At 38.8% G+C, this 132,288-nt stretch overlaps 3 protein-coding genes and 1 non-coding gene across 15 annotated transcripts; 2 read left to right on the top strand and 2 right to left on the bottom strand.

The window, feature by feature from the left end:
- Positions 1–14,617: 14,617 nt before the first annotated feature.
- Positions 14,618–35,287, top strand: DIPK1A (divergent protein kinase domain 1A). 3 transcript variants are annotated; one of them, XM_037403757.1, is made up of 5 exons: positions 14,618–14,979; positions 29,483–29,526; positions 29,896–30,003; positions 30,927–31,103; positions 32,516–35,287. In XM_037403757.1, the coding sequence occupies exons 1-5, from the start codon at positions 14,913–14,915 to the stop codon at positions 33,326–33,328; spliced, it is 1,209 nt and encodes a 402-aa protein (XP_037259654.1). In that variant the 5' UTR covers positions 14,618–14,912; the 3' UTR covers positions 33,329–35,287. The 3 variants fall into 3 exon arrangements, with proteins under 3 accessions (XP_037259654.1, XP_037259652.1, XP_037259653.1); XM_037403755.1 differs by having other exon boundaries at positions 14,644–14,979; positions 29,483–29,617; XM_037403756.1 differs by lacking the exon at positions 14,618–14,979 and adding an exon at positions 28,860–28,939 and having other exon boundaries at positions 29,483–29,617.
- Positions 35,288–36,080: 793 nt separating this feature from the next.
- On the bottom strand, positions 36,081–43,111 carry RPL5 (ribosomal protein L5). The gene is made up of 8 exons (XM_037403758.1): positions 42,971–43,111; positions 42,204–42,273; positions 41,989–42,104; positions 40,426–40,560; positions 39,653–39,855; positions 38,529–38,706; positions 36,867–36,955; positions 36,081–36,245 (listed from the first exon to the last, which is right to left on the bottom strand). Exons 1-8 carry the CDS (start codon positions 42,971–42,973, stop codon positions 36,146–36,148), a joined length of 894 nt encoding a protein of 297 aa, XP_037259655.1. The 5' UTR covers positions 42,974–43,111; the 3' UTR covers positions 36,081–36,145.
- LOC119155869 lies at positions 38,879–38,975 on the bottom strand. Its single transcript, XR_005106877.1, has one exon. It is a non-coding gene; the product is annotated as a small nucleolar RNA SNORD21 (small nucleolar RNA).
- A 2,401-nt stretch (positions 43,112–45,512) lies between the features above and the next one.
- On the top strand, positions 45,513–128,390 carry EVI5 (ecotropic viral integration site 5). 10 transcript variants are annotated; one of them, XM_037403750.1, is made up of 22 exons: positions 45,536–45,640; positions 57,903–58,132; positions 62,075–62,264; positions 65,317–65,541; positions 66,580–66,654; positions 67,380–67,505; positions 68,368–68,511; positions 69,515–69,604; positions 69,713–69,810; positions 71,240–71,300; positions 73,237–73,290; positions 75,705–75,737; positions 76,309–76,455; positions 82,237–82,371; positions 84,549–84,689; positions 85,194–85,352; positions 87,043–87,189; positions 92,162–92,257; positions 96,124–96,194; positions 105,221–105,316; positions 121,646–121,655; positions 127,105–127,210. In XM_037403750.1, exons 2-20 carry the CDS (start codon positions 57,984–57,986, stop codon positions 105,285–105,287), a joined length of 2,208 nt encoding a protein of 735 aa, XP_037259647.1. In that variant the 5' UTR covers positions 45,536–45,640; positions 57,903–57,983; the 3' UTR covers positions 105,288–105,316; positions 121,646–121,655; positions 127,105–127,210. The 10 variants fall into 10 exon arrangements, with proteins under 10 accessions (XP_037259649.1, XP_037259650.1, XP_037259647.1 ...); XM_037403748.1 differs by lacking the exon at positions 96,124–96,194 and having other exon boundaries at positions 127,105–128,390; XM_037403749.1 differs by lacking the exon at positions 121,646–121,655 and having other exon boundaries at positions 127,105–128,390.
- Positions 128,391–132,288: the final 3,898 nt, after the last annotated feature.

Below are 132,288 nucleotides of genomic sequence, written 5' to 3'. Positions count from 1 at the left end.
TCAGACTTGGAGGTTCTTACCAGCCTTGTCCTGCTGTATCTTTGCAATAACTTAAGACTTGTCAAATTAGAATCACTCCCCTATAATGTAAATTGTTTCACCACCAGCACCGTAAAAACCCCACAAACCCAACATACAAGCTCCTGACCAGCAAGACACATGCTAGCTCTACCCTCCTTGTCCTTACAACATTGTTCCCAAGAGCAGCTCGCATAACCCCACTGCAGAATTGCAGAGCTGCATGGCCTTGTCCTATCTATAAAGCACCACTTGTCACAAAGCTATGAGTTACTGCTGGAATAGCATTATCTGAGGGCAGCAGAAAAAGAAACTAGGATTTGCTATGTTATATAAGAAGAATTGGGATTTGATAAATTATTTTTCTGTTACAGGGGTTGCCCTATTTAGGCCAGAATGTACCCCTCAAAGCTTGTTGCCGTTAGCTTTATTACTACAAACAGCAGACTGTATCAGTACTTTCCCACAACCTAGATTCCACATAATATCTTTCTCGAGTCATATCCAAGGAGCACGATGTAAGCTTATAGCCAAACACTAAATAAAACGATTTAAAACTCTGTCCTTTAAGGCCAGCTATTACTGATAGCTAGAAAAATTCCAAGCCATATGCTTCCTACACTCACGCCTCACTCCCCACCACCTTAATTTAGTAGCTCATACTATAACATCCTTTTTTAATCAGTTTAACAGGTCACTGAATCTCCATGTGACAGGAAGCCCCTTTCTAGAGCAGTGACAGTGTTGCTCCTACCCATCCGATCCCTCTGCTAGACCGAGTAAATACTGAGTATTTACAAGTATTACAAGTAAATGGCTGAGGTATACGTAGACACACAGGACTTCAGAAATTTGCACTGGAAGAGTCATCTTCATTGTTCCTTTACCCAACCTGACCAGATTATTACAGAGTTGGGGATCTTACTGGAAATGTGCAAATGACCCTTTACAAATGATTTTCAAGTTCAAACACTCAAATCAGAAAACCAGTATTTGCAGCAGCAGGAGGATCCTTGTTAATTACTGGTATATGCAGGGCAAAGAAATCAACAGCAATAGTAAAAAACCTAGTTCAAAAATTCTCCACAATTCCCATTACTATACTGTGAACCACATACGATTCATCTGATTAGGAGCAAGCTAGAATCTTTGCTTTCTATTCAGTGCTAGTAGTAAAACAATCAGTTATTTCTTCTGTTAACGTATGGCAAGACTGTATGATTTTAGAATGAACTTCCCTGCCTTACTTTCTTTTTTGTCTTCCACTAACACCTCAAAAGTATTTGAACAAACAGTTTAAGCAATCTCTCCTGTTGTGTTTCAATTCCAGACATATTGTGTGTGTACTTTGAGGTACAGAGTGTCCAAAGCCAAATTAAATTACTTTCTGTCCAATGTCAGTAAGTGCTTTCTTCTGTAGAAGTTTCAGGAAAAAAATAGTCTTTGATTATCTATCAGATTCTACTTAATAATAGGTATGTTTAACTTTATTCCATGTCATCTCATAAATAGCTGTATTTCAGGAAGGAGCTGAATAATAACAACCTGGCACTGTCTTCACCTCTGTTTATATTTGTCCACATACTGGTAGGCAAGCTCTTGCCATAAAGACATGCAAAATCAGTGTCTTGGCTTTTAAAAATTTTATCTTCCCTTGCTCACACAGCAGAGAAAAATTAAATTTCATATCCAAAATGTAAATTCACTGGTACCCAGCAGAGGTGGATAAATTTGAAGAGTCAGAAACAGTGGTATTTCCCTCAACTGGTGGCCCTTCTCTCAAATGTTAACATATTTTTTTAAAGGCTGGTGTTATTTTTATATACTTTCCTGGCCACAGTGGTCACATAAATATTAAACAAGGAAACCAAAATGTACAAACTCCAAAAGTGTACGTCAGCAGTGTATGTAGATGAAAGCACCAACTGCTGCACAATATTATTTTCCATTACCTTATTGTATCACAGAACATAATGTCAAAATGATACCCTTGAACAAGACAATACTGTAAAGCTTATCCTTGTACAGATGGTTGTCATGACCACAATTCAGTAAGGAGGGAAAATTAGATCCCAGGCCATTTTCTCTGCATTGTTAAAACATGGGAACAGTGAGGAAGCTCACCTGGGATCTTTCTATCTTAAATCAAGATAAGTATGGTACATCTATTTTTACATAAACATAATAATTAGTGTGACAATGCTCATATGCTGCATTTATTATGGCTCACCTCAGAAAACAATCCTCAATTTCAAAATCTAAAAGCAGGCAAGCAATATTATAAAGAATTTTATATTAATTGCCTTACAACTAGCTAACAATTGTTATCATAAAACACAGTAATTATTCTATCTTTATACCAAAGTTATAAAAATAGCACTGAAAACATTTTAAAATAGACATCTTTGAATATTTTTCCAGATAGACAAGACTGCTAATAATTTTTCATCCTCAATATCAATAATAATATATTAACAATACAGAGGAAAATAGTATTACTGGCTGTAAAGTACCCTGATATTGGTCTTCACCATTGCCTTTCCCATCTTCTTTATCTTCTCAGGGATCAGGGAATCCTGAAAAAACCTGCCCTGTACTCCATCATCTTCTTGCAAATGTCCAGCTCTTGCTTGCTATCTTGAACTGTAAATATATCTTTATTTCCAGTGTTCACTGTCATGATCATTGGTTGACCCAGTTTAGCCAGTCAAATACTATTTTTTCCTGTTAAATTAAATGTATAGAAAACCAACATATTTGCCCCACTAATTCTAAGCAATTATTTCTTCATTCTTATCTCCTTAATATTTATCAACCTACTGCTCATAACTTTCGAAGATAGAATATTGTGAGAGTATTGCAGTCCTGTTTTTGAATGTAAGTTTCTAAAGCACTTCTGCAACACATGCATTAAACAGCAATTACTGTGTGGGTAAGTATATGGTCTGTTTGTATCGCAATCTTTATTAGCCTTTGAACTAAGCCACATTTAAACTTGAAAACCATTAGAAGGTTGTTTACCTTCTAAAAAGTAACATTTAGCAATCTGTTCTTTAAATCCTGACACTGTTACTCAAAACACCAAAGCCTTAACAAACCCAACTATGAGCTCTGCATCTAGTAACAGAGATTTCAGATGCTTGAAAAAATGTCAAGTTGCAGCTTAAGAAGTCCTTAATACTTGATTCACTTAGAAATTTATTCCAGATGTGTAACCTTTCTGAAATGACTTGTAAAACATAAGTCAGGATTTTGTATGCCTGAGTGGTCTTTGGTAGGTGGATAGATAGTTCACGTGCTCTATAGTTCACAATTCAAAGCACTTATAAGCTATTAAATGTTCACATAATTCTAAGAGAAGACCTTAGTTATTCCTAATGTGTAGTTCGTATTTCATACCCCACGATGGCTGAAATCTCTGTTTGCTGGAAGTGGCTGAACAAGAAGCAATCCCTCAGTTCACGTATGTGTAACAGTGGAAAAAATGAAACTTGTAATAATATCAGATACTCAAGGACTGAAATAGAGCTTGAGACACAGTGTTTCTACATTATTTACAACATCTTTGAGCATGCTAGCAAAAGAATGAGAAGGGCTGTTGTTGTGAGAGACTATGTCTTGCATCTTAGTTACACTAACATTTTTTTGTGCCAAAAGACAGTGAGTGAGGACCAAAGGAGAAAAAAATAAGTGCTTGACTAGGTTTGGCCTTGCTGAGGGTGCTTATGTATGAGTTACTGTGCTCTTACTGGTAATACTGTCTCTTCTGTGCTGAAGACTTACGAGCATATGTGGCATTATTTTAGCTCCAGAAAATAGCTGCGAGAGAACTGCAGCTTATTACTATTCTAGCTAGCGCAAATTTTGTGAAGGTATGCAAGCATAGTCCTGAGTAATCTTTCTTCCTGGCTTTTTCTTGTGAGACCAGTGCATAAAAATATGAGCTCGTTACTCAGAGTTGGAATTTAAGAGAGGTTTACTACTCTCTGTGCACTGTCATTCTGCTGCCATGGTCATATAATCACCTTCTTTCAGAAAACACACAGCTGCCAAGACTTGAAATTTTGGTTAATTGCCTGGATCAGAAAGAGATTCCGGTTCCCAAACTCCCTGGGAATTCAGTCATGCACCGGTGTGATGCATTCCTTCCCCTACTCTCCAAGCACAGATCTGAAAACAGTTTCTGAAGCTCTTGTGACTAAAGCTAAAACACATAGTCAGCATTTCAGAGTTAAAGCCTAAGCAAGCGTTTTAGTCATACACTTTAGCTATGTTCTGCAAATTTGCAAAACTAACTTCAGTCTCAAATATTTTACATCGTGATGGGTTGTATCATAGCTTCATGAAGACTGTGGATCATAGTTTTATGGCAAGGTTTTGTCTGTCAGCATCTATGCTCCTTTGTGGACTGTAAAAATGCCTGCTAGAGCAGAATTTCCAGCTCTTGTGTGGTTAAATTTTGTAGCAGTACAGGCCAGACTTACCCCTTAACTCTAAACTGAATTAAAAAAATGTTTAACAGCCCCTCAGGACACAGTTACATGGCAGAATATTGCCATTTCATCCGCAGTGAAAAATCTGTTCTGGACATCAGTCTAGCCAGAGGGAGAATTAGTACAGCATTCCTTCTGCTCTCCCACCACCTGGAATGCAGTATGGGCCTTCTCACAAGCTTTCAGCAGGCCTGCCAAGTCCCACTCAGATGGAAAGTCCCTTGCTCCTCTTATTTTCTTTTATTTTTCCTAATAGCATCTCTTTATCTGATGATGATGGAGACAAAATACTTTGGGACAGTGCAGCATGACAGGATCCTGCTAACATTTAGAGCCGTTTGCAGTCTTGTAAATTCAGGTGCAGGGGCTGGACGTAAGGCAGTAGCCCTCTCTGTAGCTGCTGCCAGTCCAAGAGAGCTGCGTGGAAAGAATTGTAAGTGGTCCCAGGCCAATGCACTAGCCAAGCCATCAACTTCATTTTTCCATTGCTTATGAAATAGTGATACTACTACAGTTAACTTTGATGTGCTTAAGTAAAAGGAGCAACCTAAGTATCATTGTTTTGGCTAATCCAAATGTACTAGCTCTTGTCCAACATGTACTTTGATCTTTCCACACTGATGCCATGTTATCTCAGCCTGAAAGCCCAGATTCTGTTCTCATACAGCGTTGCTTATCTGCATTCAGTTATAGAACAAAACGTCTACAACAAGCCAACAGGGAAACATAAACTGACCTTCAGTTTGATCCCATGGACTGCCATCTCTCTTTCAGATGACCAAATGCATGTTCCATGGTCATGGGCAGCTTACAAAGCGACAACTCAAATTTCTGCTTATGTAACGTATGAGCTGCTTCTTGGGTCAGGAAAACAGAAGTTTGCCAAGCAGGACTGACAAGTAAACATGCTGGCCCTGTGAATTCACTGATAACTAAAAAGCATTATGTGATGCCTTCAGCCTGGCTGGAATTGAGGACCACATGCTTTCGGAACCCAGGCAGCACTGGTGGCCGTACAGGGGTCCTGGTGGCTCTGCTGTGCTCCGTTACAGCAAATCAAAGTCCGTCCTCCTGCCCATAAGGAATGCAAAGGGGAATACCCAGACCTGCCATAAGCAGATATGAAGACAATTTCAGGATGAGAAAGACCACATTCAAGGGGCTTGCCTATATGAAAACACCCCAAAAAGCTAAGACAAACTTATGAAGACAAGGCACGAAAGGGGAAGTGTACTAAGTATGTGTGAGGATTATCTAATTAAGAAGTCAGGTTGCTACAGTTTAATACTCCTTCAAATTACAACAGTGTTTTGCCAGTTTGCCTCTCCCAGGACCTTTACCAACTCTCTCAAATTTCTCAGGTAGGAATGATTCTAGAGCTGTACTTTCCAAGCACAGGAGAAAATGCAGGCAAGCATTAACAAGACACTGTGCTAGCATGCAGGTGATTCCTAAAAGTAGAACTGATTTTCTTTTGCCCTGCCTGGAATTCAGCAGACCAAGAGGCCAAGTAGTGATGGCCTCCAAGGACTTTTTAATTTACTGCAGGTTTTAGGATGTAAAATGTCTGTGACAGTGCTATCATGCTAGTAAATATATAATGTTGTATCAGATTACTGGTGTGATTTAATTACCAGTGGATAGCCTGTGGCAAAAAGGGCATTCTTACTTGCTAGACCTGTAAATCCAGGTCTTATTTAAAAACATTTTTAATCAGAAACAGCAAACTGTAGGAATTAATCACTGGCTGAATATGTTGTTTTCTTCCATTTAGAATGCACTTTGAATTAGACATGATGGCTGGGAAGAGGGACGGAAAAAAAAAAGAGATGGAAAAGTTGTATGGTTTCCACTTTGTTCTCATTTTTATTTAAAATAAATTGTAACTCAGTTTCTGATAGGGAATAATAGTTGTGGTTAGAGTTTGACTTGAAGTAAAACTAGACATAAATCTATTTCCTCAGTTGTGTAAATGAGTCCAGGTTCAAACAATACTGTGCAGAAGGGTTTTAATATGGACAGTTAGTTGCAGGATCTGAAGAAGAAGCTGGGATAAAACATAGGTAAAAGGAGGTCGGCTTGTATGTCAGCACACAGTAAGTCTGTTTGTTGGTGTATATAGAGGCAGTCATAAAACAAGTTGATTGAAAACTCTGCAAATCTCACATCAAAGCTGACCTAAACTATAAGAAGTTATTTAATACATATCTAGACAAAATAGAAAATAACTATCTCTAGTCATCTGAAATATTTTTAGAGAAATCGTACTACCTCTGTCAAATACGACTGCATTGACCAGCTACCAGTTAACCCTTATTAGAGGTGTAAGAGTCTAACAAAGACTCTACATAATTAGAGAACTGTTCAGTTTACTTCACCCACTACTAATTTTTTTTGCAGGTATACTCCCAAATCCCAAGCTTAGATTGGTTTTGTGGGTTGAAAATGCAGGTTTGTGGATTAAATCTCCTCTTGTGCAGCTACTTTGTAATATAAAAGATCTAGAAAGGATCTGATGACCTGCTCGGTCAAAAAAAAATGCTTTATCTGCTACAGCTTCTGTCTGGGTGTGATGCTGTTGTCATTTGAATGCTCTGTTTGGAGAGAGGGCTCTGAACCTACATACAATGAGAACTCAGGGCATGCACGTTCATCGTAACAGCACTGAATATATTTGGTTTATCACAAAGGATATATTTTCAATGTGTTTCTTTTGAGCTAATAAATGCTTTAATTAACTGCAATAGTTTATTCTTTGTACACTCAGAGAAATTATAGCTATTTTAATAGAATTAATTGTGTATAAAATGCAGCCTTTGTTTCTTTTAAACCTAAGGCAAGGAATCAAATAGCATGATTTCTGATGTCGATTCATACAGAGCAATCTTAAAATACATCTTTGAGGCCTGTGTTCTTACAGATACTGTACCTTCAAATAACAAAATTACTTCAGTTGCAATTCCACAATGCATTCTCTTTAGCAGTTGGGCTGCTTTACGAAGTTCCCACCACAACCTCCTCAGGTGCTCTCCACACATCCTTAATGAAGGCAAAAGCTGTGCTGCAAATACCATCACAGAAACTGGGCTAAAAAATAATCTCTGATTAAAAATAATAAAATAATATTGGTGGTCTAGGTTATAAGACTGTCTCAAACCAGTTTTATCCAGATTGGGGGTCGGGGGTGGGAACAGGGATGACTGTGGCAGAAATAAAATAAGCTGGGAGAGGACAGGGGAAAAATTATTTCTGTTGTGAATTTTGGTGTTGCTAAAAAAGCATGTGGCAGAACTGGTCAGTGAGAACTGCGGTGCTGCGCAGAGCCAGGCTTGCGGAGCCTTGCAGGAACTGTGCATAAGCCTAATTTGACAAGATACTTTTAGAATATATTGATATGATACAGTCAGTCTATGACTGCAGTGATACCTCCCCAAAGTTAAACGAAGCATATAGATATATGTAATACTGTATACTATATTAGCATAAGCTTGCTCATTTACTTAAAGAATTTTAAACTGTTACTGCTCCAGCTTGCCTTTTGGCGTTCTATTAGAGAAAAAAAACACCTTTAGAAATGCTGTAACTTAGTAGTTACTCTGTTGTCATTTATTATTTTGTATAGATAGGTCAAAAACATCTGTTCTTCAGCAATGTGTACTACTACATAGCAAAGAACTCAAAGAATACATTTTAGATTACTGAATTTATTTTGTTTGAGTATTTTTAATGATGTAAGAAAACTGGTATGTGAATTGAAGTTCCATACTTCCTTTACAACAGCATTTTTCTTCTAAAAGAAAACATTCTAAGTATAAAATGGTTTTATTTTATTCTGGTAATTATGTTAACAATAGGAATAGCTGCTAAGTACTGTAGAAATTTAGATGTTGACAAATTTAAAATAATCCAATTAATACCTTTTGCCTACCGGGATGTTTTCTATGAACAATCCCACAGAACTTTACAGAAAGTAGGCTACAGGAATTAATTAATATACAATCAATACACTGCCTACTCTAGGGATCAAAAAAGGCATCTACTCTCTGCCAGGAATATAGTTGACTGTCTGGCTCTTTGTTTTGTTGTTTATTTAAAGGGAAGTGAAAACTGTTTTATCTAGAAAAAACAATGGTGAATACTTAGGTTGATCAACTGTACATATAGCTAGTTAACAGCTTGGAATTTAAGCAACGAATTGCTGCTTCCTTCATAAAGGGTGAGAAGTTTTGTAAGGAAGTTCATGTATTACAAATCACCTCAGAATTACCAACTTTAATAAAATAATACCAAGCAAAAAAATCTAGACTTAACAAATTTATAATCCTTGCAAGTGTATATATATGTATGTATTTTTTTTTTCCTAAAAGGAAATATTTATTTCCTAAAATTTTCTGCTAACTGTTAGTGCTTTTCCAGGGTGCTGTCAGAATCCCCTAACAATTCAGCACAAAATTTCTGTATTTCACATACAGATGTTATGAATATAGCAAAAGAAGTAAGACAAAGTGTTACGTTCTGAGTAATTTTTGCCAGTGTCACTAAGACTGTTTGGTAAGGCATGCCCGTACATTGTACTAATTCTTGCATACAGGGCCAAATTCTCAGCTTCATTAAAGCCTGCAAACTGAAGCCGATTTACTTATGTATGATTTAAAGCCTGAACGAATGACTAGTTCAGTTCAAATTCCTACATAACACAATGATTCATTCACGCTGCCCAACAAATCACTGGGCTGGAGTATGTATTTTAAGAAGACATCAGTTGAAGGGCAGATTTGAAGAGCTTTTCTTCTTATCCCATTTTAAGCAGTTCCTGTTTCTGCTGCTTCTTCCAAATGCCAAGCTATTCCTGTATTTCTGAATATGACAGTCCACAGTGGCATGTGGAATCAAACCAGAGAACTGGTGTGGCTTTTTTATTTTTCTGGGTTATTTTTAATTTGGATTTGTCAAACAGTTCACCATTCAGCTAGAAAAACAGTTGTATGGCAGGAGTGAGAGAACAGCATGGGAGTAGGTGTAAGTAATAGAGGACAAGAGGAAAGGGTTTCACATAGCAGGTCTGTTATCAGTAGTTGCTCTTCTGCCCATTTTTCCCTTCTGTACCATAGCCGGCAGAAGGCAGGGCATATCTGTCCCTCACTAGCTGAGGCTCACAGTCTAGCATTTTAGTGTGAACTGATTTTCACAGGCAATTAAAGCAAATATGCTGGACTGTGAACTGAAACAGTTCTGTTGTGGAAATGTCCTCCGGCAGAGGGGATGGCAGGGCAGCTGGGGGTAGCAGTGTATTAAACCATTGCAGCTGTTTTCTTCATTGCACTTAAGTCAGAGCTCTTAATTAAGAACACCACGTGTTGAAAAATGTACTACCCTGCTAGGTAATTTGTTCTGATACTAAACTTCCTTAGAGGTTAAAAATTAACATCTCCTTTCTGAATTGATTTCTGCTGACATCTTCTCACCATTGACCTTATGTCATCATGTACTAATTTCAGTACTGGAATCCAGTGTTTAGAACCTAAGTAGCATTTTGGAAAGAGTGTGGTCTAGAACTTGGATGTTTCCTAGCTCTCTGAGCTACCTTATAAAGTAAGGAGGAAGTCGGAAGTGCTAATTCAGGGTAAGAAGTTTTGGGAAATGGCAGTAGGGCATTAAGAAAATGCCAGCTAGACTATTTATCTTTATAGGAAAGTCCACAAATAGGAATGAAGACTCTAACATTCCAATTATTAAAATGGGTTTATTAACAGATGACCACTATGAGCATAAGATAGACAGAACATACAAGTATTTTACTTCAAGTTCATAATAGATTATAACTTTATTTAGCCACTAATTCAAAGAAGGAAGCAGCCTCAATAATTAAGCAAAATAACCATGCTGAAAGCTGCGTACATTTTAAAAATCATTATGCAAAAATAAGTTGTCTGAAAATGATGAAATTATTTCCAAACCAGAAATAGAGTAATGCTAACAAATGTACTCTGACCATGCATTTTAACATATAACCTCAAATAATCTTGAGTAAAATTCTTGAACTTTAAAACTCCAGCAGTTATTAGAGGTAATAGACTTGAAAGGACAAATACCTCCAGAGGAAACAATTTTATTGCTTGATTGAATCTGAACTGTGTTGTCTTTGTAGACTTTGAAACAATGAGAGCAGAAATGCAAACTGCTGTTTAGTGTTTGCTTACAATTGACCATTAATGAGGTAATGTCTACCTTCAAATTTTTTCCTCTGAGCAGAGTATTTCTGGAGTTTCCTCAGTCCTTTAATATATAAAGGAATGTAATATATAAAGTTTCCTATTCTGAATTTATGAAGATCTATTTACTCTAAACATGTTATGTTATTAAGACTTATTAGCTGTAATGTTTTCTAGTACATTTTGAATTGTAAACAATATACCAGAAAAAACAGTAGATGTTGTGTGTCTCAAAGCAAAGACTTGCACCTCAAATTAATCAGCATCTCTGAATGTTTAATAATAGTTGGGTCTCATTTCAGTCAAGAGCTACAAATGAGTTACATGCATTTATGTAATTTATCTGACTGTATTAAAACATGATTTTTGAGATAGATATGTTCAAGTAAGATAAAAGTTTCAGTGGTTACAAACAGCCACTTTACTTTGACATAAATCCAAGCCACTGATGAAAGGAACTGGACTGCCTCTAACCTAACTCAGAGGAAGAAAGAATTAAAATTAGTTTTTACTTCAGATCATTGATCTAGATCTTTACACAACAGAAATGGTTGTGCTAACTGAAGGGAGAAGGTAGGCACCAACAGCAAGAGTAAGAGAAGAAGGTGACTCCATCTGCTTCTGCAGCAGGGTGGATTTATGCAAGATTAAAGTGACCATGTGAATATAGCCTTAGAAATGAAACCTGCAGGCTGGAAGAGTCTGTTTCCTTGAATATATTAATGATTTGTTCATAACAAATTAAGTCTTGAGGAAATTGTTAACAGGCTTTGTCTGCTTTCTGGGTAAGAGATGGCTCCACCTATTAATGCACTGGAAGCATTAGCATTTGTAAGAATTTGAATGTGATAGGAAATAATTTATTATGATAAAATTAAAATTAACACACTGATTAAGTCAGAGTTCACAGGAATTTGCAGGAGGAGAAGGAAGTAGAATCTCATTCTGAAGGGAACATCAGGGAAAGTTTAGGTCTAAAGGTTGGATGCATCCCCAGATCTTCATTCTCTTCCACAAAGGCAGGCCTAAGGAAGTAGAGTCTGTGTAAAATCAGACTCCCAGACAGATCTTTGAGCAACCACAATTGATAGCTGGGTAATATGAAGAGAAACCTCTAAATTTTTGTAGACTTTATTCTAGGAAGTGCAGGTGGGCTTATTTTAAGTCATTGTCGTGTTGTATATAGTGTAGATACATTTTTTAGAGGTAATTACAAACCAAGACAAATACTAAGGAATTACATTCCTACTGGTGCTGTAATACTTTAAAATAGCGGTCCTGTCCAGGATCACAGAATGTCTCTTAAACCTATCCAAAGAATAAGAGCGCTAATCCAGGAAGCCATGCTAGGCAGAGTGGAAGTTGTGAGAAAGAAAAGTCTTGTGATTGTTGACATTAGAAGTCTTGCGCTTATTAACATTAGCCAGAGGCTCCCTGCATATAATATGATGGTGAGGAGAGTGTGTGAAGCCTGAGGATTTCCCATGGATTCTCTTATAACAGCATCCAAGTTAAATGAGTATGTGGGTGCAGCTGCTTCAAATAACTGTGTAAGATGCAAGTCTAAGCATCATTGCAGTAAGTTAATGTTTAGCTTTTGTTTAACGTTAAAACCTGTATTACTTGCTCAAGTAACACAGACTTTCTTTGAAAAGAAATTTGATAGAATTCCTTATTACATTTTAAAAGTTGCACATTATACTGAGTATCTTGAAGAATTCCGTTTCTTCTCTGTAGTTTTCTATTCTACTTATTAGTCTCATATTTTCATTTATTATATGTCCAGAATTCCTGAATGCTTCAGCACATGTAACCACTCAGGTTTTTCTGGGTTACTTTTAGTATGCAATAAGCTCCAGGTTGTCATAGAACTGATGGTGAAGGTAAGAAGGTATTATAAAATCACATTTACCTTTTGACAATGTGAGTGACAAACACTGCACTTGTATAATGAACAGTTGATTTCTATCTTATACACAAACCCTGCACCACTAGATAATAACACTCAGTGTTGATATAGCTGGATAAGAAACTGAAAAATTAAAAGGTAGCGATAAATCAGCATAACTTTTACTACTTGGGCATTAAGATATATCAGAGTTTTGGCACTGGCATATGAAAGTGGGTAATGCATGAACTCCAGAATGGAAAGGCATGTGTGAATGGAAAAGCTGCACAGTAAATGATGTATCAGTATGATTTATGTTCTACCTCTGTTGCTTTTCAGCATCTGCCCCCTGGCCTTTAGAATATTCCTTTGGGTTTGCACACCCACTGAATGCCAGATCAGCACGTTACACCTTTTCTATTACTGTTCTAGCTTGCATGGCCTAGCCTTTTATGGGAGTTGCCGCTACTGAGGCTTAACTGGGAATTCTGTTTAACAGGTAGCTGAAAAAGGCTGAAATGGTCTTACTTTTTAGCATTTAGCAAAGCCTGGGCACAAAGAGTACTTGAAGAAGAACTAAACACTTTGGTGCTGGAATAAAGCACCTGCTCTCACAGATGACGAAGATCTCATGTACTGAGTGAAAAATATATCCTCTAATGAACACATGCCAGGAACTGTTTGGATCCAGACATAACAGGAATGAAACACTTAGATCCTTGCCAGCCATATGGAAGACCTGCATTTCATGATGACTCCCAGCCTGTCATTCCAAGGGCTGGCATAGAGCACTGGGTGAAGTAATGGTTTGAGATTATTCAGCAAAACATTTAAATGTTTGCTCTGTGGTCTCCTCTTGTGTTGCCTTTCCGTTGCATGCCCGTAATTGAGCTAAACTTGTGCAAAGCACTGAATTGTAGAGGGAGGTGATGCAGAAAGCACGGCCATCTGGGTCTGCCTGAATAGGAAGAGAAGAAAACACCCTCACTGCGAGAGTCGCTGGCTGTTATTAAAGCCAGGATTGCTTTCACAGGAGTGCCAAATCTTACTAATTAATTTTCAGATTTATACTTCAGAGGGACTCTAGCAGTGATTATATTATTCAAAAAGCAGTCACAGACTGTTCTTGAATCTAGAAGCACAAGCCTCTCTAAATTCTGCAGAGTTTTAATACTTTGTGACCTCCTAACATTTGGTTTCCAGATCCACTCTTTCCTTAGGAGCAAGCCCTGCCAAAAAAAGGTAACTTTTTCTTACAGCAGTATTTTTGTGACCTGTCTTTTCATCAAAGCAGCCTTCTTTGGTAAGCATACTGAACACCAAAAGCCATAACATGCTACATTTATCTCCTCATTATTTTTATCCCCACACCATGGCATGATCCTTTTGCCCAGTCTCACAGCCCAAAATCCCACGAACATGAGTCTCCCAGCCGAAACCAGGGCAGACTGGCTCTGCTGAACACGTTGCCTTAAAAGAAGTCGCGATCAAGTCATAAACACAGGAAAGCAGAACAAAACCCAAACTTTACGTAAGGAAGGGTGATTATACTTGAAGTGTTCCCACTAATTGCAGTTGGACTGGAACTTCTCACTGCGTGCGAAGCATTGAGAGATCCCCTGGTGAAGGAGCAACTGGCCACTTTCCCCTGCTTTATGCGACAGATGCCCCTAATCTGTGTTAATATGGGCCCATGCAAATGCTCCCTCCTTATTTCGGAGAAAATACTGTTGTTTTTTTGTTTAGACTATAACAGGCCCACAGCTGGTTTTAATACCCTGTCCAGTAAACGATAGGAACCTGTTTGCAATCACTGAGACACGTTATTTATGAACGGACTTCTTCATAATTGTCCCCAGACAGGGCCCGAGCACTCTCTAGCGGACATAAGCACCGAGGGGGGACCCGTAGGTGGCTCCCGGGTGGACGAGCCCCGCTCCCGCCCCTCACGGCGGCGGCAGGGCCGGGGCCAGCCCCGCCGGCGGGACGCGGCCGAGGGGAGAGGGGCGGTGCCTCTGCTCGCCCCGCCCCCTCACAGCTGCTGCCGGCCGCCCCTGTAGGCAGCGGGTGGCGGCGCGGGCGGGCTCCTGTGGCGGCGGTGCTGCCCGCCCTTTATGCCCGCTGACAGCTGCTGTCGCTCGGCGGCCGCCGGTGCTTGAGAGAGGGCGGCTGCCGCGCTCGCTCCCTCTCCCCTCGCCGCCGTCGCCGCCGTGCGTGTGCCGCGCCGAGCCGAGCCGGCGGCAGCGGCAGGCGGGGAAGCGCTCCTCGCCGCTCCGCCTCCGATCGCCGCCCGCTGCGGGGATGTGTGATTGCCATGGCGAGGCGGCTCTTCCCGGGGGCCTGGCTCAGGAAACCCCACTACGCGCAGGTAGGCCGGCAGCGAGCCGTCCCCCGCGGCGGGCGGGTCGGCCCGGGCAGGCCGGTGCCAACACACCCTGCCCTCCGCGCTCTCCCCTCCTGCAAAGTTACCTCTGGAGCGGGCGCCCCCCGCAGGGCTCGCCGCTTCCCCCGGCCCGGCGCGGGCGCGGCCGTCGTTCCTTCCCGCCGGCGCCTGGTGGCGGACGGGGCTCGGCTGCGCCGCGCTGCTGCTCGGCGGCTCGGCCGGCGGGAGGTCGCGGCGCCGGGTCTGAGGCGCTGGCCGCGGCCGGCGGGCCCCTTGGCGGCGGGGCACGGGAGCAGGTGGCGGGCGGCCTGGGGGGGCCGCGGTGCCTGTTGCGGCTCCTCCCGCCGGCCGGACCGGGCCTCTTGCCGCCTGCGGGGTGCAGCGAGCTCCGCGGGGCGCCCTCCCCGAGCGGCCGGCGTTGCCCGCTGGCGGGACCTGTTAGGCGGGAGCAGCCCGGCCGCCGGCTCCCTCGCCTCCCTCGGGCTCCCTGGGAATTTCCAGCTGGGCAGTTACTCCCGCGGCTTTGCCAGGGCCCGGAGGATCCCTCATGTTTTCCTCCCCGTGTCCCTCCTTTACACCTGTCGCCGGTGCTGTAGACGTCGATCCCATCAGAGGATGGACTACAGCTTGCACGAGTAGACTCATTTTTTCACGTGTCCTAAAAGAATTTTTGTCTGGCACTTTTCTTTTCCTGTCCAATAGTTAGCTGCCCTATGCATTTATGTATGCGCTCATAGACACACTTTGTATTTACATATACAGGTATGCGTTTGTATTACTTAAGCTATCAGTGTGAGAACGTTTTGGTTGCAAGTGCTGTAGCTAACATGTAGCAGGAAGTTCGACTATGAAATGTTACTCAGTTGCAACCTTATGGTACATTGAGGGTTATTCTCTGGGATTCCTTTTAATGTGTTACATGATATTTTAACTAAAACGAGCATTTGTTGAGGTGGAGGGGATAAATACATTTACTGTTCTTACATATGCTACTTACATGTTCATCATCTGTTGCTATCTTATAAAATGCTTTGTGATCACCGGATTAAAACATGTAAACTTTGTCCTCGTGCATTTTGAAGTCTCAACTGTTTTAATTCCTCATCGTTTGGAACTTTCCCAATCTTATTCTCTTTTTAGAAGTGCCTGAAATGAGATGTAAAATCTAAGGAGAAGTGTACATATATGGATATAATCTTACCCTTTTTAGTTTTGGAGGTGGGTGTTCTAGTATCTGCAAATCTGGGTCGGTATCACTTGACTTTTAATCTAGAAAGGATTACTTTTGATCTATTTACTCAAGCAGATGCTTGTACAGTATTTGGAATCCCATAGGAGAAAGCCTGTGATACAAATAAAAATGAATTCATAATCTACATGCTGCCTTTCAAATTAGGATTTTCCAGATTGTTTGCCTCCTTTGCCTTGATAATCAAGTGTCTCTCTGATCATTATATGTGATGCCTGATAACATTTTTCTTCATTCTTTTTCTCAAAATTTACTTCAAGGCCTTTCAAGCAAAATATGTCATTTTAAAATCTTATGAGAAACAGCAAGACAGCAAAATATTTTATTAGAAAAACCAAATAATTTTTTTTATTGCAGATTTTAAATTTTTTTTTTTTATTGTGCTATTTTTGGTTGTGCTTTCTTAAACTGGAAGCTGTGTTTGAATATTTTACAGATTTGTTTTAGGAGATCTGATAGTGGCTCTGTGAGCATATTTTTCAGTGTTAGACAGTGGATGTATGTTGATATTTGATGCAGCCATAGAATGGCAGCAAGCTGTCAATATATTGGCTCTTCTTGTCAGTGTATGTTGCTGTTGGTACATGACAAATGTAGTCATGGTTTAACTATACTAATCGCTGAGGGCTTTATTGAGATGTGTTTCCAAAGAAGCCAATGCTCTCTAAGTAAATGCTAGACTTCAACTCACTGAGATGTAGCTACAAGCAAGATGGAAAGATCTGTGTAGTATTATCAACAGTATTTCAAGTAGCACATCAGGGAAGATGGTTGTACAATGGAAGGTGTTGCTGAGTGACTTCCAAATTTTGTTGGCAGGTGTTAGACTTTTGAAAACTGTGTTGTGAAGTGAGCTGATAGAACATCGGGTTCTGCAAGACAGAACTTAATACCTGCTCTAGTTTTCCTTCTGTAATAGGAGCAGGATGCTATGAGTTGGTTTGCAACTTATACTCTATGGCAAATGTTCTATTATTATTTCACATGTTCTTTAGCTTTTATGCAGAATGCTAGATCTGTAGGTAATCAATATAAACTTTCTGGCTAAGAAGGATGTGCTATCAAGTATGAGCTCATGTAAAAGGAGCAGGATGAACACTTGGGTGTCTTACCTCAGCCCAAAAACCAGTGGTTAGGGACCCACAGAGTCAACATTAAAGTTTTGCCACAAAACATTAACTCTGAAATACAAAATTTTCCCATTGTTTAGACTGCAAATCATGTAATAATAGTAAAACAAGAAAAAAAAAATCAAACCTGACAAACTTTTAAATGCTACTAAAAGCACACACACACAAAAAATCTAATTGTACTTATAGGATTTTACAGTTGGGTGACTAACACTGTTGGGATTTTATGTTTTACAAGGAACAGTTAGTGTCCCAAATGTGGCAGACATTGTTCTTGGAGTATAGCAATTGTATCGTGAGGGTGACCCAGCAGGATTGCTCATTATAATAATAATGTAAAGAACACTTGCATGCTTGAAAGTTTTCTGGCCTCTAGAAATTCTGGACCAAGTTTACAGACCCCTTGGAAATTACTTTGGTAATATACAAGAGACTGCATTTGAAGGGCCAAAGAATAAACAGATTTCAAAGCCCTACAGAAAGAAATTTCCTATGTCATCTCTTTCCTCTAAGATTTTAATCCTTTTTATGCTTAACCTTTCCTTAAAAGAAACGTGCTGTCCACAGTGTTGGTAGTTATCTTTATTTTGAAAGATATCTCCAATTCTGTTTACTCAGGATATAAATAATTAAAGGCACTAGCATAGTCTTAAGCATGCACTGTCTGCTCTTAAAGATGTGAATGTGTCCAGTACATGACATCCAGACAGCGTGGGCTAATGTTCTCAGACATCATGTCAGCCTACCTGAAATGCATTTTATGATCTGTGAACCAGCCTGAACAGAGAACAAAATAGGATTTCTAATGTGATCAGCCTACAATTTTTAATCTGTTCTGTCCTATTGCTGTTATGTAAAACAAATGGAGTTAGCAACTCTGATTTGGAGAAGATTAATGTGCTATGGTTATGTGGAATACTTTGTGGAATTAAGCTCTCTGTACTATTAAACAAAGAAATGCTTTCATACTCTTTAACTGTAAAAATGTTTTAAGTAAAAAGTACACTTAAAAAACTGGCAAGTTATGTTGCATTTTGATCCATTACTCTCCATATGCTTTGGAGTGCATCCAGGCTTAGGTTTTGCCAGAAGTGGTTTTCCAGTTCTGTTTCAGGGGGATGAATATCTAATTATTATTCAATGCACATGGCTTAGTAGAATATACAAGTGATGGAAGAAGTCAACTGCAATATCATTTTAAGCATTACAAGTGCTTTCCTTCATTCTTGCATTCCCTGGCTTATACTTAAAAGTCTTGATGGGAGAGTGGAGCGGAAATGAGAAATGTGTTTCCTGGTTTTGAACACTTTCTTCGTTTTTTGATAATTTTGGAACTTTCAGTCCTTCTGTTGTCCTGAATATGTTGTTGTTAATAGTTTTCTAGCAGTTTGTCACTACTCTAAATGAAGTCTTTCTGTATGTATTGCTCCCTAATCTCTGTCTTGGACTTCTTGCTCAGAAATGTGTTCAAATGATCTGCATAGCATATGTGCAATAAGTCTGCTGTATGCAGGGTGCTTGAGCACATGTGACCTAACCAGGCTCAGTAGATCCATGTCCCAGCTATGTTGGTACAGCATGTGCACACCAGTTCTGGCACTTCCAGATGAAGTGGACCAAGTGTCTCCGTGCTCCCAGACTGATTCTGGGGAGGAAACAGAAATCTGAGAGGGGGAATATATGGGAAGAAACAGAATAATGATTGGGCCTTTTGTTAAATGTGATAAGGAAGTCCTTATTAGAAAAGTAATTCCCTGTGAAACAAAAAGAGTTGAACCTTGTGGTCTTGTGTAAGGAGATGTATGTTCATGTCAGTGTTCTGAACTGGCAGGACCTAAGTCTTTTGCAAGTCAAAAGCTACGCGACTGCTTTGGCACAGTGCTGAGCCCAAAATAAATCTAGCTTCTCCGGGACTTCCTGCCAAGTATATGATGTAGTCAGATGGCATTTAGGGAGGATTTTCTGTCCAAAACATATCCTCTTTCTGCCTGAGAAGGAGGACAAATTTGGATAAATCCATATATACAGTATTCTATCCTGTACTATGAATATGGTCAATACTCTGCAGTGGTCCTGAGGCCTGCAGACCACTGCTAGTATCTGAGATTATATCAGACGGCATGAGTTTAGTGCAAACTTGCATTAAATAGAACTTTGGTTTAGAGTTTAGTATTTTAAAGGTTCATGGAAGGAGTCAGCAAGAAACTTTGAGGAATTAAGGTTTGTCATACCAGAAGCTTGGGTTCCCAAGCAGTTTTTACACATGAAACAGCTTTGTCTAAAATTGTCAGATTTATTTCTATTGATCTTTCTCAGATTCTACCAGTAGTATTGTGTGCTATTATTTATGTTCTACAATATTAGGGTTATTAAAAATATTTAAAACAAAAAAATAAACCAAAAACCCAAAGCCAACAAAAAAGCACACAACCATCCAACCCCCAGCCTGTCTCTAAAGGAAATCATTGTATCTTATCTTTCAAATTGATGAAAAGTAATCATTAGCACTTATTTGCTATAATTCCTGATTCATAGGAGCTTCCTCTTGTGTAAGTGGGGGGAAATACTGAAGAAAGTTAATTTATTAGAAATAAGTTCAGTAATCGTATTAATAGAAGACATTTTGTAGAGGAAGTCTTGTGGCAGGCTTTAGGAAGATCATTGTCAGAATGGTCTGTAGAAATGAGGATGTGACGAAATAATTTTTAGTTGTCTTTCTAGGTGTTCTGCAATATTTTACTAATGACTAGGTAATTAAATAGTTATGAAGGAGTCACTTCTAAAACCAAAAATCAAATGGAAAAAAAAGTAAATACTCTTTTTACCTTTCTTATTCAAACTCTGCCCCAAGCATCCTGTTCTCTGCAGTTATTTTTTCCAGACTGGCTGCAGCTGTGGAACAATGATCCTTCATGTATTTGCACTTAGTATCTGTAAATGACGTTTGTGTCCTCTTTGTGGTTGCTTGCTCATAATAATCTGCAACCTGTGGGTCTTTTTTTTAAGTTTTATGAGCTCCTGTATCACATAGTTGTTGCTTGAATCACTGAAAATTCCCTGTCATTATATTTGGTATCCTTCCTTGTTTGTGGGTAGAATTTCGTATAATAAAAGAAGTTCTTGCGTTAATTTAAATCTCTGAAAGTGTGTGTGATGGAGTTATAGATCCAGATTTGGCTTCTGTGAGCTAGAAAGCCCTGGAAGACATGCTAGTATGTTGAAGTAAACATACTGAGAAACTGTACTGATGCAAATTTTGTCATGGATTGTTTTTATGCATTGTGTTTGGTATCCAAATGTGGCATGTATTTCAAATTATGATCGTTTCTGGCAAATGTACTTCTCTTTGGAGAAATAAAACTGAAAATTGCATGTAAGAGAAAGCACTTGAACTTGCCAGAAGGCTTGGTGCTTATCAGAAGAAAGGAGGTGTCTTGCTATAGCTCCTGTGTTGATTTGATTACTTTTGGGGGGGCAGTATCCATTTTATAGCAAAAAAAATTATTTCCCCTTACGTTCCTTGTCTCCACACTTGTATAATAGAACGTAAAGGAAATACTTGGAATGCTACGCAGAGTGCAATATGGGGTAAACTGGGGCTCGGACCATATGAATACATCCCCTATACCCTGCCCCAAAGAAGCTAAGTAAATCTAACATTGAACCTTTATGAGTATGATTGTAAGTATTGACGTTCACGCACGCATTTGGCAGAGGATTTTAGTATTGTTGAGATGTAAGGTCGGTTCTTTTACATTGCAAGAATAGGTATTGTGGATGCGGTTAGTTTATAGTTAGCAGCCTTGAAGAGGGAAAAAAGTAGGAAATGCTGTAACTGAATACACTTTGTGTTAACTTGGTCCTCACCAACTCACCCCCCTGCCAAGATCTGCATCGTTGATCCTGCCCTTGTGCTGTAGCCTGCCCTTTTGTGGCTTAAAGGAGAAAGCCATGAACTTAAATGTTTTAGATAAATTATGCTGCTAACATAGGAAACTTTCTTTAGCTTATTTTTAACTGGTACTGTTACTTACTTTCTGAAAGAAATAGTACCTAAACTTACCCGAAGAATGAGACTTACAGAGAAAGTGTTTCCTTCAAGAATATGCAGGGCGTATGTCAAGATACGAGAAGGCTTCTGGTAGGATTCAAAAAAGCTAATTTTGAAGAAACATAATTAAACTTCATAAATGAAAGACACTTGAAAATTAAAGTACATGAGATGATAAAGCACCCAGCTTTGCTACCGAATTCTTAAATTGTGGTGCTTGTACTACAGTGCTGTTTACTTAAAAAAACAAAACCTCAACACATTTCTGGAGAAAGCTTTTATATGTAGGAATGTCATCTGTCAGGTTTTCCAGCTGCTGTAGGTCAAGTGCTGGATGGAGGATAGCAGACTACCATTCTTTCTTGCTCTATATAGAGCATCTCAGTAGCTCTAGGATGAGTAAGGAATGTGGGAGGTTGGGTGGGAAGGAAGAGCACTTACCTGAAACTCCAAAATATCCCCCCCCCCCCCTTTTTTTTTTTTTTTTTTTTTCTGGCAGCAAATTTAGGTAGAATACCATAAGCTGTTTAAAAACACATCCTTTTCAGACTGGATGCTTGAGAGTTTTGTTGCTGGAGGATTATGTGAGTGTGATGGTTGTGTTTGGGATTCATATATTTTATGAAATGCATGGTGAAACTTTGTCTGAGATTAAGTTCACAACGCTACACTGGTGGCATTTAGTTAGACGGAAAATAAAATTTCATGTTGGCTCTGTGGCTGTGCATGCAAGAAGTTAAGGATGGTTTCAGTCAGTCCTTGCCGATGCAGCCATTTGCATTTCAGCCTGGCACATCTTAATTGTACTTAGTCAGCAAGAGGCCTGAAAGCTGAGCTCTGTGGAGTTTTGCTGGCAAAGTCCAAGATGCTCCTCTGACCCCATGCTATACATACAGCTGGAGTGGCAGAGCGAGCATGCGCCTATACCTTAGTTACTCCAGCCCTTTATTTGTTTGACTACAGAAAGCTTCCAGTGAAAATGTTTTTTCATGAAGATGATTCTCAGAGTATATTTAACTGGTTTTGGTTCTGCAGACTCTGCTATGTGGTGGTAACCTTTGACAGGATTTGGGCAAGGGAGTGGCAATAACATTTGCTCGGTTGATGGGAAGTCATTCCTGACAAAAAGATGAGTACAAAAACCTAATGAACATGTCTTCATTGCATAGTCATAATAATTGAATATGATCTGATTTTCTTTAAGTACCATATTTTAAATAAAAATATTTTTGTACCTCTTTTCAGATGCTGCTGTCTTTCATTGTGCTTGCACAGGCAAAGAAGGTCATTCTTTCTGTTTGATGCTGTATCTAGTTACCGAAATGTTTGGTCACAGTAAAAATAGATGAATGACTCACCTAGTTAGATAATCTCAGGAACTATACTATAGAGCACTTATTGGCATTATTACTATGTTGAAATCAGCAAAAAAAAAAATTAAGTTATGAAACGGTGAGTTTTTAGGTAGTATAAGAACAAATAAGTAAATTATTACAGAAGACATAGAACCTGCATGACTGTACTATAGTAGCTCTTATTTTTAAGTGCTAAAAGTAGTAGGTATCATCTGTTCTTCAACTAGCAGAAAGCATGAACAGAACAAAGAAAAAGCCCATTGTGTTCTCTAGATGGACTGAGAAAAATATGGTTGTATGCTCACAACTGATGCAGATCAGGTGATCCCTCAGTCCTGTAGAATGTTTTTATCTACTGGTTTGGGTCACCTCTCAGTTCAAAACTGTGTTTCAGGAGACCTCTGCTGGAGGGCTGTCTCAGGGCTGGTAACCTGGTCTTCCTGGGACAGATCTGCTGGGGAAGAGTAAATCTCGTTTTGTTTTGTGTAGTGTGGGTGTAAGAACTAAACTATGCAAAGAATCAGTCTGCTCTGCTTACAGCTTTCCTTTGGTTCTGGAAGTGAGAACAGGGAGAGAGACGTTCTCCTACTGCTTTGCTATACCACCTCTGCTGACTTCCCAGAGTTGTGAAAGAAGGATGCTTGTGGGTGATAAGTGCATTTTGTGTGTTCAGGACAAGGATTCTGAAGCAGGGAAGTGGTGCTGGGGAAACTGAAGTAGATGAGACACTGAGTAGTGCTGGAAACTTACTTGAGAATGGAAGACAGACAGTGGTAGAAGATTGAAACTGAGGCCAGTGTTGCAGAATCAGATGGAAATAGACTGGAAATAACTGGAAGAACAAGGATAGCAGGTAATGAGTGATTCAAGAGGGGGATACTAAGACTGCCTATGCAAAGAGTTTGAGATGCGTACTGGAAAGAAGAAACTAGTAAGTGAAAATTGTAAATCACTAAACGCAGAAAACGGTCTGGAAGAAAGAATAGATGAGACTGAGTCCACCTGAGCTTGAACTAAGATTTCAGTTCTCTTCTGGAGGGGGTTGGGGGAAGTATTTCTGAACCAATGGTGAAGTATCAGTTCTCACTTATTGCTGGTTCACATGTAGGATGACTTCTACTGCTTTCCATCAGTCTAAGTAGTGTAGTTTGCAAGAAAGTTTGTGATTCTTCATATTGTAAGCATGTAGATGTTATATTTTGTCTCTTTTTTTTTTTTTTTTTTAAGCCAAGAAATTACACTAAAAGTCTTGCAATTCTGTAATTTTTTTTAGTAGTGTTCTTTCAGTGGGAAAGGCTTATGTATGGTGTGTGTGGTTGGTTGTGTTTTGGTTTTTTTTTTTTTTTTTTATGCTACCCAGCCCCTTGCTGTCAGTTTGGGTTTTTTGGTTGTTCTGTCCTCCCTACCCACAGCTTACTCATACGTTTTTCTAAGCTGTTTCTAAATGTGCTGCAAACCACACAGTGTTATTGTTGGTCTCCTTTTGTACTCCATCCAGTTTATATCCATATTGTGGATACCATACTTTAGAGGAAATTACATGTTACTCCAGCTAAGGTCTTTGTGCTTCTGAGGAAAATAGCAGAGATTACTTCTGCCTTACAACACTCTCAATAAAATATCATGAAAGAGGAACTGATTGAAGGAACTATTTGGTCAAGATTTATCAGCAGAAAAAAAAAAAGCAGTTGGTAGTATCTGTCTGTTTTGGTTTTGTTTTTTTTTAACTAGGTAGTTTGAAGATCAAGTCAAATGAGTGTGTTTGAAGGAGTGAAGGATTAGGGATGCATAGCTGAAACACATGGCAGGACTGCAGCTGCATGGATTGGAATCACCTTTGGGTGTTTTGAAACTAACCTTTCTTGGATTATTTCTTCCAAGAGGAAAGGCTGTAATGCATGCTGGTTGTTTGTAATATTTTTATAAGTATTCATAAATTATTGTAGGTTTTCTTGTTAAAAAAGCTGATTTATTTACATCTGCTACAGTTCTGTGTTTTCCCTCCATTTTGAAGCTAGGTAATATTGTTCATCCTGTTGCCATTTTTTGGAACCACTTCCTCCCCTCCCAGGTCTCCCTACATAAGCTTTCAAAGCTTACAGGTCGTGGCTGAGAGTTCACTCTGAAGCAGTATCAGGTTCTCCATTTAATTTTTCTCAGCTCAGTTCTTGATTGTTCACAATAAAACCTTTGCTTAGTTTCATAAAAACTGAAAAACAGTTTGAAATTTTTAATCAGTTGAGGAGCTAGCTGTCCTGGAGACAGAAATCCTCTGCTTAAACATAGATCAGTTAAAGAAATAGATTTTTTTTCTGTTTAACATGGCCCTTGTTAACCTCAGCCCTCATTTGGAGCAACCAAAGGTATGAAGCATTTCAAGCTATGGGTTACAGAAAGTTCACTTGTCCTAGGTGTGTCTGTCAGAGGCTTCTAGCAGTGAAATAGTGATGCAGCATATGATGGGCTTTCAGTCACAAGAAGCCAAGTAAGTTTTTTATTTTGAAGAAAACATGATCTGAAACAACAACTTGTGAGGAAATATTTGATTGTTTGGTTTCTAAATTTGCATTGGTAATTGCTTTATAGGATGCCTTTTTTTTTTTTTTTACGATTTTCTTCAAAGCATCTTTATTGATGGACCATTGTTGTAGTCTAGCATGACAATCTATGTTCCTGTACAGCACTCCTACCTTTCCTTCTCTAATCACATATAAGTAAGAGGGTACTCAAGAACTTCATTTGTTGAAGTGGCTCAAATCTTTGAAAGTTGTTTTTTGGATTGGTTTTTTCCCCAGAAAGTGTGGGTTTGGATATTTGTATTCCATGTTCCTCTTAACCTGTATTTATATTGAAGATGTGTAGTTTCATTAAAGTATTAGACGTCTACACTACCACAAGCAGCCTTTCAGAATTCTGATAGTACTTCTTAGACAGCATAAACAAATCTTTTACATTATTTAATGATAAATTTTTTGTATTTAGTCTTGTTTATGGATGTTTAGAGAAGACCAGGGATTCTATTGGCATCATTTACTGTGGGTGGGTACAATGATTTAGTTTTCAAGTGACTTTTTGGTACATGAATATGCTATATATGTTATGGAAAGGAATATTCATTTTGCTCTCTTCAGCCATTTAAAACATGAATGGTTAAAAAAAAAATTGCTTGCAGTATGTGGTCATCTTTAAACTGTTTTCACTTGCAGCACCGACAGTGGAGGAACAAAACTTAAAAATAAGGCAAATAGGTTTAAAATGTTGTTGGCAAAATTACTTTAGAATATTTCTTGTGGTTTTGCCAAGGTGTGCTATCTTGCAGTTGTGCTGACACAACTGTTTGCAGACTTGTGCTGTGAATCAGGTCAACTTCCTGATTTCATCTCACAAACTGTTCTTTGAGTGTCATTACAATAAAAATGGGCTTCAATATAGAGATGCAAAGAAGCAAGGGCCAGGCAATTTGTACTGTACTGAACAATTTGTATGGTGAAATTGCAGTGTAAGCAAGTCCAAAGATGCAATTGGTCTGTTTCAGTTCTGATTTTTCAAAAGCAGAAAAATTCAGAATGTAACACTAATGAGGGCTGGTCTGTAAATATTTACTTATCAGTAAAGTTCCTCTGGCTGTATGACCATATAATCTTGTGTTATTTCAGCTGAAATACAGAAAATTATGGCTTAGTATATTAAAGAAAATAGAAATTACTTTCTTGAATCTCCAAATGCTGGGCTGTAACTACAATATTTACTCAAAGGCAGAGTAACTGGTCTTGACACAAGGAAAGGTTTGAGATGATAAAGTAGGCAAGTGTGTGTATATGATCCTATGGAAAGAAAACATCCACTTACAAGTCAGACCTCTTGTGTTAGACTTGTATACAAGCATGTTGCAAATGTAATTTACTTCCATAAGATGTCTGAAGTTTAAGATTGTTCCCAAATATGTTTTAGTGATGTTCCTAATTTTTCAGTGAAGCTTTGAATTCTTGTTCCAAGCAAGGTGAAGAGTGTGCAGATTTGAACAAGCTTCAGTAGATCGCATAAAGACAATATTAAAACCCTTGTTCTACTGTAGAAAGAGAGAAATTGTGGTTAGAGCAGTGGACTGTGACTTTTGAGATCTAGATTTAGGTATGAGTCATTACCTGTGAGGCCTTGGGAGAGCTGGTCTGCTTCCACTTGTCCTAAGGACAAGTGTTCACCTATTTTGTATTTAAATTTGAATTGGTGCAGATATTGTGGAAATGTATTCATTAGCATCTTGGAACCACAAACACTTACTTTGATGTGGAATTTCATGGTACTTGCATGTTTTGAAAGGATGTAGAGCATCATGAGAAATATTTATGCTAGAACTGTTCAAAGGCCATGCCAACATGCTTCTGCTTTTCTGTGGAACTTGTTGGGTTACCTTCCTGCATTATTCAGTTTGGGCTTTTTGGTGCTTTTGTTGGGAGGAGTGTGTGATGGGGGGTATGTGAGGGGTCAAGGATTAAGATTTCCTTGGACTGAGGCCTTTGACTTTGGCAGCATTGTATTGTAGGGTCATTTGGGCATAAGGGGTGTCTACCCACTTCTCTCAAAATACAGCCAAAAGGCTCTCAATCTTTCTCTTAGAATGAGCTACGTGGACTTTGGGATTGCTTTTTTACATTTGCAAGTGTTAAAACACCTTGCATGCACCTTCTCCTTGATTCACGATTACCTATTGATTTTTGAAAATTGTTAGGTTATAAGGTGGAATGGTAATAGGATATAAAATCAAGGGCTGAGCCATATAGCATCATCTTTCCTAGCAGTTTTTCTGTGCTGTTTCTCGCATTCCTGCTTCTCTTTGGCATTTGATGTTCCCTACAGAATTGTATGGGGTCAAGATACACTCCCTCTTTTGTCTTTGGATGGAGTGAGTGCCTGTGCGAAACTACACCCTGAATCACTAGATGAGTTAAGATGGAAGAGTCAGAACTCTGGATTCTATAGGAGTAGGACTCCTATACCTAGGGTTTATACTACTTCTGTTAATATTTCAAATAGTCAGCTCTTGTAAGAGGTGATAAACCAAGCTACCATTCAACTGATTTAAACTGTTTCTTTGATCTTACTTTCCTTAAAAATGAATTATGTATTTAGAAAGGGAAATGCATCTTTAATGATCTTCCTATATCTGTTGGAGATTGTTTTCTTTAGTAATATTATTTCTTTCTAAAACATAAAGTACTTAAAAGCTGAAGCCACATTTACAAATTACTATCAAATTGTAGTAATTTGGAACTATTCCAGTGCTTTTTCTCCCATGCAGATGAAGCCATCTGAAATTAGTATGTGTGAGATGGGTTAACCTGGTATGTATGTATGTGGCAGCAAAACTGCTCATTGTTGCTACCTTACTTGGAACCTTTTCCAAATATAGGGAATGGTTGCTTTATGAGGAACAGCTAAGTTAGGACCTGTCAATCTGGAAAAGAGATGATGTGGCAGGGAGACATGTGATGGAGGCTTACAAAATCATGACAGATTGGGAGAGAGTGGACAGAAACCGGTAACTCATCTCTTCCAATATGTGAACTAGGGGATCTCAAACAGAGCTAATATGAACCAGATTTAAGCAAAAGGAAGTCCAGTCCCTGACCTCGGTACAGTGGATAGTAGACCTGTGAAATTAATTGCTAAAGGGTGTTGTGGATGCTAGAAGTTTATGTGGTAGTTTGGTTAAGTTCATGGAAGTTAAATGATTTGTGATTTACCAAATATAGAAAATCACATCTGGCTTAGCAAGTTCTTCTAGAGGAAAATGGGAACACATTTGGGATATATATTATTGGTTTTCACCCTTTGATGGCATCTAGGATCTCATACTGACCCAATATAGCTGGTCTCATGCACTTTCCTTATATCCTGTTGCTAAGCTGATAATGACTTTCTAATTTTTTTCTAATACTGATGTAAGTATCAAAATCAAACCATTAGCACACCAGACTCTGGGGGCAGGGATTGGGAAGAAAAAGATAAAAACGTGCCTCCTCCCTTATAAGGCGCTTAACTCTCCCTCAGTTCTTGATTTATAGATACTTTTTTCTTCTCTTCCTAGTGAAAAATGTAAATTTGAGGCCACATAAACAACAGGGAAGTCTTGTATACAGTTATGGAAATGCCACTGAAGGTGAGGCTGGTGCAGAGGAATTTTACTTGCCTCATTAAATGATGTCATTTCAAGGAAGAAGAGGGAGACTCAAGCACATGGAACCTGTCCCTGATACCCTCCCAGCTCACTGTGTATCTATCTTGCATATTTATACGTTAACACAGATTATTTTTTTGACCAGATGCCTGGTCTGTTGGATTTGGTTTACTGGGAGTGGAACACAAATAACTGGTCTTAGAGAAAAATGCAAGCAGTTGAGCTCTGGCAGTTTATGATTTTGATCAAATTGATTCTTGCAGTCTAGCTTGCCCTATGAGGTTCTGTCACCATTTCTTCTGTTTATTTATATCTTAATTTTCCTTCCACCTACATAAGTCAAACTGACCTCCCCTATCGGTTTTTCTCACTGAAGGAAGTGAAGGTTCCTTGTAATGCAGTCTGCTTGTTTTATCACTATGGAAGTCAAATTCTTAAAAGTTAAATAGTAAATCATGTTTGTTTCTATCATTCTGATTACTGCTGCATGAATTACAAAGAATATTTTCTCTTTGTGTCCTCTAGGTACGTTTCTCATATATGCGGATGAAGTATCTCTTCATCTCTTGGTTAGTAGTATTTATTGGCAGCTGGGTTACCTATGTTCAGTATTCCACCTACACAGAACTATGCAGAGGACATGACTGTAGGAAAATAATAGTAAGTATATATAGCATAGCTTTCTTAAGTGTTTGTCTTGACTAATTCCACAGCCAATTCAGTCAGCACCACATGTAAATTAATCAGATTCTGATATTCCATCACATTGAAGTTAGATTACATTTTTAATTACAGATAAAACCAGTTATGTTTCTTAACATTGTTTTGGTGTAGGGTTATTAAAATTGTTTTCTTAACAGTCAGGTGTTGGGAGAGCTATAGTTATTTCATTCTTTCTTGGGCAATTTGTTAAATATTTTTCTCCCTGTTTGTTTCAGTGTGATAAATACAAGACTGGAATTATTGATGGGTCAGCATGTAGCAGTCTTTGTGCTAAGGAAACATTGTATTTTGGAAAATGTTTGTCAACAAAGCCCAACAGCCAGGTATGGCTTTACTCATCCAAACTTTCTGGTTTTGTATTTCCCACTGAAATTCATTGCCTGGAACAGGGGTCCTCAAACTACAGCCTGTGGGCCGGATATGGCCCCCCAGGGTCCTCAATCTGGCCCCCGGTATTTACAGACCCCCCCTGCCCCCCCCCCCCCCCCCATCTCCCCCCTCTCCCCGCCGGGGGCTGGGGGGGAAACCAAGCAGCCGCAGATGACTGCCTGCCACTGCATCCATGCCCGGCCCCCTGTTTAAAAAGTTTGAGGACCCCTGGTCTGGAACATCAAGTAGACCTTAGTGTCAGCAAACTGTGTCTATTTAATACAGATTATTTCAAACTCTGTTTGCTGTGACATACAGAGCATGTTTATGTGTGTGTATATAATGTATCTATATATAAAATACATAGGTATTGTATATATCTTTAATAGTATACTATATACAATAGATACCTATATAATATTACATACAGGTTTATTTATATATATTATTCCTGGATGTAGGGAGTATATTGTTATTTTAGAATACATATATTTTGGAAACATTTATATATAAAAAATACATAATTACACTGGATCCTTCCATGGTTTGGTAGAATAACTATAGTTTTGTATAGCACACTACTCTGCTATCCTCCTTCTCAAATAGAAGCAGCAGCTCTTAACAACCTGTGCAAAGGCAGCAGTAATGTCAATATAATATTTATCAAGCTGTCTGTTGTATTTTGACAAACTAGTGTCTCCTGAGCAGCTGCAGTAGTGCATTTGAAGTTGCCGTTGTTTGAATGTGCTCTGCACAGGACTCCATTTTCTAATCTGTGTTGTTGCTTGACACCTGAAACAGTGGTTGGAGTACAGGTGGTCTTTAGGTGATGGACTTCTACAGTGTATTTTACCTTTTTCCCTCTTTTCCTGCATAGATGTATTTAGGAATCTGGGGAAATCTGCAAGGTGTTATAAAATGCCATATGGAAGAAGCTGCTAGACTGGATTTTGGTACTGACCCAGAACCAAGGAAGGAAATAGTCCTGTTTGATAAACCAACAAGAGGAACCACTGTTGAGAAATTCAAAGAAATGGTATATAGTCTTTTCAAAGTAAGTATACTTATTTATATATATTTATTCTATTTTAACAGAAAGGCTTATTTTCCTGCAGCTGGCGAGAATGCCCTATTCTATGAACCTTGTTCAAGTGCATGTTAGAAAAATAACCAGCACAAATTTTTTTTTTTCCCAGAGGCACTTATCTTGAAGTAACTAATTTTCTTAATTTTAAATCTTTTTTTTTACTACTTTTCTTTACTTTTCAACAGATGGAAGCTGGTATGAGTCTTGCATATCTACAGATTTCACTTGTATTTGTATAGAAAATATGGTAAAAATACTTGGGAGAGGCAGGGGAGTTGAGTAGTTTTAGTGTTCTGGGGTTTTTTTTTCTCCTTGTGGGATTATTGTAGCTGAGTACAAAGACTGAAACGCAATTTGAAAACTGTTTCATGCTTGGAAGAGTTACTATGTTAACTGAGCAGCAGGACTCTCAATGGGAATAACCAGCCACGCTTCTCACACTTCTCTTGGTGTTGTATTAATGTGATACTTATTTCTATTGCCTTAATGCTACCCCACAATTCTCATAAAATGGAGTAATCACTCTGATGCTGTGTCAATACTGTTTTGGGTTTTATTTCTTAAAATTCTCTTGCTGTTGTCACAGTTCCTATGTCTCCAGTGATGGAAATAATGCTGTTCTAACTGAGTGAGCAAATGTGTACACATGCACACACATGTAACATAATTACGTAAAACTGATGACAGTTGTCATGCATTACAGTAGCTTTTTCCCTAAGAAAGGGTGAGCAGCAGGTGTTTTGAGTAGTTTTCAGGAGAATCTGGGAAAAGTTCATATGACTTTGTGTGTATTTGTGGTAGTTGAAAATGCAACAGTTCTGATTCCAGCAATGGTATCTTTCTCTGTATTGATACGATGGAGGTGGTTACATCAAATAACAAAGTTTTACAGTACACTTATTGTATGGGATTTGTACCCAGTGTGCCTTGGTACGTTTTATAGTTGTCCAAAATATATTTGACACTACTGTAATTTCTCTACACTTGTAAGGTTTAGTCATCTGAAAACTAAACCTGATCTAGATGTTTAAATTCTACATTTTTCTGTGAGAACATTTAACACGCTACTTGCTATGATTTTTTCTAGACTGATATGACCAAGAACAGTATTTGAATTTTAAATGTTTGCATTTTGAAATGCAAAGAACGCTAGTACTCTAAGATCATATACTTGGTGCCTTTGAAAACAGAACAGAAAACAAGCTCTTCAGGCATCTGATAGCAAGTCCTATGACGTTTATAATCAATGAAAACTAGAATGTAACATAACATAGCCTACCTTACTATCCACAGAAAGAGAGTAAGAAGAGGTAGAATGACAGGTGGATTGGTGGCAGTTGATGAAATCATACTTAATCTTTTTCATTTGTTGCTTTTAGGCAAAATTGGGTGAACAAGGAAATCTTTCAGAACTGGTTAATCTCATCCTATCTTTTGCTGATGGAAACAAAGATGGTAGAGTTTCTTTGCCAGAAGCAAAATCTGCATGGGCACTTCTGCAGCTAGATGAGTTTCTGTTAATGGTGATGTTGCAGGATAAAGAACATACTCCCAAGCTGCTGGGTTTTTGTGGGAATCTCTATGTGACTGAAAGAGTTGAATATACCTCTCTCTATGGAATCAACCTTCCATGGATTATAGAACTTTTCATTCCCTCTGGCTTCAGAAGAAGCATGGACCAATGGTTTACTCCATCATGGCCAAGAAAGGCAAAAATAGCTATAGGGCTTTTAGAATTTGTGGAAGATATTTTCCATGGACCTTATGGAAACTTTCTTATGTGTGATACAAGTGCCAAAAATTTGGGATATAATGATAAATATGATTTGAAAATGATGGACATGAGAAAAATTGTGCCAGAAATGCATTTGAAGGAAATGATTAAAGATCGTCAGTGTGAATCAGATTTGGACTGTATTTATGGTGCAGACTGTAGAACTCTGTGTGACCAAAACAAAATGAGATGTACCACAGAAGTAATTCAGCCAAATTTGGCAAAAGCCTGTCAGCTGCTTAAAGACTATCTGCTTCGTGGTGCTCCTTCTGATATCCATGAAGAACTAGAAAAACAACTGTACTTGTGTATTGCTCTTAAAGTCACAGCAAATCAGATGGAAATGGAGCATTCTTTAATACTGAATAACTTAAAAACTTTACTGTGGAAGAAAATTTCCCATACAAATGACTCTTAGCTTCTCCACCAGCAGAAGATAACATTGATGCCTGCCACTAGAGGTGGCCTATCACATTTGATAAAAATGATCTGCAGCATTTTTTAAAGGTTTCTTTACTCAAGATTTCATTAATTGCTCTTATAACTCTTGCCCTTCAGTCAGTACCTTTAAGATAGGGCTTCTCAAAGAACGAACGTGCCACTGAATGATCGGGCAGAGGCCAGAAGCACTTCTGGTGTTCCACTGCTATGTTACGGAAACAAAACCCTTGCATGCTTGACTGTTCTGTGCACTTTGTCAGATCTTTAACAGGATGAAAAGTATTTACTGTGCCACTACATCAAGTGATGGAACATCTTCTAATTCTGTGCAAATCATTGCTCACTTGTGAAATACCTGCATAAGACTTTAATCTTAAGTAGTTTTATGAAGAAACACCACTACTGCAAATAATGTGTCCAAGTCCAAGCTGCTGTTGTGAATAAACTGAACTGTTGAGATTGAAGTTTACTAATACCTTGGCACGGCAGAATTTGCACATTAATAATTTTAAAGCTGTGGAAAATTAGGATTTTACTCTAGAACTGACAGGTTGTAATATGAGACTTAAATCAGATTCTGTTTACACCTTGTTACCTCATGCTTACATCCTGAATGTTTAAGTAGTTCAACACTTTTTAAATCCTCACACAGCAAACCATGTTGGGAGCCAAGAATATTAGGATGTTATTTTTTACAATCATGTACATGGTCTAGAAGCAGTATCAGCATCCATTTCAAAAACTGTAGATTATCGTACTTCAGTTGAAGCATTTAACTCAAATTAAACTGTAGCAAACATGGAAAAGTAAGGAGTTTGTGGAGTGAGCTATTGCATGGGAACTTAATTTTTAATAATACTGATAGCAGAAATAACCAAGCAGTTAAAAAAGGAAACTTGCATAGCACAGGAATCTGCTCTAGATGTGAAACGAGTGATAGCTGTGGATAAAGTTTTGACTCTTTACTGTCCCTCCAGATTTGGGTACAGACTTGTCCTTAAATTCTCTTGAACTCTTGTGGGATGTATATAAGCCAGAGCTAGACCTGAACTGCGGGACACAAGCTAGATTGCTCAGGATCATGGAACACTGCTTAAATGAGCCTGTGAGACAGTAACAGCTAGCATTGAGGTGGAATTTAAGTGAGCTGTAGTGTTACTACATTTTTTTTATAGTAGCATCTATGAGTCACTGTTAAGTCTTGAGTAAATAAAACCATCTGATCCTGGCATTCCATATGGCATGACCAATGTACTGCCTTTAATCTGCACCTGTTTTTTCTCAGATTTACATCTGTTTCCAATTACTCAGAACTGGATATCCATAAAACACCTTAACATTGTCCTCAATACTTAAAAGCATTTTTAAAATAAACGTTAACAATTAGGTAGGAAGTGGTTTTAGTAGCAGTCATCCTCGCCCTTTAATTCATTTTCAGCATAGTTAAGGACAAGCTTTATTTAAATATTTGAAGGTTCTTAATTCCTTTAGCTATCCTGTATTAAATGCTTTCCTTAAACAATTTAAGTAGAAGACCAACAAACTCATTTTTCCATACCGTAGTACGCAGCTTGGGTTAAAAGTGTTATTGTTTTGTAAACACTGGCTTTTTCATTTAAGAATTACTGTGCTAATGTGAATTATCGTCTCTTAACTTGATGATGTCCTCCAACCACAAGCTAGTAAGTATCTGTAGCCAGGAATACACTCAAGTGTAAAGTGGTCATGTTCGTGGTGGGAAAAATCTGACTGTAGTTGCCAATAGGTTTTTGGGCAGAGAAGATTATGGAACACAAAATGATGTTGGGTATTTTAAACAACTGGAAAACATGTTTAATAGTGCAGTTTGTGGTACAGAATCTTCATTTCTATTGCTGTTGCATAAAGTTGAACCTTTCATTGGAGGAAAAAAAATATACTTTTGTTTACAATCAAAGGCCTCCTTTTGTCTTTCAGTAGCCGTACTTATCATATATCAGTATTTTAAAGCAATACATTCCCTGTAGCCTACTTGACTCATGTTTTAACTGTGCCAGCAACTCAGTCTAAGGGGAAATAAATAACAAATGCCGATGAAATTGAGATGTAAGAGAAAATAAGGGATGGGGTAAGTTATGGCTTCTGTAATAAAGCATATATATGTTCCATTACAGTGAATTCACTTTATTCACTGATGAGACAGTGTGAAATAGTTCCTATTTCAACAGCAGCCACAGCCTGCAGCTCTGGAAGTGCTTAACTTCAGTTACTGGAAGAAGCTTAAATACAGGAATACCTGTCTGTCTAATTGAAGTATCAGGTACCGTTAAGTCACAGTAGGGAAAGTGTTGCCCTTTGTGTTCCCAAAAGCTTAAGTCTGCCTCTGGACAGAGGCTTTAAAACCTACTGTGAAGATTACTGCTTTTTTCTTAAGATAAAATACAGCTTCTTCCAAAACTGTAAACATGCTGAAAGAAAGAGTACAGGACAGGTTTACAAACTCAATCTTTCTGTACTTTGAAGCAGCAAGTTCTTACATCTGTCTATTAATACTACTCAAAAATTACTGTAAGAAGGGGAAATCAATTTGATTAATCTTATGGTTTTAGTCTGTCACCCCTCTTTTTGAAGGAGCTCTGTTCATACAGTACTTTGAAAGTGTGAGGGGAAACCCCTTAAGGTTAAAGGACATCTGCTTGTAAAAAAATATTCTGCGTATTTGTAAGATATTAATAAGCCAGTCTTAGACAGTTGCTTACTCAATAAATTTATTGCCACTTTTTCCAAAGCTTCATAGAAAACTGTGGAAGTTGTCTTAACTATCAGCTGCACGCTCCTGGGCCCTGAGAAAGCTAGCCTTCTTCTGAGCAACACGATCTTTCTTCTGGGCGAGGGACATCTTGGGACAGTTCCATCTGCAATGTAAGGACAGTATTTGATATATCCAGAGCTGAAATAAGCAAAACCAGTGTTAAAAGTGCTGTGCTAGAACATATCTCCACTTCTGTAACACGCTTTTTTCCCTCACAATGATTTAAGGCTGTAGTTAGGGCACCAGAAAAAGGCAGGGCTAGACTGCAGCAGCTTAATTCCTCAAGACACAAGCTCAGTACTGTTGTGACTAGAGTACCGATGGTATCAAGCCCAGTGCAATAGCTGTGCCTTGATTGCTTTTCTCCTAGACCCCTGGAAAATCAAAGTAGTTACGTATTGACAAATTAGTCAGCCTGTCCTCATCAGAAAAGAAGCAGCTTTACCACTGAAAACACCAAGACCTAAGATACAACTTTAAGGAGTTCAAGCTATTCAGGCCACAAGCATGCTCTACTATAAACACATTTTTTTGAATATAGTTGAGAGCCCCAACTGCTGAAGTTAACTCCCCTCAAAATTACACAGAAGTGCCGGAATCTTCATCTGATCTATAACACAAGTTTTGAGGCAACTGTGATGTCAATTACATTACTTATTTTACTCTAACTAAAGTATCTTCAGCAGAGAAGTTGCATTTACGTTAAAGATGACGACAATCTTACCTCTTTTTCTTGACCTCTCTCTTGGGTTTCTTTTCATGGACTGGATTATCCCGTATAGCAGCATGGGCTTTTTTATACATTTCTTCCATCTTAAAAAAAAAAAATAAAAAAAAATCCTCCATAATCTGTAGCAGTAGGATTATACATAAAAATCCAAGATACCCTCACCAGTGCATGCTCCAGACACAGGTTTCATCATAACAGAGCCTGTAATTCTGTATGATTGCCTTTAGAATACTTTCTTCATACATAACATGACCACCGCAGCATACTGAAATTCCTACTATAATACTATTTAAACAGCCAAACCCACAACTTACACACAAAAGAGAAAAAGTAATTTTATCCTTATTTTAGTTAGGGAACTAAGGCCATAGAGTAACTACAGACTACTTGCAAGTCTCACATACAGGTTGGCATATTGCAGTTGCAACACTACTAGCCTCTGAAACCGACTTTCAGTGCTGCAGCTTCCTTATATTTAAATTAAGGAGGCAGTCTAGAAAGTTATTCTACTTCTACCTAGAGTATGTTTACTTATTAAACAAAAATTATTCCACGCAAACTCTGTCATCAGACATGTAAATCTTACCACTTTTCAGACCCTACCGTAGTACACACTACAAAGCTGCTTCGTAAGAGGGAAAAAGTAATGTTGTCAATCTGTAGCTACTTTTGCAAGTTTTGCAAGAACCACAACAGTCCCTGCATCGCCCCAAAGGATGCAATAATGCTGCTCTGTCACAAAGACAACTAAGGCTCCATAATAGCACCAATTCTAAGAATACTTTTGCTGGTGGTTGGTTAATGCTGTGAAAGATTTTCTAGCTGTATGAAGAGCAAGTGTCTAGCTATAAGCCCTGGACTTGCTTCATTGCAATATAACCTATAAGTATCATTTGTTTAGTAAAATAGATGAAGTTGGCATTTACAGTATAACATTACTTATTTTTTAGTAAAGACTAAGTTACAAAAAACTGGCAATTAGTTAAGTTCACAAAAAAACACAAACCCCCATGGCAATAAAGAGATAAAGAACAAGGTTAAGTTTTCCATAGCCTAAAAAGGGGGATGTGAGAATGTTTGTTTCAAGCTTCAGCACCACTAACTGGGGAAACCAAGCAAGAATATTGCAGGCAGCAAAGACAAGTCATCTCAAAGGAGTTTAACATACGAAAGGAGCACTGTGGTAACCTTACGTATCTACTAGTGTTTTATACAAAATACTCTATTGGGCTATTCTACATTCACCTGGGACCTAGAGGTACCTCTACATATGCAGAAATTGTAAACGAGGTTTGACATGTAGTATATCCTCGCAGCTGCAGAAATGACAGGCTCTGGTGCAGAACTAGGAATGAGTGGGTAGGTGTATAATTTCTATATCAAGGGGGAAAAAAAGAGGTCCAGCTTAAGAGTGCAGTCCTGTAAGCTTAGACTTACAGGCAGGACGTTAAGTTTCACAGCAAGAAAAGAGATTCCACTTTCAAAAGATCTGCGATATACTACACAGCCATTAACGAAGGAAAAAATATTTTCTTTGGATAACATACAACATGAATCATCCTGTTTTATGTATCAAGCTTATCATTACTAGAAGTTCCTCCTCAAGACTTATCATCATCTCTATTAGTGTACAAGAGCCAGCCAGATAAATCTTACCCCATCAGGTGTTACATTGTTCTTTATGTACTGGGAGAACTGTTTTTTGTAAGCATCTTCATCCTCCTCCATCAGGTAACGCATATAATCTGCGACATTTTGGCCCATGATATGCTTGCGGTGAACCTCTGCATTGAATTCTTTGCTTTCCGAGTCATAACCAGGGAAGCGTTTGGTACTGTGAAACAGCAGTTACAGACAAATTGCCAAACGCTCTAATTCAGAGGCTAGGTTCCATACAGAAATGAGTGATGTAACAGATTCTCCTACAGGTAACTGCGGGATAGGTTCTCTTATTAAAAATTAAGAGATAAAGAAAATTAAGAAATAGAAATTTTAGATTCATCTCGGCTGCCATCAGTCCCGTCTTGAAACAGTGCAGTACATCATACACACACCATGGACCAACTACAGAGTGTTCAGTCATTGGGAGTATCATCATGTAGCAGCCAAGTCAGAAAACTGGACAATTTGTCAAGAATTAATACACAACATGGCAGAGGGTAGGAAAATACACAACAGAGATCAAGATTTTTTCCCCCCACCGCTGCTAGTGGAAAGAAGCAGTCAACTAATATCAGTGTTAAATAACACTGCCAAAGATCTTGATTCAGACATTCACAGCCTGTGACAGGAACTGTCAAAACTTGCATGCGGAAATTATAAGTGCAGGTGAACTGCTCAGACCTACTGTTGTACTGACAACAGTAGCTAATGTCAGTGGGTTTGTAGCTGATATGTACAGTTCTTCACAGTGAAATTAATACATACACAACATTAGCTAAAGGCTTGAAACAGAATACCAAAGGATATTTACTTAAATGTACTCTATCACTCAACGATTTTAACTAAAAGCAACAAGATGGTTCTTTAGTTTCCGAAAGTTTAACAGCTTTGATAGTTGCAAGATTCCCACAGCACTATCAGAACTGCATTTGCAGATTGAAAACAACCAACGAACCAACCATAAACATTCCACCCCAGAACCTAGGCTCTATGATCTTTATCAGGTCGTAACAAAATTATTTCAACGTAAAGTGACAGCCTAAGTTGACTGTCACATACAGAAGCACCTCAGTTATTTCTGAAGGAATTCTTCCAAACATCCAAACAGACTAGATTACCTGTGAGGGATGGACAAACCACCATCCACTGCACCCTTCAGAGCACCGAAGACTTTGTTTCCAGTGGTAGTTCTGGCAAGACCTGCATCCAGGTAGCATGTGAAAGCACCAGGCTTTCCATCCACACTTTCCACATTGTATTCATCACCAGTCACTTCAACTTGGCCTTCATAGATTTTATCAAGGCCAAATTTATTCAGAAGCTGTGGGGAAGGAAAAAGAAACACCAACCACTTCTGAACTCTTTCCATTTACTGACAAAATGAAGAATCACCACCTTAAGACACAGATCTGCAGTAGAATCTTCATGCTTTTAACAAATTTGTTTACAAAAATTAGGCACCCCATACTAATAACAAAGCTTCTAACAACCACCACTGTAAGCATGCCTGTTAAGTTTCAACCTTTTGTTCCAACAGGTACACCAGTGAACTTCAGACTTACTCATGTGCTCATATGGAAACGGATGGATGCTGTTTACATGTTTTCAAACTCTTAAAGGTACATTTCTTACATTTTTATCCTGACTCCCTCCCTCCATCAAACTTAAGTACTGAGACTTAGAAGTGGGCTGCTGGAGTTGAAAACTGTGCTGTCATACTTCTCTCTTGTGATCTGACAGTCACAAATCTATACAGTAAAGAGCAAAAGTCATTATTTAGAGAAGCCCACAGCTTCAGGTATCTATACCAACACACCACCTACGAAAGTGAGCTTTCCCCTCTGTAAAAAAACCTGAGCAGCGACTTCCAGACAATGTGACAGATACTCACCCTGCGTGCCAACAGCAGACCTGTACAGTATGCTGCTGCATAATTGGTCAGGCCAACCTTCACACCGTATTTTGGCAGCTCGTGGGCATAAGCAGCACAGACAATCATGTCGCCTTCGATTCTAGCATAGGCAATCTGAAAACAAAACAACTGTTAGTGTTCTCACAATAATTCTGAGTTCAACTTACTGTTTCTTAGACATCTACTTAAGCTGACAGAAATACTGTATAGAAAGGTCCAAACTGCCAACATTTGCTTGCAGGTTCAAGGGGTTGCATTTTTCTTTTAAAGGCATACGTAAAGAATTCAAATCTGTATTAGGCCAGAGAAAGCTATGTCAACAACTTTTATTTACCTCTCCACATACATCAAGAGGCCAGAAAACTGCCTACAAATGCAACCTTTCAAAGAATCATTAAGGATACGGATGGATTCTGTCCCACATCGTGCATCTTGGTGTCATATCACACACTTCAGAAAAATGCAAAAAGCATCTGATACAGAGTTTGTGATTACATTGTTACTAACCTTATGGAACGATTTTATTACTGGGTCTGAGATTTTCATCATCTCAGGGGTCTCCTGTGAGACAGCAGTATTATCAGGTATATTTCTACTGTTCCTTTCAGATACAGAACCTTCTCCTTTTGACTCTCACACCTCCTTTCTACATCCAAAAGTTGTCCCCTTTTTGCAGGATTCCTACATACTGGAAAGGCACTATCAGTCAGATGTAAGCACCTGCCACCACTGATTATCATTTTGAATTTCAAAGATAAAATAATCTTGTCAAAGTCTGAACTGACTGTAAAAACAGCACTCTCTACTCTTCTCAGCAGTTTCTTCTATGAAGAAACGACAAACTTTTCTAGCAGCTTCTTTTCTGAGCTTAACAAGATGTATTCATGATAGAACAAACATGTCAAAGTTTTAACTTCAAAATTAATCAAAACATTCTGAAAAAGAAACAAGTGAACCACAGTGAGGAACTGCTTATGATGCAACACACAACTGCATACTTAACAAGCATGAAAAAATGCCTACTATTCCTATTTATCAGTCTCCTTTCATCTCACAGGAAAGCCAAAAGGCCTAGCTGCTTCACACGATCCACATAATATCATAGAAAAAACAACTCTCAAACAGAGAAGACACCTTTAGATTCAGTGCAACAGTCAATGCAGGTTGACAGGTCACAAAGTCAAGTCTGTTGTCTTCAGTCAAGCTAGAAGTCTCTCTTTTCAAAGCACTTTAAATACAGCAGGGGGATAAAAAAAAAAAAATCTTCTCTTTCCCCATAATCTTCTACTTAGCATCATTAAAACAGTACCATCTTATATTACAGATAACGTTGGTGAAAAATGTTGACAGTAGTAAAACATTTTGTATCACGAATACAGTCTATTGCTGATTGTGTCAACATGCAAGATTATTCCACAATATAAAAACTGCTCAGATCAAGCCTAAAACACATCAGCCGCCGCCCCTGCCCCCCCCCCCCCCTTTCTGTTTATTCCACTCTGGGAAGGCTGGCAAGCAAGTAGCAAGCACCACAGACTTTACCTGGCAAATGATATCTCTGTTGGTAACACGCACAATCATTCTATATTTAGGGGTATTGTACTTGTTTTTATCTTGAATTACCAAACGCTTCCGGGCATAGTAATCAGTTTTTCCCTCTGAAAAACAACAGTTAATAGTGTGGAAAACGTGTGAGAAAAGAGCAGGATGATCCATCAATGGCATTTCATCTTATGTTACAGGGGATTTAACAATACCTCTCCTTCTCCTGAATTTCACTTGGTATCTCTTGAAGTACGCCTTATTCTTGACAACTTTCACAAACCCCTTGAACAAGAAATATAACTAGGCGTTATTCACATATAACCATGTAAACGAGGGCCATTCTAACTAAATAGGCTACAAATAAAACCGCGGCGAAGCCAGCAATAAGATACCAGGTTTGCTTATACGTCTGGATAAAAAAGCATCAGGAAGATGCAATGGAAAAAGACCCCACCACTTAACACCCCGGGGACCCTGCCCTGCCCACGGGCACAGGCTAAGGAGACAGCCCGCGGCTGTGCGCGTTAGGGGGGCGGCTGCCCGCACGGGGGCTGCGGTACCGCGGCACCCCCGCCGCCTCCCGGGCGCTCCCGCCGCCAGCCCCGGCCCGGCCACCGGACCCGCCGACCCGCCGCGGCACAGCGGCCCCGGCACCTGCCGCCGCGCAACCCCGCGGCGGGAGGGCGGGCGGCCCGCCGGGCACCCGCACCGACCACCCGCCGGGCCACGCGCCGGCCGCCGCGGCACGGGAGGCCCTGTCACCCCCGGCCCCGCCGCCCGGGCCCTGGGCTGCGGTGCGGCGCCGGGCCGGGCCCCGCGGCACAGGCTGGGCGCCCACGGCAGCCATTGCCACGCCGGAGCCGCCGCAGCCGGCCCCGGGCCCCCGAGCCAATCGGGCTCCATCCGGGCGAGCGGGGCCCCGCGGCGGGCGCAGGGCGGCGGGCAGAGCCCCCCCCGCCGCACGGGTGCCGGTACTGACCATCGTGCCAGGTACTGTCCGGTCTAGGCCTAGGCCGGGGCCCGCTCCGCACAACGACTGCGCTCCGCAGCAGGGGGGAAAAGGCCGCGCCCGCTGCGCAGCCGCAGCTCCTAGCCTGGCCGGCGAGGCGGGGCGCCGCCGGCCGGCCTGTCCCCGGAGCCCGCCGTGCTGCCCCCTGCTGGCCCGGGGGAGCGCTTGCAGTGCGGCTGCCGGCCCGGCTCCCGCCCCGGGGCCGGTGGCCGCAGAGGGACGGGTTCCCCCCGCCTGCCCGCGGGGAACGGGGCAGGAGCGCCGCTCCAGCGAGAAAACAGCGTGGCTGTCGTCTAATGGCTGCGCGGAAAGTGTCAGGGCTCCCAGGGCTTCCTTGGCTAGCAGTCGTTAGCGAGGGATGTGTCACAGCCAAGGGATTCTTGCCCCAGAGAAACCAACAGCTCCCATCTTACACATCGCCCATTGTGGAAATAGTACGGGATTTGGATTCCCTTCTTTTTCCAGGGAAAAACTCTCACGGTTGATCAAACAGTAAATGATCAAAACATTAAACCAACCAAAAGCCACAAATGGTGCTCCTAAAAGAAATTACAGATACTTGGGATAATTGATATTTGATTAATTAAAGCAAGAACGTGTACTTGCATATGCATGCATACCTGTACTGGGACAAACAGGCCAGCTGGCATCGGTTTTTCTTGACTTTGTCAGAGTAAAGTGCACAAAGCCAGCATCTTTGCGCGTGATGCGTTTCTCTGATTATCCTTAGTCACTTTACTAAAAAACCACAACAACCTACACTAATTGTTATGCATAGACTGGTAGTTCAAAAAGTTATTAATTTGATATAAATAATCACCAGAGAATTAAAGAAATAAATGTTTCCAACATTAGGTAAGTACCAGGGCAGTTCCTACCAGGTAGGTAGGTACTTGCAAGTTTCAGAAATTTTTTAGCTATCTAGAGTCTGAATTTTACATAGCTCAGAATTCTGCATGCTTTTCAATTTTTACATAAAGTAACTCCAGGGGAGCACACTGTCTTGGCTACTTGCTGGTGTATAAATGCCTGCTCTCCAGGAAGGGTCTGCAGGCAGCTGCTGGGCCGTCACTTTCATGAGAAACATCTCATGGTCATGGTATCGTAAGCAAGACTTCCATGAGTCTTGTTGTTAAAAAAGCAAAAAAACCCAACCATTTCTTGTTTTCCTCTGTAAGAAGGCTTTTTTGCTCCTAAAATAGCTCACCATCACCAAAATCAGCCTGTTACCCCACCGCACTTCTGCACGCTTTCTTGCTCATTGTCACCCTGTGGAACAGGGATGCCCCCAGCTGAGCTGCGCAGCCGCACCGCCAGTCCCTACACACGCAGGGCAGAGCGCCTTGGCTTCCAGTGACAGTGCTGCTTGAAGGGGTGGCTGCTGTTCCTGCAGGCTCTAGACGTGTCGAAGTAAAAGGCAGTATTTTCTGTGCTTTAATAAAATATATTTTACTGATGACAGTGACAGGAGGAAAAAAAGCTTATTTGAATTTTTTTCTCTGATGCCACTTGTTGATTTCTTGTGTTATCTTGCATGTGGTGGCTTTACATGGGTATGGTCCGGAGAGCGAGGCAGCACGTGGGGCTTGGAGCAGTGGCTGGTATTTGGAAGTCTCTTGGGCTAATGAAAGCGGTACTTCAGCAGCACCTGCTGCGAGCAGGGTCCCCCCCTCTGGCCGCAGAGCCGCGGGCAAGGCCGGCAGAGGCTGCGCTGGCCTCCCCGGTCCCCCCGCAGCCCTCCCGCAGGAGCAGCAGCTGTGCTGCAGGCCTGCCCCTGGGGCTCGCTCCTGTTCCAAGGGCGTGTTCCTACGTGTCCGGCTATAAAGCAGCGTGTAGAGTACCAGGTGTTCCAGTAGCGTTGGAATCATTTGTTTATTTTTAATTAAGCTGCTATTAGGATCCTTACAGCTGACAATTTCTGCGTGGCTTTGTCCAGCAGTCGCTGTCCTTCAGGACAAGGGGACCGGGCTCGCCGCTGGGCCGGGAGCTGCTCAGGGGCAGACAGGCCCGCCGCTGCCCGTGTAAGCTGACGGCACCGGGCCGGGCCTGAGCCGCTCCTGCCGGGCAGGGCCCGTCCGACCCGAGCCCGCCCGGTGCTCCCGGAGCACGCGTGGCCGCAGGCGCTCCCGAAGGCGAGCCCGGGGCCGGCGCTCGGTGCGCGCCCACAAGCCGGCTGGTAACGGGGCAGCGGCGACCGCAGCTGGGGCCGGGCGGGGGGCTGGCTCCCGGGAGGGGTGTGTCGCCGGTGCAGCGGGGACGGCGTGCAGCGGGGACCCGCGCGGCTACCGGGGCAGCTCGCGACCCGGCTCTCGGCCCACGCGTGAGCAACGGCACCGAGCCCGGCGCCCTCCGCGAGCCGTGGCCGCAGCCGAGGGCAGCGCCGGCGCCTTCCCGCCGCCGTGCCCCGCCGCCGCCCGCCCCGAGCGCGTCCGCAGCCGGCGGGCCCGGGGCCGCCCCTGGCGGTGGCGGCGGCTGCGCGCGGAGTGCGCCTGCGCGCGGCGCGGGCAGGGACGTGGCCCGGCTGCCGGGGCCGGCGGAGCGCGCGGGCCGGCGGGGGAGGGGCAGCTCCGTGGGCCGGCGGCGGGCGGCTGCGCGGGACGCCGATGCTCGCAGCTCCCTGCCGCGGGCAGCGCTTCCAAGGTGAGGCGCGGCCGGGCCCGCGCTCCCGCCGCCCGGGGGTCGGGGGCGGCCGGGCCTAGGCGGGGCGCGGCGACCCCGGCCGCGCTGCTCCGTCCTCTCCCGCCGGGCTGTCCTCGCCCTGCGGCCCCCGCCGGCGGTCCGGGGCCCTCCCGCCGCGGGCGAGCAGGGGAAGCCCGCTCCCCTCAGCCACCCGCGGGCGGGGTGACGGGAGGCCGCGCTGCGCGGCCCTGCGGCCGGCCCAGGGGGCTCCGGGCCGGCGTGCCCCGGCCCTTCGTGCCTCGGGCTGCGGCGGCGCCGGGGCGGGGTGTCGGCAGCTCCGTGCTGGCAGCGCCCTGAGGTGCCGGCGGCGGGGAGCGGTCCGCGGGAGGCTCGAGGGGGTCCCTCCGCGGAGGGCGGCTGCTTCCGCCGCCTGGCGGGGGTTGCGCCGGGCCGGGGCCGGGGCTGGGGCCTTCCCCTCCTGAGAGGCCCTTCACGGGCCGCCCGGGGCTCGCTGGGCAGCGCCCGCCGCCGTTAGGCAGCGCGGGTGGCACTGGCTGCCAGCGGTGCGGTGGTCCAGCTGTAATTCCTAGTGTCGCTTTTCCGGAGTTCCGTGTAATTCCTGCAGGCTTTCATCGTTGCTCGTCAGAGCACCTGTGTATCTAACGTGGAGCTGCCGTGCCACTCCGAACGTCCAGCCCGAGCTGGAGGTAGCACTGGCCGTGTCAAAGCGGTGCTTCACATCAGCCTGGGGCAGTTTTTTCTTTTTTTCCGAAGATGACACACAAAAAATGCAGGAAGGAGGCAAATTCCTGTGGAGAACTGACAATATTCGTTGTACTTTACTTATCACCAAAAGTATCTGTGAAAAAATTTAAAATTTGTTTCCTGTATTTTTTTAATTCCCATTACTTCATGTGCCTGAAGGAGGAGGTAACTGGATCTCGGTTGTTTTCCTGGCGGATAGTCTTTAAAAGTGTTCTGTGTAAATGCGCCTCTTCCCTTCTTTCGATGTGCAATTTCTGCTTTGATCGTGATTGCGCAGCTCTATATTTAGACTTGGAAAGATTCAAGGTTTATTTTGAAGTGCATAGATATGAATTCCCTTTCAGGTAAGGATTAGGAGAGGAATTAAAGGAGAGGAATTTCACTTCGCCGGTGAAAAAGAGGGGCCTGAGGAGGAGGAAAGCATGCGGTGTTATGAATCTGTGTTGACTGAATCTGATAAAGGGGGATGAGAGCAGCTGTGGTGATTGCCACTGAGTGTCTGCCCAGCCGGACAGCACCTCTGAGGGGAGCAGATGTTTGGAGAAGCTCCAACAAAACAGCCCTGCTTCCTCCCCAGATCTCTTCCTACTCTCCTGCAGACTGAGGCTTAGGGACTTCCTGAGCTGCAGCTTGGTGGCTTGGATTTTTATTCTTTTTTTATTGTTTTGGTTGGGGTTGGTTTTGGTTTTATTTTAATTGCTCTCCATATATCGTCTCCTGTGGACTTGTTTGATTGCTTTTGAACAAGTAAGCAGGAGATGGTTGGAGAGTGGAATGGTAGAAATGGAGTTCATGGAAAGGAAGGGGTGGGAGGAAAGCCTTTACAAATTTCCCAGAAGAGAAGGGGTTGGGGGGAAGTGATGTGTGTGCACACTTACTGTCAGTTTGCTTTCTGGGTAAGGTTAATAATAAATGGAGAAGTAATAAAAATTATAAGGGAAGTCCTGTCAGTGGATTTTGGAAAACAAAATTGTTTACCTTGCTAATTGAAGGTTCTAATACCATGATTTAGAAGGGGGAAAACAGCTAAGTTGGGGTATGCATACTTAGTATCATGCTTACGTTTTCTTACTCTTCCTGGGTTTTCTCTTAACTTGGAGGAAAAAAAAAAATTAATGCTTAAGGAAGAGACATAGTAGAATTTAATATTTTAGGTGTCACTTGAAGTGTCAAGTGCATGGTTTAAAAGAAAAATCTTTTCTGGTGGTCTGAGAAGAGGAAGAAAGCCTGACTTTGAATGCTGTTTTCCTGAACAACTTATACTTCCCTTGATTGCGTACTATTATTTCACTTTTTTCCCTAAGACCCAATTAAAATAGTTACTGGTGGTTGTTTTTTTTTAAAGCACAAATAATACATATTATAGGAGTAAATAATTTTGAGTTATCTCCTCTGAAACTCTTGAATATATGTCACTTAAGTTTGTAGATAGTGTGATGAATTAAAGCTTTGTGTTGTACGTGTTTGTAACAGCTGACATCATCTGTCGGTAAGATTTTGATTCCTTTAAATTGGGAATACTGCCTTGCTTTTGTGGTAGTCATTTGCTCAAGTGTCTGTAGTTGCAGTGTGTCCTTTTCTTCACCAGCAAGTGGTGATGGGGATAAATGGGTGGTGGGTTAGCAAGAGTGCCGGAGCTCCTGTATTGCTTTGCTCATGTTTTGTGCAGTTGTGATGCGCTTTTGTTGTGTGCGTGTGTGCAGAAACTGTAGTCTCACAAGGTAGCAGCAGAAGTGATTTAGTGAATCATAGCTTTTCCTTAATTACTCTTAATGTTGTTTATCTTCCTGTGAACTCTGGAAACTATTCAGTTAGCTGTGAAGTGGCGTTTCGGGGAGAGCCTGGGAAGGGTTGTGCCTGCTGTAGGATTCAGGCAATGAAGAGCAGGATCTCCTTTGGGTCATGGTGACAGAGATCGTGCTTTGGTCTTCATGTTGTTTAGGGCTGTGTAGCTGTCAGCTTCGTTTGCTAATTGTCTGTACAAGTGATCCTTCCGAGTCCCAGCGAGGCAGTTATTGTATATTTGGGCATGAAGTACTGTACTAGGGTTGGGCTTTACTTTCTCGGATGGGTTTTTTTATCAAAATCTGTCATCTTGTCTGATCTGTATTGTTTTGTAAGCTATTGAAAGTCTCAAACTCCTGAGTTTTCTTGTGCCCTATTGTCATGACTAAGTCTCAGTGATTCTTAGCATAGCATTAAATACCTGCTTGATGACATCATAATGTGTTCTTGATCCTTTTTAAAAAAATGGTTAAAAAGTATAATTATATTGTGATGATACAGAATTCAGACTCACCAGTATCTTATACTGTATTAACTATGTATTTTTCTTTGGTTTCATCAGCTTGGCAGATGGGGCAAGTTTTTCAGTAGTGGATTGTTGTTGCCGAAGTTTACCATGCACATCTAACTAAGAGGATGTTAGAAGAGTTTACTGTTATTTTTGTTATAGAAGGGTAGAACTATTGAATGTTGCTTAAAATGGGTGTCAAAAACTAGTACCTACCATTTTGAACGTGTACTGTCCACATTGCTATATAGAGTGACTTTGTATAGAAGTTAGTTTTACATCTCTAATTTTTCAGGTGTTCTTCTTGATTATACATAGTTCAAAAACCAAACTACTTTCAGGCATAGTAAAAAGAAATTCCAACTTCCATGCTCTCTGAAACAGCAGAGCTAAACCCCAATATTCATTAAGAAAAGTAATTTAATTTCCCCCCCACCCCAGAATGCATTGGTGGAATTTTATTGGTTTGGCTGAAGCTTTAGCAAGTATTTCTTAGCCCTTTGGAAGAAGAATCGTGATCAGTCTTTCTAAAGAAAAAATGACAAAGGCAAATTGAAAGTCGATAATAAGACAATTACAGACCATGATAGAATGGGTTTGGGATTTTTACATAATCTTTTTGGTGTCACAAAACTGGCACTAAAAATTATCCGTGTTTCATTGATCTTCCTTGCATTTTTCCACTAGTAGGCCTTTTTGAAAGAAGTAAATAGGCTCTTTTTTCCAAAGGAAACTGTAAAAGTCAGTGGTCAACTAATCAGAAAACAGCTGACTTAATTTGATGATGAGTAGACATACCATTTCTCTGAAAAGCCATCTCCCTTTTCTTTATTTAATAACTGAGGAAAATTAGTTTTCTTTGAGTGGTGTGCTCAGAAAAGGCTGCAGGAGCACTGTTACAGACATCAGTAGTGTGGAGGAAGACCCTTCTGTAGCTATAAAAAGATATTTGCTTCAGGTTACACTGTAAGTGCTTGTGAAGGCAAGTTGTGGATATACTAAGTAAATTGGTGGGCAAATTTAAATGTTATCACAGATGTTGGCACGGGTTGTGTTAAAAGAATTGACTATTGATGTGTGCACCTGTGTTTGAATCTGCATTGCTTACTGAATAGTTAATACAACTTTCCTATGTGGAAATTACTAAATTGGTTACACTTCTCACTTTTAAAACTCTTTTGTTTCTTGTTCTGTCAGCAGCTGCAGGTTGCAATAAATTTTTGGCTCACAAGTAAAGCTGGTATACCAGTCAGTAATTTTAGAAACTGGTTTACTCTTCTGAGTTTGAGTGTAACTGATAGAAAGTTGACCTTTTAGTTGATCATTTAAAGGAAAGAAGAGTAATACCCTGAAGGTGGGGTCTCGCCAACCTCTGTCACCTTATTTGTGTAAAATTCTACTAAGTAATTAAAGAAGTTTCAAGTGTTACTATATTTTGTAAGGCCATGCCTATGTTCTTCAGTTTCTCCATCAAGTTTTATTTCATATGTTCCATTGGAAAGGGTACAGCTTGGTAAATGGGAGATGAGCATTTTGGTTCTAGCCTGTAGATTGTGGCATGAGTTTATCTGTGTAAATAAGGAGAATTACACCTAGAAAACACTTGGGCTGCCAGTACATTAAAAAAAAAAATATGTTGCCTGGAACAGTGTGTTTTCATGTTGCCAGGTATTGGATTCTTTTAAACTTACCGATTTAAGTCCTTGCAAATTTTGTATACTTTTTAAAATGAAGAGTTGCGTTAAAAAGGGTGATTTTAATTAAGTCTCAGTGAACACTTAAAAATATGACTTAGTTGTTTCTCACATCCAAAATATGGACCTAAGACTTTAGTAAATGTAGCTGCATTTATATCCTTTTGTTTGTTTATTTTTGCCAAAATGTAGTTTAGATGCTAGTCCTGGCTCCTTTCCAGGAGGAAGCTGGCTAAAAGCAGCACTAAGGAAGCTAGGCTTCAGGGAATGAGTAGGAAAGTAAAATTTTTAGAAAGGGGTTTTAATGATAAACATATGTATCCATCAATGTATGTTACTTTTTTTGTAAATGCCTGATGATACTTGAACTGCAAAGAAATTATTAAGTTGCATTTTATTAAAAAGAAAAGAAAAAAAAAAAGAAGAAATATTCCCATCTAGTGCATAAACAAACTGACTGCAGGAGTTGTTTTTTATTTTAGCTGATTAATTTGATTCTTCCCTCTGTTTTGTTAGCCAAGGCGTGGTCCATCAAGTATATGTGTGTGTCACTTGGCATGCTGAACCTCAAATATAAAGATGTTTTCCAAACCGAGGTCTAAGAGAACAAAGGAAGATCCCCGTTGAAGTTTTTTGCTGTCCAGTATTTTCTCTTGCGACTCTGAGGAGCACTCGGCCATCTTTTGTACAAAAGTACTATATCTAATTCATGTGCCCTGGGAGGAAGGTCTCTATGAGTTCCAGAAGGTTGTGACATTCCTATGTTAGATTTGAAATTTTTTTGATAAAACGTGATCTTTAAATGGGTGGAAGATAGTGTCTGCAAAAGCACTGTGGTTTGTCTTCTCAGCTGGTGTACCGGGACATTGGCTGCCAGGCTGTAAACCATGCTGGGCTTCAGAGGTAAATGAAAACCTGGAATTGTTCTTGGAAATAAATAGAAATCAATACAATTTGGTCAGTGATTGAAAGGTTATTCATGTGACTTTGAGCAATGGTTTTAACCTTTATTGGATCACTGCAATGTTTCTAATGAAGTACCTTCTTAAAGCATCTTATCTATTAGGTTGTGATGTTCTGTAAGTGAACTTGCAGCTTCAGGTTTCTTGTTTCGGATGTTTTGGGACCATCAAAACCCCAACATGTTAAGAGTCTGAAGATGACTTCTAAACAGTGTGTATTTACTACATGATACTACAGAAAGCTTGCTGATAGCTGAAGATTAACACAATGTAAAATGTTATACTGCTTTATTCTTTGTATTCAGAAAGACTTGGAGAGCTAGTGAATATCAAGCGAAATGGAAGCTGTTGGATGCTAGCCATGATCATATTCCTGATTATTTTAAGGTGATACTACAAGAAAAAACAATATAGGAGTAAATCTGGACTTTTTCCTCGGACTTTTTCCTCGGACTTCAGCAGAAATCAGTTATATGAATTTGTAGTTTAAAAGATATAAATGATGCTTATAGTGAAACCATGGTTGAGCCCTAAATTAGGATTTTTAGTTTGTCAGGAAGCATGATAACAGGCTGGTTCACCAGCTACCTCTCCTGCATTTGTCATTGACTGAGTCAGTTTCATTTATTCCTCAGATGTTAAAATGCTAGTAGCTTTTTTGAAGCAAGCAGGAGACTGGGTCGCTGGAATGCTATATAACTGGCTTGAAAACCACATACACAATTTCAGCTCCAATTATGTGAGACTTCTTTTTATACGTAGAATAGTATGAGAGTTACTTCCTGTGTTCTGGAAGTTCCCATTTTTTTTTCTTTTCAGGAGGAGAAGAAGTAGTAGAGAGTATATAGCATACGCAGTAGTGCTTGTGTAAGGCTTGCAGTTACTTTTACTTTGTCATATGGTAAGAATAGTTGAGACAGTATTTTGGCTAATCCAGGTAACTTAACCTTATTACAGATTTTCCTCAGGGAAATGTAGAATATAGGTATTAAGCTAATTCAACATGTACAGTGAAATATCTTTTAAAAGAAATCTAAATGTACTTTTTAAAGAAAAACAAACACTGTCTGTCTGGCGAAGGCAAAAAGATGTGGTAGTGCTTTTTGGGCTTACTGTAAGGTGCTGCACACTACGTTGGGATTCTCAGGGAAAGGGATTTATATAATTGTATGTAAGGTGGGCTGCTTCGGTCTACCTTCAGCTAGCCTTACTTAAAGTATTTCGTATGCTGCTCCACTGCAGCATTCCTTTGAGTAACTCAAAAATCTAAATACACTATTGTACTTCTTGGTAACAAAGTGCTGTAATCAGCAGCTAATTTAAGATACTAAGCATAAAGTTGAGATACTGAATTTCATGCATTTTGATTGGCATATATAAACTGCACATTATATGTGTCTGTTTAATATCAATATAAAATCTATCATCTTTGCAGTAGCTTAAAGTACATAGCAAACAAGTCTGTGCCTTGCCTGATGGCTGACCAGCTGGGTGAGAATTGCTGGTAGTTCTCTTTTGCTCACGGGCAACTGCAGCAGAGCAGAAAGTCTGTAATAGTTACATCTTGTCCCCCTCTTTAATATTTATTAAAGATAAATATTTTCAAACTCATTATCACACATTTATTTAGGAGGAGTCTACATGGTCTTAGGCAGGCAGATGCAAATGAATGCTTCTTGTGCTCTTGGTCTGTGGGCAAACTGAGAGCGGTGTAGGTGTTCATATGGCTTGGAGCCCCAATGAATGTACCTGGTTAGGAGCTGGATGATGCCTGCTCGGTCCTCTGTGTCCTCCTGCAAAGGGAAAAGGCAGCATACCCCTGTACCTGCTTGCCTCCAGACCTGGCCATCCTCAGCGGTAAGTGTTGGTGGCCCTGGGAGTAGACCAGGAGCAGCATTCGTGTTCAGTGTCTGAACAACTGACAGGTTCTTGAGTGAGACCCCTCAGGGGAACAAGCACATTTTTAAAATTGATTGATTCTGGTTTTGATCATACATTAATAATAATTAATAATGGCTTGATAATCCTGATGATGCTCTTGATTTGGCATGCTTCGCAGGCAGTTTTATACTCTTCAAATGTAGCTTGAATTTCAGCATCTGAAGAATGCTGGAGTTAAGGCAATCGATTCTCTTTGAGTATTTAAAAAAAATGGCTGAGGTGAGCTGAGCTGAGCAAAGAATACTGTTAGCTGGGGATTCCAGCCTGGGCTGGTTAGCTGAAGGGATGGAGAGCTTGTGTACATCTGGGATGTACTGGGAGTCAGCAGAGCCTGGGCTCAAGCTGTCTGCGTAGCTGCCGCCTGCGGTACGCAGTGTAGCACAGAAAGGTGCCAGGTAGAGCAGTTTTACAAGTGGGAGCACTTCAGCGGTAAGGTAAGGCAAGGCAGAACAGAATGGAAGTAGTGTATGTGTATGTGCTTAGCGAGAGGACGATGGCAAAGGCAAAAGTCCTCTCTCGTGTAGTTAGATTTGTTGCTGTGACCTAGCTAAGATTTTTGGGACAGGCACTGTGGTGTATCTGGCTGTCCTTGTCAGTGCTACAAACAGTTGAGTACATGACTGTGATCTCTTCTGCAGTAATGAAGAGTAGTAAAGGGAAGGATGCTTCCTAACTAAAGCGTGGAGCATCGTTGTTGTAGCCAAAAGGGAGACACTGCTGTAGGGCTGCAGAAATAACACTGGTTAAATAATAACCAGTTTTTAAAAGAAACATTTGTGTAGGAAAGCCTCGAGGACGTTCTGTCCAAAAATACAAAGAAAAGTTTAAAGGTTTAATGATACTGGCTTTCTCGAGTCTTTCCAGAATGCTGTGTAAAGCAAAATCGCGTCTCTAAAGCGGGGAGGTGTTAAACCAAACGCTCATACAGGTTTTCCTGTTTCCTGGAGTTGGTGATACCCAGTGAAAGCATCTGCCATTGCTCATACTGAATTTATTCTCACTGATATAACTAAAGGCAGAAGGACTAATTTCAACAACTTGATAGCTCTGTGATTTTTAACTGGGGGAGCCACAGTTTCTCTGAAAGGGCTGGAGTGAAGCCATTAGCTGCTTCCTAAGAGGAAGAGGGAGAGAGATACGTATCTCTTGGGAGTCAGTAGGGTTCATTTCTGTACTACATGTGTGTGCTGTCATAGCAGTGGGAGTCAGTAGGGGGGATTCACTTCTGGATTATGTCTGTTGTCTTAGCAGTGGGACACAGATTTCTTGTTGCGGGGGTTGTCAGCGGAGAGTGGGAAGTAGCAGTGGTCTGTGGTTTAGTGACAGCTGAGTACAACTACCCTGTTAGCTGGAACAGTGTACGTGGAGTTGAAAAACTTATGATGCGCAGTGGGGATTTTGGTTGTTTATTAAGAGAAGGGTAAAGAGTTGGAAGGGCAAGTAGGAGTGCTGTGTGTGTAGTTGTTAGGAGTATGGATGTGTTGCTTCTAGAAAGGTTTTCTCATTTTCAGATTCCAGTGACCTGTTTTCTGGAAGGCCTTAAGTCACTTGTCAAAGAATAACTCTATGAAATCTGTCACTGAACATAAATTTTGAAATTAACCTAGGTGAAATGATGAAATATGAAGATGCTGTTACTCTATTCTACTTTGGGAAACTGATAATGAGCTGGTGGTGAAATGCCTTCATGTCTAGGTCCAGGAGTCTTCACTGATGGTGACAGTTTAAGAGAGCTGGCTTGAGATTTTTTAGGAAACTCTAGAAAAGCCTGGCAAAGGGTGTGTAGGCTGGATTCGTTTGCTATTAGATAAGATTAATTTTTTCCTATTTAGCTTGGCCCTGGAAGACTGCCATAGCTGTTTTTCCATCAAACAAATTCTTCATGTGTTTTTGATACAAACTTCACTGTGAGCCTTTTGATCTTCAAACATTTGCTTTCTGCAGGTGTGCATTTTGCTTGCTGTATGTGCTAATGCTTTCAGACAATTGACTAGGAATATTTTTTGGGTACTAATTCTCTGAATACCTTCTAATGAAACTCTGAGCTGCTTTTAGAGACAGTAGTATTGTTAGACACGTCGTTGCATCAGCTTTAACTGCTGTCTTGCATGGTTTTTCTTAGTACCTTTCTTGACCATGCTTTTTCTTAGTAATCTTCACATAATTGGCTTCCACAAACCTCTGCATGAATTTTTTAATGCCTAGTGATGTGTTATTAAACAAATACTAGTAAGATTCTTGACTTCCATTGTCCACCCCACCCCCTGCTTTGTCTATCTTCATGTGGAGTATGAGCCCCATAACGCGTAAGCCAGACTCAGCTTGGATTTACTTCTTTACTTTAAGTGTTTCTAGTTGTTTTACTTTGTAAAGAGGTAAAAAGTGTATACTTTCTCTTCCTGTTTCTGTCACACCGGCTATTACTCAAAGTTATTGCTTTTCTAATATTTATATATCAGATTCTTAGAATGGGCGTCTCTTAAAACCTGCTGTGTAGGACAGTCATTTTTGCTGTATTGTTAAGATTGGCCTTGTTTCTGCCAGCATTTATTTTTGGAATAGCTGTATCGCTTGTTATATTTTAAGCAGTTTTAAGCCTTTGAGAAGATGATCAGTCTGAAGGGAGATGTATGAGTTACCTTTATTATAACACTGTTTTATTCAAAGTGAAACAGCAGTAATTTATCCTTCCATAGCAATAGACAATAAAGGATATTGATTGAGTGAAATATTAATGCATGTGTTAGATTTGAGATTTTGAAACCTCTAGCAATTTTTATTCCTTTCTTGTATAAGGAATGGTGTCCAGTGCTAGCATTGGAAGTGATTTTTCAGATTATCTTTAAAAGACTGTGTGTTGGTTTGGGGGTTTTTGTTGTGTTTTTTTAAAAAAACTCCACATTGCTATACCTGAGTTTTCCTGTCCAACAGTGACGTAAGAACCAACTGGAGCCTTTCTGATGTTAGGACCTTACTTTTCCCACCTGTGCTTTGATCCCTGGATCCAAAGATTGCAAAATCTGTTACTGTTTCCAGAATGAATGTTAAGCATATGGAAATTGGAAACTTCTTCAGAGTCCTCTAGGAGAGGTCTTGAGTGTCATGTTGCTGGTGTAGAGGAGTGGGGTTTGGCCTGTAGTGTTCCTCTTGTTTTCTGAAGGCCTTCCTTTCGATACGGCGTGAAAATAGAATCCTGATGGATTTGATTCACACAAAAGTTCATTGTAGTAGTGTATCTAAATAAAATCTGCTTTAGCAGCCAGTCACTCAGTCTCTGTACTGTGCTTCAGATAAATGCAGGGTGTGCTGAGATGGGGTTACCTTTTCCAGTTGAAACTGATTTAATTTGATTCTACTAGAGGATCTTGGAAGAGTTTTCCTGTAGCTCAATGTCTTCAGTATCTTAGCAGTTACTGTATAGGTTGTACTGCAGAATTGTTTCTGACAACCATTGAGCAATACAGTGTTTTGGGGAAGTCAGCAAAAGTCAAAATAAATAGTTGCCAACAGCACCCCTTCAAAGAAAGTTCCTCTTCGATGCTGGTTTTGAAAAGTTTTAACCTTTGGCTAGGCAGCTGGTGCTTCCTGGAAGGTGCAGCTAGATTTTCTGTGAGTTGGGTGGTGGAAGAACAGAATTCTCTGAATCACTGTAGGTCAGAGCCTCTTAGATTTTCAGTGGCTGAAGGAAGCTTTAGTGAGGGGTTCATTAGAAAATACCTCCAGGGGCTGCTGTTCGTTCTTCGCCTACTGATCAATGAATTCGTGGGGCTGCATGACTGGTCAAAAGAAGTAGCAGATTATGATCAGCTGCAGTCAACCTCCTCATTCCTGAACCTGCAGTTTCACTGCCTGCCTGCTCAGAGCTCCCTTCTGCTCTTGTTACACCTCTCACTTTTCTTCCGGGACCCCTCGAACCCCAGGCTTGGCCAGGTGCTGGCAGTGGGATCAGGGTTCGAGGACACTTGGTGTAGGGGTGACCTGAAAAGAAAGTGAGGAAGGAAAAGAGCTGGCAGCATGAGACCTTAATGAGCTGTTAGAGATTCCTAGACATAAGTTCTTTGTGACTGTTTTCTGCACGTGGACAGATGCCAGAGGACCTTTTGCTTTGGTGTAGAGTAGAAGCGTGGTGCCCCTGCTCCTCTATCCTGCCACTGTAGGGATTAATAAAGGTGAGCAGTGGGAGGTCCGGAGTGTTTACCCTGGTATACTCGTACTGCTCCGGTGTCCGTTGGTGAAGTAGTTGACTGTATCTATTTTCTACAGTTTCTGTGCCATTATTATATAAAACATCTCAATAATTTCTATTTATTTTTGTAATGGGAAGTCTGAGGTGATCCTGTGGTATTCCTGTACTGCAGAAATGAGCTTTGTGAGTATACGTCAGGAATTCCTCAAAGTCTTTCTTTGTGGATTTGCAGCATGCATACATGTTACTTGTTCTATAATATTATAATGCTGTTGATGCTTGTACTGCTTCTGGCAGTCTCATGTGTTCTGGAGAAAAAATCTCAATGTCACTTCATGCATATTGTATCTTTTTTTCCCCTTTGTTCAGTACAGCAGGTTAACTGAAAATAAGGTGTTAAAAAAAAGACAACTGTTGCATCCTCTGCTTTTTGTCATCGTAGGTGGCGACAGACAAGGTTGCAGGAAAGCTGAGCTCTACTCTCTCATGGGTGAAGAACACTGTATCGCACACCGTCAGTCAAATGGCCAGTCAGGTGGCAAGTCCATCGGCCTCATTACACACTACATCCTCCTCTACCACTCTGTCTACACCTGCATTGTCACCATCCTCACCAACACAGCTGAGTCCAGACGACTTAGAATTACTCGCTAAACTTGAGGAACAGAACAGGTGAATGGATAACTTTTTTTTTTTTTTTGTCCTCTTACTGTAATGAGACTAAAATTGGGTTATTGCAGTTTCACCTTAGAGGCTGTTAAAGGTGGGTTGGGTAAAAATTTGTGGCACAACATTGCAATTTCAAGGCCCCAAGGTTTAAGAACTTTTGTTCTTGTGCTGTGTTTTTATGAGCTCTGTTTTTGTGGAGCTCTAAAAGGTGGTGTTCTCTCCTGGTTTTACGGGAGTGTTTATAGCTGCCTCTGATCCTAAGAAATGACACTGGAGCCATGTGGTTTTCAGTATCCAATTTAAAGAGTATCTCAGGAATGAGACTTTCATGTAACCACTTTACCAGCTGAGATCAAACCTATAATTTGTTAGCTTTTTCAAATCTTAAAGATATCTGTGTTCTGTTTTCTCTGTTTTTTCCATTTTAACCCAGTTCTTGCTTTCCACTGTATAACCCATTATGTTTAGAGATAGAACAGTGTTCAGCTGTCTTCCTGCTGTTACACTAATGGTGGCAGATGCATTTCTTAATTTCATGAAAAGTAAATTCCTCATCAGTCCTTTCTTCTCATCCAGGCTTTTCTTCTGTGTATTAAGCAACCGTTTTCTTGGCAGCCTTTCAATGAGTGTGTATTTATCTGCACCATCTACAGTTCAAGATGCAACTTTCAGTTGGATCAGTTGCTCTTGATGTGCACAGTGATTGCAAACTGGCAGTCTCACTAAGAAATAAAATTGAGCTGTGTGATTTCTTAATGCTGAACTGCCAGAATCTGTACTTATTTGCATTTGTGAGGCAGGACTTAAGTAATCTGACCTCTTGAAAAACTTGATTATATTTGACAAGTATGTTTCAGTAGTTCAGGAGAGTCTGGCTGTGAAGGAGAACTTAAGCTCCACATAGGTGGTAAATGTAGTGGATAACTGCAGGGCTTTGCTACCTCTGAAGATTATCCCTTGTGCTGTTGTGAAGTTTGATAGTTTAGCTCATACTAGATTCTGTTCCAGCTTCTGCTAGTTGTGCTGGACTTTGCGCTGAGGCAGTTGAGGTACTCCTTTTTTTTCTTTTTTCTTTTTTAACTCCGCGGATGTAGTCATGAGGGTAGTAACGTTCAGTAGAGGAAAAAGTAGCTGGGAGGAGGAGGGGCTAATGCCATTGTGTCACCTGTGTCCTCTCTTGTGTTCTAACAGCAATACAACTTACAGGGAATTTGTTGTACGTGTCCAGTTCTTGACTGAGAATGGAAGGCAGCTTCTAGACCCACCCCATCCTCCTCTTCTGGTTTATGAGATTGTCTCTCCTTCAAAGATGAACTTTACATAATTTTTATTATGCAAATGAATTTTTTTTAAAACCTAGTTAAAGTGCTTTTAAGAAAGCTGATCTGCATTTAATCTGAGGCGTTCTGCTCAGTTCACAACTGAGTGACTAACTTGTGTGACAAGCAGTAATATCTGTTCTTTGGACTGCTTATCTGTGTTGGAGTGTAATGTCTTTACATCTACAGTCACCTCATGAAGCCCTGCAGTTGGACTAGCTTACTTGTCGAAGGAAGAACGTGAGCTTGGGCTTGCTAGGCGTTCTAGTCAGCTTTCTTCATTTAGTAAATAAGCTAGCAAATCTTGTCTGGTTTTACTTAATTTTAGGCAGCCTTGCTCAATCCTGCATTAGTCTTGTGTGTAAATTCTAATTAGAGGCTGTCCTATCAAGTGTACCTTTTCTCATGAGATACTGCACTTTAATACAGCAAGTTGATACTCTTATGCTGCGTGCGCTGCTGTTTCAGAACAGTTTGAATCTGCATTTTAGCACAGTGGGACTTTGTTGACGAGGAATTGTTCTCTGAACACAGGGAACTATTCTTGTGTCTGCTTGCTGGAAGAATTGCTGGTGATGGATATTTTTAAAGGTTTCCTTTATTGTTGGCTTTTATGTCAATAAGGAGAGCATGAATTAAACAGCTAGAAATGGAAAAAACTCAAATTATTTCAAGAGGTGTCTTGTAGCATTCTGTAATCCAATTATACTGAACATCCCCTCAGAATAATGAGGTAGCTCAGTCCAGAGTCCTTGTAGATCTGTTTGCCATTGGTAAATCATTTATAAAGTTTTAGGTGAAAGAAAACAGTGACTAAATACCACAGAACTTGATGCTTACTGTAAAAAGAACTTCCCTTTTTCAAATCTAAGGACAATGAATTTATCCAGGTAAGGTCAACTTACAGAAACTTAGTATAACTTCTATAGAAAGCTGTGAAACCTGAAAGTGACTAGTTAGAACCTTGTTTTTATAATTGTAATGTTTATTCTGTGGTTGTTTTTCCTTTGTGATTACTTTGAGTTTGATCTTTAGCCACTGTCTTAGACTGAGAGGAGTTCCATACTGTAAATTTTCCTTATAGATCAGTATAGGCCAGATTTCTAAACATAAAAAAAAATGTGTTTTCCTCCCTCAAAACAAGGTTTTCTGCATTCTATTAGTATGGACTAAATTAAAATTAGTCTTGAAACAAACTTGTGTCCTGTGTCCCCCCACCCCCCGGCAGTACTGTTTAACCCTTTTCCAAACAAAATGCTACTGCAGAGACTGTACTTGTGGTCCTCGTGAATTAAATTTCTTTTTTCCATAACTTCCATAAATACCAGTAGGTGAAAGCTGGGAACCGGGAAGGCTAGTATAAATATTACAATATAAGTCAGGTTATAATTTGTTAAATATATATAACCTAATCTGACCCTGCTGAAATGCTGGGGGGTGGTTGTGGTGCTGTACCTTCTTAATGCAGCTGCATTAAGAAATTGTGCAACCACATCACTTGGATTTACAGACATTGGGGTTGTTGGAAGTTAAAAGCACAAATGAAACCATACAGCAAAACACCTTCTCAAGTTAGTCTGAAATCTTACTCTTACCTAACATGTAGTCTAAAGAAATTCCCCTTGTTGGGGGCTCGATATTAGTTGAGGATAAACAAAGCATGCCTCTTTGCCCAGAATCCCCAGCTGCTTGCAAAATTGATGGCCATCTGACAGCTAACAGGGGAGTCTCTTCAGGCAGCTTATCCAGCACTTGGCACATCTTTATGTATACCTTGCTGCCTGATAACCCCAGTTCTTCTGTCTGAACTCCATGCTTTAATTACACATTCATTAGCTATACTAACCACTTTTGTTGCCTGCTCCTCTTTCTTTAGGTCTGAGATTTTCCCCATGCATTTCTAAAACAGTGTGTTGATTTGTGAACGCTTGTTATAAAATTGCTCCAGGCTTGAATTATTCTGTCTGTATTTATACTCTCAAAAAACCAAAGGTGTAATCAGGTAGACTTTTAGGAAGCTAATTTTTTGTCTTTTCACTAAAATTACTGGCTCTCATGCACTACTGACGTTTGACACCATCACTGAGGGTATTTAACTTCCGTATGGTCTCAGTTGTCAGTCTGATGCACGAGAGCTGTGGGTGTTTTCTTACTAGTGAAATCAAAGCCCTCTTGCTGGTACTTTTGCCTCAAAATGGAACTTGTGCTGTTAATCTCCAGTTGATGAGTGCGTAAGAGAGCTGGACTTGCAATGCTTCTGTACTTTCTTTAACTTGTTGTCTTTATGTATTAAGATCTAGTTCATGAGACCACAAAATGCTTGCATTAAAACCTCACTTCTCCCAGTGTGATTGATGCATGATACGACATATTTATCCATTTTTTAAAATGCTGCAATGCGAGCTGTTGTTCTGTCTGCAGAATTACTTGAGCTCAAGAAGAAACAGTAATATTGATCAGTTCGTGTTTTCAAGCTTAATCGAAATGGACGTTGGGAAAACTGTTCTGCTGAACCTTTGGGTGCATTCTTTGTAAAGAGGTTGGAAGCACTGACTTCTAAATGAACAATAGTGTGGTACTGTGGCGAGAAGAGCTTGAATTTGGTTCTTGTGTGCTTTCTTTGCAGACTTTTGGAAACAGATAGCAAATCCTTGCGATCAGTAAATGGGTCAAGAAGAAATAGTGGATCTTCTCTTGTATCTAGTTCATCAGCCTCTAGCAATCTCAGCCATCTTGAAGAAGACTCATGGATCCTGTGGGGGAGGATTGTGAATGAATGGGAAGATGTGCGGAAAAAGAAAGAAAAGCAAGTTAAGGTAGCAGTTGGACAGTATATTTTTAGGATGGATTTGTAATGTGATATAAGCAATACTATTTTATCTTACTGTTGGTTTTTTTTTTTTTTTTGAGTAAACATGTAATAGAAGCTTCCAGTTCAATGAATCTAGTTCTGTCTCTAAGCCTTAGTGCTTCCAATGTAACTGTTACCAGACTTTGGTAACAGTTTTGCCCAGCAGATGTCTCTTACTGAAAATTAAACTCATTTACTGTATATCTTGAATACTAAAGCTTTCAGTCTACCTCTAATAAGAGATTTTCTTGAATCTCTTTACTGAAGATTTGCTTCATGTTTCCAAAATGGAATTACTGCAGACCCACTTAAGGGCATCTGATAGCTGGATGCTGTGATTATTTTCCCACTGAGCAGCCGTCTTTTTAAATTGTTCTTATTGGAAGAGCTGATAATTCTACTGAGACTCTGGTGAGTTTAGGGTTTTTGTGTGTGCCAAGTGTGTTGACCCCAGGGATGACCTTAAGCAGAAGAACACGTAGTGAACTGGACAAACTTTGACTAGAGTGTGGCCAGTCTGGGTTAGTTGTGGCCGTGTACAGAGGTGGCATTCAATTACACTTTAAATTCAAACTAAAAAGGATGTAGGGCATTTGAACATATCCACATTTCAGAAGCGGCGAGTACAGCAGCGTGGGATTTTTTGTTTGTAGGCAAGTCTGTTCTGCTTTGGTTCTTTATTGGCTCTAGTCTGTAGTTTTATGTGCAGAATACAAATTTCAAGGTCTTTTGAGCGGTTTGAAATGTGTGTCTATGAATAGGTTGTGGGAAGGCAGAACAATGGGCTGAAGTAAAGTATCTTTTATGTGAAGCAGTTGTGAAGGGAGAACATGACTTGAGAAAGGAAGCAACGGAAGAAAATTAATTCAAGACTTCTTGCTTACATAGGGAAAACAGTTTCTGGAAAGGTGTTCCCAAAAGGCCATGAAAAGAAGGCCACATGAACCTGGCAAGAGAAGGAAGTTAGATGATAATAAGGAGATCTGGTTGGATAGAATTCATTTGAACTGCCTGCATTTGAACATTTTAAAGTGTCACAAGTATCACATGTTTTTACAGATGGCCAAGTATAATTTGGGGAGTATTTGACTAACTTTCAGTAAGTATTTAATTATATTGCTAGTGAGTTTTCCTGTGCTGTTTAAATAAATCTCAATTATTTTTTTGTTTTGTTTGTTGAAAGTCAGCCTAAACTGTGTCATTCTGCATTTATGATGGAATACCAGAACATCCATACCCATTTCCTGACTCTGCCAGTAGTTACAACTCTAGCAGCGTAGGTATCTTTTTGTCTTGGCTGCAAAAGCTGGTCTTAAGTTATTAGATACCAGGTAAGTTTTTTCAGTTTTAGATATAGGTGTATATACCTTCCTGCATAGGTGACGTGTTCCATCCTTTATGTCTCCTGATCCACTTCAGAACTCGCTTCCTATTCATAGAGGGATTCTGAAGGGTGACCTGAGTCCTGCTTTTCAGTCTGCATCATCGTGTGTAGAATAGCATCATTTTAGTGCCTCTTAGTAGGTGCCTTTTCCTGCTCTTCCTTTGGGAATGTTGGAGGAATTAACTCTGTTATTCTGTCAAGCAGGTGTGTGGTAACTTAAAGCAAGAAACCACTTGCTAGTGCTTTGTTATAGTAGCCCTCGAGGCTTTAGATGGCTGATACACAATTTGGTAGTCCATTGTTAACAGATGTTAGCTAGAGACAGATGTGGACAGCTGATGTGTTAGGGCTGTTGTCTTTGATTTGGAAATTTTTTAGGAAATAACACAGGCTGTTGTAGTTGTCATATATGGGACAGATAGTTGGAGTGGCATTATGAGGATGGCTCTGAAGAAGGCTGGAGATCTTAGGGATATGAGAAAATTGAGGTCAGTGATGCAAAACTGCAGTAGAGTTCGAGCTTAGCAAAAAACTTGAAAGCAAGAGTCTCTTTAAAAGTTGTCACTGTTGCATTAATCAATCTTAATGTTTGAAGAAGTAAGAGAAATATTAGGAACAAACAAGGAAAAGCAGAAGCTTTGTAGAATAGGGGGTTACTCTGTTTTCAGAATAAACTGCAGTGAAAGAAGCTATCCTTTAGGAGGCAGAGGACTTCATAACAGTTCTTGAGGTACAAAAAATTGTTAAAGGAACTGTCTTGGCTTGAAGAGACAATCTTCTGGGTGAGCCTGATCCTAGTTGCAGAAAGTACCACTAAGTGTGTAAACTTCCTGAATCATCCTTTTTTTTTCTCAGTTTTCAGATCAAGCAATAAGACTACTTTCTGCTTGTGATTTCTGAAAAGACAGGTATTGGGTTCTTAGGTCTGTTGATATGGGGAAGGTTTGAATTGTATAATATTTAGCAGATTTTTTTTTTTTTTTCAGGGATGATAAAGTAAATTTAGTTAATTCAGTAGATGTAAACTTAATGTTTTTGGGGTCCAGTGTGGGAAACTACATTTAAATACTTTCTTAAAAGAGAACTTGGAAATATTGGCCCACCAGAGAGATTGGACACAACTTGTCAAGTTTGTCAAATGACTTTTGATGGTAGTAACATGCAGGGTTTTTTGTTGCAGTCAGCTGTGCTACAATTAGTTCTACTTTTTATCATTTACCTGTCTAGGAAATAGTTTTCAGTTGGTGATTTATCTCAATCACTGCAAATACAATAAAGGGTGTTATCTTCAGTCATCTCTTGTGAAATACAAAAGTAACTGTATTGAATTCTGGCTAATGGGAGTTCTTGTTTAAAATTGCTTGACTATTCGGTTTTTAAGTAGCTTACTATGAATGGGGGACTACTTTCATTAGCTAATTTAGCCACTAAAAGTTACTCAGTCTCCTTACTTCTGTTAACAATCTGTCACACTAAAATTGAGGTTACACATTATAAACTGTATGATTGGTTTGTGACATGATATTGTGAGGAACTTAATTTGTTGCTGTTTTGTTCTTTAGACTTATGTTTATATTGGCAGGAAGTATAAATGAATTTGTGTCATTTTTGTGTGTTTGTGTGTGCGCTTTAGGAGCTTGTTCGCAAAGGGATACCTCATCATTTCAGAGCAATTGTGTGGCAACTTCTATGCAGTGCTCAAAGCATGCCAATTAAGGATCAGTATTCAGAGCTTTTGAAAATGACATCTCCTTGCGAGAAATTAATAAGAAGGGACATAGCTAGAACATACCCTGAACATGATTTTTTTAAGGAAAAGGATAGCCTCGGACAGGAGGTCTTGTTCAACGTAATGAAGGTAAGTCAGTATTTCAGCCCTTGAAAATACATTAGCAAGAACATACACAGAAGTCTGGAAAATAATTTGCCTTGTATATAGTGAACTTGCATCAGTTTCATGTGTTTTAAGTTTCTGAAATTTACTCTAGTTGACACCGGATGGTTTAACAAATGGCATTCCAGTTTCAAAGATAGCTTTCAGATGCGGTATTCCTACAGTTTACTTCATAAGAAATTTAAAAAGCTTCATAAGTTTTCATTAAAATGAAGTCACAGGCTAACTGCTGATAGTGTAATGGAATAAAGTGTGCTGTGAAGTGAACAACGTTGCCCAAGACAAGAACACTGTACATCAGAACTGGTCTGCACTTTTTAAGTGTCTCAGATCCTGCAAGTGGTAGCAGCAGATGGCAGGTACAAGCTAATGTGCAGTCGTTACAGTGCCCAGGCACAAAATGAGAATGCCACCGTAAAATGAAGTTTGCATTATTTTGTCTTAATTGTACTGGAGTTTACATTTTGAAAGACAGGCTTTTTTGTACGACATAGTTTCAACAGAAAAGTTGGCAGGTTTCCAAATCATCGTAACTTCCAAAACTCTAAAATGAAGCTGCAACATGCATGGGGATCACTTTATTTCCTCTGCTTGTAAAAAAACCTGCAGTGCACAATTCTTTTTGAAAAGAACAGTTGTTCGTTTGTCTGATCTGTCTCCTATAAAAGTAGTAACCTAACGTTGCACAGTTTGTATGCCAGCTGTCTCTGTTATTTTTTGGCAAATTCCTGTAGCTGAAAACTGCATGTTTTTTTTCAGGTATTGCCTGCCTTAGGTTCAGCTTTGTAGGCTATCAGAGAGCAGAGTTCATATCCTTTGTAGCAGCAGGTAGCAGCTAGCATAGCTAAGTAAAACTTCTCAATAGAATGTCTGTCCTCACTGGATTTGAGAGAGGAAGAGTAAGTTATTTGTAACATAACATGCTAAATTAGCATGAACAATGATTACTTTTTATTGGTAATGATGTTTTATTGTTGAGCGTCTTGAAACTTTATTTCCCAGGCTTACTCTTTGGTGGATCGTGAGGTTGGATACTGTCAAGGAAGTGCTTTTATCGTTGGATTGCTGCTTATGCAGGTAAACATGATATTAAAAATGCGAACCTTTACAATCCCTGCTAGAATGCCTAATATATCATGGTGGCTTATTGGGCATTTTTATAATAGTTTTCCTTCGTCATTTTGCTACAATGGAATTGTCAAGGGCAGCTGTTTACTCTGCAAATCAAATAAGATTTATTCTCTGTGGTTCGGTTTGCCAAGAAGACACTGTCTTTGAGTGGGAGAATACGTTTATTTCTCAGAGCTAAGGTAGGTTTGCAGACTTGCAAGCTGTTTTGGTTAATGTTGTTTCAACCATTAACAAACTTCATTTCAGTTCTATTACACTGAATCGCCTCAGAGTTCAAATGGAACTTCACCGTTGATTTGATAATCTTAAAGCTGCCTTTGTATTACTGCCTTTTGTTTTATGACAAAGTAGGGTATAAGGAACTTGCAGACCTCCATTTCAGTTTAGAAACCACTTGATAGAATTCAAATATACAAAATTTCATTACAGTAATTGATTATAAATTTATTAAAAAAAACCAACCCAAACACAAACTCAAAACCAAACACAAAACCAACCAATCCCCCCTGCCCTCAAACCACCCCCCACCCCCCCAAAAAAACACCACAAACACAAGAAAATCCCATTGTGCGCGCACACACAAAAAACCACCAAACCCTCCCAAGCACTTACTCTGATATATCCTTACACTTGTCTAGAGTTTTTACTGTGCTTTTCTATTTTTAATATAGATGCCAGAAGAAGAGGCATTCTGTGTGTTTGTTAAATTAATGCAAGATTACAGACTACGAGAACTCTTTAAACCAAGCATGGCTGAGCTGGGCCTTTGTATGTACCAGTTTGAATGCATGATACAGGTACATACAAAATCAAACTTTCTCTTCAGTAACTATTAACAAAGGAACTTGGGAATTACAGTTCAAGAGCAGGCATGTCTGTTGGCTAATAGGCTGTTCTCTTGACAGTAGCTAGTTTCAGAACTTGAAAAGTAAATGCATGTGGCTGTGTGGCCCTACTTTCTTTAACCTTTGGCAGGCAGCGACTGGCTTTTAAACACTGAAGCATGAGGATTTGTATTGCTACAGTTTAAGGACATGAATGTCTAATTCTGTTTGGATTGAAGATTCTGAAAGTCAATGTCTTCATAGTCAATTATAAATTATCTTATATATATATAAAAATATATATAAATATCTTAAAAGATGGAAACTGGGAGATACCCTCATATGTGGAACTAAAAATGGTGTTCAGATTTGGGACACAGAACACTTTTTTCTTTTTTCTTCCTGGTTGGGCTGGTGGAGACAAACAGGTTTGTGTGTTGTGATCCAGTTCCGAATGTGATGGTCAGGGTGGGATGTTATGTAGCAAATGAGACACAGGTCTCTGGCTGTACCCTAGGTCTTTTCAGCTCTTTTGGTAGCCCACTCTACATGTGTCTTGGGGATTTACAAGCTTGGGACTTCCTGTTAGGATCGGGAAGTGTTCCCATAATCTCTGCTTTGCAGGGTGGAAGTGCTGTAGGGCTGTCTGTGCTGGGACTTGTGTAGCATGGTTCTTGATGAGTAATATTGTTCCTAGTCTTGTGTTATGAAGCTGCTGTCTGTACTAGATATCAATTATTTTCTTCTTTTATTCAAAACTTGACAAAAGCATGGATACACTAAAACTACCAGCAGAAGTTTAACGTGTATTTTTTTTCATCGTTTTCTCTTTCAGGAGCATCTTCCAGAGCTTTATGTGCACTTTCAGTCTCAGAGTTTCCACACTTCTATGTATGCGTCGTCATGGTTTTTAACTATATTCCTTACAACTTTTCCACTACCAATTGCAACAAGAATATTTGATATCTTTATGTCTGAGGTAACTACTCAATACTCATGTGTTCTATTTCAAGAGCAGCTGTTAAAAGTAGTTATTTAGGTAGTGGTATAAACCTCATTATGAGGGCAAATCTCGTAGTCTTGCTTTTTAGTCGTTATGCTCATCGGGTTATTTTGTAGGGGAAGGTGTGTATGTAGTTTGTCAAGGAAGAGCAGCTGTATCTTTGAATGTAGATGCTGCGTGCATATTTGCACTCCAAGGCTTTTGAAGAGGTAGCAAACCTGTCAGTTCTGGGTGCAGCAAGAGCGTTGCATAGAACAGGGACATCAGTTTCTCAGTATTATAGTAAGTTTGGGGTGGAAAGTAATGCTGCTTTCAGGCCAAAGTTAAAGCTCCATGGGGATTAGCAGGCCAAGAGCAGGGAGTCTTGGCATCTTTTGTTGTCCAGATGACAAACAGTAGCCAAAGAAATCTATGCAATTATTGTGTCACTGTCACAAAGACACCTAAATTAGTTTTGCATGGTTGTAACTGGTAACAAACCACAGCGTCTAGGTCATTTATGCTCTTTCTATGCAATCATCTTCTAGAAAATAGTAAGACAAAGGTGGATCCTTTGAGCTTGTGCTCAAGAATGTCCAAGACAGCATATATCAGTGAGACGTTCCCTTGTATCAGTTTAAATAGCTTAACTCAGTTATACTGTGGCTTTTTTTTTTTTTTTTGGGGGGGTGCGAGGGGAGGCTTTTTTGAGAAGGACCTGGGGGATTGTACTAGATGTATTTAAAATGTTTGATAAAGCTGACAGAAGACCTGTTACTCGATGTTTTACCTTAGCACTAGCCTCTCTGAGAGGGGGTCTGACATCAGGACAAATAGCCAGACTACTTCTCCCTGGGACAAAATAAGAAATTCAGAGGTTTTTCAGTAGCCCTTTTGCTTGTTTGAGAAACTGGGTGACATGTCCACCATTAGTAAATAGAATCGTACTGTTGACAATGCCATGAATAATTGTTGGATACTTCTTAACTTCTGATTTCAGGGTTTAGAGATAGTATTTCGAGTAGGTTTAGCAGTACTTCAGATGAACCAAGCAGAATTACTACAACTTGACATGGAAGGAATGTTACAGGTAAATTAAGGTTATAATAATTGTAAGAGATGTCTGAAACATGTAATGGTGTGTGTATTTCCTTGCAGCTATTAATTACATGTAATCTTGTGCTCTGATTGCTTTTAGCACTTTCAAAAGGTCATTCCACATCAGTTTGACAGTGGTCCAGACAAATTAATCCAAGCATCTTACCAAGTCAAATACAATGCAAAAAAGATGAAAAAGTAGGTATAACATTTTGAGAAAATAGATTATGCTGTTGCTAAGAGCTACTGTTTGTTTATCTTTAAAACTAGTTACTTGGTATTTCATTTTGAATTTTCCATCATCAAATTTTTTGGTGTTTTATACTCTAAACTGAAGTTCTGTCTGCCAGAAAATTTTTCTAAAGCAGTATTTGCTATTTTTCTAAAACATAATAAAGCCATATTTCATTTTTTAAAATAACCTGAAAAGCTTTTGAAGAAAGCTGCAACTTATGGGGAATTACAGCATGACTGTAAACAAGATCTGATTCGAAAAAGAAGCGGGGGTCTGGTGTGGTTTGTTTTTTGTTTGTTGGGGTTTTTTGGGGGGTGGGGTAGGTGTTGGGTGTTTGGCTTTTTGAGGGTGAAGTGGGGAAAGGTTAAGCTTCATGATTTGGCCTAAATTCTTAAGACTTTAGTTCTCAGGAACTGGAGAAATATTCACAGTGCTGAAGAGTGCATGTATGGTCAAGATCAGTGTTGTTTAAAATAGAAATTGATGAAACTTTGTAATAACATTGGTAATTGTAAAATAACTTTCGTGTGGAGTTTGAAATACTGAGCGTGATATGTTGGGGTTTTTTATGGTTAGTTGTGTGTCTTGTCTCTTCTGCATTTGGTAAATTATGTTTTGATAAGCCAAGCAGCACATATTGTGCTTTTTCCAGGGTTAAGTTTGGTGATTCTGCAGTTGGTTGTAATGTATTTTATATTCCCTGTCCTTGCACTGTAGATTGTGCTAGGGTCTTTCCAGTTGAATTTTCCAGTCCTTCTGTCAGCAGCCTATGATCAGTGCTGTAGAGTGAGCAGTCGTCTTTAAAACAGTAGTAACAAAGCTTTCAGGAAAAAAATTTTCTCTGAAAGCTAATATAAGTGGATGTAGTTTAAAATCCTACCATTTCGAGGCTAAACTTCCTTGGATGCCTTCTATAAAGACATTGTTTGTCTCAACTTTTTTTGTTCTTGTTGCCGCCCTTTTCAATTGGGACAATTTTGTGGTTTGCTGGAGAGGGGCCAAAATGGTTTTATGTGCTTAAGATATTTGTCTCAAATCTCTTTGCATCTTTCTGTCTTCCAGGCTTTCCAAGCTCTGTTTTCTTTTGGCTGTATCTATTAAATTGATTGTTGTAAAAGTACATTGAGCGGTGATTACAGAGTAGCTCCAAATCATTGCCACTGTAAATGTATACAAGCAAGCACCTTGCCTCAGAGTGCTGGTTCAGGGTCCGCTCATACCTGCAGAAGTCTTTGTGTTTAAATTTAATGTCCAGTCTCAACGCTTAGAGGAGCGCATTTCAAGTGGCCGCTTTAACAGTATCTCTGTCCTGCTGTTGTTTGTTAGGTATTACACCAACAAGCAAGTTATCCATAATTTTTCTAATGATAATTTACTGTTTCTAATTTTTAGGTTAGAAAAGGAATACACTACAATAAAGACAAAAGAAATGGAAGAACAAGTTGAAATTAAGGTAAGAGAGCCTGAACAAATTTATTTACGGATCAGTTGAATTCCTAGATGTGAGGTTACTTATTTGATCTGTACATGTAGCAAGACGTGTAACTCAGGTCCCCGAATTCTTTTCTTTCAGCATTTGTATTTGGGATGTCTGTTCATAAAGGACACTTACAGTGAAATTATTGAGACTTCTGGTGGAGGGTTAAAGAAAAGTCTTTGATGGGCAGCTGCTGTACTTAGTTTTTATTATTTTCTGCTGACTAAAGCTTGATTATAGATGGCCTCATTTATCAGAGGTTCCAGATATGCTGGTTTAGATGTAGATGTCCCACGCAGGAGGTTTGTAAGACACATGTTAAGACAGAGTTTATGAGAATGTACTTGAGGGGTTTATCATTGATTTTGAGGTACTGATTGTTCTTATGCATTGAGCCCAAGATGGAGTGCCTTCTGTCTGCAGTCACTTTTGGGAGCTTTTGCAATTGATACATGATGTGGAAAACCCTCTACCAGAGAGTGCAGTTTGTTTCCCTTTTACTAACTGAACTACTTCCTGTATGTACTTAATCACTGCATCTTTTTGCTTTTGTGACATAAATAGACTTGTGTTGCTCTTTTTTCCTTTTTCACTTTTTTTTCACAGCGTGGTTTTTCATCTGGATTTCCCTCCTTGTGTCATGTTTTCAGCTAGTTCCGTGAGAAAAGACAGTGAGAGAAGTGATGGGCAAGTGTTGTGTATAAAGCTCAGTAGGGGGAGCGAGGTACAGCCTTCCTTCTTCCTTTTGCCTTTCAATATCAGTTTAAGGCATTGGTTCTTCAGGAAAATTCAGTGACATGCACCTGGGAGCGCAAAGGTGTTCCAAGCTTTTTCAGGCAGTTTGTTACAGGCAGCGAGGCAGTTAGTAGCAGCATTAGGACCTGTTGTAGTGGCATCTGAAATCAGATTTGCAGGACTTAAAAGACAGCTCACTGCAGAACAAGACAGAATAAAATCATTCGAAAGACAACTGTAACTCCAGACTCTGGTATTTTAACATTTCAAATCCTTCTCTGCTTCCCCCCACCACGCACTCCCACTCCACAAAAAAATTCCACCTCAACAAAAACATATTAAAACACATCCCCCACCTCCTACCTTCCGCCTCACCCCACCAAAAAAAAACCCCAAACAACCAACAAAACCCAGCAACCCAAACCGTTTGTAGGCCCTGCTTTGGGACCTCATAGAAACCATTTCTGTCTTGCTCTCTCCAGCTAAGAAGCTCTGCTATTTTTGGGAGATGGAAAAACAAGCACATTGAGTCTGCCTCTTACTCCGGCAGAATAAAGCATTAATGAACTGATATCCATGGCTCTCTGCTTAGGGATACAGATCTCTTCTATCTGATGCTGAAATTTACAGGAAATGCACTGGTAAAATACGCAATTCAGTACAATTCTTTCTCACTTCTGGGGCATTTGAGGTAAATAATTCTCAGTATAATGTTAACAGATTGAATAAACATTATGCTATAATTTAACATAAATTATTGGGAGGAAAAGGAAGTATACCTTGCAGCTATGTCATTAGCTTGTCCTAGTGCAGGGAGTGCGCTTTCATGTCCCTTAACCATGAAGACTGTCCAGCTGTGTTCATGTACAGGGGGCTCTCAAGTCTAATGCGCGGTTAAGCCCCGGGGCTCACCTGCAGACATACTGCTATCTGCTAATGCAAAACAGATGCTTTTGTGTAACACAAAACTTACCATCTTTGTTGTATCAAGCTGTTTAAACTCATCTTTTGAATTAGTACATCATATAAAAGGATGTTTAAAAGGTCGTTAATTACTTCTGAGATTGTATTGATTTTTGTAGATGTGATGAGGTAAAAATGTTGTTAGCTTGCTTGGTTTTTATCAGAATTCCAATTCAGACTTGAGAAATACAACTCTGAACTGTTTGCCTTCCAGAGGTTACGAACTGAAAATAGACTCCTAAAACAGCGCATTGAAACATTAGAAAAAGTAAGTATGTTGGTGATTAGATTTAATCTGTGCTAATTTATACCTGGTGGCAATTTTATTATATGAAATGGAAATCTCAGAATTACAGCTTACTGGTTTTTCTGCTACTCTGGTGTTTACTAACAGTTCTTAGCCAAAGAGCATGGCAGTAACAAAGCAATTAGGGTCAGTGCTCACAAATGTTTTAAGATTTTTATGTCTGGCTTGTAGTAAATATGAAACTAAACATTTTGACATACCCAACTGTTGTACTGTTTTCTTTCTGTATTAGAAGGATCTGTTCAAAGTCCAGAAGACTACGTAAAATAGTGGACTGCTTGGGTGGAAAACAGGTTATTGTGAGACAGTCCGCAGTTTTGAAAATTGGAAGTTGCTGGGTGTTTTTATGTAGGAGCGAAATGACCTACCAATGACTGCAGAGTGATGGAGCTGCAAGCAGGTTACTTAATCACTAGTGAATGCAGCAGTAGAGGGCAGGTTGTTGCAGCATTCTCGTTCAGTACAGGAAGCCTGCTGCCATTAATTTTTTTACGTAGTTTTGAATTTTTGTAGCAATTTTGGGCACACGGAGGCAGAGAATATCTTTTTAAGACTTATTTCTCACAGATTTAGTCTGAAATAGGGTTTTTTTAGGCTTCTTTGTAACTGGATATAACTTTAAAACTACGCATGATAACTGTTGTCGATACATTGCCAACAGGCAGGTGGTGTTCTCCAGTGGCCTCTCCTATATTCTGGGATCATGCTTGTGACATTGCAGCTGAGCTTGTCTGCTCCGGAGCGAGAACATTCTTGTCTGTCTTAACCATGAACAGCAGCTATCCTTCAACAGATTAATTTGAACGCGGTTGCGAGTTGCGAACAGTTGATGTTTCACAGGGAAGAAGATGATGGAGTGAATTTAGTGACATAACTGAAAGATGTCACACTTCAGATGTTAAATCCGTTGCAGCTTCTTGAAAAAACAGTTAATCTCTGTCAGATTATAATTAATTGATTTCTGAATTTAGTTTGGAAAAATGCACACAAGGAGGACATATTGTGACAGTTGTGACCAAAAATACAATTTTATAAACACCATTGTTTCTAATGTTTAAGTGCTGATGAAAGTAACTGAAAAGAGCAGACTTTTTTGAAGAAGTTTGGAGCTGTAGTGAATCACTTCAGTGCTGTTGGCAAACTTATAATAGTAAATATGTCTGTTTTATACCAAACTTGCAGAGGTTTGAAATCAGATATTTTTTTTTTTTAATTAGTAAGTCCATGATGAACTGCCAGATGCTAGTGCTTTTGCAAACTCTGTACTTAAAATTTCAGAATTAATTTTGAGTATCCTGTTCGGACTGGAATTAGAACATTTCAAAATGGGACGATATTATCTGTTAATAAGAATTTCTGAAGATCCTTATCATCACAACATATGAAATATAGATAATGAAGTACGAACAAACGTGTTCAGTCTTCTGTTGGAAGCTTCAGGTTTTTTCCTCATCCTAACCTATATGATTTACTTGTCATTACTTTTAGCGTACCTTAATGAACTTAACTGCTGTACTGTAACACTTTAACTTTTAAGTAATAGCTCTTATCAACCAGTCTGGGCTTCAATTTTAATAAAAGTTCCAAGGACAAAGATGGTCTGTGAATCGATGTGTTCTCTGTTTTAGAATCTGCAAAGATTGAGTGATAGAGTAGAAATGAATTGTGTGACTGGGGTGGGGGGTGGGGGATAGGGCAGGGGAAGTGTAGTGCTTGTCAGTGTGCATAAATGAAGTTTTCTTTCTTGCAAAACTTTGGCAGGAAAAGAGAATCTATGAACTGCTCAGTTGAGTTGCTGCAAGAGTTCAGTAAAACAAAATAATAGTTGTCATAGTTGAAATTTTCTATTTGTGTCTGTCAGTTTGCACCATTTAACTCTCTTGCTTCATCTTTTTGGAAGCTTTAGTCTGCATGAATGCCTAAGTGCTTAGTGGAGTTTCCTTTGTGCTCAAATTATGCCTGCCTTTCATGTTGTGGATGGATCATACTCTGTCTTGCATCTGCCTACTAGATTGTATTAGGTAATGTTCCTTCCAGTAACTTGTGTTGATTAGGGAACCAAGCCATTCAGATAAAAACACCTATCTCCAGTAGGTGACTTAAGTGTTACAAAAACCTGGCTTTGAGACCTTCTTGTATCAAAGATGGACCGTGTTAAATCTGTTGCAGGAAAGGCTGCTTCCTGGGACTTTCAGGCTGAGTTGCCTTAATTCTATGTGAAAAGTTGTTAAGTTTGCAAAAAGAATTTGTGTAGAAAATGGGTAGAATTTGGGCATTTTCTTTCTCTCAGTTCTTGTCTTTTTGTCACTATTATCATCCCTTTGTTTTTTTGGGTTTTTCTTTTCCTTATTCCTATCTGAATTTTTCCTTTGTAGGAAAGTGCTTCCTTGGCAGATAGATTGATACAGGTATAGTCTTTTAGTCTTTTACTGTATGACTCTCTTCCTCTCTTCCTACTCTCAAAAACCCCCGAACTGCTTTAATGCATGCGTATTTGCATGCTGTACTCTATCCCTGCTTTGCTGATTTGGAATAAATATAGAGCTAATCTCTCGCTAGAAACTTATTTAGTTTTGTTTACTAAAAATATATATAAACCCTATACCTGCACGTTACAATAATTTTCCTAACCTAATGTAATATTTTGGTAAATTCCTATGACAAATGGATTCTGTGACACTGTATTAACACTGAAATTGAACATTGCAAACTTAAATCTGTGCATGTACAACTGAGTAATGTTGCATGAAAGGAAATCTATTGTATGCAAGTACGCAATTGTGCTTGCTAAACAAATGCTGAATTTTGTGATAAAGTACTAGAGCAGCTGTTTAGTACTACCTTGTCCTAAAATTTCTACCAATTGTACTCTGTGCTGTTTGCAAAACCAATCTTATGAAATAAGCAGCTAAGCATCACAAAGGCAATCTTCCTTGGATTTGTCCTCAATTGCTTAAAAAAAATAAATTATGTCCTAAGGGACAAGTGACAAGGGCCCAGGAGGCTGAGGAAAACTACCTCATAAAACGGGAGCTGGCCACCATCAAACAGCAGAGTGATGAGGCCATTACTAAACTGGAGCAAGCTGAGAATACCATCAGGGAGCTCCAACAGCAGCAGCAATGGGTAAGGAGCCTGGCAGCACATCATCTCATCTTTTTCACTCACTTGTGTTTATTTTTTCTCATCATGACATGGTCTCCGTGCTGTCCTTGTAAATGCTTGTTCATTGTGATTTGCGTTCTGAGAGTTACAGATTGAACTAAGTGATGTTTTGGTCTGTTCATACTGATAGATGAGATTAATAACCCTGCATAGACACATGTTATTTGTTTAAGAAAAAACCCAACCCACAACAAATCACACCAAGCCAAAAACTCCACAACAAAAATACCCACCCCAAAACCCCACTGCCACCAAAGAAATACTAACAAAAAAACGCATGCAAAACCTTTGGTAGCTCCTAATGCCAAGATTCTAGCCATTGCAAATTGTGTCACTCTGAATACTCGGATCTGAGAGTTGATTCGTAATGCCTTTACCTAGCTTCTCATTTAAGTTGGTCTCTTCCATGTTAATGTTTCTTCTGCATACCTTTTTTTTTTTTTTTTTTCCCCCCCCCTAGCACGCTTAAACTTGCTGCTTGAAAAATAAAAAGTTATTGTCCCTCTGAGTTTGGAACTACAGGACTTGATTAAATAGCATGAGTTTATGTGCATATAGAGAAGAAAAATAACTCTTAGCAGCTGTAGGTAGTACTGTGTTTGTAGGTACTGTGTGGCTTAGGTAGAACAATGTGCAAGAGTTCAGACCATTACTGTGAGACTGAAGTTACGTTCTCTAAGCCACTTACTAAGTCCTCAGTATCTTCTCTGGAGAGAGTGAGGGAAGCGGTTTCAGCAGTCTTCGCTTGCTGAATGAACTGTGCACTAGCAGTGTTGATGTGAACGTGCTCATATTAAGTGGTGTCCAAGGACTTGTCTGAAGCCCTGGGCATTTCTGGTGTATGAAATAAAACTTTTTAGAAGTGTAACATGCTGCAGCTGCTTATGAGGTCCCTTACAGGCAATATAGCAGTTTGTTTTACACATCTTCCACCAAAACTCTGGAAATAGGAAATACTTGTATCTTGTCTTGGAAGGTGGAGATGAGATTTACTGTTAGACTGAAAAGAAATCATAACTTAAATAGAACATTATAGAAATATTTACGATGCCTGTTTAATGCATTTCTGTGTAAAGAAGATACCTCATTTAGAATAGTTGCAAGGAGTTATTAATGAGCTGTTACTCTGTAATGTGTAATGCTGTTTTTTATTTAATCTTCGCAATTTCTGTAGTGCCCTGCTTCCAGCTGGAATAGAGTTAATTTTTAATGCTGGAATAGAGTTGTTTTTTCTTCCTAGTAGCTTGTGGTGCTGTATTTTGGATTTAGCATGAGAATAGTGTTGATAACCAGCTGATGTTTGAAGTTGTTGCTAGGTAATGTTTACACCAAGTCAAGGACTTCTCAGTTTCTCAGGCCCTGCCAGCGAGAGGGCTGGAGGGGCACAAGAAGCTGGGAAGGGACACAGCCAGGACAGCTGACCCGAACTAGCCAAAGGGACATTCCATACCATAGGTTGTGCTCAGTATATACAGCTGGGGGAGGTGGCCAGGGACTGGCCAGGCGTCAGTCAGTGGATGGTGAGCAATTGTATTGTGCATTACTTGGGGTTTTGTCCCTTTTTTGGATTTTATTCCTCTCTCCGTCTCTCTCTCCTCTCATTGCAATTATTATCATTATTATTACTGTATTTTAATTATTAAACTGTTCCTATCTCAGCCCTCAAGTTTTATCTTTTTCCTGAATCTCCTCCCTGCCCCTCTGGAGTGTGGGAAGGAGTGAGCAAGCAGCTATATGGTACTTAGTTGCTGGCTGGGGTTAAACCATGACATTTACAGGGGGGAAAAAAATGCAGAAATTATGATTAAGAAGATCAGGATGTTCTAGTGATGCTTTCCAAAAATTCGATATGCTGTAATCTTTCAGGTAAAATAAAATAAGAAGTGTTTATAGACCTGGGTACCCAGTTGTTTACTGTCTGATTACAATAGTGCACACACTTTTGCAATGTGTTTTTGGAGGCATCCCTGTTACTTACCTGTACTCCATTAAAAGTTATTAAAACAGATTAAAATGCTATATTTATCTATAAGTTGATGGGTAATACGACTTTTTAGTGCTTTTAATTATGCTGGGGACTTTATGAAGTACAATGTTGGGGAAGCCTGGCAGGCTGGCTAGGCATGGGAACTGGTCATGAGCAAAACTGTCAGATAACTGTGGATTGCAGAATTGGCTGGATTGAAGCTGTGGGGGCAGGCAGCTGGACAGGTACTGCGGGAGTGGAGAGCGTGTAAAATGCGAGAATGGGCAGTTAAGAGCTACACTTCCTACCCTGCATGCTTGCAGCCTTGTCTTCCTCCACTTAAATGTGAATATGAGTGGAACTGAGGCTGTAAATCCATGTGGCTATAGAGGGATTTGTGCCTGGTAGCTGACTAATTTTGCAGTGTAAGGAATCATACTGTGGTTTTGAGGGCTGTGTGAATTAACTTGGACAATGTGGTGAAAGTGTTAAGATGGTTTCAGTTGTTAGTTCCCTAGATTCTGCTGCATTAGTAAGGTTTGTAACTGAACAGGCTTTTGACTTTGCTAAGCATGGCAATAGGAGCAACAAATGTAAACAGCTGTGAGCACCTAGGGCACCGCCTTGTGGAAATTCATTAATTTCTTTTGAATTTTGGCATTTCACTTTTGAGTATGCTGGAAATCTTTTTGCTGCTTCCTAGTGCCAGTAGCTTTGCTCTCGGCAGTATTCCTCTTCAGTATTGTCTTAAGAATATTTGCTTTAATTTTTTTCTCCAATTATTTCAGTTTTGTTTATGAATAGCAAAAATGATTGTACAATGAACTTATAAAAAAAATGCCAAAACCAAAACGCAGTTCACTTTTACTTGTAAATTAAGAGGCAGGAGAAATAAGAGTAGGGTTGTAGGTTCTTTTTTTGTTGTTGTTGGTAAGCAAAAGTATTATCTAAACCATAGTATTTCTAAGATGACGAACATACTTTGTAAAAAGGTTATGCATTTGTGTTTAAATATTATCTAGGGTTTATTCTATCTGTTCTGTGAGGTTTGATAGCACAAACTGGATGGTTTAAAGGTAAGTATTGGAAGTGCTTACAGGATGTGTGTCTGTGTTTATGAAGAAATTCTCCATTGCAGCACTTCTTTGTAAGGCTGAATGCAAAGATGGGTAGAGGAGTATTCTTCTGACTGAAGTCCAACACCAGAAGCCCAAATTACATGCAACTTTAAATACTTCACAGGAAAAATTATAGGGAGTTTGTAGTTGAACCAGAAAGCCTTTTATTGCAAGGTGTTGAGTCTTCTTAGAGAGGTTCTTCTTACCATTGTTCCGTAGTGAAAGAAAGGGAAGTTCTGCTATAGTACTTCTCCCAGATGACCTGAAAATAGTACTAGTGATCATATGATAAATCACATATTAAGTGTGGTCAAATGTATTCCACATATTTCTGAATACATTTTAAGTCATTTGGAAGGGGGAAAGGAAGCAGAAAATAACAAGGTTTGAGATGGAGACTTCACACTTAATTTTACTTTGGATGCTAACTTTTACATCTTAGTAGAAAGCAATTCTGTCAGTGAAAGGTTTTTAAAAACAGTACATAACCTGTACAAATTTTTATAGTGATAACTAGGAAAAAAATAATTGTAAAGCTGACAATGTTCTGAAGTGCTGGTGGAGTTCAGTGCTTCAGCTACCTAAATATTTGCCTGAATGGGTTTGAAGAGAATGGTACTCATCTGGCTTTGGCACATCTAATCTCACCAAAGGCTTCTAGGTGTGGTGGATAACCAAAAGATTAAGAGGAAGGTGGTTTCTTCCTCATACTGCTAGTAAATGAAGAACTGCATAGAGGAAGTTGTGCCTGACTTCAACAGAATACAGAAGGTTTTCTTTTGAAGCATGCTAAAAGTGATGTATTTGAGGAGTTAAGGGTGAGGATAATCAGCCTGTTCTAACTAGTTCCTAATAATTACATGCTGAAGGGATTTTTTTCTCTGTTTTTTTCTCCTAAATGAAAAATTTTTCTCTCTAAATGAAAAAGCTAGTTTCTGCTGGATGTACAAAAATGAATAGTCTTAACGATTTTTGCCAGTGAAATACACCTCTGGAGCACAAATCTCAGTCTTTCCCAGTGATACTCTAATTTTCAACGATTACTCAGTTCACCAGTCTGAATGCTTGAAAACTGAATCTGAGAAATGAGAGTTCAAGGTAAAATTGCTTTTTAAATAGGCTCTTCAAGTGTATTAGGGGAAGACGATTTTAATTGTCTAAACATTCAGATGGAAGTATGTGCATTTTGCAAGGTAATATTTAGTCACGTATTTGGTTATTGTTACAGCAACTCCATAATGCATAGTTTCTTTTCAGGAACTCATGCTAAAATGACTGATGATAATTGATAGAATATATGCTTTTAACTGGGTGTTGGAACCTTATGGAAGGCTTCACTTTATTTTACAATACACTTTATTTATACTACTTTTCAATTTGCAACCAAAATGTAGAAAATAAAAATACGTCTTTTTAGCGCTACAGTTAGTGCTTAAATGCATAAACAAAGTTAACTAGGCAGCTGCTGGGCAATCTGTTAGTTGCCCTTCAGTATAGAGTCCTGGAAAAGCATTCTGTAATTACATGTAATAATCTGTCATTGGCCAAAATAACATTAGGAATGGTTGTGTCAGTCTGAGATTTTACTATTTCTGAGATTTTAAGAAAAGTTGCAGGAAAACGAATCCAGTTGTGTGAAGCCAAGCAAAGGCTTGTTTCTTTCGAAAGTGAATGGCTGTAGAACTACGTTTTTAGTGCTTTATATTACAGAAATCTTTTCAACACAGCCAAGCAAAACAGTGTTAGTGTAGATAAAACCTTTGGCTGGTGTCTGGAAATCTACATTCACATTGTGGTTCTTGTCACAAACTCTAGAGCTTAAGGCAAATACATAAAAGATTTTTTGCTGAAGAAGTTGTTCTTAAAGTAATTTTCAAACGTTGTTTTTACTATGACTTTGTGTTACCTTAAGTTCTGAACTGCTGTTTTATTACTGAGGGAATGTGTTTGGGTGTGCAAAGTTGACTGGCGGTAGTCTTGAAATCCTTTATGGAAAGAACCAAATTTCTTTGTAGCTCGGGCCTGTGCTGTCTGTCAAGGGGCTGTACTGCTGCTTGTGCCTGGATTTTTCTCATAAATCCACAGGGTTTGCCCTGGAAGAGGATCTCAGGAGGAATATGTATAGTGTGAGCAAATGAGAGCCAAAGGCTGGAGTGGAAACCAAAGTGATCATCCATTGAAGCATATATGGCTTTCTTTTAAATCCAGGATTATGGAAGCCTTGTTTTGCATCTGCATTTAAGTGAGTAGGGATCAAGAGAGATACTTGTATTAACCTTGTAATTTAGCTAGTCTTTCCTAAGCATCTTTTTCTGCCTATTACAAAATAATCACAGATCCTTTGAGAATTTTTCAGTTTGGGTAACAATGAGGGAAGACTGTGAGTTGTTGCTCATCATACTGATGGGGTCTCAGTTTGGTCTTAAACATTTGGCTGTGTGGAGGTGCAGCTGTTTGAGGGGCATAGCGTTAGGGTTCTTATTAGCAGTTTGGATGGACACGTTAATAGACTTGTATAAGGTAAGCGCTTCTGTTGGTCTTAAGCTAGTATTCCTAATGTTACACATTTGAATGTACTTTTCACTCCAAATCTGGCATATAAAACCCCTTTCAAACCATCTGTGCTTCATACTAAATATATTTCTGCAAACTTTGTAGCATAAATGCAGTTCACGGTACAGTGAAGACTTTGTGCTACAACTGGAAAAAGAGCTGGTCCAAGCCAGGCTGAGTGAAGCAGAATCCCATTGTGCCCTGAAGGAGATGCAAGATAAAGTTCTAGAGATGGAAAAGGTAAATCAAACCAGGACCCTCTGTATAAAATAGCACTAGAAACAGAATACAGATCCCTGTAATTCTTTGCATAACTCTGCTTTAGAAACTTCTCTTCTGTGTTTTCACAATTGCAAGATGCTTTCCAAACTTGAAGTTAATGAGGAAAAAACTAAGGTCTCTTCACGCTGGGAAAGGTTTGTGAAGAACAGATCGCTTTTCTCATATTCCTGAAGCCCACTGCAGTGGAAAACTTGGATTCTGGTGGAGCCTTTACAGTAAACATAGATTGTTTCAAAGTTGCATCCTCCAACAAGAGCAGGATGCTTAGGCTGAGCATTGAGGTGATGTGAAACTAAGTAGTTTGGGAAGGGAGGAGGAAAGAGTTCAACACTACCGTTCCCAGCTCTTGAGTTCTTGTGTGTCTTCTGCTTTGTTCCATGATGGACAGGGAAATATCTCCACCGTTTAGTGCCAAATCTCTACTGCTTTTTGAGTGCCATCCCAGCTTGTAACTTACTGATCCCAGAGTTCAAGCAATGCTCAAACCAACTGTCAAACATTGACATTTCTTTGAAGAAAAACTTAACTGCAAAATAAAATAGAAAAAAAGGAAAGAAAAAAATCTCCACTAAGTGACCTAACAAAGCACACTTTTCAGATCCTGTTGTATTGGCTTTGGAAATTGTTTCCTCGTGGAAATTTTGAAGAGTTTTATACTCAGGAATGTGGCCAGACCCACTGGAGTCAAGATCTTACTTTTTTAAGTATCTGAGGGCCCTGGTGGGAGTCTAACAGGCTAGTAGTGTGGTAGTTTTCATTGTAGTGAACATTGGAAAGAATTCGGGATCTAATGTATTTCTCAAAGGTCAAAAAGACTATTTTTATTTAGCCTTCATCAGCGTCAAGATAGCATATGCTGAAAACTTCAGTGTGGAAAAAAAACCCTGGAGCAGTAGGGGAAATTCTGGTGTGCCAGACACTGGGATGTACAGTCGTGTTTCAGTCTGTCATGATAAACTTAGATGCATGAGAGAGCGACTGAAATCAACTCCCTCAAATGTCTACAAATACAGCTTTTTACTGCTGTTAGTGATGTGTCATGTAATCTGGGAAAATTCTGCTCAATAACCCAAGATCTGTATGGCTGTACTGACAGCGATGTAAACATTCGGAAACACACCCTATCACTTCTTATACTTGCCAGTACTTGGATCCCATGATTTTGAAACATAGAGATGCTAATAAATGGCGGTTGTGCTGTTTTCCCTTAATCTTAATAATGTACTTTACTCTCAGCTCTCAAGAAAACCCAGCAACTGTGAAAGTGTAACATATCTACAAAAATACTTAATGTTGCTGGAAGTCACTACTGAGAAATACAGTAGAAAGTGTTGAAGCACAGTTCAACTGAGTATTTGGTGACCAATGATTTGATGTAGGGGTATCGTAATTAGGCAGACTATGTCCTTTTTCTTCCCCTCACTTTTTTCCCAGACTTCCATTATTATGCTTTCATCAGAGTTTTACTTTGGCCCGGTCACTCCTGCCATGTGTTTTCCTGTTTTCTGTTTAGCTTTCTCTAGTCTCTCTACGTTTTCCTGATGTGTTTCTATAAACATCCATGTACTTTCATCTACAAGACCTTTTCTTGACTGGTTGCTGTTTATAAATACTAATGAATGGTTCCTTTGTTAACATATCTGTTCTCCTTTTTAAAGACAGATGACCTACTTCCCCAAAAAATTTTTGCATTTATTATTTTTTCTGTAAGTCTAAATAAAAACTGTAACTGTAAAGGTGTAATTTCAGTTCCTCATTTGCTTTACTCTTATCAGCTAGCTCTAAATGTTACAGGTTTCTGTCCATATTTTTGACTATGTGTAAAATAATGTAAATAATGCTTCATTAGGGATGTCATCTAGGGAAATCTGGAAGTCAGAATACTAAAAAATACCTTGCCAAATTTTTTTCTGTAGTTTGCAGTTGGAAGATACTTATACATGCTCGCTATATCCAGGAGCTTAGATTTTTTGAGGGATTTTATTTTGCAATAGATTTTTATTTTGAATTAATTCTTGTCGTTAAGTAAGTTCGGTTAGTGGGAAGAGTTATCATTCCATGTCTATATTCTTGGAGTGGGTCTCACTAAGCGGTTTTATTCAAATACGTATTTAAGAGAATGGTCCTTGTTGCAGAGGAACAGCGCTCTCCCTGATGAGGAAAATGTTGCTAGACTACAGGAAGAACTGATTGCAGTAAAATTAAGAGAAGCAGAAGCTCTGATGGGTCTCAAAGAACTAAGGCAGCAAGTCAAAGATTTGGAGGAACACTGGCAGGTATGGGTAGCAATACACTTCTAACAATTTTTATTTTCAGTGAATGATGATAAAGCAAAAGTCTATGAAATTTTGAGATGAAGAGATCAAGTAGAAACTAGCAATTGTGGCTCAAGCTGCCTAGGTGAGAAAATCTTTAAATGCAGCTGCCACAAGAAACTTTACTTCAAAAGTGTTAGAAGTTGATCCCTAGTTGTTGTAGATAGCAGAGAGCCTGTGCTAACCATTCTGGTAGAAGGGAAGTACCTGATCAGTACCTACTTCACCAGATGGTAAGGACTAGAAATAGGCAAAAGTCTCAGAATATACTTGCAATTCACTGACTGTCTTGAGCCTTTTCATTGTCTGTTCTTAAAACTAGTACGTTTCCGTGGGTTTCTAGTTTTTAGGATAAACAGGAGCACTATAGCAACTTGTCCTCATATAACTCTGAAACCTTAAATGAAATAAGGCAACACCAGGAAAGATCAGGCATTATCAGCCATGGCATGCTATTTTGTTTAGCGTCATCTAGCTCGTACTACTGGAAGATGGAAAGATCCTCCCAGAAAAAACACAGTGAATGAGCTGCAGGATGAGCTGATGACAGTCCGATTGAGAGAAGCTGAAACTCAGGCTGAACTGAAAGAAACCAAACAGAGAATGATGGAGATGGAAACACAGGTATGTTATTGAACACTAGCATGTGTGAATCACGCAGAGTGCTGGCAAATTGGTGTCAAAGGGTAGCTATCTGATGATGAACTTTATGATCTACAGGTGTGACTTTAGTTCCAAAATGCACTTTTGAAATGTTGTTAGACTAGATGGGAGAATCTAGTGTGTCTAACTTAAATGTCTCTTTGTCAGTCTTTTCCAGGATTAAGGTTTCTGAATTTCCCATTTGGACTAATTGGCAGACTCTGTGAATGTCTGTGAATCTTAATTCATTGAATTGTAACTGGTGTAACAAGAGTATGTTTAAGGTGTTTTAAACTTCACAAACCTAATTGATGATTCTAGTAGTAATTCTGATTCTTTAAATGGCACTGCTTTCTTCTGGTGAAACTGCCTATACTAGGTTATCTAGTGAGGTCATGAATCTGGTTACTGAACTGTGGACTCTCAGCGAAACAGCTGCATGTTTGTCAGGTGTTTTTTAGCAGAAGCTTTCTTTACCTTCCGTGTGTCAGAAAAGCAAAAGATAGTTTGCCATGGCTGAGATTTGTGCAGAAAAGACAAAAATAACTTGTCTGCCCAGATCTCTTTTGTGTAACTAGGGAAGAAGTTGTTATTAAGCAAACAAATCTGAAATGCAAATGTGCTGAAGTATGGAACTTCCAACTGAATCAATAAGCACAATGTGCTATTGATTGAAAAGGATTTGTAACAGGCTTTTGAGAAATCTTCCCATGAAATACCTGCTAAATGTAATTGTTACTTGAAGGAGGCCTGTGCATCCAAAAGGCTGAACTAAAAACCAAAACCTTTACTAGATAAACTCCAGCAATCCCAGAAACCAGGAGAGCATGTAAGGATGTGCTAGTGGCGAGAAATAAGCTAATTGTAAGGCACAAGGTGGTTTATTTGTGACCAGAGGCACCACTTTTTCTGTACCAACTGAATAAAAGTTGCCTCTTGCCTTAACTTTCTAAGTTTTTCGTTGAAGCGTTAATACTGTTAACTACATTTATCGTGTGCTTTCCTTTTGTTGCTTTTCCCCCATCTGTGTATTTATTTCCGTCGGTAGGGGGCATAAGTGTCCTGCTGTCTGGATTACATGGACTAAAGTCGCAAGACCTTTGGGTACTTCTCACTTCAGTGTTGTGCGTTGAGGCTTTGTATATGCTTATGCTGTTTAGCAATCATTTGACAGAAATGGGTTAGTCCCAGCGTTAGGTACTGGTCTGTGCTCAGCTTCATATAAAACTGGTGTGACTTGTACTAACGCACTGATCTTAATAAGGTGCCATCTTACTTTCAAGAATTCATGGACAGAAATGTGCACATAATATTTCTGACATACCTGATGTTTCTTAAATGTATCAGCTTGTTGCTGTAGTGGGATACAAGTGCACAAAATCTTTGCCTTACCTAAACAAGAGATGGGGAAAAAGATGTACAAGAGCTTTGCAATAATGTTCTTACAATGAGTCATCTGTTTAAGAACAATTTGAATATCCTGGTCATAGACCAAATGTCATGCAAACTTTTATGATTACACTTAGAAAATTCTGAATGCTTTTTCGTCAAAAGTTTTTTTTATAATAGATGATCTACAAATCTCTTGTTAGACTTTGGGGAGTTAAATTAATGTCAAAGATCTTTCCTTAACATGCATTTTCTTTCCTTTTTTTGTTGTTGTAAAATTCAGAATCAGATTAATAGTAACCATTTACGAAGGGCAGAACAAGAGGTTACCAACCTACAGGGGAAGGTACAGTATCTTTCTGCACAGAACAAAGGACTTCTTGCTCAGCTGAATGAAGCAAAACGCAGACAAGCAGAGATTGAGTGCAAGGTAAACAATATGGTGAATAGACTATTTGTGTGCTGATATATATGTACTTTTTAGTCTTGTCTGCTGTTGTTAGATAAATTGTCTTAATCGAGAGTAGAAATCACAAAACCAAAGCTTTCTTTTACTAATTTGACAATGCCATCTCACAAAAATCGTGTCGGGTTTTGACAGAGCTGCTTCTTTGTGCTCCCACAAAGATAAGCTTTAAAGTGCAGTTCTACTCAGAAAAGTCTTGTGGATAATATACATAGACACGCAACAAATTCTGATCACTATGTACTCTGTCTTTAGTGCCAGATGAGGTTCATTAGTTCAACACTATTACTTTTAGGTTCAAAATGCATAACTACACAAGTAGAATCAGTTTAGGTTCAAAAAAAGGGAGTAAAAGTAGTATTTGAATGGAGAGGTCTACTGAAGGCAGTGTTACAGTCATCATTGCCTAATAGTAACTAGACTTTAAAGGGACAGCCTAAAAACACTGGGCAAAAGAGTCATTTATTGCTGTCAATGCACAAAAGACAACCCAATGTGATGTTTGAATCTCATAGTTAGTTAATTTTGTGACTAAACTCAAAACCAGTTACTAATAAATTATGTCTTTAATTTGTGCATGCATAATATGGACAAGAAATAAAGCATACGTCTTACAAACTTCTTTCTCTTAATTTGAAAGAAAATTTTCTTGAAATTGCTAACGATATTTACTTCAAAAAAGGGCAGTATTAGTTGACAAATCACTATAGTTAAGATATTATTTAGTAGAGACATGAAAACAACTTTTAACTTAAATTTTGTTTCCAAAAGATGTATGAATAGTCTGTTATGAAATCAGGTAGTGCTGAACAGTCAGTAATTTCTAAATAGGATACTTATTAGTATGTTAAGAATAATACTGTAATACAAGATGAATAATCAGAATAGCTATTAAACTGGTTGTGAATTGGCAGCTTGAGAGCGCATGCTGTTACATAGTCTGTTGTTCATGATCACATCTTTTGCCTTTAATGTAACTGAACCTTTTTTATTGGCACAACTTGTTTCTATTCTCATTCATGTAGAACACTTACTGGTGGTGTGTGTGTTTTTTGGTTTTATCCAATATGCATGCATTTTGCTCGTAACACCATACATACCCAAAAGACTGCATTAGCTGCAATTCCATCAAAGGCTTCTGTGGTCTGTATGAATCAACAGTGTAGTTGGAGTGGTTTATCATTGGCACTTAACCTGGAAATGAAATGACATCCTTATTAATATGCATAGTTTTGCTATAATATCACACTTCTCTGTTTTTATAGCTTTTCATTTCTTCTTCTTATTTCTTTTCTCTAAGCTAATGCATAAATTCTACCAATTGGTTTTTGTTTACTGTAATCACTGGTTTCCCAAGTGCTGTTTTTTAAATGCTGACATTATTCTTACTAATTTTTTTAAATTCACAGTCTTGGTGATATATTTTTTCACATAACCCATAACTTTTTTGTTTGATTGGGTTTTTTTGATACTGAAGGTCCTTGTTAATCCTTAAGAGATTGAGAGCGTGTAGTCAATATTCAGAAGTTATGTTGACTATAAAAAGAATAATGTGTCTTTAACCTGACTAATGAGTTAATACACATGACTCTTCTCACTGGCATAATTTGCTTAGAAAGTTAAACTCTAACATGGGTTAGAGAAAAGTGTCACAGTAATAGACAGAGCACCAGTCATTTTTTTAGAGATTCTCAAAAAGTAGCAGTAGTCAATAGCCAGTGAAGTTAGCGGTGCAGACATACACTAACATTAGATTCTGAAACTTGTTTTGCAGTCATTGGTAGGAAAAAGATTACAGTTTACATTGTAACATGTCTTCCAAGTTGATGTTTATGATATAAAATGAAGCGTTACCGATTTGATGCACATTACCTGGAGTTGTACTGTTTGACTGTGAGCTAGACTGCGACTTCTTGTCATGAAGCTTAGTACAATACCATATAGACCTCCTGTGCTGTTTGAATACACAAGGGTTTTTGCTAAATGTATTGAAAGATGCTCAAATTTAACTTAATGGAAATGACCTTTATTCAGTGTAGTTTCCCCTCATATTCCCTTTTCCCTCTACCTCTGATATTTGTCATGAGCTGTCATTGTGACTTTATTTTTCTAATAATTTACACAAGCAATTCAGCAATGTTTTACAGATTTAATAAGAATGTCATGTCATTAAAAAAGTTAAGCCATATTAAACAATATGTGCAAGTTTTAAGTGTTCTCCCACCCCTTAAATGGGGCATAACTTGGTATTGAGGCGTAACTTCCTATTGCTGTTTCAAACTTATGAAAACCTTTTAAATTTCAAACTGTAACTATATAATAATATATACAGTTAAGTGAAAAATGAGAGGATATAAAAAGCCATTGTCCTTTGACAGTTGATTTGTAAGGACTGTCATTCTGTTTCCTGTCCCTTGCTCTCCAAACTACTGGAAGGATGGGGTTTGCCTTAATCAAGGGTTCATGTCAAATGCTTTCACTTTCTCTTGTTATAGAACTGACCATTTTAGGTTCCTGTCTCCCCACCTCTGTACCTCAATAAATGAAAGGAATTCCTGGCTTGGGATTGTTTTAAGGTTATTTCACTGTGTGAGGAAAATGAGATTGTAATGCTGAGGTGAATTGAAAGAAGGAAAAAAAAAAAAAAAAAAAAAAGCTGAAGCTTAAAGTAGAAAGAGAAACATTGTTATACTTGCCAAGCCAAAAGCTTGCAACATAGTGGTTTGGGTTTTGGGTTGTTGTTTTTTTTTGTACTAACTAGGTGTACAAGAAACCAGGGTGTCCTGTGTTACTATGTCAGGCATATGTTGCAAGTGTGAAGGGCTAGCCTCCAGCAGTAACAGCAGGCTTGTCATGCCTGCATTTCTTCCAGTAGTTTCAGTGCCTGTAACTTTACTAAATAGTGTTGCTACTAACTTGCATTTGGCTTGAAATGCAGATAATAGGAGGTTAGGTTGAATTAAGACAGTACTGCTGTGTAAAATACTGAAATAAAGCTATTTCATATGTTACTGATGCAACATCTTTGTATTCAAAACCGATGAAGAAAGCTTCAGTAACTTTCAGGTAATGACACAGAGCAATACAGACAAATGTAAAGTTTTTGTAGCTTTAAATATTTTTAAAGGTTATAGTTTGTATCTTCTTAAATCTAGCAAGTTTGTTATTCCTGTTTCCTAGAAACTGGTGTGTTTTGGTTTTTTCTTCCTATTGTTTCCAGTCATCTGAAATCATGCTCTGGTTTTGTTTCTGTCACTACATCTTGGCTAAGTAGCAGTATTTCTACTTGAAGAGGTGTATAAAAAAAATTTAGTTTTTCAGCTCCCCAATTGTTTTTTCTATGTGGAAAGAATTGGTACATTCTTTCTGGTGCTTGTATTTTCCTTTAAAGAATAGCTTAAAATACATAAGCAGAAATTAAATTTTTTGTAGCAAGTTGCATCTCATACCACCTATACAGCAACTGTTTTCTGTCACTGGTGTGTACTGTTACATGTTTCCCTTTTTATAGGACTACTACTTGTACAGCAAGGACTGAATTTCAGATTGTTTCTTGAAACACAGCACTGATCTTCCTAATCGGTTTTGCTAAAGAATTTATAACATAAGATTTATGTCCCCCACCACTTTCTTTCCTACTATATCAACTTCTGCAGTAATTATTGAGAACATGCTCTGTTTCAGAGGTAAAGCACCAGTGCCATCTAAAGCAGCACTATTGACTCATCTCAGACACCAAGCTAAGCCAGCCTGTCCTTTAGCTTTCAGTTAAATACATGCAATCCTGTGGACTTGTGGGTTCAGCTTCATTCAAGCAATCTTGCAGCAGAATTTAGCAATAATGGCTAAACTTTGGCTAGCACATGATGGATTCCTCTGAAATGGACTCCGCTGATTACAGATGCTGTTAATTGGATCCTGTAGATATATCTTCGTTACAGGAATCTTTTTTTTTAAAACAAACAGCATGTTTTCAAGTAGCTATTATAGATAAGCTTTGGCATGTTCAATTCAGTCTCAACCAAACTGTCTAATGAAGCATGGTTAAGTACTGACAGTCTGAAGCACGCCTTAAAATAACTGAAATACTGGAACTGATTTGCAGTAACTGCAGTTTGCAGAGTTACACCAGTCTGCTGTAGAAGTAGGTGTACCGGAGCCTAGCGTGGCTCTTCTACAGAATTATTTGCACTCCTGCTGAAAGTATTGCTCACTTAGTATCTATTGCTGTTTTCTCACTGTGGTTGTATCAAGCTGCTGACAATATAAAATTGTTTTGTCTCTGAAGTTGTGAGGACTTGCCTCATAAAACAGAAATAAGGAAATTGTCTACCATTTATAGGCAAACTTACAGGTTAAACTTACACCAGGAGTCTGATCGTAGGTTAAAAGCATTAGAATTTTTTTCTAAACTGTCTTGCAAATCTCTGTTGTATACTGTGACTAAGATAGCTGGACTTAAATGAAGTTGGGAATATCTGTGCTTTTGTGTTTGTTTTTTTTAATTATTTTTTGGTTTTAGACAAACAGAATGAGAACTAGTTGTTGTGTAGCTTTGTTTCTTTATATATAAAGTCAAAAGTTGAAGCATGAGCTGTTTCCTGATGTTGATATTTTTTCTTAATTTACAATATAACATTTCTGGATGCAAGAGAACTGTTTCCTGGACCTGGAAATTGATAACAGCACATTTTCAAAACTACACAGATTATTATTTTTTTTAATTATTGTAGTTTAGAATTGATATTAAATGATTACACAGTTCTATGGGTTAAAATTAAATTTTGTTCTTCAGAATACACCTTATCAATAGGTATGGTAGTTCACACAGCAGTGTATTAAGTTTTCTTTACTTAATGATTTTGGGTAAAAGTAGTGCAGAGTCTTTAATCAACTGAAACTGATAGTATTAGCTTCAATCTAGTGCTTCTTTCAGAGTAAAGAAGAAGTGATGGCAGTACGGCTCCGTGAGGCAGACCGCATCGCAGCTGTGGCCGAACTCCAACAGCATATTGCTGAATTAGAAATCCAGGTAACAAGTGATGACACTAGATGTGTAACTTGACACTGATTACTTTTTGGACTTTGTGGGTTTTTCCTTCCTCTACCTTCTACTTTCTTTCCTTATTAACCTACTGCTTTGCAGAGTGGGATAATACTATATTGCTATATGCGCCTCCTTTATAAGCCAAGGCCTTAAATAAATCTTACAGACGTACTTGTGAGCCATTAATAATTACTTGTGTACAAGTACCAGCCACAGGCAACACTTAAGCTCCAACTCCTGTATTTGTTTTGTCTTGTAATAGGTAATTCTTACAAATTAATAGATTGAAAACATCCTCTGTCCAAAAAAAATGCACACATCTTGATTCCAACAACAATTCTTTTCTGTGCTTAGTCTTCTGCTGTGACCAGTATTGGAGGATTTGTCGTAAAACTCTTACTCCGTTTATGTAAGTCTTAAATCAGAGATGTTTTTCACTGCTACCATGTCACTGTAGGATCTGAAGATGCATCCTTTGGCCTCTGTACTGTTCCTTATGGTTTCAGTTCCTTTTGGAACTTTCACTGTCCCATGAACTCACTGCTCCCTTGATGAGAAAACCAGAAATGAATTTTTTATGTTTTCCTGGCCCTGAGAAATCACTATGTCTTACTGTCATCTGTCGTTGCTATACTTACATACTTACTCCTGTCTAAATTCTGCTGTGGCTATTTGCAAAGCTTTTCTTGGTTATTATTCGTAAGTTACAATCTAGTTACTCTCTAGTTCACGGTTTTTTTAAACTGGTATGGCCAATGGCTGTCTTCCCTCTGAAATTTTTCCTTCAGGTTGGTGATTTTCTGTATTGTGTCAAAGTCGCTTTTTCCCTAGGATATCTCAACTACTTGCATCTCTTTCATCTCTTCATATATGGAATGTACAAACAAATTTAATGGAGCTTGCATAAAGAATTTTCACTTTGAATATTTTTCCACTAGTGCAGCAGGCACTACGTTTATTAAAAGATAAAGCAATCATTTCTTTTAATCACGTAATGCTTAGATAATGTTGTGATCAGTACATTAGAAATACTCAGATAAGTACAGTAAGCTTTGCGTATGAATCATTTATCATCTAGTAAGATAATGAGAGCAGCTGAGTTTAGGTCAGTCTATTCATGTGTTAGCATTTTACTTAAAAAAAAAAAAAGGAAAAAAAAAAAAAAAGACAGTTTAAAGGTTACTTCAAACATGGTGATTTTTGTGAGAAGCCAGTACTCATTTTGCATTATTTTGATTTAGCACAGACTTTAAATGCCATCCTACTAACATTGTTTGATAGGGGTTTCCCAAAAAGTACTCTAGTCTTCATTTTATGCAGTGAAGAAATGGTGAATCCCATAATGATCAGTTAGGTGTTTGGGGTTTTTTTCTGACAGTGGTCACCCAATTAGAATTGTGTTCATTTTTAATGTAAATACATCTGATTTGGCTTTCGTTGTTTGACTGATCAGATCATCAGTGTTCAGATCGTTTTATAGCGCTCTCTGCTATTTCCCTTTCCATATTTCTGCTTAAGCTACAGGTGCCAGAATTGCATGCAGATGGTTATAAAATCTTGTCATGAGAGAGGTAAAGAAGTTAAGTGCAGGAATGTAATCTTATTTCATGACCCTGGCTAATATATCCAAAGATTACGTTAGCCCTGTTTTGCCATGATATTGCACTGTCTCCATGTTTGGTTGTTTATCTACATCAGCTCTCCTTCCTTTTCACAATTGCTGCTTTGCATGATGCAATCTTTAGTTATGTTTTTCCGTTTTTCTCATCTTCTAGATGGCCTTGGGTTTTATTTCCTACTACAGTACATTTCAAGTTTTAATCTTTTTGGTGGTCTTAGATGATCACCTGTTAATGATTTCTTGATCTGTAGTGTCTTAGTAAGATTCTTGATTTTCTGCACAAATGAAAATGGCTGTGTTTTCTTTGTACGCAGCCTGGAGTATGAAGTTATTCTGTAGCTGTGGCTCATGTTTCTAATTTAATGGGTTTGCCCTGTTACTCCTTTGGTGAACTATTGATCTCAAACTTACACTAGTCTGAAATACAACATCTTCAGTTGTGAAATACAGGTTTTGAGTGTTAACTGTGTAAAGACATTTAAAACAAATTATTTAGTAGAAATAAGTTCCTCTACTGTCAATTTACTTCTTTTTGACACTCTAGATGTGACTTGAAATGTTTTTATTGGGCTGTGACAGATACTCTTTTGTAAGATTCTGTAAGCGAACAGATATTTTTGACCAGCGTGTTTTGCCAGCAAATACAAAACTTGCGATCAAAACTTCCTTTTGGGTACCCATGCTCAAAGGCCTTCAAAACACCTGCACCAAAAAAAAGTAGTAATGGAGTTGGAAAGCCTTAACTCCCAAAGCTTGTAAACTATAAAACATGCAACTGATAACAGAGCTTAAACAAAAGCCACTTTTTAAGGAAATTGCAAACCTGGGTAGCTTCTTCCTCATTGGAGAAAGAGCTGCATCCCATGTCTTCCGTTCAGCTTGCCACTGGATTTGCTGGGACCTGATGTGGGAAGCAGAGGGCCTTTTAAGGTGGACTTGCCCTAATGACTTGAAATGCAGTATTTAATACCATAAATACATTTAGCCAATCTTGGAGCATAGGTGTCAGTCTCAAAGTAATTTTGCTTTTAACATGGAGCATCACAAATAGGTCTGCTTGTCATATTGTTTCAAAGCTGATAAAGATGAAGGGAGGAAGTTAACTTACCACATAACCACCTTCTTTTCTTTTTTTTTCTTTTTTTTGAAGGGGGGTGGTGTTTTTCTAAGAAGCTGTAGGGATTCAGTGCCAGGTCCACATGGTCCATAGCAATGTTTAACCTAAATCGTGCAGTTTTCATTTAAATGTTCATGTAGGTGTAGGCGCAAGACACTGGCGTTAAATTTGTAATGCAGAGTATCACTACTCCCACATAAGAACTGATCTGACGTTACGCACAAATGCTAGATTTAAATCACAGTTTCTGGGTCACTCTTAGTTTAGGTTAGTAATAATGACAGAGGAAGAAGGAGATAGAACTCTATCATTTAATACTAGATGTAATCTGGCAGCGAGATCTCAGTTTATTGTGATGTTAGGAAGTTATTTTTTTACATACTCTGAATGTCTTCTTACCTTGGTCAAGCATTCATTTCCTGATTCTAAGCTTTTAAACTTTTGTTTTGAAGTCCAATACATGGTGGATATTCTAGGAGTCATTCCTTAGCAAAAATAACACAAAATTGAAGTGTAACTGAAGTTTAACTTATGTTACATATACCTAAGCCCCAGAAGTGACAAATTAAACCCCTGAAGTTTGTATATAAACAAAGGCTTATTTTGTCAGTCTTTGTTTTTCCTTCTATCCTCTCCTCATTTTTTTCTCACTTGCCTTGAGAAGCAAACATGACTTGAAAGTATTTAGCAGGCTTCTGGGCTTTGAGCAGGACATTTGAGCAAATTATTAACAAATGAAGGATGGATTTTTGGATGGCTGGGCTATTTTTTGTACCCCCACAATGGGGAGAAGCTGTTCTCTTTAATGTGTTAGGCTGTACTTTCTCACAAAGGTTAGAGGTTCACATTCTATAACTAAATTACTTGTTTTGGCCAATCTACATGCGCTCTGTGATTGTTTTTGTCCTGTCCTTTTTTAAGATTTAGAGAATTGGGGCTAAGAAATGGGTAGTGTCTCCCTGTGTCTATAGTCAATTGGCAAAACCTCAGGTTTGTTTCCTTGGGGAATTGGTCTTTCTTGTTTTCAGCTGCACTGATCTGATAGCTTCAAACTGAAACAAGCAAATACTTTTAACTTCTTAATATCAGCCTTTAAAACCCTATTGCTTTTAGGTTGTGTGTGCTTTCCTAAACCTGCCAAGAAAAGCCTACCAAGCTGAGTTACACTTCTGGCCTAATAGCAGGTATTTCTTCTGATCACATATGAGCAATCCTGTTGGTGTTTGGCGATTTATTTATTTATTTATTTTTAAGGGGGGGAAAAAAAGCTTTCTCTGCAGTAGTCGAAGGAAGGACAAACTAAATGAGAATAAAAGAGGCTTTAGAGAAATTTGGGCAAGGTTAAATCAGTTACAAGCTCAAATCAATCAGCTGGCTAGAGTAAGGAGCACCAGGCCAGTGAAAGTGTAAGCAGACTGAGGAAGCAGAGCTGGGGCAGCTGCATCTCTGCTCTGCAGCTTAATCCCTCTCCCTCCATTTCTGTTCAGGCTGGCGACTTGTAGCATCCTCTTAAGATTATCCATGACTGGCTTGGGTTGAGGGAGGTACAGAGCACACTTGTGTTATAGAAAGCTGGTTTTGAGTCTGAGTAATCTCAAAGCAAAAACTATCTGTTAAGAATTCATTCTTCTCTTCATTAGGTTGATCTGGACAGGGGGTAACATCACTTCCTCCTGATCTGTTTCCTGGCAGATTCAGAGAATTTTGTCACATTTACCCTATCTCTAACCATGTCAAAGTTGCTTTGAGAACAACTGTAAAGGAAATCCATGATTGTGCTAGTTCTCTCCCCCACATTTTAAACTTTTAGCACTATTTCGTTAGAATGAAGCCTTTCTATGACCTCTGTTTAATAACTTTTCCTAGTACTGACTGTTGAGTAAAGAAATTGTTTCCATCCTTTCAAATTACAGGAAACTTTTTTTACTCTTATCAATAGTGGTGTGTGATGTTAGTGATGTGTTTTTTGAAAGTCTAGAATGAGTCACTGTAAAGTCACTGAAAGGACACTAGTTACCACATTTACCCTTCTGAATAAACTTAATTTACATTTTTAATGCAGTGTCTTTTGCCATAGAGTAAGAATTTAAAAGCCTCCCCTGAAAAGAGGCTGAGGCAGATTGTTACCAAATAAATATCTCTAAGTCAGAAAAGATCTAACCAAGGGTGTTAGGGAAATGTCCTACCCTCCAGGCATTTTTACTAAAGATGATATACACTGTTATCTAAGGAACAGCAACTGTCTGGTGTGCTTGGATTTTGGCTGCCTATAAAAACATTGGGTTTGTTTTTCTGTTTTTTTTAAGTTTGTGTTTATTAAAGTGAAAACAATCCTAGATGCCTTCCTATTATTTTAAATTACCTAATTTCTTGTTGATGTGTATTTCTTTTCCTACTGCGATCAAGAGTGTTTTAGAAAACTTTGTGCTTGTCGTCCTCTTGGGATGAAACATTTGCAACTGAAATTTAGTAATGTTGATCCTCTGTATCTGATACTTAGATTTTTACTTAGATTTTTTTCTTGGTTGTGCAGCAAAAGCAGGCCTAAGGCCTCCAGTGTGTTCCAGGTAGTTTCCAGTGATTGTTTTATTTATTTGTTATTTAAACTTTGTTGTATCGTGACTACTGTATTTGATTTTGGGGGGTTACTATACATTAATAGTTTCAGGTATTTAAGATTAGTGTTCTTTGAAGCAGTCTGTCACTGCACTCTTCTTGTGTTACCAACTGTGCATCCTGGTCCTATGCTGATTGACTTTGGAAGGTCTCCACATGCTCAATAGTTCTCAGTAGGCATCAGGTGTGTTTCTTGAGACTAGCTGCTGCTTCTTTTGAAGGTACAGAAAAGCTGTTTTTCTATTAGAAATCCAGACAAAGGAGGATTTAAGTGTGATACTATGACATGAATCTCAACTGATAAAATTTGGAGGGCAGAATTTTTCTGCATTCTAAGCAGCAAATTTTTGGGGAACAGATTTTTCTTCTCAGGAGCTATCCATGTAACTCTTAGTATGCACACAAATACAGTCACTCTAGTACTTCAAAGCAGGATGAGAGAGGTGAAAGCTTCCAAAACTCAAGGGGCCTAAGTGAGTTTTGTTTTAGCAGCTGATTTTTTTTTTGATCTGTAGGACTCACTTCCTGCTTTGCTGCCATGCTACTCCCTCTCTATACACACCTGAGGCAGAAGGTCAGATTGTGTGTTGGCAGTGTACACTGTTAAAGTACCTTTTCCTTGAGCAGAGGTGACACCTGGCAATGAGGATGTTTGTTTCCCTCATAGGGGGTTTTCTAACCCTGTTAGTGCTGGTGGTGCTGGTCTGTTGGAAGAGACCATAAGACTGGGGGGAGTTACTAATCTTCAAAAACAGTGAAATTGAGATGATGGATCTTTAATTACAATGTGACACCAGCTGGCATTACTTTTCTAAAAACCCTTCTGGGAAGAGAAGGTAGCCCTGCAGTGGTGCCAATATGCAGCAGGAGTATTCCAGGGAAATGGATGTAGAGGTTCATTCAGATATGACTGAGGATTGCTTTTAAACAAAATCTGTAGATTCAAGAGTTGGCTGGCTTTCATTATTTTGCTATTCTGATAATACTTTGCTTAATAAGATATGTCATCTAGCTTTTTCACTGTATATTAATTTTAAAATAGCTATTATTTGTCCAGAGACCAACTGTTCATTGTGTCATGACCTCCCCAAATACCACAGATTTTCTGTAACAGTGCTCCCCCTCAAAAAAAGCAAACCAACAACCCACATCCTATGTGTATAATCTTAGATTTTTTAAAACCCCCATGAAGAGAGATTACTACTTGCTTGTGCTATTTCCTTTTAAAAGGTGTGATGTTCATACCTTAAAGACTTTTGAATTGTAAGTGGAGTCTTAACATTCACTTTTGAACCAGTACAGTTGATCTGGGTGTTTTCTTCAGAAGTACAAAACTACTCAAGCGCAGTAGTACAAAACTATTCAAGCACAGTATAAAACCAATGCAGAGTGAAATGCCTGGTTCCTACTGAAGAAAATGCTGCAATAGGGAGCATTCAATTTAACTCAAGCTAAGGTACATTTTTCTTACGTCAGTAGAGCTGTCTAGTAACTTAGTGTGACCTAACCTTTAATTCTATGTGCAGTTCTGGGCCCCCCAGTTTAAGAAGGATGCGATTGGCCTTGAATGTGTCCAGAGGAGGGCAACAAGGCTGGTGAAAGGGCTGGAAGGCATGTCCTGCGAAGAGTGGCTAAGGACTTTGAGCTTGTTTAGTTTGGAGAAAAGGAGGCTGAGGGGCAACCTCATTGCTCTCTGCGGCTTCCTGAGGAGGCAGGGTAGAGAGGGAGGTGCTGATGTCTTCTCCCTGGTATCCAGTGATAGGACACGTGGGAATGGTTCATAGCGCACTAGGGGAGGTTTAGACTGGACATCAGGACATTACTGAGAAAGTGGTCAAACGCTAGAACAGACTTTCTAGAGATGTGGTCGATGCCCTGAGCCTGTCTGCGTTTGAGGCGTTTGGACAGTGTCCTTGGCACCATGCTTTAACTTGATCAGCCCTGAACTGGTCAGGCAGTTGGACTAGATCATCATTGTAGGTCACTTCCAACTGAAATACTCTATTCTGCTCTGAGGAAGTCAGATCAGTTTGCAGCCACAGCATGTGAAAATCTAATTTGATAGAAACAGAGACCCTCAAATTTTAGGGTTTTAAAAAAATTTGGAAATTAGTCAGATGCAGAATATGGAAGGGCCTTGAGCAGAGCAATCATCTCCCTTTTATCCTTGGTGGTTTTACAGAAGACCGTTTTTATATCCTTTGCCCTTGTGCACCCTTACCATTTAAGAGAGTTGAGATGGATTTGTTTTAGCTATGAAAGACTTGCCAAATGAATCCATTCTAACAGCATGTGTTTTCCAGCACATCTGTATGGCTCAACACTTGAAGCAAGAAGCTAGCAACAATAATAATAGTATTGACAAGAAAGAAGGATATCAAGAATGTCCTGAACGTGGACTCCGACCTCCCTGGCTGCTGGGATTGGACCACAGGGAGTACAGGCTTCTGCCCTTTGGGAAGTAGCCCTCTGTTCCCCGACTCAGGTTATCCTTTGATCTCAGTAGTTAAGCTTCCATCTGCCATAGCTAGTTCTTAGGCTGAGGTGGCTGAGGCCAGACAAGACTGAGTCCAGACAAGACTTATTTCTTCCTGCCTGAGCCTAGGAACCTTTTCAGCATACACTGGTGGACCCTTAGGAGTAGAAATTAATTGATCTGTTTTGTAGAGGGTTATGATGCCTGGAAGCAAAATCTTCACTAATCTGCACAGCAGCAGTGGAACAGGAAGAATGGAAAACATGCATCTTCAGATGTCCTGGTTTCGGCTGGGATGGAGTTAATTTTCCTCTTAGTAGCTGGTACAGTGCTGTGTTTTGGATTGAGTATGAGAATGACGTTGGCAGTACACTGTTTTAGCTGTTGCTAAGTAGTGTTTACTCTAAATCAAGGGCTTTTCAAGTTCCCCGTGCTCAGCCAGTGAAGGAGGTACACAAGAAGCTGGGAGGGAGCACAGCCAGGAAAGGAGACCCAAATTAGCCAAAGGGATACACCATCCCATAGAACATCATGATCAGTGTATAAACTGGGGGGAGTTGGCCAGGAGCTGCCAATTGCTGCTTGGGGACTGGCTGGGCATCGGTCAGTGGGTGGTGAAGAATTGTTTCATGCATCACTCTTTCCACACACACACCCCTGAATCTTATTCTTCTCTCTCCCTCTCCTCTTCATTACTGTTGTTGTTATATTTAATTTATTAATATTAACAATAAGTTTATTTAATTTATTTTCATTATTAAACCCATGGGTTTTACCTTTTTCTAATTCCTTCTCCCCATCCTGTGGGGTTGGGGGGTGAGGAGAGTGAGCGAGCCACTGCGTGGTGCTTAATTGTTGGCTGGGGTTAAGCCATCACACCAGAGAAGCAAATGAATAATAGAGGGCTAGTAGTTATTCCTGGAAGATTATTATCTTCAGTTGCCCTACAGTACGTCAACTAACTAAATGCAACAGCCATATCCTGCAGATAGTGGGCTGGAGATGGAATCTGCAAGAATCTGTCAGGGTTACAGTCTAAGGTCCTTACTTTTGTTCACTTCCATTCAGTACCTGTTTTATCTTCACTTTTCAGTTTGTGTCCTGCTTTCATGTCACTTGCAACCTAGCTAATTCCCTGTCCCTCTATTTCTTGGCCAAGTTTAATTCAAATTCTGAACTAAGAACAAATGGTGACTGATATCAATCTCATGTGCCTCATGACTAGATCAGTCTCAAGAGTTAGAAATTATATCTATATAATATACTATTGTATTTGAACAGAAAAATCCAAGCTGAAGCTGCTGAAGCTTTCTTAAATAAGCTACTAAATGAAATATGAACATAAAATTATCCGTGCAGTGTTCCATGTGTGTTGATAAATGTTTGCGGCCTGAGTGTGCTTGCTGTCTCTGGGGCTTTCACCAGTCACAGTGGCATATATCTGTGCTTTGGCACTAATCTAGTGTCATCTGGAATTAGGATGTACAAGTAGGAATCCAACCTGCACGGGGGCAGAGTACAGGGTTTGTTTTGCAGTGGTAGAGCTTTTCACTATCTGAAGATGCACACACATTGACAATACTCCTTAAAAGGGACTCTAGGATGATATTAAGATCACTGGATAAAAACAGTAAAAAGAGGGGTTTATGATAATCAGGAAGTAATAGATAATGTGTTGTATGATCTAGAGTAGGTTGAGAATCAAATCTAGAAATACAGAATTTTGGGGTGAAAGTATTACGTCTTTATGACAGATACCAAAAGATAGTAGGGAAACCTGGTTAATACTACATTCTGTCATGTCAAAAGGAATGGCCATATTGAAGTTTTTCCTGCCAACAATTTTTTCTTTTTGACTTCTGTGAAGCTGCTCTAATGGAAAACTAGAGTTGAAGAATATTACTATGAAATTTAGGTTGCTTACGTTAACATTTGCCCTTGGTTAACAAATACTCATCAGAAACTGGAAACTGCTGGAAAGTAATCTGAACTTAATGCAAACATGACGTGACTGGAGAGTGAAACAATTTTGCAGATCATAGTAATATTTTGTACTTGTGTGAAAATAAATATATGTATTGATGAGACATACCAGTCTCTTCTCACAGTTTCAAAGAATGTTGGGTAACTTAAAGATCACAATCTAACAGATAAAACTACTTTTTATAAAAAAATAAATGTTTTGGTTCATTTGAAATATGTAAACTTTCAGCTGTCTACTTATTCATTCTCTAAATGAGTTGATGTTGGTAAGAAATAAAAAATGTTTTAATGCTGCAGTATCTGCCTCTGCATGTTTTCCAGTGGTTTGCTACTGCATTTGTGTGTCTTTTAACTATCTAAATTGGCATGGTCAACTTAGCTTATATAAAAAAAGGAAGGGGGGGGGGGGGTAAAGAAAAAAAAAGTAGAATGTGTCTTTGCTGTTGCTCAGAGACATGAACAGCAGCTGTGAAGAAGACTCTTGAACAGGTAATGGTCAGACTTGATCTCAAAGGTCTTCTCCAAACTAAATGAGTCTATGATTCTATATCTAAAATTTCTCATATGCCATCTTTCCAATTTACCCACTGTAGACAGACTTTGTAGCTTATAGAACATGGGCTTATTTAATTAGCTAGAAATAATCTGATTTCTGTTGGGGCCAGTTAAAAGGATCAGCTTCTGACCTTTAGTGTTTTGAGTGTTGCAAGAGGAAGTTACAGCATGACTTTTTTTTTTTTTTTCCTAAAAGTGTGTTTGTAGAAAATGATATTGCAGCAATCCTTTTTTTGTGCTAAATGCATTTTTGTGAATTGTCAGCTCTATAAAATCTGTAGTTCTGAAAGGAAAACTGAAACTTATTTGCTCTTCACTAATAATGAGGATCTTGTAAGCCAGGCTTATGTCCTACATTAATCTCCAGCTGATTGGAGCTAGCATCAGTTCTTCCATGAGCAAATATACATGTCAAATCATTATGTGATATCTGCATTAAATTTTCAGTGTTATTTAGGGAATAAAAAGTAACAATAAAACACTTTAATGACAATATGTAACTCCCAATATGGTATACACTAACAGCTTTCAGGTACTTGTGCAGTGCCAAAATTAAGCTAGTAAATTTTATTGCTTCAGCTGTTAGTTTATACTGACTTAATTTGGGAATGCCTGTTCCGTGTTCTCTTGTGCACCCAGTTTGAATGTAAGCTCAGCTATTTACTACACTTTCATTTTAGAAGGGCTGTGCACCTATCTTCTGTTTGTGGTAAAACCTCGCTTTGTTCTTGCTTTTTGATGCTATAGTGGATGGTTACATATGGCATCTGTAGAAGAAGCTTAAATAGAGAAGTCAGAGTTTCAAGCAGAGGGAAAGGACTTAAGCATTTCTCCCATATATTCCTGCTACCACAAGAGATCAGTCCCTCTCATTGTCTGGAATCTTAGTTTCTGATAACAATAAAGCTTTTCCTAAACATAGAAGTAAACAGCATTATTTTTAGCCTGCACGTTCTGTTGCTTCTGTCTTGATTTCTCCAATACCAATAGTTATCCTTGTGAAGAGGTGATGGGTTTGTGGGTTGGTTCTTTTAACCTGTTTAAGACAAAAATAGTTAGTAATGTTGTTAATATTAATCATTTTTTTGTGGATTTGAGCCATAGGTTGCCTTGGAAACTACGTTCAATATGGAGTTATGCATTAAGGATCTTGTGCCCCCATGTTGCAGATTCTGTGAATTAATAGTGAATGACAAAGTTGTTCTTCAAGTAATATTATAATGCATACTTTGCTGCAAGAAAAACAAAGTCTGAAATACGAGAAATTGCTTTGAGATTGTCAGCACTGGAAGTGCTCTTCATGCAGCAAAAGGGTTTGGAAGGTGGTGTATTGTCCCTCCCCGTAATATCCTGGTACATGTTCTTTCCTGGTGTTGATACTTGAAGGACGTTTTAAAAGAACATCTCCATTAGAGCTTTTTGTCTTGTATTTTGAGGAACAGTTGACAACTTTCATTCTAAATGGTATTTGAATTCTGTTTGAACTTGCCTGTTCTTGAAATTGTTTGCTTTCTCCAAGTATAAATAAAATTTCAACTAAATGAGCTACAAGTGGAAAACCCAGATATTCCCATTATATTTGTATTTCTGTAATATATTGGTTGTATGTGATTTACAGTCAAGATGAAGATTTATGTAAAATCAAGGTGCTTCTGTCCTCTAAAGCTGCTGGCTGCTTCAGAAATTACTCAGCCAGAAAAAAACCCAAACCAATGCTACTCCTGACTTACTAGTAGCAAACCGGAAGACCAGGCTGCCTTCTCCATCCAAGGGTCATTATTTATCTCAGATCTGCCAAGTTTGATTCAGTCACATCAGGATTCCCTTTAGGGACAAGCTGAAAGTTAGTGTTGTAGGCATTCAAGTGCAGATGAAGCCTTGAGCATCTTGAAACTTAGGAGCTGTGTTTGGTTGACAAATGAGGGAAATCTCTCATTCCTCTTCATCTCTGGCTTTTTTTACTTGCTAATTTTTCTCTGTACCTCTTGCAGCACTAGTGCTAGGGGACATACCTCTTTACCTGTGCACTCTTGAATTCCTATACAATAAATACTGTAACATTTTCTATGTTACAGTTCTTTTTGTTTGTTTTTTTTAAGGGGAGAAAAAAGCTTGTCACATGTAACATTTCCCAGTGCATGTCCTACAATGCAAGGAAAGAACATGTTGTTTACTTGTCACTTGAAGACAAAGGGAAATTCCTTGTTACTAGTGGAAAGCTTTACGTTAGTGAAAGTAATGTACACTAAGATAAGTATATTTATAGTGTTCTGTAGGGATGCTTTACTAAATTGCACATGCAGCCTTCATGTACATTGGATGTGAATTCCATCTGTGAAGCTTTGTTAGTTCTTTGTGCTCCTCCACAGAATCCTGCCTGTACTATGGTCAGTATTGAGAATGTCAACTTGATCTGAGCTACTGATACCCCTAGAAACCTGATGTAACTTCAACCAGATGAAAAGTGCTGCACGGTGTCTGCAGATAGCTCCTGTTTGTGACAAAAATATGCAGACGGTTAAAAGACTTTAATATAGTATAACCATGAATAATTTGAATCTTTTTTTTTAATCAAAACAGAAAGAAGAAGGAAAAATTCAAGGGCAGCTTAATAAATCTGATTCTAACCAGTACATCAGAGAACTGAAAGATCAGATAGCTGAGCTGCATCATGAGGTAAGTGATAAAATACTGCTGTCTCTGGTCACTTGCCCCTTTTGTCCTGTCTCATTTGTAGCAGGTTTTGCTTATCTAGTAGTTATTATAGCTTCAGTACCTTTCAGTACCTGTTTTGCCAACATACATTATTTTAAATGAATGCAATAAAACTAACTCATACACATGAATCTTGTCCTTATCCTGAGATGTAAGAGAAGAAAAAATTGCTTAGTTACATGATTTGACAATAAATTAGATAAGCATTTAAATTCCGTCTTGATTTTTTCCTTAATTTCATGAGTTGATCATATTTCACCGTGGTGCATTTACTGCATTTGAAGTTGTGTGCATGAAATTAAGCCCCTTTATGTCTTTATTTGATACAACTATTAAGGCTAATATAGTTAGAAACTAAACTGCACTTGTGCAGGTAGAAGAGTCCATGTGTAAGTCTTTTTGGTTCTTGCTGTTGTGAGTAGGAATTCTATGAGGTAGTATACTGAGATTGCTCAAAAAGAAAAAGGATGCTTGCTTAATATCAGTTAACAGATTTTTAAGTTTTAAACTGCCAAAACCTTCAACCTATGAAATTTCTGTCCTCAAACTTCCTTGCTCTAATAGTTGTAGTAACTTTCTGTTAGTTAAAGATCAGAAGCTCCCGAAACCAAAATGGCTTATGTAACTGCTGTGCTCACTGTCTCATTTCAGTTCATCCTGCGTTGTGAAGAAATGCCTTTACCTAACACTACGCTGTGTGAAAATGCCCAGTCATCTTTGTGTTATACTTTGCTTCTGTTTCTATATGCCTTCTAATACACATCTCTGATAGTGTTGCTTAAAACCATAGTATCATAGAGCAATACAGCCTAATTAACTTGGGTTTCGCCTTTTTGCTTTTGTCAAATAAAGACATCCTTTCTTTATTTCAGTGTAGGTAGTGTTTACATAACAATCTTAGTGGATTCAACCTTTTAGGATCAATCCCTTGAGAGTTATAACATAGTGGAGGACCTTGGAATGCTGTCTACGCTATAGATTGAGGATAGTCTCTAGGGCCATCAGTCCAGCACCTTTACCAATCATTAAGTTCACTTAAAAACAAATCTAAAAATCAATAACCCAGCTTTTTCCATTAAAGGACTATAACTGACTTGCTTTGTTCCTTATGAGAAAGTTGCTTGTATAATTCCCAGAAAGCCAGGTATTTTGCATTAGAGTAAATAAGGCACTCTACTGACTTTTTCCTCTGCTCAGTGTAGGTTTAAAAGGTAAGAAACCACTGTTTTGGAGAAAAGGTAGAATTACTGTTGGAATGCTGTTGCATACTTTTCTCTATACAAGCATTTGTCATACGCATGGCTGAGCAACTCAATTGTCATGAAGGCATAGAATTGTGTATGTGTTTAATGTGTATAAATCAAAGCAAACAGGTTGGAATGAAGGTGAGGTTTGTTAGCTCACAGAACAATGTTAATTCTGAGTAATACTAGTGATTCCTAAACAATTAAGTCTGGACAAATCTTTATTAGCGTTTCAATTTGATTGAAAGAAAATACCAGCTAGGGAGAGTGAATTTCAGCAATAGCAGAGTTTAAGGAATTCCGCGTAGAAGAACACTCCTCTTCCAGATGTGTGCTTTGTTGTGACTTAACTTTTAATTTCCAAACTAGGTAAACACTATAGGAACAAAGTATCTCATTCTGGGATAGATAGAAACAGGAGAAAGAAACTCTGTATGTAGTAGACATACTCTACCTTGGCAGTGTTTCTGAATACTTCCTTACACAGAATTTCTTAAAAGTCTGGAAGTTCTTGTTTACTAATGAATCTGACCCCCCACCCCCTTTCCTGTTACATATCTGTTTGTCTAATTTTAAAATAAAAACTTTGGACGAAAAAGAATATTTCACGCACAGTCCTTTCTTTTGACCGTAGCCCACTGGGCTGATTTTGAGATAATGTAAGGTTAAGTCTGAAATGTATGTAGTATTTATAGATAAGTTGGTGCAAATAAATATTAATTAATTCTTGGATTAACATATCCGCTAAGTAAAGAACTTTGCAGTGTTTCCTGAAACAGCAAAACCTGAATGAAATGGCAATAGAAAGAGGTAAAAATGTTTGCCCTCAATTGCTAAATGTTAGGATTAGTATAATTCAGTCAATACCAATTAAACCAGCTTTTTTAGATCTGCACTGAAGTGTCTTCATGTATAGATCCATTAATGACCATGTTCTTTGCTTTTTGGCTAGCTGCTTTTCGATACTGCTTCTGCAAAAGCTAAAAGAAACGTTACAAATTTGCAAATTCATCTTCCTGAAGATAGGATGATGGCGTATGTGACATGCTGACCACAACCTCCCAACTGGTTAACATGTAAAAGGCACTGGTAAAGGAACAGAGTTCTTAGTGACTGCATGGTTACCATCTAATATATTGTAATCGTGGAACTTTAAACTGACATAAATTAATGCAAAAGTTACAGTTTAAGGTAGGGGTGGGATGAATGTGTGCGTGCAACAAGATTAAATGCCATGGCATGGCCGTCAGTGTTGATTCTGCTTATTGAACTTTTTTTTCCTCTGCAGTACTGCATTTTTACAGATGTTTACATCAGAAGAATTTCAAGTTCTCCATCTGAAGGATGGAACAAAATAATGAACAAATCCTACGTCAAATATAAGTAACCGCAAGCAAAGTCCATATTCTGGCCTTCTGATAAACACTATTTCATGTCTTTGGCCAGCAATCTGTAAGCATGTGTTCCTGTATCAGTGGAACCTGGAGGAGCTAGATACTTTAATTCTGTCCTGCAGTATGACCCATCAGAATGGTGATGGTACCAAGATGTGGCAACAGCATGATGCATCTGAATTGCAGAGTTTCAGTGAAAGGTCTACTTTTCTGTCGGTGTTTGCAAGCCAGGCTAGTAGCCAGGGACGGGGCAAACCTAAACACCAATAAGGAACACCAGAAAACAGGAAAGAAAGGGTCACTATTACTGCCAGGGTCTAAAGCAGAATACTTTCTGCTAAAAGGGGAGTGGAGGGGGGGTGGGGTTGGGGACACTGCTGCACAGGTGCAACAGGCTGCTGCTGTGACACTTCTTGACTTTGTAGTGCAGCAAAGTTTGACCCTCAGATTTCAGATATTTCTCTAACCTTTTTCCAGTGTCGTAATCTGAATCAGCTACATATCAGAACTCTGCATATAATTTCAGATGATTAATTTTAAAATGTTTTGTTTGTACTTTTTAAAACTTCTACCAATTGCCCTTTATTATAATCTGAGTCCATTGATTAATTTTGGTCTTTCTTTTTTGAGCTCAAAATTTTGCATGTCTTAAATATGATGCAGCTTTACAGCCTAAAGGATAAATTTCAGCTGCTTTTATTACTCATCTAGGAATAGTAATGCTATAGTCAGTCTTCAGATCATACTTGTAGTAAATCCAAGTTGTGTTCCTGTTACCAAGTAAAACTGCACATACTGGAAGCTGGTAGTTTGGCATCCAAAACCAAACCAATGAGGCACTTTGCTATTAAATGTGCAAGTTAAATTAAATAGAAAAAGATGTCTTTTTTCATACCTTTCAAATAAGGTAAAATAACTGTAAGTATAGAACTACTATATTGGACTTTGGTTTGTTGTAACAAGATACCTGCTTAACTCCTTTTATACCTAACCACTGGATTTCTGTAGCATGGTAAGCCAAATTGTGTATTGACTGCTTCACAGTAGGTCTTAAATATGTACTTGATGAACACTTCAGAAGAGCAAACAGACAAAACTTCGAGATTTGAGAAGATTGTAACAAGAGGTTTTGTAGACTCCTGCTCTGTGTACACCATCTTGGATCTATTTACATGCAGCCCTTCCTTTGCACTGATTCGAGTAAGCAAATATGGGTTAGGATCAAAATATTGAACATAATTTCTATTACTGTGTGAAATGCTGAATTCATACTTAAATTCCTCAGTGCAGCCATAACTTCACTCAGTTCACATACATGTAGATCAATTATTATTAACTTGCAATTTTAACTTTAGTAAATCCATGTTGGGTTTGTGTTCATTCACTGCAAAGTTGCAGACACTATCCTTTAATCTTTTACACAACCTATCAACATTCGAAGAACAGCTGCTGCATAATGAAAGGATGTGCATACTGCAGTATTGCTAGTTAGCTGATAACTAATCCTGTGAAAAGCTGTGTGTAATTTAGTGTCAGGTTAGTGCTGCACTTTTCCTCCTTATTAGCTGAGTCGCTTTATTTGACACAAAGTTGTTAGATGCTTATTGCCTTACAGCTTTATTGTTGAAGGCTGAAACTAGTGTGAAAATCTGAAATGTTGAGGACTGTCACAAACAGGAAGTCATGATGCAGACTTCTTTCAGAGCTTTTAATACGCACTAGACTTAGATGCTCTGCTTGCCTTTTCAGAAATCCATGTCCCATTGCCATTTGTTCTCTTCGCTAATTGAAGTATTTCCACCTAGCATTTTCTTTCTTCCTCTATTTTCCTTCCATTCTTAAAGCTATCTCTACAGCGTTCTTGACGACTTCTAGCTTAGTAGGATTTTAACCTAAAATGCTTTTCCACTGTGCAGCCCCAACAGGCTGCAGCTTCTGTGAAGCAGCTTCATTATTCTCGTCAGTAAGTACACAAGCTTCATTGCCCTATCTTTGGCACAAGAGAAATAATATCTGGTGAGTGCTGTACTCTTGACCTTACAGGTAATGTGCTTTAACTGTTGTAACATAAATGGCATGAGTAACAAGCACTGCAGGATTTGTACCATGGGTTATGTACTCTCAGGCTGCACAAGGAGTGAGTGCTAGTACTTCATAAAAGCTGCCTTTGATTGGACACTGAAATGCTAAGTGAAAGCAATTGTTCTGAAACGTTTCTACTATTCAAGAGAGAATCCCACTCCAGTAGGTAGTACTGAAGTAAAGTGGTTGTTATATGTGGAAACGAATGTGTAGAAAGTTTGAACTGTTACAAGTTTCATTAAGTAAAGGTCAAGGTTTAAGAAAAACTGGCTAAGATAGATCTTGAACTGGTTACTCATTTCAACATAAATCACATACTGGGGGGAAAAAGGAGGAGGTTCTTTGCAGTTTACCACTTTTTACTTTTAATTCAAACTGAATGGAATTAAATGATTTATAAACTGCTGAAGTTCTGCATTTCATGCACTACCCCTCTGCACATGCAGTCACTTTATATATATTACACAGCAGCTGTCTCTGCTTCCTGTTGGATGTTGCAAGGTTTGTATGTGTTACCTAGATTACAGGAGTGGTACAAAAGATTAGAATTGACGTGCTTACCCACAAACTACACTGGCAGACCACAAGACACCTTTGGAGACAAAAGCAAGTGGTTTCCAGTCTTACAGACTTCGTGATTTAGGACTGAAGTGCTGAAGTTGAAAATCTATTTCAAGTGAAACTTGTAAAGTTTGTCTTTTTTGTATCTCTTGAAATGCTTTAATGAGTTTGTTTTGCTGTTAAATTTCAGTTTCTTATTTATATTACTACAGTATTTCAAATGTAGGTTTGTCTTAACTTTTGACAGTTCTCATATTAAAAGCTAAATTCTGACTAATATGTATTCAAGTCCACAAAAGCAAGTAGCTTCTGCAATTTGGGACTGCAGAGCATTATTTCATGAGGCCATGATTCTACTGTGTATCGGCCATCTGCATTAGGGGACAGCTTTATGAAGGGGACCAGCAACATACGGAAACTTAGTGCTTCCCTCACTTAGCATGCATTTTTTTCCTTAGAAAGCAGGAATATGGATGTTGAAGATAGCTCTTTAAAATCCATTTTTAACAACATTTTCTTATACTTGAGGGATCCAGTAGTTGTTTTTAGCTTGGAAGCAGCTGAGGAATACTTAGAGCTTAGTGGTGCTTTTTTTCTTTTTGACAAAATTATTTGATATTTTTGACATACAAGATATTCTTTATAATCCTGGCAACTTTTGCTCTTGATGTATATTCTTAGGTTAGAAGTATGATTTCCAGATAAAAGGTTTTAGATCTCTATAGAGTCAAGAAGACTTGGAGGAGAGAAGGTGGTTTCTGGGAATTTATCTGCAATCTTTGTCTTAGATTTGAGTAGAGCTTTCAAAAGATACTGGCATGTTTCCTTCCTGTATGTCTTGCTGTTCCCCAAAACTGACTGAATTAGCATTAGTTCAATCAAGTCCTAAAATTATGTTTTGAAATTCAAACTGTATGAAGGTGGGTGGGGAGCATTTGGTCACTTCTCTTCCAGTGCAAGGATTAGGATCTTCAAATGAAACTGGAGGTGTGTTGAAAAAATATTAGGGAATATGATTTTTGCAAATTTAAAAGATTAAATTCCTTTAGATCCAGAATTGTTCCACATACTAAAATCCATATTAATACAGATTGGAAAAAAATAACTGCCTCAGATCGGGGAATGGAGAGGAATTCCCTGGAGATATACAGGTGTCACATGTATAATTGAAAAACGGGCTGCTTGCTGGAGTTTGGAAAGAACATTCTGGGAAAGTACCACTACATGTTTGCCTATTGTTACATTCTCTCCCAAGCCTCTGCTATTAACCAATGTCAGAGACAGAACAGAGAGCTCGTTTGCTTCTAGGTGTTGCTCTGTAATGAGGTATTTCAAGTAATTATTTGTTAAGAGTATATTTTGAGAGGAGGCAAGGATGAGATTGTTTTCTAATGTGCAAGTCTTATGCGTGTGTTTTTGGTATTTAAACTAAAAAGAAAATCCTGGTGTTATTGTGGTACACTGTTCCAACAGTTAGAAAACCCTCTACAAACTGCCCATGTTAACTTTTTTAGCATGGCTGATGGTAAAGGACAAGGTGACAGATGACTGGAGCATTATTATTCCACAAGTGTATTTTTTGAGGCTTTTGAAAGGTTTTATAATAGTAACTTCAAGTGAAATTCTAGTTCTTTAAGTTCTTGCGTATTGACAATGAACAAAAGGGAGTTTTTTAGAAAGTATTTCCCTTTTTTCAGTATCTGCAAACTTGATGGCTGTTCAGAGTAGTGACCACTAGTTTACTACTCTTCCTTTCCCACATACATATAGTTTATCCTAGGAATGGATCTGATATTATGTTTTACGAACCTAATTCAGTCAGTAAGATTCCGATATAGGTGTTATCTCATGGTCTGATCTTGCTCCTTGTGAGCTAACATTTTAAGATTGGCTTAATGAAAAGAGATATAAAAGTTGGAGATTAAATTCTATGCTTTTAAAAGATTTTGCTTGTGTAAATAAAATTCAAGACACTTTAAGTAATTACTTTGAGAATAAATAATGCATGAGTTATGACCAAAGGAGTAATTGGTAATATGGCTGAATTAAGGGTACATTTTGCAGCTTGGGTTAGCTTTCTAGGCTTTCACTGCTGAAACTAAAATGGAGAAGGGAAAGTAAACCATAGTCATCAGTGTGAAGGATTGAAAACCCCCAACCTATATAGGCCACATAATACAACGCTTAAATAAAATTCAGTGCACTGTAGTACTCAGGAAGAAACTTTAAACCACATTAACAGTTCCTTTGGCCTTAAATACCATAAACTTACAGGTAAGCTGTGTTTAAAAAGCTGCCAAATTGATTCCTCCTTGTTGGTGATTTTTTATTATTATTAGCTAATGATGTTAAATCAGTATGGTAGTGGTTCTGGTCCCCAGCACAGTTAGTCCAGGTTGTTCCCTGAGGAGATGAGGGGAATATCTTTACAAGAGCTAAGTGATGACTCCTGCATTGGCCATAGATGAGTACAAAATTTTGACACTGCTTGTGTCCGCTGGAATACACAAGAGATGGGTTGACCACTTGTAGCAGCATTCCTAGCTTCTGTTTCTCTGACAGTAATAGCATCTGGGCTTGATGATGGGATACCAGCAGGAAGCATTATTCCTTGCCTCTGTTAATTTTTTTACTTTCTTTATTAGTTCTTCCTTTGAATCAAATGCAGCTCTTACCAAAGCAAATGTTCTTTTCTGAAGCACCACTAGACTGCATTCAGAAGCAGGATGAAGAACTCTGAGCTTCATCCTGCTGTACTTGGGCTGCTGCTATCCAGCTACTTGGTTTGGATGTGCCTATGCTGAGTTGCAGTCATGACTGCCATGTGGCATCAACTAGAACATCTCTAGTTCAAGTTCAACCTACTAGAATTTTTTTTTCTTCAAGTTCTCTGAAGACATACTGATAGGGTGATGCCTAGCAGTGGATCAGATCATATAGGCAAATGAGAATGAGAGACTATCAGATCTATCAGCATTTAGGTATCTTGGAGACATTAATTTCATCAGAACTATGGAGAGAACAGCAAGTGCAAACACGCAAAGGCCTAGTACTATTCCTGTAAAATTTATAATTTGATGTAATGCTCTTCCACTCAGTCTCTTGCAAACTTGTTTTTTCCCCCCTTTTCTTCTGGAAGGAGTGTACTGTTTCCTTTCCCTGTAGTACAGGCAGATGTATATTTGTCTCAAGGCAGTTGTCATTTTACTTGCTTTCATAAAGCCAGCTAATCTTTGTGGAATTTATTTCAGTCAATATTTACATTGTTCTCACTTCATAGTTCTCACTAGAACTGTAATGTTTGTTAGAAGCACTGTATTAACTCTTGCAAAGCACTTGTTTCTTAATACTCACTAGAATCATATTAACATCTTCTAATAGTTTGTTTTACTAGACAAATGCTTTCAAAATATGTGGTGCTCTATAAATGTTTTCTTACTTGATAAGAAATGTTGTCCCTGAAAGGAAATATGTTAGCCCTGAGATTTACAAAGTAAGCATTACAACTTGTGGTGGAAGTTTATAGCACAATAAATCATGTGCTTTTCTTTTACCGTATCTTGCAAGCACAGTTGGACAAGAGACCATCAGATTTTTCCCTCCCCACAAGTAAAGTTTTTGCAAAGCTGCTGGACAGCTAAAAATGTAGTTGCTTTACTAGTACGTGTCAAAGTTACAGAGCCTCTGTGCTGGCAGAGTCTGATTTAAGTGGTTGTGGTCAGTCTGAGGAACCTGTGATGTGATAAGATAGCGTTTGTGAGGTCATGTGGTTTGCAAACACCCAATCTAATGCAACAGCTTTGTCTACACAGGATAGTTAAATATATACTGTATGCTTTTGAAAAATGAATTGCTTTATTCCTTTAATTCAGCTTGTCCCTGAGAGTCAGAGATGTTATACTGGCTTGATAATACCAAGATTGCTGCAGAAGTGTGAGACTGAACAGATTGAGAGTCTTAATGCTCCAATAACTTTCTCCAGTTTAGTTACCCTGCCCTCAATAAAACAACTAGCTTTAGAAACTGTCTGGCTTAACAAAGCGTTCAACAGGCAGAACTGTTACTGCACAATGGAATCCCTGTATATTTTATGAACATTGGTTGTTTAATTCAATTAATTTTGAATGCATGTTCATGATGTAATTAACACAGACATGTTACACTTGCCAAAAAATGTAGGATTGATTCCATAATAATGGCACTCCATTCCATAAATCTTTGGCCACAAGCTCAATCTTCCTCTTTGCATCAGGTGAGGTTGATTCCTCTCCCTTCCCCCCAGTAACACCACCACCACCAAAGTATCTTCCATCTCTCATGAGAATGAAGGAAACCCCTAAATGTAACAGTGTAACCAGGACAGTGATGTAGTCCTTCCTCAAACAGCATAGGTATGACATTGTTCGCTTTGAGGACAACAGTTTTTACCTATGAATTGTAACTGTTCCATTGTCACTACTGACAGTTTAGATTCAGTGATAAAATAAATGAAAATCGGTGACTGTTCTCTTTAGAAACATTTCCCCTTCCCGCTTCTTTTTGTCTGACTGTATCCTACTGTGTCAAAGTTCCAGATCTGTCTTACTGAGCTATATACTAATTCTTGATTGCAGCATTAGAGAATAATATAGCTAGCTATACTTAACTATACTAAATCCCTGTTTAGAGTTTGTCTGGATTGGCAAAACAAGTAAACTGATCTTAAAGTTATTTCATTATCATGGCAATAACACTGCTCTTTTGAGTGCTGAAGCTGCATGACCTATCTGCTGTACTAATTGGAGCTGTTGTAGGGTCTCTCCCGTGTTTCTGCCTATAAATTGGGTTTTGGGGATTGGAAAGTGGCGAGATTGAAATTCTACTGGTTTGACTTTATCTGAGTAGCTGTTTCTTGGGAAAAAAATTGTGTTGGCAACCGTACACAGGTGCCATCTATGTGAGAAACAAAGGAGAGGAATGCTATGTATTAGCTTGTAATATGTCTGCAAATTTATGTGAAGTGGGGCAAACAGTGGAAATGTGGTGGAAATCCCTCCTAAAATTTTATCACTCTCAGAATGGCAGCCAGCACAGATGGAAGTAATTTCTGCAATCGAAGGCAAAAATAAATGTTACTTAGTCCATTTAAAAATGCTGAGTTTAACTCCTGCTTTAAAAGGACAGAGTAAAAGTGCAAAGTGATCATTTCCTGTAACTGTTGCCCAAAATGGTTACGTTTTCAGTCTCTGTATCAGCCAGTACATTCTAGTTAATGCTTGAGGTTTCAGTAACTTTTGTATTTATAGATTTCTTACTCTAGGGAGAAGGTGCATTGAGATTTAGGTAGTTCTTTGAATATAATAATTGCAGTACATTCAGTGTGATCATGCTGCTGTTTTACAATATTTTTGTTGCCAAGTCCTCACTCCAAATAAACACTTTCATTAGAACTTCTTGTAGGAAGAGTTTCTGGGAACTTTCCTTCCACCTACCAACTAGCTATTTATAGAAACTTCCCAGGGCTAAGTCAGCTTAGAACTTTTTTTGGAATTGCATATGGTCTCACTACAACAAACTTGTCAGATCTTAGAAAAAATCCCTCAACAGATAAAATCTGACATACAGTTACCAAAGACTGTTTTCTTTTGAAAAAGTTTAAAAGCTGGGCACTTTTTTAGCACTGTTGCTATTTCAGTTGCATATTTGATACAGAACTTCAAAGTTTAATTTTATTACAAGGCACTAGATCAAAACCAAATTCTTTAACCATGTAGTGCAGTGATCAAAAAGTCATGACCTCCCATTGATCGCTTTATTGGTTTCCTGTTCTGATTCACTGGAAGCTTTCTGGTCTGAACACTTGTGGCTAGTTTTAATCTTTGTCACGTTTACAAGACAGCAGACTCGTCTATGGTAAAACTGATATACAACACACATTTTCTTTTGGCTCAAGTGCTTTTTAACTGATGATATTGAAAAAACACTTTTTATAAAAACTGAATTCAGGAAATGTAAGAGTACCTTCAGAGCGATATGAAATAAATAGCAGGACAGCTAGAGATGAGGTTTCTTTTGATGCATTAAAACTATTTCATAGATTTTATTTAAACTTCCTGACATCTATAGGGATTTGTAAAGCATTTTGTGTTACTGAGAGACTGAATATGACTTACAGAAGCTGGCAATTTAAAAGAGGCCAAATATTTAAGTGCTATTAAAAAACCCAAAAGCCTGAAATTAGTCAGTCTTGGAAATTTCTTTCTGCTCTTTTGCTTTTTACTCATGACACACTGCAATGGTTTGAACTCTCTCTAGTGATATAGTCAGCAAAGTTCATTTGAGATAGATGTTTCAGGTTGCATACCAGTTTGTTACTCTGGGTTACTCTGGCTTATCCTTTTAAAAGTACAAGTTTCAAAAACGAAGGTAATTGTTTCCTTAAACAGGAGAATTTAGTAGTTAATCATGTACATGATCTTGGATTCCAAAGAGTTAATGACGATTGGGGCAGATTTGTCTAATGTAGTACCTCATGACTGTTGATTTTCATCCCACTATAGACACGAAAAAAACAATAATCTCAGTCCAGAGACTTCTTGGGTTTTTATCTTTTAAGAATAGCATCCATACTTGTGCAACTGAAAAAGCAGCCTAGGTCTGTTTGTAAGTATAATATTGTCATTCACTGCTGTTCTGGTTTGAGCCCACAACAGGCTTATCAAACCTGGAGTTTAATACTTGTTCTGACTTCTGATCAGCTTCTGTTGTTGCCAGTTTCAAGGTTCTTTGCTGCAATTGCTGTAACAAGTGGATAGACCATACTGCAACTCTATTAGATCAAATTCAGTTTATGAACTTCAGAAACAGTTGTACTGTTTCAAGATAGTGCAGATCAAGAAGTTCAGATGCATGTGAGACCCTGGAGATAACGCTATATGGACAGATGCAGTCGTCCTACCATTAAGTTATGCTGCAAATCAGCCTTCTTTGAACCCTTTTGCTATACTGAAAGTAAAGCTTCTTTCTGCTTGTCCTAAAACCTCTAACAAATCAAATGACCTTTTCTCCAAGATTCATTTTATTACACTTCAAAAATAAGGAGCCAAATACTCTGCCAAGTCCTCTTAAGAATTTGTCAGCTGATTTTTATCTTGGTATGAGTATTATAAAATTGTCTGAGGGGCAGATGAGGTAAGGCTAGCAGGAAGCAAATACAGCTCTGAACTCATCCATACAAAGCAGAGTTAATTTTCTTTAGGAAACTATTTTATTTAGTATTTAGAAATACTATTTTATAGAAACCACTAAACTTGCACTATTCTAGAATCATTAATTCTTACAAGGTTTGTTGTTGATTGTGCAGGTTTCCCATTTTAGTTATGCTAAACTCAGTTCTAAATACATGGCCAGATGTGCTAAGGTGGATCTCAGACTGTCTTGAGTATGCTGGAGTGCAGCTTGGCTCTTCCTACAGGAATCTTGCAGGGACTGGCTACCAACTTCATTTCAAAGGCCATTGCTAGGCTCCCTAAAAATTGGCATTTTGTTTATCTGACTGAAACTTCTGCTGGGTGAAAACTTTTAGACGAGGAGATTGATTTCCACATCTAAAGGATATCAAAGACAAAATTATGTCTTAAAATAGAATATATAAGCCTCCATGATAAATGTTTAATAGTGATTTATTAACTGCTAAGCAAAGGAAGCAATTTTGCAAACAGATTTTGAAATGCTCTCACCGTATGTTTTTTGTAAGCATGATCAAGACATTTCCTGCTTGCTTAAGTCACAGTACCTAATGCACTGTTTTTTTCTTTTCAAACAGCAATTTTTGTTTGCTTGATTTTGCTTAACAATTAGAATCTTGACTACTGCCTTACAAACATAACTTGTGAGTAGGAGGAAGGTAAAAGCTAAGACAAATCGTAAAGCTGTGTAATGGTAATTCCAATCTGCTAAACCCCAGATTTATGTCAAACTCCCACCTCGAACATGCAGGCTAACTTTAATATTTGTGAATATGTAAGTGAACTACAAGGGGGAAAAAGTATTTTTGTTCGTGTTGGTGTGGTCATAAAACTCCCCTGAAATAGTTCTCCAGAGTTTCTTAAATGCATGTTTAAATGTATTTGCTTTCCTCCTTATGTCCATGACTCTTCAGCGACCCATTAGAATGTGTTGAACAACTTGATTTCAACAAGATCTAGCTAATTTGTTGGTGTTTTTTGAATTTTGACACAAAAATAAATCCTGGAGAAAAGGGGCAGTAATGGAATAACATAGAAACGCTTCTAGTTGAGAATATAACTGTCTATTTTATCAATTTCAAAATTATTTAGTCAATCTTAGGCTGAAGCAAAACATATTTAGGAAATCTGAGAAGACTCAGAGTTGTTCTGGAAGTGTTTTAATCTTAATATTTTAAACTAGAAAAAAAACCCAACTGTGTGAACACAATAAATTAGGATGTAACCCATTTCCTGAATTTCTGTAGTAGGGATATCTCTGATTGTTGCAGATCTCTTCGTGTCTGCCTCACAGTGAGAAGAAAATGTGGTTCATTGTCTCCCCCTTGCATATATTTTTTTTTAACATATTCCTGCATGCCATTGGAGAATCAAAAATGGTTTCAATAAGAGATGTAGGTGTGGCCATCTCTGCAGCTTTTCATATGGATTTCAGGGAAGAGAAGCCCATACGGTCCCTCTCAGCTGTTACCTTTCAGTGAGTCCATGTTATTAGGGCCCCTTCTTTAGGAGGGACAACAGTGATCAGGTAACAGAAGCAAGCAGAGTAAATGGGGATTCCTGGATTCAGTATCTGTTCGGTCTGGTTGGTTTGGGCTTCTAGAATCATCAGTAGTTTCAAGAATGACCATTGTCTGGCATTGCTCATGGCTTTTATTTACAAGTTAATATTCCTAGTTATGGCTGCATTTATAGCTATGGCTTTAGAAAAAAAAACACTTAAGTGAAACAGGAAATTCACTGACACTGAAATAAAAGCCACAACTTTGAGCTCTGTCCTAATACAGTTGCAATGATAACATTTCTAATTTAACATGCCTTTTTCAAATTTATTTTTAAATTTGTTAGAGAATGTGTTACCATATCTCAACAAAGAATGATTGCCATATTATATGCAATATATGTTGTTGACTTATTTTACACATAATCTTTCTTTATACGTAATCTTGGTAGCTATACAAGTTGTCAGGAAGCTGTCAAAAGACTGTCCTCTGTCTTTTGCATATGATCCACGTTTGGGTAAAAATTGTTTCATGCTTGAGGAAAATGAAGAAAGTCTTTAAAGTTGATTTATTTTTGCATCAAACTTTCTTTATTGCAGGATATAGTAAATCATATTAAAGTTTAGGGTTTTTTTAATCTCAGACTTTTCAAAAATCAATAAGCATTGGCTTTCAGTAAAGTGCTCTGATACAGTTCTGTCACAATGCATGCCTAGCAGTTCCTTTCATATAAGGAAGCTGATTCTGTTGGGGAGCTTTGGAAACCCCATCAGCATTTTAGCTGTACAGCCATTAAACTTGCTAAGAATTGTTTTAGATGATGGATTGCAAATGTTGGTTTCTGCAACTAGTTGTTTAGCTCATGATGTCTCCATTTGTGCAGTGTTCATGTCGCAGTTGTTTCAGTATGAATGTGGCTCATTGTGGAAGTACAACGATAGATTTTAAAATGAGCTTCAGAGAGCTTAAGATATCTAAGGAGTTGCTTGTGTTCATGGAAGTGAAAAAGTAGCATGAAAAGGCCTGCAACCCTAATGCTGTTCATTCTTTTTTTGTGTGCATGTGCAGAAATGCTTCTGCATTGTAGTACCTACTGGGCATAATATATGTCTGGGCTGATATTTGTCTCCCAAATGACAACATATTTTCTACTAATTCAGTCTGAGATGCTGTGACTACTTCATTTTCTGACACAAGCTTTTTTCCAAAAGGAGTTACTGGGAGCTTTTCTAAAGAAGTGATAGTGTACTAGTGTGTGCCTTAACTGAAGTGATCTCATCACAATGCGAGAGGGTCAGCAGTAAGTAGCAGTCAACTTCTAAGTATGATAAGGGATCCCAATAGATGCTGTGGACCCTGAGTCTCAGGAATTTTTAAGAACTCCAATTAAATTGGTTTTATTAATGTTAAATATTATTATAATTTAATAGATCAAACCTGACATTTTTAATTAGCTTGCAATTAGATTTTGACTAATAAGTCTCTTTTTCATGTTTCCTGGTTGATAATGTTCTTTTGAATTATAGGACAGGTATTTGAAAACGCTTATGACTTCTTTCTCTTCAGCTAAACATGGTTAGATCATACTTTCAGCAACACTCTAGTTTTCTTTTGAATAATGTTTGGTTTTTAAGCAGGAAATCTTACTAAGACTTCCTACTGTTACTAAGGTAGAGACATCCAAAGAGGGAACTCTGATTTTTAGATACCTCTTGCTATAAGTAAAAGCACTGAGAATTCAGAATCTTTATTCTTTAAATAGAAGTGTAACATACTGCCTTCTGCCAAAACCAATTTCATTCACCCAAAGCAGTAGTCATATTTTTATCATATTTTGATCTCACTTGTGTATTACTTATCCTTTTGTGAGTAGATGGGATATTTATCAGCAAGCTTTGTTAAAACTTTCTTTACTACTTCAGAATTGAGTAAATCTCAGGAAGTAGTTACTGAAGCCTTTTAAAGGAAGCAGAAGGTAACGTTTTAATTTTACTTCTTTCCACCACTGAATTCCTAGCTTTAAAAAAAACCTCACAGGTTACAACATAAAAATGTCTCCCAGAGCTTAAGTAGCTCTTTCACGAAGTCCCATTTGAAGATTTGACCTATGTTCTCATTTTAAAAAGAAAGGGGCTTAGAATTATAAATTGCTTGCAACTGACTAGCACCCTTCAAACTATTCTATGATTCTCTGATTTAACGTGAAAAAACTTCTGAATTGTACTAAAACTTCTAAATTTCTCTTTACTGTCTCTCCTTCATGCTTGGCTTGATGAGGCAGTCTGCGTCAGGTAAGAAAGTTTATTCTGAGGTTCAAGGATCTAATTGTTAGCCTTTTTTAGCTCTCTTAAATTTGTGAAAATACACTCTTACCTGTTAAGAGTTACGATACAATTAATGTCTTTTAATATGTTGACCAGTAGGATGTACAGTTTGTCTTTAAAATGCTGAATTCTTTAGGCATAAGAAGGTGTATGAATGCAAACTTTATTATTAAGATACTGTGTCCTGACTCAGCCGGCTTCTGAAAGGATAACAATGACATACATTTTGGGCGCATAATATTATTAACCTGTTGTAATGTCCTAAAGATCATGTGAATGTGCTGTAGTGCAAACTGGGTTGAAGCTGCAGTCATCTAGACAGTACGACCTGGATTTGACTATTAAAAGCAAAACATGGGGGTTTACGAGACCTAGGGTTTTTTTCCCGAGATGTCCTCAGATTCTTGCAAAACTGAAGCGGTAAGAAAGAGCCGTGGTTCATTTGAATGTCACTTGTTGAGGTGGCAGAGGTCAAGCTCCCTTCACATGAAGGAGGGCCAGACACAAAACTGAAAGGCTTTAACCAATATTATCTCTTAGTAAAAAGAAAAAAAAAAGTGACAGACCCTGAGTGTAGTTCATGCTTAATATGGCTGCAAGAAAAAAGGCTGTTCTTTTTCTTTCAGGTGGAATAAGGATAGAGTAGAACAGCGAGTGGGGGTGGGGAGCAGGGTTTGGCATAATGCTTTACTTCCTACTTTAAGCTCTTTTTCCGTGTTCAAATAAAACACTGATGGCAAGAATCTCAAGAAGCCTCTCTTAAAAAGGTGAGAGATGAGCTTCAACGTGAATAAGGTAGTGCATCAGCTGCAAAATCTAAGCCACACCTACCTGATGGCAGACACAGAACTGGTAGTTACAAATCAGGAAAGATATGTTTGAGTTGTCACTGTGAGTCCTGTGGCACCATTGGCTTAGTGTGCAGCAGCAGCCAAAACAGATGAAACAAGGTTCAGCATCAATAGGAAGTATATTAAAAACAGAATAAAGAAGTTTGTATTGTCACTGGAAAACCTTAGTGCAGGGCTGGTCTCTACGCCTAAAGATGGGTGTAGAGTTTAAAGAAAGTCTGTAGGGAAGTTAAAGGGCTAAAATGATCGGTGGTCATGAGCACTGCTTGTTCATAAGAGGCTAAAAAGTGTTGGGACACTTCTGTTTTAGAGAGAAGGCTGGGGGAGACGTTACAATGTAAGTTTCAGAATCACAATGGCAGAACTGCTTTTTATTGCTTGTTCCTGCATTACTAGAATTTGGGGGGAAATCCTGAAACAAGTAGGAGGTTAGTTTAAACCAAATAAAGGAATTTCTGGAACTACCACAGGAAGTTGTGGAGGTAGACAGCAAATAAAAGAATCCTTAGCGATGGACAGCTGGTCTATAAATGTGTGCTGAAGCAGCCAGGAAGAGATGTACTGTGATATCTGCCACAGCAGTTGCTGGACAAGTGAGTGGGGGCTTGGGAATATGAAGGGAATTGATTGCAAAAAAATGGTCATATTTGTATGTGTTCCTTTAAAAACAAAACAACATGAAAGTCCTGTTGTCACTGTTGGAGGTAGAACTGCCCTGAACCAGTAGGACACTTCTTGCCTTCCCATCTTGAAAAAAGATGTTGCTTTTTCTGTCAGAAGTGCAGAGCCTTGCTTGCTAGACTGTAAAGTTATGTGAGAATAAAAAACTTTTCCTTTTGAGAAACCTCTATTTTAGAGCCTTAAGTTGGCGTTAGCCACTGGTACTAATTGCATTGGAGCACATGCTGTCTATAAGTTGTTCCAAATGCCTTGAGAAGCCTTACAAAGCTTTTCTGATGCAACAGAAAATGCAGATAATCGGGCTCCCTCAGAAATGCTTCTGAACAAATATTAGATTGAGGTTCCTCTGAAGTACCTTCAACTCTGAAACTACGCAAAACTGAAAATAATGCACAGCTGTTCACAACCTATTCAGTTGGATACTTTTAACTTCTTGAAGATTAGTTACTTTTATCAAGGTTCATGTTTAAAATAAGATGCAAATCAGATTCTACCTTCAGTTGAAAAACAAGCATTTGCAAGATTAACATAACAGATTCCTAATAGTAAAATAAAATTAACATCCTGTTGGAAGACTAGGTTTTGTGATAATTTAATGTGCCAACGTTGAGTGGAAAGGCATTTGGATTCAAATGACAGCATTTACATTAAGAGGAACAGTAATTTTAGCAGGTACAAAGTATTTCAATTTCTCAAACTCAAAATGGCTGCCAAAAGAACAGTAATATGCATCCTGCTGCCCATGCATTTTGCACATCTCACTGCATTGTAATCTGTCTTTCAGGTTGGAAGGGACACTGGGAGGCCTTTAGTCCAACTGCCTGCTCAAAACAGGATCAACACTAAATTCATAGCAGGTTCTGTAGGGCTTTGCCTGTTGGCTGTTGAAACCTGCTGTGGAGGGAAGAGTCCACAGTCGCTGAACAACCTGTTCTAGTTCTTAACTGGCCTTGTAGCAATTATTTTCCCTTCATATTCAAACACAACCTTGTGTTTTGTGTTACGATCAACGTCTCTTCTCCCACCACACATTTCAGTAAAGATCCAGTTCTCTGTTATCTTAAGACATAAGCTCCTGCCCCTTAACTGTCTTGGTGCCTCTCCACTGAATCTACTCACTAGTATCTTGTACTGAGGAAGGAGTGAGACAGCAAGTGCAGAACAGGACAGATGCAGTCTAACACATGCCAGATAAGAATAGGTTCCCGTGGTGTACTGGCTATGCCTTTGTCAATGCAGCCTAGTATGGTGTTAGCCTTCGTCGCTGCTCAGGGACACTGCCGATTCATGCTTAACCTCCAGTGTGTCAGGACCCCTGTGTCCTCTCCAGCAGTGTTGCTATCCAGCTTGTTGATCCCCATAATACAAACAAATTTGATGCCATAGTGTTTGTCTGTGCTTCTGGCTTTTTCATGCAGACAGAGAAGTAATGAAATTGTATGATAATGAATAGACTTGCTGCATATATTCTCTACGCTACGTTCATTTTTCTTCCTAGCAGTCTGGTTCCCCTTGGATGTGAGGAGTACTTGAGAAAAAGGGCAGGCAAATGTAAAGCTGCAGGTCAAAAGAAGCATTTCTGGAAGGTCACAGATTGTGCATCCTTTCATTAGAATAACAAAACATAACAACACACTGTTTTCCCAGACTCACTTTAGGAATTGGCAAAGGCTGTGTCTATTAATGATTATTTTTTTTTCCCACCAACAGCATTTTCCAAAGACTCTCATTTGGTGTTTGGAAAGGCTACTGCCTAAAACCATGAAGCCATGGTTTTGTCATGTTACCTAAATACATTTGTCTAAAGGTGTCATGTGTTGAAGTCTTCAGGAAAACAGTTGAGGTCATCGGCTTGGCTTTCTGAATGTTCAAAACAACTAACATTGAGTATTGGCTTCATAATTTCAGGTGAACCAATGGGTTAACTGTGCAGACCTGAAAGCATGTAATTTCTTACTCTAATAGGAAATTTGTAGTCACTTGTGCAGCAGAGCTTTTTTTCTGTGGTGAGGGTGGAGAGAAATTGTTGGGTTTTGTTTTTCTGTTTTCTTAGTGACTAAAATTGATAGCTGTTTTGGAAACTTCATGTGGCAGCTAATCTGATCATATTGCAGGATTTTTTTAGGGATAATATTTCTAAATAACAAAAGAATCTCTGTGTCAGGCTTTCTGTTTCTAAATAACACAAGAATCTCTGTATCAGGCTTTCTGTATCTTAAGTATATAAGCTAGTAAAAATATAGTCCAGATACATGTTACTCTCCAGTATCTAGTATTTGGAATGAGCTGATTTTGCTTGTAACATGAATTATGCTGTGCAAGTGTGGAACTTTTTGTTTTGCTTGCCTTTACATGCAAGTTCCTTATGAAACAACTACAGCCTGTGTACATGTGAAGAAAGTGCAAAAAACTAGTATTAGTATGTGTAGTTACAGTGAAGGTTTAGATCTGCAGCATGTACCCGTATTCCTAAAAGGGATGTTTCAATATGCTTTAAAAGGTGGAGCCTTCACATACTATTAACATCTGATTTAATGACTTCTAGCATGATTTTGACTCTTGTGATCTTTTTTCAACCCCTTTTTTATTCTTATCTTTTGCACAAGCCCATGGTAAGTACAGAGATTCCTTTTTCCCCAAATGGATAGGTAAAATCTTTTGGTGCTGTCAGTAGCAAGGACCTACATGCCCTCTTTATTTATCAAAGTGAATACTGCTTCAGATTTCTGAAATGTCAAATACATTTGTGTAAAGAAGCTCCTCAGATGACTACTTCTTTCTGTTTTCCAGGTCTCTGTTACTGTGAAAAGTTGCTTACAAAATAGCAATCGTTACATCTTCCTTTTTAAGCTTTCAGAGTGACATTAGGAAGCTTCTGTAATGCATTTTTAATGTTTTCCTGCATCTTTAGGATTTTTTATCTTAATACTCATGGACTGTGAAACTGACCCTGACGTAGTTGCTACTAAAAAGCTAGCAAAAGTGAAATTCCAGATAAAATAACCTCAGAAATGTCTTCCATGAGTTGCAATTAATTTTCACTAATTTAACAGGGGACTTGCCAAACTTCAGAGCTTTAGATTTTACTTTTGAATAACTGGAATGCATGGTTGTAATAGTTTATCACTTCACAGTGAATTTTGAATTAAAATATTTCTGTACCTGTCCATGGCCTGACAATCATTTCTGTCTTGTTTGATGACTTCTTAAAATTGAAACTACAATCTATTTGTGCCGTACAAAGAGAAGTTTCTCTCGTACTTCTTGATCTGAAATCTTACTGGGTCTGAACTAGGTAATGAAAAGACACTTGATCTTGCAGTGTAGATAGAAGTAAGCATATTATCTGGGGGTTTTTTCTGTGGCTGTGTGAAGCTGGTGATATTCATTTGGGACCCTGCTCTTTGGGATTGTGGGAGGGCTTTTCTCAAGTGGAAAGTTAGGGGGTAAAGGAAAGAATGGACATGTGAAAGTACGATGTGAAAGCCAAAAGTGCTGTCAAAACAAATGGGCCACTCTAGAAACCTTGTGGGGATATTAAAGATGCAGTAAATAAGCCTAGAGTAGTCTGTCATTAGTGATTCTAGGTACCTTGATTATTAAGTCTTAAAACTGAAATACTCTGGGGGTGGAAGGAGAATTTTGGAAAATTCCAGGTACTATTTAAGACATTCTTTCAAGGTCTCTGAGCAGCCAGAACTGAGAAGTCACTTTGTTCTGATTACAGCTGAGTTTCAAAGTGATCATTAAATATGTTACTTCTAGATCTAGCATGTAATTTAATCCAGTAAGAGTGCAATGAGATGTGTCTTGGAAATGTGGTGGTTTTTTACAGCTGGACTCTTCAGCTCTGATTAACTGTTACCTTCTGCTTTTTGTAACAGATCAAATGTCTAAAAGGCCAGAGAGACTTCTCAGACCAACCCACTTTTGATGGGATTCACATTGTCAACCATTTCACAGGAGATGATGAATCATTTCATTCTTCTGATGAAGATTTTATAACTAACTCCATACAGGAGAGTGGGGTGAGCTTTCATCTACACAGGAGGACTGGTCAGATGGCGTTGGATCACACAGTTGTAGACAGCAGTGACAGTGATACTGAAGAAAGTGCCCTTCAGACTGGAAGTTCAGGCAAGTTGGTTTCCAAGCAGAGGAGAATGGAATCTTACTCTACTACTGTGTGATTATCACTGTGACTAGCATTGAAGACACTCATATTTCTTTAAGGGTGAAATTGTCAGATAACGGAAACTATCCAGTGGTTGGTTTAGGTAACTATTGGATCTGGTCTGGCTTGTGATAAATATGTATACATACTGTCTATCTGCCTTCTCTCTTTGCCAAATCTTGCTAATGATACACCATTGCCATAAAACAGGCTGGGAAGAAGTTGATGGATGACAGTTCTGACAGTATTACTGAATGTTCCTTGGTTTAGAAACTGCAAGTATATAATTTCTTTAATGCATAAGAACCATTTTTGCTGTTCACAAACACAGGAATTATTTTCCTCAAAAGAACTTGCTCTTGTGCAATATTCTGTGCTCTGAACAAATGTGTATGTTTTATGTTGTTATCCATTTGTGATCAAGATGGACCCTAGTAAACCATCTGATCATGACACACATGATATATATATATATATAATTATCTTACGCTTCTCAATTATGTTTGTTTTTACTAAAGTTACTGGATGCCCACAGAAGGCTTGAAAAGAGGAGCCTTTATCTGTACTACTTTATATATGCAAATAATGGTCACTAATGTCATAAAGATGTTTTTCACCATTTTCACTTAAATCTATGTGCATCTGCTTTTGATGTTGCTAAATACTTTGTCTGAATATATTAATTACAATAATGTTTATTTTGTACATATTTATATATCTACAGCAAGCTGAAAATGTACATTACACCATTTTATATGAGGAATGTAAATGTTGCAATATTACTGTCTCTGGTATTCTAACAGGAAAATGAATTCTGTATATACACACTAGAAATGAATTACTAAATAAAGGGAAAACACTAGCTTTACATTAAGTTTCAGCCTAGCTACACTAACAGGTTCATGTTGGAAATGCTTGTTCAAAACACTATTGACTGAAATCTTTTACCTTCATGTATATGTAATGAAAATAAATTTTTCATGATTTAACAAGGTTGCAGCATTTCCTGTTTAGTCACTTCTAAGCTACAGCCCTTGGTTACTGCACAGTTACTTGCTGGATCTAGATTAGAGTGGTAGTTCAAATAAGGTGAAAAATTATTCATGTCTTAACAGTTAGTTCTAATAAAGGCATGGTCAGTGCAGTAAAAATATGTAAGTTCAGTCTTCTTACAGTTTTATATTGCAGAGATATCTAGAAAATAAGCTGTTGGTCCTGTCACCAAATGGCTGTGATTCACCAAAGCAGCAAGAGCTGAGCTGAGCATTCTGCTTTCACCCTCTCCTGAAAATTAAGATCCACTAGTGGCCCTAGCTTCTTGAACAGAACAAGATATTCTATTATTGTCATATGAACACTCATTTGTCCTCAGGCACATTCTGGTCAAGAATATTAGTAGCAGTGATTACTGCCTTCTTGTGTAATTAAACAGTCCTTAAGTCTTCTTTTCTAGCAATGTTTGCAACTGTTCTGTTAATTAAAAAAAGCCATGCATAAGCTAGTACTGATGATAGTCCGCACACTGTTAACCATCTTGCTACTCCCAAGAAGCAGGGTAATTGTTAAAATTGCAGAAGTGTAGAAGCATACTGCTGAACGCATCTGCTAGTCCTGTTAGGCATTTCCTTTGTTTTTATTTTGATGTGTCCTCAGAAGGAGACAGCACAACTGAGGAGAAAAATGTTCAAAGAATGATAGAGAAGGCTGCGTGGAAGAAGCATGTTCTGGGCCTCTGGACAGTATTATCTGCCCAGGTGCAATCTAATTTAAGTCTTAAAGCAGGTGGGTAACAAACTCAGTTGCTGATCTCTGCAGTTCCTAACTTGCTTCAGTATTTCTGCAAAATTTCCCCACATCCCATCAGTGAATATGTAGTACCCAGCATAGCTTGTGGAAATCACCATCTCTGAAGTGAATCACTGGTTCTGATCCCTGTTGGAAATTTCATGTATGTAAAACCAAATAGGGGGCACTTTTGTTCACTAGCAAGTAACGATTGCCTTTTTTTCCTTCCAGTGAGCATCTGGTAAGTTATGTTTGCACCTGGATAATTGTTGCCCAAGAGGATAGGTGACAAATGTCTTGTTGCCTGTCATCAATACCAGCTGCAAGTTTCTCTTAAAGGTAATGTTCTGTAGTAAGTGGCAGAAGCACGATTCAGTTGGAGAGCCATAAAAATCCTATCTGTTTGAATAGTGAAGTGTTATGATTTTGCAATAACTGCCTTACTTGTTCAAGTGATAGCAAATGAGATTAGTTGGCAAGGGTTATTTCCTGAACTTTTGTGGTTTTAAAGTATACTAGTAGAATGTACTAGTAGAATGAATACTGATACTGGAAAAAACAGCATAAATAAAAATATCAAGGGAAAAGCAAAAGTCCTTATCTAACTAACTGCATCTCTTCTAGTGATGAAGGTGAATCCCTGGACATGCTGCAGTTTCAGAAGCTTTAGTTACAGAATACCCTAGGAAGACAGCCCAGGAGAGGCTGGTCAGAATCGTCCTGCTTTTTCTGCAACCATTCTGCCAAAAAATGACACTAATCTCTTTGCCAGTGTGTATTATAATTTGAATATGCATCAGAATTATGTCAAATCATCAACAGCATAGATAATATTTTTACTAACATGTCAATAAATAAAGCACACTAATTACACTACACACCATGACCCCTTGCTCGCATGACCTAACAAACATTGCCGTTGTCTTAGATTTCCTCTTACATGCAGGCTGTAAGAGCTCAATGTGAATGCTAAAAGCATAAGATAAAAAAAGCACGTAAACATACAGCCTTTAAGATTCTTGAATATGAAAGCATGGCAGCTGAGAAGACAGGTGAAGTAGGGAAGGGGGATGTCCTACGACATACAGAGTTTCCATGTAAATTGTGTTTGTGTTTGTTAGTGAAAATGGTTCTGCTTTCTCAGTCTGATAATCAAATGTATACAGTAGCTAAAGAAGCCTGAATTTTTACATTTTTTTTATTTCTCCAGGCCAAGGGAGTAAATATTTTGGGTCCTAATAGCCTTTATGATTGGACCTTTTCTTACTTAAGTAATTTTATTTCCTATATTAGAAGTCTGTGACATTTGTAAAAAATTAGGAACATGACTAGCTGGGACAAAGTACATCTGTAAAGTTACACAGCATGTATTACATTCACAGCCGAACAGCTATTTATTGGTGTTGGTCATGATTTTGGCAAAATGCGGGCCTCGTCTTCAGACACATTCACATAGTAGTTTTTCTACTACATTCAATTTTCAACTGTATGTGCAATTTCCTGTATTATTTTAACTAAAATAAATTGCTATGAAAGTTATTTAAAGAGGTATCCACACAGGGGTTTGCATAAATTTAGCAAAACCACTTTGTAAATCTTGTACTATTGAACTTAATTGGTACTCAGCCCTTTTGTGAAACTGCAACACAGAAGGAATTGCATGTTTCTCTGGGGTTTTTAATGTAATCACTGTTCTATATCAGAGACTATGCTAGTGACTTAGTGAAACTTGATGCTCATACAACATTCATGTTTTAAGCTAGAATGACCTAAAGATAGGTTAGCACAAAAATACCCACATTTTAGACTGAATGTGCTAATTCCCTTACCTGTAGAGGCTCCAAATAATGTAACTCATTTTGCAGGAAGGTAGAGGATAATGAAAATCCCCTAGGAAAGCCATTAGGCTTGTCCTGAAGATTTAAACAAAAAAATCAACTTATAAAATAGAGGTTAGTACAAGCTAAGTGAAAACTACAGTGTTATGTTTAATTATGCACCAGCTACTGACCCTATGTGTATTGAGAGGGAAGAGGAAAGCTAGGTACCAACTAATGAATTTCTGAATTTAATTAACTTAATTTTTGTTGTGTGAAATACTTTTATCAGTATAATTGTACCAACATTTTTTTTTAATTCTCTGAGGGGTTGGTTTGTTTGTTTTATGAACTAGCTCAAGACATAAGATATATCAGTGAAATACATTTATACAGTAGCCCATAGAACCAGAGATTCTGAACGATGGAATGAAAAGCACATGGTAAATTGACTTTCAACGTAACCTCTATATAGCATTAAGTTTCAGCTTCAGAGTGGAGAAAACATGCTAACATATGCATGTCTGTGCATACATGGACACTGACACAACTGCTGGATCCAAGATGCAACAGCTTAACACACTCCCTTTCCAGGAATTAATAACTTATTTCACAATTACAAAAAACAAAAGCAATGTGGCATACTCATAGAATTGTATACTGTTGTGTGACTGAAATTTCTATGTTCCACTATGAGAACCAAAATTCCAGAGACCATTTTGCATAGTCTACATTCTGTAATGCATTGATCCCACTTTTTTCTGTTCATAATGGAGGTAAGTTCTGGGTCCATTCCTTCCCAAAGCTGAAATGCTCTTTCTATCCCAGCCTTTAACACCACAGCCTACTATCATTTTCCCTCCCCAGTCCATGCTCACAGTGATCATTACTTTTCTAATCTGTTCTGGCAGCAGCAGAAGTTACTTTGGTGTCCCCAGCGATCAAAAAAAAAAAAAAATGCTATCTAAATCACTAATTAATGTCTTACATAGTTACAGCATATGCTTATGCCACAAGGAGAAACATAAACAAGGTAGGGACAAGATGCTGGGGGAAAAATAAACAATAAGTAGGATATGTTAATTAAACAATTACAAAAAAGTTATAAAAATATCAAGACTTCCCAACCGAATGCACAGTGCTACAAGTTCTAGCAGCTTCTTATAGTGAAAGTGTTCTGGATAACTGTGATCTCAGGTTTTATCACTTTAAAGTGTGTATGTTATAAGTTCCCCACAGAATCACCCTCTTCGCTGCCTTCTCCCAGTCCTGACTTTGACAGACAAGAAATT

The sequence above is a fragment of the Falco rusticolus genome, chromosome 11 (genome assembly GCF_015220075.1).
Source record: "Falco rusticolus isolate bFalRus1 chromosome 11, bFalRus1.pri, whole genome shotgun sequence".
NCBI lineage: Eukaryota > Metazoa > Chordata > Aves > Falconiformes > Falconidae > Falco > Falco rusticolus.
The sequence above is the reverse complement of the archived record's forward strand: the minus strand, read 5'-3'. Positions and strand labels throughout refer to the sequence as shown.

Excerpts from the sequence above, each read along its gene's own strand:
- DIPK1A (XM_037403755.1), top strand. The coding sequence starts at position 14,926 with ATGGCGAGGCGGCTCTTCCCGGGGGCCTGGCTCAGGAAACCCCACTAC. Across the intron at positions 29,618-29,895 it reads ATGACTGTAGGAAAATAATA|TGTGATAAATACAAGACTGG; the intron begins GTAAGTATATAT and ends TGTTTGTTTCAG. Across the intron at positions 31,104-32,515 it reads TGGTATATAGTCTTTTCAAA|GCAAAATTGGGTGAACAAGG; the intron begins GTAAGTATACTT and ends TGTTGCTTTTAG.
- EVI5 (XM_037403752.1), top strand. The coding sequence starts at position 57,984 with ATGGCCAGTCAGGTGGCAAGTCCATCGGCCTCATTACACACTACATCC. Across the intron at positions 66,655-67,379 it reads TTGGATTGCTGCTTATGCAG|ATGCCAGAAGAAGAGGCATT; the intron begins GTAAACATGATA and ends TTTTTAATATAG. Across the intron at positions 87,190-92,161 it reads AAGCAGAGATTGAGTGCAAG|AGTAAAGAAGAAGTGATGGC; the intron begins GTAAACAATATG and ends TGCTTCTTTCAG.
- RPL5 (XM_037403758.1), bottom strand. Across the intron at positions 40,561-41,988 it reads ACAGAGATATCATTTGCCAG|ATTGCCTATGCTAGAATCGA; the intron begins GTAAAGTCTGTG and ends TTTTGTTTTCAG. Across the intron at positions 38,707-39,652 it reads GGTTTGTCCATCCCTCACAG|TACCAAACGCTTCCCTGGTT; the intron begins GTAATCTAGTCT and ends GCTGTTTCACAG.